The sequence below is a fragment of the Nelumbo nucifera genome, chromosome 3, assembly GCF_055504915.1.
Source record: "Nelumbo nucifera cultivar China Antique chromosome 3, China Antique-T2T, whole genome shotgun sequence".
Taxonomy (NCBI): Eukaryota; Viridiplantae; Streptophyta; class Magnoliopsida; order Proteales; family Nelumbonaceae; genus Nelumbo; species Nelumbo nucifera.
The window spans coordinates 96,413,566-96,557,744 of record NC_142651.1 but is presented as its reverse complement, the minus strand read 5'-3'; the positions used below and the strand labels follow the sequence as shown (position 1 = coordinate 96,557,744).

At 38.1% G+C, this 144,179-nt stretch overlaps 3 protein-coding genes, 1 long non-coding RNA gene and 1 pseudogene across 9 annotated transcripts in view; 4 read left to right on the top strand and 1 right to left on the bottom strand.

Moving 5' to 3' along the window:
- Positions 1-1,056: 1,056 nt before the first annotated feature.
- LOC104586897 (lysine histidine transporter-like 5) lies at positions 1,057-5,159 on the top strand. Its single transcript, XM_088901762.1, has 7 exons — positions 1,057-1,124; positions 2,000-2,383; positions 3,007-3,403; positions 3,485-3,590; positions 3,891-3,982; positions 4,077-4,145; positions 4,745-5,159. Exons 1-7 carry the CDS (start codon positions 1,072-1,074, stop codon positions 4,841-4,843), a joined length of 1,200 nt encoding a protein of 399 aa, XP_088757888.1. The 5' UTR covers positions 1,057-1,071; the 3' UTR covers positions 4,844-5,159.
- A 6,509-nt stretch (positions 5,160-11,668) lies between these two features.
- On the top strand, positions 11,669-12,031 carry LOC148801757 (cysteine proteinase inhibitor 1 pseudogene; annotated as a pseudogene).
- A 44,099-nt stretch (positions 12,032-56,130) lies between these two features.
- LOC104586852 (protein ENHANCED DISEASE RESISTANCE 2-like) lies at positions 56,131-132,990 on the top strand. Of its 5 annotated transcripts, none has more exons than XM_010244218.3 (23): positions 56,131-56,714; positions 56,814-57,097; positions 57,441-57,515; positions 59,493-59,546; positions 70,505-70,570; positions 77,228-77,331; positions 103,648-103,715; positions 103,806-103,925; positions 104,083-104,123; positions 104,227-104,327; positions 107,183-107,278; positions 107,393-107,457; positions 107,549-107,620; positions 107,818-107,973; positions 118,236-118,468; positions 118,542-118,581; positions 118,701-118,849; positions 118,962-119,063; positions 127,122-127,166; positions 127,251-127,391; positions 131,207-131,302; positions 131,388-131,489; positions 132,627-132,990. In XM_010244218.3, the coding sequence occupies exons 2-23, from the start codon at positions 56,960-56,962 to the stop codon at positions 132,738-132,740; spliced, it is 2,178 nt and encodes a 725-aa protein (XP_010242520.1). In that variant the 5' UTR covers positions 56,131-56,714; positions 56,814-56,959; the 3' UTR covers positions 132,741-132,990. The 5 variants fall into 5 exon arrangements, with proteins under 5 accessions (XP_010242520.1, XP_088756574.1, XP_010242523.1 ...); XM_088900448.1 differs by having other exon boundaries at positions 56,134-56,714; positions 103,809-103,925; XM_088900450.1 differs by having other exon boundaries at positions 56,258-56,615; positions 103,809-103,925.
- A 1,616-nt stretch (positions 132,991-134,606) lies between these two features.
- On the bottom strand, positions 134,607-140,327 carry LOC148801756 (uncharacterized). The gene is made up of 3 exons (XR_016084563.1): positions 140,085-140,327; positions 135,853-136,054; positions 134,607-135,704 (listed from the first exon to the last, which is right to left on the bottom strand). It is a non-coding gene; the product is annotated as an uncharacterized LOC148801756 (long non-coding RNA).
- Positions 140,328-142,550: 2,223 nt separating this feature from the next.
- Positions 142,551-144,179, top strand: part of KPL (kokopelli) — a 4,675-nt gene continuing 3,046 nt past the window's right edge. For both annotated transcript variants that reach the window (XM_088901801.1, XM_088901800.1), the window contains exons 1-2: positions 142,551-143,843; positions 144,102-144,179. The exon at positions 144,102-144,179 ends at the window's right edge or, in 1 of these variants, runs on beyond it. The gene's annotated coding sequence lies outside the window, so the exon portion shown is untranslated. The remainder of the gene's footprint in view (positions 143,844-144,101) is intronic.

The following is a 144,179-nucleotide window of genomic DNA, read 5'->3' as shown; positions in this document are numbered from 1 at the left end:
TTTGATTAATGTCCCAAAGCTAACTCTATTATTTCTTTCTAAGGGAGAGGATTGGTGCTGGTGAGGTAGGGGAGAGGTGAGAAAGATGAATAGGACCCATGATACCAGATCGGATGGTCTCGGACTGATTGACTTGGGAACCAGTTATGGCTCCGGGTCGATTTTGAACCCTCAAAACTGTTTAATTGAGATTTGATCCAGGAATGAATGGTTAAAGTGGTTCGATTTTTGGGTCAGTTTTTAAAACCATATTTGATTATGATAAATTGATAATATTAGGTGTAAAATGGATAATTTATGGGTAAGAGAGAGAAAGAGACTGTAAAAGCCTTTAAATAAGATGATAATTAGGCTCGGTTTAAAAAGAGTACAAATACAAATATGTACAGTATAAATATATATACAAAATATAAGGTTTTGTACTCTATATATTTGTATTTGTACTCCTTCAAACTGAGCCTTAGAAGAAATTTTAGTTAATGTAGTTGAGTGGATGAATCAAATAAAGAGCTGCGGAGCGAAAAGAGGAGTGACAATTGCCGCTTCAATCTAAGAAGGTGTTCTGTTTTTTGTAGTTTAACCACGTACCTTAACCATCTTGATTTTGCAGATACTCTCTTACTAAGTCAAGTCCCACGTCTTAACCAAGCCCGCTATAGTAGGATCTCTGGATAAATGAAGAATTTAAATCTATCCACTAAAACTAATATATTGGACGGATCTCCAGATTAGTCAAGGATTTATATATAATATATACACACTAAAACACAACTTCCCAATTTGCCTTTTTCCCTTTCTGTTTTATCAGATGTTCAGTTAGCCACATACTCTGATAATTAAGAGATTCAAGGAAATGTGCTTCACAGAGACAACCTCCAATCAACCTCTCTCGGTCTCTCTCTCTCTCTCTCTCTCCACAAAGCTTTTATATTGATGCTATTTGATGGTGTTAATGGCTGACAGGCACAAGCGGAAAGACCACAAAGAGAGAGGAACTTGGATAACTGGCTACCAATAACAGCAACTCGAAAAGCCAAATGGTACTACTCAGCATTCCACAATGTGACAGCCATGGTTGGTGCTGGTGTTCTGGGCTTACCATTTGCAATGTCCCAGCTTGGATGGTATGTTCCTCTCCACCTAAATTCATTCTCAAATAAAGAAAATGCCATCAATTAATTAGCTTTTGAACTATGTTTTTTCTAAACGATGTTTTAGGCCAAACGAACATTTATCCTATTAAAATCTTTTGCTGGTCTATTAATATATATATTTTTACTAATGATTCATTTAACCAGAGTGTGTTGGTCCTCTTTTAATTTTCCCTGATTGATCTTCAATATTTCATGGTGACCACCCAAGATTGAATGCAAAATTAAGTTTATAAATAGCACCAGAATAGAATATATGTTATATAAATTTAATAACAATAATAATGAAGATGATGATGATGATGATGATAAGAGTACAAATCAAGGTACACATAGGATTAGAGACCAAGAGATAATTCAATCAATGTGTAACTTGCTTCAATAATTCATAAAAAGGAGATATTGAAAAGGATCTCGCCCGTGGAATTAGAGCAGAATGAGCAAAATGGACGGGTGTGCATCCAAAGCAAGTCATTTATGAAAACGGTTTTCTTGTGGGACGTCGGTTGTCTTATATATGAGATTGTCTAGGCTCCCACCAAATAAAAGAGTTCGCATCAGCACGCCCCACATGTGCATCTCAGCATGCATTGAGAACATCCATTGTACATGTCATTGAGCGATATTCGCAATACACAGTTAGGATGTGCTGTGGGGCGCCAATGTGATCAATTCTAGATATTTCTGGTTATGATTTAGCTACACTAGCTTGTTATAGATGCCTTTTCTTTTAACTGATAATCAGATAAAGGCTGGATTTGAAACCAATGGAGCAATCACAGAAATCTGTTATATCCACTAAACTTCTTCTGTAATTAATATATAAGGTTGGTTTTAACATTTTTCAGGATATCTGGAATCCTTGCTATAACGGTTTCATGGATGACCACACTCTACTCCCTGTGGCAACTAGTAGAGTTGCACGAAGTGGTTCCAGGGAAACGATTTGATCGCTATCCCCAATTAGGAGAGCATGCATTTGGAGTGAAGCTTGGATACTGGATTGTAATGCCTCAACAGCTGACTGTTCAAATAGCTTCCGATATAGTTTACATGGTCACCGGTGGAAAGTCACTAAAGAAATTCGTGGAACTCACCTTCCCAAGATTAATGCCTCTCAGGCAAACCTTATACATTGTCTTCTTTGCTTTCATACATTTGGTGCTTTCCCAAGCTCCCAACTTTCACTCCTTGAGGGGAATATCACTCTTGGCTGCAATTATGTCATTCAGGTATGTACCCTACACTTTAGGGTCTGTTAGAGTCCATTTCGTTAGTAGTTGAAATCGAAATCCGAATCCGAATGATATATTGTCATAGTCTGTTTGGTTTAGATAGGAATAAGGTGTAATGGGATTTTATTCCCGAGAGAAGGGGAAGGTATGGCCATTCTCTCAAATGGGGGAATGGCAATAAGGCAGGTTCCACGGAAAATCACCAGATTATTTTTTCCCTGAGGCAACAACCTAAAAATACATTTAATTCAGGATATTTTAGAAATAGAATTATGGGATCCTATGATTTTAGGAATTTGAGAAAAACTTAAAGATATTTTTAAAATTAATATTACATCTAAAGATATTTTACTAATTTATCATCGGATTCAGGGCAGGTTTGGGAATTCTATGCAAAACCTGCCCTGCTCGGGATAAGACTCCAATTTTACGGGAAAAATTGCCATCCCTAGGAATAGCGTTCCAATTCCACTCAATGAAACAGTTAGAATCAGAATGATCCATTCCAATTTAGATTCCATACCCCTATTCCCGTGAACCAAACAGGCGCTTTAGCTTTCAATATTTTTCATGTGTGTCTAAGAACTGATCTCTATATATTATTAATGAATGAATTGCAGTTACTCAGCCATAGCTTTCGTTGCATCCACGATTAAGGGTACGCATCATCATCCAGTGAGATATGGAGTTCGATCACACACGACAGCAGGTGTCATCTTCGATGTCTTCTCTGGGCTGGGGACAATTGCCTTCGCCTTTGCAGGCCACAGTGTAGTTCTAGAGATTCAAGCCACAATCCCTTCCTCTCCAGAGAAGCCATCAAGGAAACCCATGTGGAAAGGAGTGATTGTAGCATACATCATTGTGGCCCTGTGCTATTTCTCCGTCGCCATCTCTGGTTTCTGGGCATTTGGCGATTCTGTAGAAGATGACGTCCTGGTATCACTAGAGGAACCTCGTTGGCTCATTGCAGCTGCAAATTTTATGGTCTTTTTGCATGTCATAGGAAGCTATCAGGTGATTCGGAAACTTGTAGTAAAGAATTGCTTGATTTGGAACGATGAGATTGTATATGAATCTCATGGTTTTGGGTTGCAGGTGTTCGCGATGCCGGTGTTCGACCTGATAGAATCCGTCTTGATACAGAAATTGAAGTTCAACCCTGGACGTGCTCTACGCCTCATTGCACGTAGTACTTATGTTGGTGAGTAACAAAGAAAAGAATAAAAGCTCAGTTTGGAACGAGTATAAATATAAACATATAGAGTGCAAAACCTTGTATTTTATATTATTTTGTATGTATTTCCAAACTACGCCTAAAAATTAAATGAAGAATAACTAAGTCAGGCGTTTGGGTAGCAAATTCAGTGTTTTTTCTTCCCTTTTCCTTCATACAAACCGATTGTATACTGTTTATAAAGGAGAATGTTTAATTTAATTAGGAGCATGATCATCCCTTCACATGAAATGGCTTTAATTTACATCTTTTCTGCAACTATTGCAGCCTTAACAGGTTTTATTGGAATTTGCATCCCTTTCTTTGGAGGATTACTGGGGTTCTTTGGAGGGCTAGTATTTGCATCCACTTCATATTTTGTGAGTGACTCCCACACTTGAAACTTTACAGCTTCCCTCTTTTCAGACTAGTTCCATGACAAGTAATAGTTGGGTATTTGCTGAATTGCTGCAGCTCCCTTGTGTCATGTGGCTTATCATTAAGAAGCCAAAAAGCTGGAGCTTCCATTGGATTGCAAGTTGGGTAGGTGCAGATAGATATTACCACTAACATGGTTACTGATTTATTTGCATGTTGTTCTCAACTGGTTTTGGTTGTGGGTTGTGGGTCTCACTTTTTAAGCAGTGGGTCCTCATCTATGTGCTTGGTTTATGGGGCCCTCATAATGCCATAAGGCCCATAACTTGCATTTTGATGCATCCTACATGACAGAAATAATATATAGATGGATAGATACACAATACAGGCACAATCAATGGGATTTTGGTTCCCATTGACCAGGAATCCTATATTCTTCTTTTATAATTATGTGGGGATCAGGAAAATTTTATTTTCTTGGGTATCACTTACGTAGCAAAATAAATAACTTTTCCACTTAGGGAGAAAGTTGCCAATACTTAAATGGAACAAAAATGTCCCTTTTAATAACGAATTTTTATGGCTAAAATGGTTATTTCCTTATTTACATAAGAAATAAAAGAACATGAGTAAATGCACTTACCTGGGCAAGTGTTTTATAAGAAAAATTTACCTAAATAACGCATTTACCCGGATAAGTAACTTACTGAAAAGTGAACAGGGCCTGTAAAAATACTAACACTTTTAATTTCCTTTCATTTCAGATAGCAATAATAGTTGGTGTTTTGATAATGATCCTTGCACCTATTGGAGGAGCGCGACAAATTGCTCTTTCTGCAAAGCAATACAAATTCTTCTCTTAGTTCTAACTCATAGCTTACATGTCTGTTGACAGTAGAACCTCCCCCTCCTTTCTCTAAAACTAACTTATGTTAGACTTTTGTTAGTGATGAAGGTGATCCTCTCCCTTCCTCTCTCTAACTTGTATTAAAGATTTTCATTAGAGATTAAGGTATCATTTGCTTTGTTTCAGATATTTTAGATGCTATTATAGGCATTTAACCTGTTTGAAGCTCCTTATTAGCTCTGTTTTGTAAGTTCTTTCGTTTCAGTTGTAGGAGGCTTAGTGCCAGATTTGAATGTAAGAAGAATCAATTGTTGAGTGACTTTTAATTTTATTTATTCACTTTCCGGTAAACGGTGAGTAAGTTGGTGGGTCCCATAAAAAATAAAGAAATCATCATATTCGTATTTCAGTATTAGTGGGTTTGGTGGAAATTAAAAGAATGATTTCCGAACAGTTCATTTACTTGGATAAGTAATACCCTCATGAGATTTGGATAAACAACTTTACTATCTGCACAAAACAAAAAACACTGATAAATACAGTTATTCAAATAAATATTTCCTAAAAAAACACTTGCCCCGATAAATACATTTACCCAAATTAATGACTTACCAAAAAATGAGGATTAAAGGGTAGGAGTCCTTCTACCTTTCGGGTTTATCCACCTAAATCCTATATCTAGGCTTTTTCAAGGGTGGTTCAAAAACATAAATTCGAGGGGAAATATTGCTATTAGCACAGTGTCCATCACAAAATCTTAAGAGAGCAAAACAATAAAAGGAATACTTGTGCAAAATACAGGCGTTAGGGGCCAAGTGTTAGGTCCTGTCCTTCTGTGATTGAAAATGCATGTACCAATCAGGACCATGCATGAAACTTTACCAACTACCATCAAGTAGTATTTGACTATTTTCGTCCTTGGACCTCTGGGCCGAGTTGTCTAAAGCCCAAACTCATGCCAAGCCAAGATTCAAAAATGCCAACAGAGGTTACATGGTTCCATCCTTAGAACCACATGGGCTTAGTTGAGCCCTCCAGCGCCGTTGGTTCAAGTCATGGGTTTGGACTTTGGAGGGAGGAATTAAAATATACCATGGGCGCCCCACATGCATTTCTCAGCGTGCATTGGGAATATCTTCGGGGTTGAGATGTGTTGTGGGGTGATAACACAATCCAACTGGGCTTTCATATTTCGTATATAAACAATTAAACATCTTTCGATGAACAAAGCAAGCGCGTTACAGTACTGGGCGGCGTTGTTTACCCTCATCGATAGTGCGCCATGAATCTAGAGAAGATGAAAGTAGTGTAGAGCAGCTAGAGCTTTATTATGGGCAAATTTACAGGCGGCTCTATCCATCTATGTGCTTGTAACAAGCGAAAATTCCAACCAAATGCAGCTATAAATTCCACAATGGACGTCCTTCTACGTATCAAAGTTTTCAATATTCAATTCTTCTATCTCCAAAAGACAAGATGAAAACCCATTTTCTTCTTCTGCTTCCTCTCCTGGTTTCCTTCCCTGTATCCGGCGGAGCCTCCAATCACACCGTTGATCACGAGCCACCACTCCTCGGCGGTTGGCAGCCCATAGAACATGTGAAAGACCCACACGTCCAAGAGATCGCCAAGTTCGCCATCACTGAGCACAACGAGGAGGCCAAAACCAATCTCAAGTTCAAAAGGGTGATTCGGGGCGAGGAGCAAGTGGTCGCCGGCATGAATTATCGGCTCATAGTTGCTGCCAAGGACGGTAAGGTGACCAACAACTACGAGGTGGTTGTGTGGGAGAAGACTTGGGAGAGCTTCAGGAAGCTCACGTCCTTCAAGCCTGTCTAGATGTGTTTCCATGGTGTTCTGGGTTTGTGGGTAAAGCTCAAGTGTCTTCAATTAATTTGTTTGTTTCTGTTGAAATAATAACAAAGAAAACAACACTAGTTGTTCATTTCTTTGCTGTGACTTTTACATTAATTTCGAGGTTTATTTTGCACATTCAATTTTGAATAATTTGTGACTTCAACATATTATGTGGCTTTGGTTCATTTGTATGTTATCTTTTGTACACTTTGGATTTGGAATATATTATGTGGCTTCATTCATTTTCCCTTATTTTTCTCCAATAATTAATATCACTCGAGCTAAGCTGTTAAGTGATAACTAGGGGTGTCAATTGGACCGAATTTGGTCCAATCTAATCCGATCAAATATGAGTCATCAGTTTCAATCAAATTCAATAAATACTTTTGAGTCTAGACTTTTTTAGACTAATACAATTCAACATCTGGATCATCCAATTTATTTAAATTAGTTTTTAATTTAGATTGGTTCCGACCCAAACCTAGTCCATTGGCACTTGCATATGTATATATGCATATACACGAAGGAGATGTGCTGTAGGGCCTTGTATGGGGCTGATATGAACTCTGCTGTGAATGACGCCTCAGAATGTTTGGGTAAAATAGTAGCAAAACTTTTTCCTTTTTACTGTTTTCAGATAAGCTGAATGACATCTCATAAATGTACTCATACGTATATATGCATTTATCAATGACATTTCAGCATATTTTCAATCCATCCTGCTCCTACATTGTGCCAATATCGACCAACCCACCTGAATTCAACCGAGTTGCCAGAACCCAGCCCGAGTTGTATTGAGTTAAGCTTGGGTTAGGCCTATACTGGTAAACCCAGGCTTGACCTCAGATTAGGCCAGGCCCAAGCCTGAGGTTTTGAATCTTAAGAATTGGGCATGAATCAACCCTCAACCCATCCCAACCACGTGAGTTGCACCCTACCATAAGTTAAAGATAGTTCAATTGGAAATTTTATCCATTCATCCATTGCTAAGATTCAGGTCCATATGCACCGTGTTTTGTTGGAGCCCAGCAATCCAACGTACAGCAAGATCAATCCTATCAATCCCTGATACAAAAGTTCTCAATCCAATACTTTTAACCCATTAAGGATTATCTTTATTATCACATTCAATCAAACTTGTAAAATTTTATCATATATAATAGATGTAGTATCGGAAGATTTACAAATGTATTACAAGTAAATTCAAATAAATTTCAGCTAAAACCCATCAAATGTCAAAGAACAAAAAGTAAAATATAAGAGCGTGGCAGTTTAACTTAGGGGTGTAAGTCGTGTAGGATGGGTGTTCAAAGTCAAGTCCAAATTGTTGGATTTTCATCAGATAACTGATTAAATTCAATGGATTTGATTGGTCAATTACAAAAGAAATTGTACCTGCATACTTGATTGGAAAATTAATATTTCTTTTACAAAATCTAGTTTTAAATTTGTCCCACATTGGAAAATTATAACATTTGTTTTCAGTATTTTAATAGGAGTTGATTTACACTCCTTAGAAATAGTAGAGAAGAGTATGGGGTTTGATACCGTGCAATGTGTGTGCATACATGTGCGCGTGTGTGTGTAGCTCTTTAGAAGCGCACTTTGCTACACCCATGTGACTCGTGAATGATAGCTTTGGTTTTGGTGCGAGGCTGACTATTGATCACCGCTGATGAGATCAACGGTCACCATTCGATCGGGTGTGATCAAGAGGCACAATTCAAAATTAACACATTTTCGAAACTATTTAAGGAGCATGAATCAGACTTCAAAAACACACATTTTCGAAATCCACTCTCTCTCTCTCTCTGTCTAATCTGTTACAGTCTCACAGAAGGTTTCTTCGAAAATTCTTCAACTTTGCTGGTTGCGGATTCTCGCCCAAGGCTCCGTTGTATCCTGAGAACGGATTTGCCTGTAACCCAACAATAAACTCAATGAAACTGAGTGGGGGCAAATAACATTCTAAAAACAATGTCTTTAGATGCATCTCAAAGCTTCTCCTCCAAAGTTACAGTGACCCTATTTTCCAACACAAACTATTTAATTCAGGTCCAGTCTAGTTAAACCCAAACTATCCAATTTAGGTCTGATTCATATTAAAATATGATGTAATAGAGAGGCATAGATCAAGTTTGAATCAGACAATCAACCTACATTAAAAATTGATGTGAATGTACATGTAAATGTATGCATGCATACATGAACCCACATTATGTATATGTAAATGTATGCATGCATACATGCACGATTTAAAAAAAAAAAAAACAAGTGTGCATATATACATGCAAATGTGTGTCTGTATATACATATATGCATATTTGGCCAATCAGTTGATCTTAGGATGTGTACAGACTACGTAAGGGGCAAATCCACCACAAATAATAAAAAAGCCCAAATCCAGCCTAAAGATTGAAAATTTAAACTCAATCCGTGTAAAATTGCAAGTTAGATCGGTTCAAGATAGGATTGGACTGTCCAAATTGCACCCGTAACTTAACTCGACCACAACTCCTATGATACAAAAAACTGCTTAAAGTTTTTTTTTTAAAAAAAAAAAAAGAAAACATGTTCCAGTCAGCATATTTTGCATTAGGCACAATAGGCAAGCCAAAATCTCAACAACGATTACTAAGAAGAAAGATAATAAAACAAACTACTAGGCCTCCCTTTTACCAATAACACATCAAAGATGTAACAAACTGTCAATCTAAAGAAATGGTGCAAAAGGTAAATTAACAGATTTGAAGGACTCAGGCCAACTGGTCAAGTGTTCAGAACAAGAAACGTCAAGCATCATCTATTCCTCCATTAATATCAGTTTGGAGCAGGATTGCTGATGTTGGGCCTGATGTATGGACGCCTTCTGATCGACCAACGTGGTTCTATTGACACTGCTAATTCTTGAGTAGAATTAGGGGCATGAATACTCAATGGTTTAATTCTTGACTTCTTGTTGCATTCCCCAAATGCATTATTCCTTCTAAAGACTGCTACTACACTACAGCAGGAGGCGGCTATCAATTTTTCTAATCTTCCTCCGCTGGGCTAATTTCTGGAGTCACACACCATCTGTTTGATTCATTATCCAAATGCAGTTTTAGGCACTTAACCAACTTTATAGTTAGCCACACGCATCATAAGATTGGCCATCACCGAAAAGAACCCTGTTCTATAATTGTTGAACTTACTAGGAATGGCCAAATCTGTAGAGCTTTGAAATCATTTCACCCCATGAATAATCTTGTGATGGGATGAAACCTACATTGTTCAACTTATTAATCGCTCCAATTCTTATATTCGTTTGTCATTTGGGGCGTTCATTTTCTGGATTTTGAGAAGGGAGGGGAAAGATTAAGAAAATCATGTTCTTTTTCATATTTTTGAGTAGGGCTGTTCCTAAGAAGGCCCAATCCGACCAAATCGACCAATCCGAGTCGACCGGGTTTTGATCAGTACGGGTCGCTTTCGGGTTGTGCAAATTCCTAAGTCGATGATTCGGGTCGGTTTCGGTTTTCACACAAGAAAACCGAAACCGACTTGTACCGAACCGATTTAGTTCAAACATGAAGTTCCAAAGCCCATTAGGCCACCTAGTTTTTGAATGGTTGCAAGAAACTTTGGATTAGTGAATAATGATTAATGAACAACTTTTGTGATTAATTTTTCATTTAAATTTTATCATAGGAGATGGCTGAAATGATGTTCAATTTATGACTGTTTTTAAAATTAGCAAGATTTTATCACAGGGATGAATTTAGAACTGAAACCGACCCAAACCGACCCAACCTGACTCAACCGACCAGGTCGGTTTTGCTTCACACTGGGCCGGTTTCGGTTTCTATGTTAGGTAACCCGACCAAGTTGGGTCGATTGGAAAAATCGTAGTAAACCGACCCAACCCGACCCGTGAATAGCCCTATATGTGAGAACTAGGGGCATTTATTTTCGTGGTTTTCACTTACCTGTTTTCCAGGTGGATAAATAACTTTTGTACATGTAGAGAAGTTCCCAACACTTGAATAGGATAAAAACGTCCATTTTCAAAATGGATTTTTATGTCTAAAATGGTTATTATCTTATTTACTTGAGAAATATTTATCTGAATAAGTACATTTACCCAAATAAATAATTTTCCAAAAATAAAAGGGGCCGTAGTTTTGCAAATTCATAGAGGTCCTTTACCGCTTTTAGCTTTTCCCAAGGCCATTACTTGTTTTGGTTGCTAAGTACTTGCTGGTTTTGTTATGGCAACGTCCTTTAGTTAGCCCATTAAGACCCATTCATACCTCAGTTAATGAGCCCTTTCTTTTCCTCCCCATTAAGTAGGGCTGTCAACGGTCAGGCCTTGTAACAGCTACCATCAATTAGTATTTGACTATTTTCGTCCTTGGACCTCTGGGCCGAGTTGCCTAAAGCCCAAACTCATGCCAAGCCAAAATGCCAACAGAGGTTACATGGTTCCATCCTTAGAACCACATGGGCTTAGTTGAGCCCTCCAGCGCCGTTGGTTCAAGTCATGGGTTTGGACTTTGGAGGGAGGAATTAAAAATAAAAAATTAAAAAAAAAAAATTAACCATGGGCGCCCCACATGCATTTCTCAGCGTGCATTGGGAATATCTTCGGAAAGATATTCCAATTACACGGTTGAGATGTGTTCTGGGGTGATAACACAATCCAACTGGGCTTTCATATTTCGTATATAAACAATTAAAGATCTTTCTCTGCACAAAGCAAGCGCGTTACAGTACTGGGCGGCGTTGTCTACCCTCATCGGTAGTGCGCCATGAATCTAGAGAAGATGAAAGTAGTGTAGAGCAGCTAGAGCTTTATTATGGGCAAATTTACAGGCGGCTCTATCCATCTATGTGCTTGTAACAAGCGAAAATTCCAACCAAATGCAGCTATAAATTCCACAATGGACGTCCTTCTACGTATCAAAGTTTTCAATATTCAATTCTTCTATCTCCAAAAGACAAGATGAAAACCCATTTTCTTCTTCTGCTTCCTCTCCTGGTTTCCTTCCCTGTATCAGGCGGAGCCTCCGGTCACACCGTTGATCACGAGCCACCACTCCTCGGCGGTTGGCAGCCCATAGAACATGTGAAAGACCCACACGTCCAAGAGATCGCCAAGTTCGCCATCACTGAGCACAACGAGGAGGCCAAAACCAATCTCAAGTTCAAAAGGGTGATTCGGGGCGAGGAGCAAGTGGTCGCCGGCATGAATTATCGGCTCATAGTTGCTGCCAAGGACGGTAAGGTGACCAACAACTACGAGGTTGTTGTGTGGGAGAAGCTTTGGGAGAGCTTCAGGAAGCTCACGTCCTTCAAGCCTGTCTAGATGTGTTTCCATGGTGTTCTGGGTTTGTGGGTAAAGCTCAAGTGTCTTCAATTAATTTGTTTGTTTCTGTTGAAATAATAACAAAGAAAACAACATTAGTTGTTCATTTCTTTGCTGTGACTTTTACATTAATTTCGAGGTTTATTTTGCACATTCAATTTTGAATAATTTGTGACTTCAACATATTATGTGGCTTTGGTTCATTTTTATGTTATCTTTTGTACACTTTGGATTTGGAATATATTATGTGGCTTCATTCATTTTCCCTTATTTTTCTCCAATAATGCATATCACTCGAGCTAAGCTGTTAAGTGATAACTAGGGGTGTCAATTGGACCGAATTTGGTCCAATCTAATCCGATCAAATATGGTCCAATCCAATTCAATAAAAACTTTAGAGTCTATACCTCTTTTGGACTAATACAATTCAACATCTGGACCATCCAATTGGCACTTGCATATGTATATATGCATATACATGGAGGAGATGTACTGTGGGGCCTTGTGTGGGGCTGATTTAAACTCTGCTGTGAATGACGTCTCAGAATGTTTGGGTAAAATAGTAGCAAAGCTTTTCCTTTTTAATTTTTCAGATAAGCTGAGAATGACATCTCATATATGTATATATGCATTTATCAATGACATTTCAGCATATTTTCAATCCATCCTACTCCTACATTGTGCCAATATCGACCAACCCACCCGAATTCAACCGAGTTGCCAGAACCCAGCCCGAGTTGTATTGAGTTAAGCTTGGGTTAGGCCTATACTGGCAAACCCAGGCTTGACCTCAGATTAGGCCAGGCCCAAGCCTGAGGTTTTGAATCTTAAGAATTGGGCATGAATCAACCCTCAACCCATCCCAACCACCTGAGTTGCACCCTACCATAAGTTAAAGATAGTTCAATTGGAAATTTTTTGTGAACTAACAACAAATAAAATCCATTCATCCATTGCTAAGATTCAGGTCCATATGCACCGTGTTTTGTTGGAGCCCAGCAATCCAACGTACAGCAAGATCAATCCTATCAATCCCTGATACAAAAGTTCTCAATCCAATACTTCTAACCCATTAAGGATTATCTTTATTATCACATTCAATCAAACTTGTAAAATTTTATCATGTATAATAGATGTAGTATCGAAAGATTTACAAATCTATTACAAGTAAATTCAAATAAATTTCAGCTAAAACCCATCAAATGTCAAAGAACAAAAAGTAAAATATAAGAGCGTGGCAGTTTAACTTAGGGGTGTAAGTCGTGTAGGATGGGTGTTCAAAGTCAAGTCCAAATTGTTGGATTTTCATCAGATAACTGATTAAATTCAATGGATTTGATTGGTCAATTACAAAAGAAATTGTACCTGCATACTTGATTGGAAAATTAATATTTCTTTTACAAAATCTAGTTTTAAATTTGTCCCACATTGGAAAATTATAACCTTTGTTTTCAGTATTTTAATAGGAGTTGATTTACACTCCTTAGAAATAGTAGAGGAGAGTATGGGGTTTGATACCGTGCAATGTGTGTGCATATGTGTGCGCATGTGTGTGTAGCTCTTTAGAGGGCGCACTTTGCTACACCCATGTGACTCGTGAATGATGGCTTTGGTTTTGGTGCGATGCTGACCGTTGATCACTGCTGATGAGATCAACGGTCACCATTCGATCGGGTGTGATCAAGAGGCACAATTCAAAATTAACACATTTTTGAAACTATTTAAGGAGCATGAATCAGACTTCAAAAACACACATTTTTGAAATCCACTCTCTCTCTCTCTCTCGGTCCAATCTGCTACAGTCTCACAGAAGGTTTTTTCGAAAATTCTTCAACTTTACTGATTACAGATTCTCGCCCAAGACTCTGTTGTATCCTGGGAATGGATTTGCCTATAACCCAATAATAAACTCAGTGAAACTGAGTGGAGGCAAATAACATTCTAAAAACAGTGTCTTCAGATTTATCTCAAAGCTTCTCCTCCAAAGTTACAGTGACCCTATTTCCCAACACAAACTATTTAATTCAGGTCCAGTCTGGTTAAACCCAAACTATCCAATTCAGGTCTGGTTCATATTAAAATATGATGTAATTGAATTGGGCTCAGGCCTAGATCAAGTTTGAATTAGACAATCAACCTACATTAAAATTTGATGTGAATGTACATGTAAATGTATGCATGCATACATGAACCCACATTAAAAATTGATGTGAATGTATATGTAAATGTATGCATGCATACATGCACGATTTAACAAAAAAAACAAGTGTGCATATATAGATGCAAATGTGTGTCTGTATATACATATATGCCAATCAGTTGAGCTTAGGATGTGTACAAACTACGTAAGGGGCAAATCCACAAATAATAAAAAAGCCCAAATCCAGCCTAAAGATTGAAAATTCAAACTCAATCCGTGTAAAATTGCAAGTTAGATCGGTCCAAGAGGTCCAAGATCGGATTGAACTACCCAAATTGCACCCGTAACTTAACTCGACCACAACTCCTATGATACAAAAAACTGTTTAAAGTTTAAAAAAAAAAAATTGTTCCAGTCAGCATATTTTGCATACAAATAAATTGAACTGAGAATAATTTCTAGAACCAGGGATTGTATGTGGCTAGGGCATTCACAATAGGCACAATAGGCAAGCCAAAATCTCAACAACGATTACTAAGAAGAAAGATAATAAAACAAACTACTAGGCCTCCCTTTTACCAATAACCCATCAAAGATGTAACAAACTGGCAATCTAAAGAAATGGTGGAAAAGGTAAATTAACAGATTTGAAGGACTCAGGCCAACTGGTCAAGTGTACAGAACAAGAAACGTCAAGCATCATCTATTCCTCCATTAATATCAGTTTGGAGCAGGATTGCTGATGTTGGGCCTGATGTATGGACGCCTTCTGATCGACCAACGTGGTTCTATTGACACTGCTAATTCTTGAGTAGAATTAGGGGCATGAATACTCAATGGTTTAGTTCTTGACTTCTTGTTGCATTCCCCAAATGCATTATTCCTCTGCTGGGCTAATTTCTGGAGTCACACACCATCTGTTTGATTCATTATCCAAATGCAGTTTTGGGCACTTAACCAACTTTATAGTTAGCCACACGCACCATAAGATTGGCCATCACCGAAAAGCACCCTGTTCTATAATTGTTGAACTCACTAGGAATGGCCAAACCTGTAGAGCTTTGAAGTCATTTCACCCCATGAATAATCTTGTGATGGGATGAAACCTACATTGTTCAACTTATTAATCGCTCCAATTCTTATATTCGTTTGTCATTTGGGGCGTTCATTTTCTGGATTTTGAGAAGGGGAAAGATTAAGAAAATCATGTTCTCTTCCATATTTATGTGAGAACTAGGGGGCATTTATTTTCGTGGTTTTCACTTACCTGTTTCCCAGGTAAATAAATAATTTTTCTACATGTAGAGAAGTTCTCAAAAGTTGGATGGGATAAAAATATCCCTTTTAAAAAGGATTTTTATGTCTAAAACGGTTATTGTCTTATTTACTTGAAAAATAGAAAAACATAAGTAATGTTTCTTGAAAAACATTTATCTGAATAAATACATTTACCCAAATAAATAACTTACCAAAAGTAAAAGGGGCCGTAGTTTTGCAAATTCAAAGAGGTCCTTTGCCGCTTTTAGCTTTTCCCAAGGCCATTACTTGTTTTGGTTGCTAATTACTTGCTGGTTTTGTTATGGCAACGTCCTTTACGTTAGCCCATTAAGGACCTTTCTTTTCCTCTCCATTAAGTAGGGCTGTCAACTGATCGGGTCTAGGCCAGGACCAGTTAGAAAAGGAATCGACTCGATGGGAAAAATTAAGGACCTGAAACCGAATTGGACCTGATAGGGTGTGTAATTTTTAGACCTATAACCGAACCGATTGATTCTTGGGATAATTGGATCTGACTCGATGGACCCAATTACAATAAATAAATAAATAAATACATTTATATATATTAAATATTATGTATATAGCATATTATACAATATATATATATATATATTATATGTATATTATATATAATTTATGTAATATACATTATATATTTATATGTATATAGTCTATGCATTATATGAATGTAGCTCAAGTCGAGTCTGAATTGATTCAGAACTAGGTGAAACCAATTTCGAACCGATAATAATCGAAACATTATATTAAGACCCAGAATCAACCCGTTAGTTCCAATTCCTAGAACCAAAATCGACCTAGTTGGTTTAGTCCATCAGATCCGTCTGAGTCGGACCCGACCCATTGACAGCTCTACCATTAAGACTCACAGTTTGTTTGGCCCACAAAGACCCTGTCTATTGGCAAATGGCCATTTTTTTCTCAAGAAGCCTTTCTTGAAGAAGCAGCAGGACAATAATATCCGTATGTCATTATCAAACAGTCTTGAAAAGAATTCCACCAATAAATCCATGAAATTTCATTGATGGGACCCATGTGTTTAGGGGGTTAACTAAGAAATATTGTAATGAGGTAGGTGAGATACACTACATCAGTGTATCTCACCTCAATCGATTAAGATCATATTAGTAGTTAAGATAAGATTCGGATTAAATTAGTTTTAAATTCAGATAAAGATTTGTTAGAATGTTATTTTTTATCTCTTTATCTCTAGTCATTCTATTTAGCGTAGAATACAAAGACCACCCGTACTATGGGGTCAGTGACAAAGACCCCCTGTACTTTGTTTTGCTGCAAAGACCCCCCTATACTATGACTATGAGACAAAGACCTCCCTTTACCATGCGTTAAATTATCCAAATACCCCACTAAACTTTTTCTATTTTCCTTTTTTGCCCTTTTTCTCTTAAAACCTATTTAACCTATTATTTTCTCTTTTTCTTTTCGTTTTCTCTCCCTCATCACCCTTTCTCATTCTTTCTCTCTCCCAACTCTCCGAAAAGGACGGAGGAAACCCATTTAAATTCTCTGCCCTACACAATCACCTGTTAGACCCAGAAAGTCTCTTGTCAGACCTAAAAAGTCACCTGTTAGACTCGACTCTCATTCTTCTCTTCTTCTCTTCTCATTTTCTTGTTGTAAGAGATATGATTTTGGTCCTAACTTTGAAACTATGTAGGTTTTAAATTCTCTGCCCTGCCGCATAATTACCGAGCAAAAGAAAATGGGGGAAGGAGGAGGAGAGTGGCAAGAGCATAAGAGTACATTACAAAGATGAAATTACTCATCCCTCTCAACATGGACGCTTTGCTTAGTGTGATTAAGCCTACGCTTGAACATTCCAGGGGGAGTCTTTGTAATTTACCCAAAAAAAAAAAAGGTAAAACCAAGCTGGGCTTATATAGACTTACAAACAGAAACTATTGAGCATACTAGAACAATGGAAGTTCGATTGAAGATCGTTTGCTTTAGAAGCACTCAACGCTTTTAATCAATACATCTCCAAAACTAATTAAAATTTGCAGAAAAGAAAATATCGACGACAATAACTTGAAAACACAAAACCACAACAACAACCAGAATTAAGTCCACAAAGCAAAATAATACGAAACAAAAAAAGAAGGATTTTGTACCCTGTAGGGAGATTGTCGACATAGCTGATAAGCATCTTGAGCTTGCTCCCTCCCTCACAAGCAAGGCCAACATGCATCTCAATGGACATGGCATCGGCCACCTATCTGAGCTTTCCAACCAATGTCGCACACTTCTCTTGAAATTCCTTCAGTATGGCCATCGCCCGGGCCCAACGACCTAAGCATCGCATCAGATGATGCACGATAAGTGTTGCCACTACGCATACAGTCCTAGCACAAATCACTGCGGCTCCAACTGCCACCTTCCCCTTCCCCATTAGATAAAAAGAAAATCTCAATACTATCATTTTCAATTCCACCAAGAGAAAGAAAAATGCATCTCCATCAACAATAGGTCTGAGATCATTGTCTTTGGGGTTCCTTTTTCTTAGTGTGTGAAAATTTCTAAGAGCCAATGTTGTTTCCTCCACTCCAACCATGGCTGCCGGCAACTACCTCCATCTGAGAAGGCTTCGGCTTTAGCCATTTGCTGAAAGAAGAGTTGAGCATCGATTCAATCATGGCACGAGCTTCCTCAACCGATCCGTCGCTCTTCAAATGGCCGGCTATTCACTCACTCTCTCACTCTCTCTTCATATAAAAATTGAAGAAAACCTTGTCAAACGCCTCTATTCCTTCACAGTTCACACTCTTTGGCCGGCCGTAAGATCCCTTCCGATGGTTGCAACCTTTTAATTTCGTGCTTCTCTTCCCGTCTCCCTCATCCTCATTACCACCCCATCTCAATTCCCCTCGTTCGCATTGCCTTCAAACCCCAATTTCGAATCAAAGGCCAACAGTAGTGGCTCTGACACAACCAAGTACTGGTGCACAGCGAAGAACAATGCCGAAGATTCAACTTTGCAGACGGCGCTGGATTGGGCTTGCAGAGCGGGAGGCGCCGATTGTAGGCTCTACAACAAGGCGGTCCCTGTTACAATCCCCAGGATATCCAGTCTATGGCCTCCTACGCCTTCAACCATTATTCCCTCAAGAATGGCTTGTCCAACACTACCTGCAATTTCGGCAATTGTGTTGCCATCGTCACACTCGCAGAGCAGTATCTTTGCAGACGATGCATCTTTCGCGTTCCAACAGGAAACCATCCTCGACATTCATTGCTTTTGAGGTGGAGCAAAGAGAGCTTCTAGAGATAATTATGAATAAGGAGCTCGAGGTCACTCTCGGGATCATCTTCATCTACAAGACGGCGAATATATTAAACACGACGATTGTCGAGCTGCTTTGGAGAGGAAGATAGAATCGCAGCTCGAGCAGGCGACGCTGTACAATTAATAAGGGTAGTATGGGGATTAAAAAATATTGTAATAGTGGATTTAGACGGAAAATTAACGGAAGGGGGTCTTTGTTTCACGGTCATAGTACAGGGGGGTCTTTGTCGCAAAGCAAAGTATAGGGGGGTCTTTGTCATAGACCCCATAGTACAGGGGGTCTTTGTAATTTACCCTTTTATTTATAGCTTCTGTAATCACCTATTGTTGGCACTGCAATATTTCTATTTTTTTCTAAACTTTATTTACACCCTCCACCCAACTTTTTAAGTGAAAGCTAAACAATCTATCTATCTATTATTAAAACAAGGAAGTCTAGAAATTTTCTTCTTTTTTTGATTTTTTTTTTAATTCCATGTCATTTATGGAACAACCAATGAGATGCACTTTCCCAATAACTTAAATAATCTCTTCTCCTAAAATTTATCCTAAACTACTTCCCCCACTATTCCCCACTTTATCCAAAATTATCTCTAATTCATATTTATCTTCTAAATTATCTCAAATTACTACCTATCTCCAAAATTATCTCTAATTTAATAGAGAGTTTCTTTCTTAAATTATCTCTAATTCTTATTTATCCTCTCCCCTACTTTTTATCTATATCTATATAAATAAAGTTTGGATAAAAGATTTTAAGAATTATTTAAATATTCTAAAAATTACATAATAACTTTAAAATATTTATTAAAAACATAAAAAATAATTTTATATTTTTACAAAATATATCATGGAATTATGTACAAACAATTTAAATTATGTTTTTCTGGATTATCAATTTAAATGCTTTTCAAATATTTAATAATATGTAATAGCTTTAAAAAAATAAAATTAAAATAACAAAAAATGTTAAATATTGTATAGATTATTTAAATATTTAAATAACTAAATATTTATCATAACTAGATTTTAAATAATTAAAATAAAAAAATTATGTAATAAATTTAAAAAATTTCTTCAAAGTAGAAAAATAATTAAGACATAATATTGAAATTAATAATAATTTAATATCTTACAAAATTAATAGTGAAATTATGTAATAATATTATAAATTATGATTTTATGGATAACTAAATTTAATAAATAAATAACATTTTAAAATTTAAATATTTTACATATTACTTAAGTATTTAAATAAAAAAATATTTAATATAAATATATTTTAAATAGTTCAAATAAATAAATTATGAAATAAATTTAAAAAAATTTGAAAAAGTAGAAAAATAATTATAACATAACATTGAAATTAATAATAATTTAATATTTTTACATAATATTATAAATAACTAATTTCACTTATATCAAGTAATAATTAGAGAAAATAACTTTCAAAAAATTATTAATAATAATTTTAAACTCTTAATCTGTATTTATTAGATAATTATATCTACTAAAATTAATAGTTATTGTATTCCAATAATTATTTATTGTTTTTTGTGTAAATGTATTTTCAATGATTATGTATAAATTTATTTTGTTTTTTTATTTAACAGAAAAGTTTCAATAATTATTGGAGATTAAACTGCTACTATTGAAATTTTTAATTTAATTTATTGTACTTATTGTCTTTATTGTATTTGTGTTATAACTTATTGATTAATATTTATTAGTGATTAAACTATTGTTTGAAATTATACTATTTAATGACTAAGTTAATATATTTTTTTAGTAGTTATTGTATTTTTTGTAATTATTGTAATTATTTTATTTCTTTATCAATATATTTTCAATAATTGCGTATTTTCACTATAAATTTTCAACAATTATTGGAGATTAAATTATTGTTATTTACGAGAGATGAAACAATTAATTTAGCTGAAATTGTGAGTGTTCATGAGTTGGTTCAGTTCAGTCGTAGGCTATTGGGCCAACCAAATTGACCTGGTTAGGTTGGGGAGTTGGTCAGCTGAAACCGAATGACCTTTTGTGAAAACCAACCCACTCAAGTTATACGGTTTGAGTCGATTTCTGGTTTGGTTAGTCGATTCAGAAGATTTAAACTTAAAAATTAAATTAAATTTTAAAAATTATAGTGCAATTATTAAAAAATAGATTTATGATATAAAACATTTTAGACTAATATATATGGGAAATTTCTCATTTTTCCATATTAAAAATTATATTTAAAATATAAAATACCAATATATATCCATGGTTAGGTCGTTCAATTTTAGTCGGTTTGCAAATGGCCAAAGTGAAACTAATCCAACTTGATCGAATTGGAAAATTTTTTAACCAAAGCCAACCTAAAGTACTAGAAAACCGACCAACTTGGGTCGAGTTGATCAAGTTGGTCGATTTCATCAGTTTGAGGAATTAACCTAACTGAAATTAATTATTGTTATTTTTGTATTATAAAAAAAAATTATTAAAAGCAGTATATAAAATATGAATAATTATTAATTATTTAAAAAGTTGAAAATATAAAACAATTGTATACTCTTATGTGTTTCTATTAGGGTCATTTATTAGAACACACCTTATAGTTTTACATATTTATTTAAACCTACCTTATAGTTTTCATTTTACTAAAACATCCCATATATTTTACAAATTATTTATTTAATAAACCTTTCATTAAGGAGTGTTTGTTTTTCAATTAGGCCCATAATTTTTTATTCCAAAAATACCCTTAACATTTTTTTGTATAAAAAACAAAATTGACCAAATATAGCAAATAGAGTGGTTGCCCGTGTCTTTTTAACGGCAAACATGGTATTTTTATTTTTATTTTCTTTTGATTAAATTTATTTAAATGAACATTAGGGTCAACACTATCATTTTCCTCTATCATCTAATGGAAGGCTGATTAAATCCATTGCAAATTATAAGTGGTGTTTTAGTAAAATGCTAACTATAGGGTAGATTTTAGTAAATCCATGAAATTATAAGGGGTGTTTTAGTAAATGACCATTTTTATTATTTATTTATTTAGCTTCCGCTTAATAAATCCCGTGCATCATATGGATCCCCGCTAGTATATATATAGCAAGACAGTACAGGTCAGCATGCCTTTCCTTACTCCATTACCCCGACCCTACATTCTCCTTGACTCTCTCTTTCTCCTCTCCCCTTCCTACCACTCCCATTAAGTCATGTCACCATTCCCAACCAAACTACCTAAAATTATTCCTAGAATCTCTCTCCTAAAGCATCTCCTCTAAGCCATTAGTAACTTATCATGTTACCCCACTCTCCAATCAATTCCTAAAATCTCTCTCCCCCAATCTAGCTATATTCACACTCTCTCATTTAAAATATTCATATTAATTAATAAATAGTTGACTACCATTATTATTTAATCCAGCCCATATTCAATGACTATTAAATAATGTTAGTAACAAAAGTTAATAAATATGTTTAGTAAATTCCAAAAATTAATAAATATTGTTATTAATTAACTCATAATGGCTTTTTAAAGTACTTTGGGCAAATGTTGTTATATTCATGTTAATTAACAACATTTTATAGAAATTGAAAACTCTTTAAATAACTTTTATAAAATTAAGAATTATATATAACAATTATCAAAAATTATAAAATTTAGTTATTGCTATTATTATAGTTAATAACAGAATGTAGATGGAGAATATATTATAATGTCAGAAAATAAATTTATTAATTAATTTATATTGGAAAATAAAAGATTAGTGTTATTTTGTTAGTAAACTACCTAATAAAAATAAATATTTAATAACAATTTAAAATAATTTTCAATAAATCTCCATAATTACACAAATGTAATAAATTTTTCAATTTTTTTCATAAAACTACATTTTTGTAAAATAACATTTTGTAAATTAAAATATATAAAATTTTTTAAAGTTTACTTAAAATGTATTAAATAATTATTGGAAATTATTGGAATAATTTAGGAAAATTTATTACATCTTATTGACTTTGGAAAACTATATATTGAAAAATTATGTAATTTCATTGTAAATTGTTGAAGATTATTAAAGATAAATGAGTATGGGAAAGAGAAAACTATAAATTGAACCAACATTTACACAAATTATTAAGGTAAATTAGTATAATATTGGAAAAAGGAAATTATTGAATAGTTTATAATAGAAAAATATAAGATAAATTAGTTTAATTCTGTAAGTAACCATTTAAAAAGAAAATAAATTATTTAATAGCAATTTAAAAATAAATTTGAATAAATTTTCAAAATTACATAAATGTAATAAATTTTCCAAAATTTTCACAAAATTACATTTTTGAAAATTAAAGACAATTTAGTGTACTTTTAGAAACTTACCATGTGGTTGATACTCAATATATCCTTTTGATCATTTTTGTTGAATATTGGGTTGACGGGGATCGGGTGCCTTGCCTTGAACCTGCTCGACACTAGGGACGGGACGGGAAAATTTTGAGGATTCCCCATCCTTGATGAGAAGTGGGTACCTTGCCTAGAACTCGCTCGCCAATGAGGACAAGGCAGGGAAATTCGAGGATTCCTCGTCCCTAAGGGGGAGTGGGTGCCTTGCCCTGAACCTGCATGACATTGGGGATGGGGTAGAGTGTCTTGATTATGGGGCAAGAATAGGGATGGGGTGCCCCGCCCTATTGCCATTCCTATGTAATTGTTAATTATTGGTGAAATTAATAAAAATGTTACCTTTTATAATTATTTTTATTTATTTAAAATCAATCAAAATTTCATTTAAAAATAATGAAAATAATAATAGTTATTAAAATCATTACAAATGACTAAAAAAACTAAATTTATTAAAAAATATTTTTTCATATTAAATTAACAATAATTATTTTCTTTAAATCAACATTAAATGAAAAATACAATTATTAAAATTTTAAATATTAACAACAACTTTGAATACTTTTAGTTAATTAACAACCAATTTTGATTATTAATTTATTAATTAATTAATAGTAAATAAAATTATTCAATCTTTCAGGTTTTCCCATGCATCGAACGGATCACCACTAGTAGAAATATATAAGAGTATACGATTGTTTTATATTTTAACTTTTTAAGTAATTAATAATTATTTATATTTTATATATTATATTTAATAATTTTTTACAATACAAAAATAACAATAATTAATTCCAGCTTGGTTTGTTCATCAAACTGGTGAAACTGACCAACCCGACCTAATTCGGTCCGACTTGATCAATTTCTAATATTTTCAATCAGCTTTATTTCAACTTGGGTTGGCCTGAATTCGCAATTTACATGACTTCTGACTCAGGCCTTTGAGCCCATTCAAATCTTTGATAAAAACCCAAATTACACATAGGGGTGGATTGATATTGAATTGGATTTAGATAGAATCAAATTTGTTTCGTTATATGTGAATTCAAATTGAATTATATCCATTGGATCGATTTATATTGGATTATAGTCGAATTTGGATTGCAATCAACTATTGAATATTATATATAAATTAAACTATAAACGATCAAAATATTATATATATATATATATTATCAATAAAATGTATTTCATGAACAAAGTGAATTCAAAATTACTTGGATAACAGGTGGAATTCGAATTCAGACAATAAGATATGGTTTGCAGTCCTAGTTATACAAGTGCTTCATGGTCCATTGATCAAGTTCTGAAGGTTCCGGAGTAGGACCATATATCAATAAGCAATCTCCCTTTGAATTTTGAACTCCTTAAGATACATATCACACCACAATGGAGAGTTAAAATACATTTCCCTAGAAATGTATACTAAGTTCTAGATTTGGACCACCAAACTGGGCCACCTGTTCAACACAATAAATAAAAAATTTAAAACATTACTGATATAAAGGTTGAGCCACAGTACATAAAAAGTTGAGAAAGAATGTTGAGAAACATATAATTGACTTCTTTTGCTCTTGTGAGTAACCAAATGGTCCAAGGTGGTGAAACCGTGAAAGCAATTTAAGTAACCTGAAAAATGGCAGAAACAATTAAAGGACATTCACAGCCTACCGTTATTGAAATGCTGAAAAGTCATAATGAGTTTTAGACAATATCCCATGATAAATTTGTATGTTATATTTAATAAGCCAAAGAACACATGGAGATAGATTTTTTTTTTTAAGTCAATAGGCTAAACTTCATTGAAACTGCTCAGATTACGACAAAAATATACACAAACTAATAAAAACCAAAAGACGTGTCACAAAACAGAAAGAGAAATGCAAACAAGAATCTACCAAACAAAACAACCAAGACAAACAAAGAGTGCGTAAGCTGAGCACCAAGAGCGTTATCTTGCAAGGCCTTTGCAAACGGTGCCAAAGAAGTAAGAACTGTCACAAAACAAAGGCCAAAGCCTCCAACAGAGATCCCATAGCCAATTAAAGTAAGACGACACAAGAACTGATTCATATATGAACCTAAACCACTATAAGGCAGTATGTATGAGTCCAATTTATCCACCTAAAATAAACTAAAAAATGTAGTTGGTAAATCTTGATTACATTTCCAGTGTTTTTGGCAGTTAGGTGGTGTTTGGGAGTACTTATTGCTTCTAAATGGGCTTTGCTAAAAAGTGCTTATGACAAGTGTTTATTAGTGTTTGGTATGGCATTTTAAATGGGCCCCTGGTCCGTCAAACTTTTATAAATATAAATCTCTCTCTCTCTCTCTTCACCCTAAGGGTGATTATTGGTGGGGATAGGCTTTGCAGTTTGCACTTATGATAAGGACTATAGCTTAGCCTAATTCCAGACTTACATCTTTTGACTATTCATTTTTTTATAAACAATGTTAAAATAGTATCTCTATGGACTCAATCTCAAACTATCCAAATGAGCAATTAGGTAAACCCAGACAATACATATCTTCGGTATGTTTTTACACCTAAGAAAAAACTCTTGACTCCACCACTAAATATAACCAAACAGGTACACATATAAATCAATACATACACCTAGTATGTATTGTGCATAGTAAAATGAGAATGTCATGGGTTAACAAGTTGAAACAGGTGACTGGTTTCACTGGGAAGCAATTTCCCTTTCTATATTTGGAAGCCCACAACAGTAACAAGTCTCTTCGCATGAAGGACTTCGACATTGATTTTTAAAGAAATTTGGTGAAAGAATTGCTGGATGGAGAGCCAAGCTTTTATCTAAAGGAGGTAAAGTAACTCTTATAAGACATTTGCTCCAAAGTCTTATTACTCATGCTTTCAGTGCTGTCTCTCCACTCAAAGGTATCATAAATAAAATGCATAGCATGTTTGATAACTTTCTTTGGGGGAATTCAGATTTTGGAAATAAAATGCATTGAATTATTTGTAAGACAATCCAAGAAAGAAGACTGGGCATTAGGTCTTTGTTTGATATTCTCTATGCTTTTAGATTTAAAGCTTGGTTCAGAATTTTTTATGATCAAAGCATTTGGTCTAAATTTATTCACTCCAAATATATCAAAGCAACTTCAATTCCTTTACTTTTAATAACATTTTTAATTATTGTTAATATAACAATAATTACTAAATTTATTAACAGTATTTATTAATAACAATAATCATTAATTATAATCACTAATTATATATTTATTAAATTACTATAATAATTAGTAATTATTAAAACTTAGTTAAATTAAATAGATAACAATATTATAACCGGTAATGGCCGTAATTAATGTTTATCCTTTTTATTATTGAATTTCTTTGGTTTAACTTGTTGGGTTTTGTGCTTTAAAGATTGTTACATAATGTTAATTAAAAATGCTATTTGCATTTAGCTTAATGAATTGCTTCAACATTCTAAATATCGACAAGGGTCAATACGCCCTATGTCAGTGCCTTTTTTTATGTTTTACTTATTTTTTACGAAATTGGTTTAGAGGGGCCAGTTTAAGGCCAGGCTACCCTCTGAACCAGTGGCTGATCCGATACAACCCCTGTAGGGGCGTATTGGGAAGCCACCGGCACGATACGTATTGGCCGATATGAGCCGATATGTGCCAATACTTTGAACCTTGAATTGCTTTGGTATACATTTATAGATTTTGTGCTTTGAAAATTGTTAAATATTGTAAGTTAAAAATATTGCTATTTGAATTTTTTTTTTTTGAAATTTGATAACTATTATACCTAAAATTGTCAAATAATGTAACAATAACAATTGTCAAATAATGTAACAATAACAATTGTCAAATAATTATAAAAATTATCAAATATAAATTAAAAAATTACCATTATTAGACATAAATTACCAATATTTATAAAAAATTACTAAAAATAAATCAAAAGAAATTATCACAAATTAGTAGACTCTAGGATGATAACTACTTGAAATTATCAAATAATATAATCTTAAATACATTAAAATAATTTGCCAAAAATTATCATAAATTAGTAAAAATGTCCAAAAATAGCCACTAAATTCAATAAAATTGATAAATTACTATAATTTACCAATAAACTATCATATAATAAATATAATACATTAGTATATATTTACCAAGAAATTAGTGTATAATAGAAATTACCAGAAATTAGTAGAAATTATATAATAGAACTGATTTCCACTAATTGACCAATAAACTATCATATAATAAGTATAAAAAATAAGTATATATTGACCAAGAATTCTCATAAATTAGTATAATAGAAATTATTAGAACTTAGCCAAAAATAACCACTAATTTCCATAAATTATTATATTTACCAAGAATTATCTTAAATTATTATATAATAAAAATTACCAAAAATTAGTAGAACCTAGGGAAAAATAACCACTAATTTCCATAAATTATGATAAAATATATGAAACTAGTATAACTTTGTAAAAATAACCACTAAATTCCAAAAATTAGTAGAACTTAGGATGATAATTACTTCAAATTATCAAATAATATGAACCTAAATAAATTACAATAATTTGTCAAAAATTGCATTTCATTTTCCCATGCCTCGCATGGGTCCCCGCTAGTATATATCTATTAATAGGAAATGGGTGTTCTCTGCGCGCAGGAAATGGAATCTACTCATGTGAGTAGATCCCACATGAGAGCAACTCAGGTCCATAGTAAGGGCAGTATTTCCCTTTAATTATTGACATTACAAACTATAAATAATAATTATTATTATTATAAACAACAGTAATTACTGATTATTATAGTAATTAATTACTGTAATTTAATAATTACTGATTATTATAGTAATTTAATAAATATATAATTAGTGATTATAATTAATAATTACTGTTATTATAAATATTGTTAATAGCTAGATATTTACTTTAGTTTTACTTTAAATTAAAAATTATAAATTTTGTTAATAAATTTAGTAACCCAGTTTTAATAATTATTGATTATTACATCAATTCAATAAATATAGAATTAGTGATTATAATTAATAATTACTATTATTATAAATATTATTAATAAATAGATATTTACTTTAAATTAAAATTATAAATTCTATTAATAAATTTAGTAATTATTGTTATATTAAAAATAATTAAAAATGTTATTAAAAGTATTGTTATTGATTATTTAATAAAATATTATAATTACTTACTATTATTGATAAATGTTGTTAATAACGTTCTGACAACCGACGGTTCGACCGTCCAGTTCGAACGGATGGCCCGTTCTGACAACAAAAATTACAACATTTATCAATAATTGTAAGTAATTGTAATATTTTATTAAATCATCATTAATGATAGTTTTAATAATATTATTTAGTTATTTTTAATATAACATTTATCAATAATAGTAAGCAATAAATTACGGAACCGTTTTGGCCATTGGTTTTCGGGTCGACAGTTCGAACGGATGGTCCGTTCTAACGACAAAAATTATAGGCAAAAAATTGACTGCGTGAGGTCCATTAAGTAGTATTATACGTGTTATGTCATTCGAGCATGTGACTCATACGACCCGAAAACATAACTGTTTTGGCCATCAGTTTTTGGATCGACGGTTCAACCATTCGGTTCGAACAGATAACCCGTTCTAACAACAAAAAATTATGGAACTGTTCTGGCCACCGGTTTTCGGGTCAACAGTTCGACCGTCCGGTTTGAACGGATGACCCATTCTAACACCAAAAATTACAGGCAAAAAATTGAGTGTGTGAGGTCCACTAAGTAGTATCATACGCATTATGTCATTCGAGCATGTGACTCAACCCGAAAATGGAACCATTCTGGCCACCTGTTTTTGGGTCGACGGTTCGACTGCCCGGTTCAAATGAATGGCCCGTTCTGACAACAAAAATTAAAAATTTTCTAAAAACCATTGAACGGGTCAACAAGTTGACGGTTCAACCACTCGGGTCAATGGGTTGTTGACCGATTCAACGGTTTTTGGCTAGGGACCGAGATTGGGGTAAAACGGAACCGGTTGCCTAGACGGTTCCCAATTAAAAAAATAAAAAAAAATGGATGACCCATTCTAACAACAAAAATTATAGGCAAAAATTGAGTGTGTAACGTCCATTAAGCAATACCATACATCTTATGTCATTCAAGCGTGTGACTCATACTACCTGAAAACAAAACCGTTCTGGCCACCGATTTTTGGGTCGACGGTTTGACTGTTCGGTTCAAATGGATGACCATTCTGACAATAAAAATGAAAAAAAAAACAACCAAAAACCATTGAACGGATCGACAGTTCAACCACCCGGGTCAATGGGTCGTTGACCGATTCAACAATTTTTGGCCAGGGACCGAGATTAGGATAAAACAGAACTGGTTGCCTGGATGGTTTCCAATTAAAAAATAAATAAATAACGGCCAAAAACCATTGAGCGGGTCAACGGGTCAATGGTTCAACCGCTCGGGTCAATGGGTCATTAACCGATTCAACGGTTTTTTGCTAGGAACCGGGATTGGGGTAAAACGGAATTGGTTTCCTGGATGGTTCCCGTGCCAAAATGTCCATCCGTCCAGATCAACAGTGGTTCAAAAACCATGGTTTTTATGCTTTTGGATTTTCACTATTCAAAGGTTTCTTCTTTTGTGTTTGGTCTTCTTCTTCAAGATCCTCCAAAACGGTTTAGGGTTAACCACCATTTTATTTCTTCCCTTTTTTTTTCTTTGGGTTTTCTTGTGCAATTTTTTTTTTTATTTTCTTACAAGACGATCTGCTTTGTCTCTTTCTTTGATTGCATGTATGTTTAGCTCTGTCTCAAAGCGGAACTTTGGACTCAATTTTCTGGTTTTTTTCCTTGGTTTTTCCAATTTAGTGACCACCAATTTTTTTAAGTTTAAGGTCACTTTGGATTTATCTTTCAAGGTTTTGGAATCCCTTGCAATGTCCACCCTTCCCATGGCTACGACTACAAAGTTATTTCGTCTAATTATTGACACCTAGGAAAAATGACCTAGAAACAAAACCGTTCTGGCCACTAGTTTCTTGGTCGACAGTTCGGTCGTCCAATTTGAACGGATGACCCGTTTTGACAACAAAAATTAAAAAATAAAAAATAAAAAACAATCAAAACCGTTGAGTGGGTCGACGGTTAAACTGCCTAAGTCAATGGGTTGTTGATTGATTCAACGATTTTTGGCCAGGGACCAAGTTTGGGGTAAAACAGAACCAGTTGCCTGAACGGTTCCCAGGCCGAACGGTCCTACCGTTTGGGTCAACTGGGAGTTCTTGGTGTGAAACAAAAGACAACTATGAAGTGGAACTCAAAACTATCACTGTATGATCATATTCTTTTATATGAGATGCTTTGCTAAAGAAATATTTAAAAAAACAAGCACATGATGATATCTTTTAAGTCTTTATATGAGTTTCAAGACTTGAGTACTTATAATTGCAAGTTTCTTATTAAGAAACCATTGTCTTTTTTAATATAGCAAATAGCGATGTTACAATTCCATCCAACCCCTACGGAGCAAGGCCCCTCCGCTAATAATTAGTAACGGGGAAGTTTCTTGTATGATGCTCTTTAATCTATTAGATGAAGACATGGAGGTTGAATATTTCTAATTGAATAGAGTTTTTAATCAAAATGGTCAATAGTCTTTTGGAACTACGTACCAATGAAGTCCGTCCAAAATCAATTTGGACAAATTGGACGGACCAAAAAGGCATAGTGGATTGGATCAATCCGGTCCAAAATATTTATTAGATTGGACTAGACCTGGTCCATCCATAATAAATTTATGTTGAATTTGGTTGGATTAAGCCAATATCCAGTCCATTGATATAAGATAAGAATATAGGTATCAATAGACCGAGTTTGGGTTGAAACCAATCTAAATTAAAATGAATTTGAACAAATTGGACAGTCCGAACATTGAATTGGACCAATCCAAAATGGTCTAAATTATTCATTGGATTAGATTGGACCAAATCCATTTGTAATGGACTCACATTGGACTGGATTGAATTGGACTGTATCGGATTGGACCAAATCTAGTCCAATTGATACCCCTATGTATATACAATAATATGCCACTCATTTAATTATTAATTAGGAAATGATAAGGGCCTGTCTCATTTGGAAGGACAATATCAAGAGCAACTTCACGATCTCATTTTCTTGAAATCTAATTAGCAAAGTTTTCAAATTGTCATTGATCCGAATGGTCAAACCGTTCGGACCAGAAACCATCCAAGCGACCGATCCCGTTGTATCCCAAACCCAGTCCTTGATTAAAAAACGTTGAATTAGTCAATGAACCGTTGACCTGGACGGTTTGACCGTTGAACTGTTCAGCCCGAAGAACAGTTTGCGGTTTATTACTTTTGAGAACAAGAATGAAAAGAGAGGATCTCTCAGTTCTGAGATCTACTAGAGAGAGAGATGTGTGAGATAGTGAGAGAGATCTGAGAGATCTCAATGTCACTGTTGCCGTTGTAAGTCATCGTCGCCACTGCAGCGTGCAAGTGACCTCCTCCTCTTCCTTCTTCTTCTTCTTCGTCTTCTTCTTCTTCTTCTTCGTCTTCTTCTTCTTCTTCTCTCTTCTAAACTCTCTCAGCAGTCGACAGCTTCTCAAATCTCTCTCATTCTCAAACAGTTAAACCTTATTTCTCTTATATTTATATGCAGCTTACCCTAATATTCCCATCTAATGGGTAAAATGACATATCACTTGTCAACATATTTAAACCGTTCAAATTATTTGACCCGGACAGTCAAACCGCTAACTCAGAAACCAATGGTTAGAACGATTCCGTTTCTGGGCCGGTTATTAAAACCTTGCTGATTAGAACCAAATATCCAATTGTTGCTTGGCATAAATTTGTGTGAAAATTGAGCGTCTCGGTTAAAACCTCTTTTTTCATATGGAATTTTTTGCATGGCGCAATACCGGTTGATGATCTTGTTAGAAAGAAGGGGAGTTTCTATGGCTTCTAAGTGTGTTTATTGTGGGTAACATCAATTAGCAACAGTTCAACATATTTTTATTGCAAGTGTTATGGCGAATAAACTTTGGAGGTACTTTAGTACACTCTATAGAATCCACATTTATCCTACTCAACATGTTATGGTCAGGTTCTGCAATGGTAGAGTGTGGGTGATGATAACTCACAATTAAAGTACATGATCAGCACTACCTCTTTGATTCTCCTTTGGGTACTTTAGAAAGAAAGATGCAAGTACGTTCACGAAGGTAAAGCCGTAAAGGTCTCCCTACCCATACTTCCATTAAGAAAATTACTGAATGGTTAGTAGAGCTAAGTTCTATACAAAAGGCTCCTATTAAGAAAGATAGGGATTCACTTGCTCTTTAGGCTCAGTTTGGAAGGAGTACAATTGCAATTATGTAGACTGTAAAACCTTGTATTTTATATTATTTTGAATGTATAACGTATTTGCATTGTACATATTTATATTTGTACTTTTTTCAAACTGAGCATTATGTTTTGAATGTCATGATAAAAATCAAGGTTTTCAAAATCAAATCGGACAATGAACCGGTCAGGGGTCCAGTTTCTGGGTCGAACTGTTCAACCGTTCGAACCAAACGGACAGCTCATTCTGACAAAAAAATTAAAAAATAAAAAATGCTCAAAACCGTTGAACAATTCGAACAGTTCAACTGCCTAGATCAGCGGTTTGTCGACCAAATCAATGTTTTTTGGCAAAATTTCAGTTTTGGGAAAAACGGAACCGGTTCCCAATTTTTTCAGTCTGATCCGGTTTTGAAAACCATGATAAAAACCCTTTAGTTCAAAATATTATATGGATTGTATGGAACTATTCAAGAGATTATGCATTTAAATTGAATATAGATGGTGTAAGTTGTGGAAACCCAATCTTTGGGGGTGAGGTATATTGAGAACTTTTGATGGCAGTGCATGTTTTGCCTTGTCAAATTACATTAGTCATGTATGCTTAGTGCAAGCTGAATTTATGGCCCTCTATGATGCTTGAATCTTTGTTTCAATTGGGGTATTAGAGAGGTTAAAGTTGAGAGTGAAAGATCTTAGATTGTTGAAGCTATGATGGGTGTTGCTCACCATCATTGGAGTATAACTTATATCTTAAGGAAAACAGTACATTTTCCGGGCAGCATGCAAGTTAAGTTCATGCATACTCTACGAGAAGGCAATGAGTGTGCTGAGTTCTTAGTAAATTTGAGTGTGGAAGAAGAAAGATTTGTTGTCTTTGAGGAAAATAATTCCTTCCCTATTATATTATTGAATTTGATTAGAGAAAATCATATGTGTATTCCTTGTCCCTCGATTGGTTAATAGAAGAATGTTTGGTGATTTAGTATCTTCTTGTAGTTTTTGCTTTTGGATTTTCATTGTAAGGGGTAGGGTTCAGTTTGTAAGGGAGAGCCATTTGTATCTTAGGTTTGGGGCAAGACCGGATATATTTTCCCTTGTAATCTTTTTTCTTCCCTTTGATAATGGTTAATAAAATTTAGAGCAATTGTCAGAAACTCACCATGAGTCTTTAGCATTTCTCTTAAACTCACCACAACTTTTCAAAATGTCTAAAACCCACCATGTCACTAACTTGACATTAAAGAGACTAACGGCTGTTAAAATATTACCATTTTAACCTTCATAGAAAAATATAAAATATATACATATATTTTAATATTTAAATATGAAAAAAAGGAAAAGTTCAAATAATATTTTCAAATATAAATTACATAAAAACACAAAAATTGCAAAAAATATAAAAAATTGTAGAAATTGCATACAAAAATAAAAATTTATTTTCAAATTCTAGAAACTATAGAAATTGAAAAACAAAATCAGAAAATAAAAATTATAGAAAAAACACAAAAAAATATAGAAAAACACAGAAATTGCAAATAAATAACAAAAAACACAGGTTTTATAGGTTGTAGAAAATGGAAATATAGAAAAAATAGAAAAATATAAGAAAACAGAAATTATAAAAAAAAACATTAGAAATTATAACAAAACACTAAAATGTAAAAAAAAAGAAATTTGAAAAATGAAAAAGACCCTTTTCCTCTAACTAGCCATTCAAGGGTGATTTGGTCATAAAAAATGTTATTTATGCTGACATGGACACCTCTGTTAAGAAACATTAACGGTGCACTAACGGAAGGTGAGTTTTGGAAAATAAAAACTTAGTGACATGGTGAGTTTTAAACGTTTTAAAAAGTTGTGGTGAGTTTAAGAAAAATGCTGAAAATTCATGGTGAGTTTTAGACAATTTCCCTAAAATTTAAAGTGGCCGCCCCTTCACCCGGAGTAAAGTTTGGGGCTCTTAAAAATGCTCTCATTGTACCTTTAGGTTGTGTTTGGTTTGAAGGAAAAAGTAGGGAAAGGAAGGGAAAGGTAGGGAAACCTATACAAGCTTTGTAAAGGTTTCTCTACCTTTCCCTTCCTTTCCCTACCTTTTCATTCAAACCAAACATAGCCTTAATGAACATGGTAACTTACTAAAATGAAGTGACTCTACCAAAAAGCTTGAAGATAGGTTCATAACTAGAAAACTGCTTATTAGAAAAATTACCAAGTAGCTTAAATGGTCATTCAGCCTCTCTATGAATATGGAGGCACAAGATCAAACTTGTGTAACTACATTCTCTCTATGATAAGGATAAGGATAGTGGACCTCATGGGGTATAACTTGGGTTAGCCTGAGTTGGCATTTACATTGGTCCGGGTTTGGGCTTTCAAGATGGGCCCATTAAAAATTCGACAAAAACCCAAATCAGATTGCCCAAGTTGCACATCCTACCTTGTCCCAACCTCCTTAATCCCATATACTGCATAATATGCACTCTCTCTCTCTCTCTCTCTCTCTCTCTCTCTCATACAACATGACATGCCACATCAACATGGCTCTCCTTTCTCCCTTTCCATTTATCTATTTTGTATTTTTTTCAATTCTTTATTGAACAAAATAACTGAAGTAGCCAATCAACTTTAAGTCTTTAAGACTTTCATCTCTCCTCATTAATTCACCATTAGCTCTCTCTTCTCTTTCTCATTAACTCCTTTCATTATATCTCCTCATTAATTATTCCATTAGCTCTCTCTCCACTATTAACTCACTCTATTAATTTTCTCTCCTCTCAACTACTCCATTAAATTGCTTAAAATTTGTTGACTATTTTTGCTTTTCTTTTTTTATTTTATTCTCACTCCTCTCCTCATTAAGCTAATAAACCAAAAGCAATTTACTTAGGGATGATCATTTCAGTCCAACCCGAGTCCATGCCTACATCAGGCCAACAAATTTTAGGGCTACGCTTGGGCCTAATACTTCAAGGTTGGCATGGACCCAACCCAGTGTATAAACAAATAATTGTTAAAAAATAGTTAATAAAAATACCATAAATAGTTAAATCACCTAAAAATAATGAGAGGGAGAGAGAATTCTAAGACATAGGTTCCACCCCTTCCAACATTAACCTATTTTAGCATATTTCTATAGGCCTCGTCCATTTTTAGCTTATTGTATTACAGAAAGAGAATTTTACTCTCATCCAAATTCCATTTATTTGTGTCATATTCAAATTCAATTTAATTAGTTAATTGTCAAAAAATTATAATTTAAAACTTAATAACTAAAATTAATAAAAAATATTAAACTTTAGCAAGATATTATCTAGCAACTATTAAAAATTAAGAAAGTAACAAAAATTAGTAGTTCATAAATCAAAAATTGAAATACATTTGCATTCTATTTAAAAATAACTAGCATTAATAGCATAATTAAAACTAATAATAAAAAGTCAAAAACTATTAAGAGTAATAAAACAAACCATTTGTATTACATGTAAAAGTTATAAAAATTAATTAAAATAGAACTAATAATGCCCCAATTAGAAATGTTATAAGAATCATACTTAGGAATGATCATTTATAGCTTAGCCCAATCCGAATAGACGTATAAATTTCTAGGCTCAAGCAACTATTTTCTTTTAAGCTAGGTCTAGCTCGGATCTACATCAAGCCCTCACATAATGTAGGCAGAAGGGCCATAAATGGATTGGATATAGATCGGATCCAGTTGCATCTGCATTCGATTATTATGTTAGATTTTGGATCATATTCGGATTTAATTTGCAACCATCTTATTGCATTTAAAATGATCAAAATTTTAAAAAAGTTAAAAAAAATAAATTAATTTTAAAATATATATTCATAATAAATGTATATAAATATAAAATATTAAATAATCAATTATAAACTGTATTTAGTTATGTACAATATGTATATGCATTACATAAGTATAATACATATATACATAAAATAATAATTTTTTATTGGACTTAGATTTTAATCAGATCAAATGGGGTTAAAACCTCATCCAATCCAGCTATTAATCGGTGCAAGTTCTAACATCAAAATCCAGGATAATTGGATTCAGAGTTAAATTGAGTACTGGACTTTTAAAGCCCATTGAGAACCCTAGCAAGCAAGGATCAAGTAATTATATAATGAATTTTATATTAATATATAGATAGAAATGTTTATATATTTTTTATAATGGACTAAAATTAAATAAAATTTTCAATTTGTAAAAAAATATAGTTTTATAATTAACATGAACAAGCATGTCCCTGTCCCAAGCCCAAACAAATGTTATTACACATGGGGTGTGGGCTAAGTTAGGTCAAACAACCTTAAAAGTTAAAAACTATTAATACACTATCAAAATTTGGCCCAAGATCTTCTATCTTTTTGGTTAATTAGACTACACTCCCTCAGCTTCTATATTAATAATTTTTATCTAAAAATAGTTAAAAACCCAAATAATAATGCATGCATGGGTTGCTAGATTTGTTCCAGTCCAATTACAAAGATCACATTGTCTCTTAAGGGTGCAAACTTGGAGGGTTAGGTCACGTTGAGGATCAACCCATGCCCAACCCGAAATCTTAAACCTCAAGCTCAAGTTTAGTTTAATTTAATTAAGACTAAGAAGTTAACCTATAGATTAATTTAACTATGACTACAACCTAATTTTATACATTTATTAATATTTAAGTAAAATTTACAAAAAAATGTAACATTTAATCATTAATAAAGTGAAATAAATAAAACAGAACACAAACAAATAATATGGAAAGATAATTATTTTATTAATTAATTAGTAGTAATTCATTATTTTTGTTAAAATTATTAATATAATTAATCCAAATTATTAAATTACTAAATTTATTTTTATAACAAATTACTAAAATAAATATTAATTATTTAAACAATATTTCAGTCCTTCCTTATAATAGTTATCAGTTTATATTGTATCAAAAAAAAATTGACAACTGCAATATCTAATGTAAGTACCAATACTTTCATTTTATGATCTCTCTTTATTTGATTCAATTGTGTTAAAGAAAATAATTTCAATATTGTATACATAGTATCAGACTATTAGTAAACCTACCAAATATTGATCTAATAGGAGCATCACATGTTGGCTAATGAATAAAAAGAAAGCTAAATTTGGAGTCAAGCAAAAAAATAAAAATCAGCATATAAATTAAGTTGACTAGTTAGAAGATGGGCTTGCTGAGGTTTTGACATTTTGTAGTATTACTAACCTACCAAGTTTTATTCTAACACGAGTGTCACGAGTTTGAATAATAAAGGGAAAGCCAAATTTAGAGTCAATAACTAAAACAAATTACATCAATTCATAAAATGGATGGGCTTTCTGAGGTTTTGAATATTAAAAAATATTAATATGGCCAAAGATTTTCAACTTCTTTTGAGTTTTGAAGCATTCAATATTGAAAATAATATAATTTTTCTTTTGGCATTTTGATTCCCATACATCGAAAATAATTAATACGGAACTTTTTGCATCACTTAGTAAAATTAATACAATTGAGTTTGTCAAAATCACTTGATGGCACCACTTTTTGGACCCACTGTTAGAGATGTTTTAAGTGGGACCCATCAGTGCTAGGCCTTTGACCGTCAGCATTTCTTCTCATATTTTATACTTTTCTAGTTATTCTAACATACTAATCAAGAAAACAAAACATACTATTAAATAACGAGAAAATGTTACTAATGGCCAAAACACACCACAGACCACAGACAGATTTTGGACAATGACGGTTCAGTCCAGGGTTATAAATTATTATTGGGGGTAGATCGACGAGATCGTGCTTCAAGACTTGTGATCAAGAAAGGAGAAGTTAGAGGCCCTAGGAGTTATTCCTGGGTAAGTACTCTAACGCTCAAGTCAGTAGGAGATGGTAGATGGTCGGGCCAAACTATAAGGATGTTGGTCTGAGCTAAGAAGCAGTACAGGTGTTAGAACTTGGATCCCTTACCTTGAGCATGAAGTACCTTTTTATAGCCAAAGATCAGTGTCCTGGTCGGATTGGGCTTCCAGGGTTGTCGGGATGATGTTAGCTGCCGGGGTATTCGGGATAGAGTTCCATTCCCTAGCAGAGTCGTCTTCCTTACTCCTCTTTATTTGTAGTTGTGCTCATCCATGTGACTTGTAGCTGACGTGGCTGAAAGGATAAGATGGGGGCCACAAAAATAGCGTAGCTCAGCCGAGCTATGCCGACGTAGCCGAACTAGGCCAACGTGGTCGGGCAATGACTGGGCGGCCATGTGTCTCTCAGGACCAGCTCAGCCATGACCCGAACACCACTCCCCCAGTTCTAAAGTAGTCCCAATTCGTTCCTCGGCTAAGGAACTTCCAAGTTGATGTCTGGTTGAGCGTCTAGTCCCTTTGGTATTCTTCGGCACTTGTCGTAATCTTGGGATCCGGGCAATATGGAACGTGACTGAGGAATTTTTCCATCATCGGCTGCAAAACTCCAAGAACTTTGACTTCAGAATCCGAACATCACTACCCCAGTTCTAGAGCCAAGGAGGGGGAATGCTCGGTCCGAAGTGTTGCACGATCGCATAGCTCGGCAGAGCATTGAGGTATCAAACTGAGCTTCGAGGTCCATCTTCCTGGTGGGGCCAAGGAATGGCTCTCTAATTCCCAGTGGAAGTTGAGCACCGGTGTTGAGGTCACTGTGATGCTCGGCCAAGGTGTGTCTAGCTCCGGACTTGGAGTCTAAGCTTCAGAGTTGAGGCCGCTGTGATGCTTGGCCATGATGTGCTGAGCTCCAAAGTCGGGGCTTAGCTCGGCTAGGTGTCGAGGAAGGACTTTCTGTTGTCGGTGGGAGGTCAAACTTCGGAGTTGAGGTCATTGTGATGCTCGGGCATGGTGTGTCGAGCTACAAAGTTGGGGACCTTAGAGGTGCCGATCTACAAAGTTGAGGCAATTGTGATGCTTAGCCATGGTATGCCGAGCTTCGGAGTTGGGGGCCTTGCAGGTGTCGAGCTATTGTGATGCTCGGTTATGGTATGCCGAGCTTTGAAGTCGATGTCTCTGCTCTTCGGCTGAGGAACTTGTACTTGAAATTTCAGAATCCGAGCACCACTCCCCCAGTACCGAAGTTGTAGAGTGGGGTGCTCGGCTAAGGCACAGTGAGGCCTCCCTTGGTTGGTATTCGCTGTTGGGCATCCCGAAGAAACCAGAAGAACTGGTTGACCCAGTTGGCCTGGGCGAACCTCAAGCATCTGCGCTGTTGGTTGGACCACTGCTACAAGGTGGACTTGGGCAATTAATGCCCTGGCCATTGCTTGTTAAGGTCATCCCTTAGATTCTCGAGGCCTTGCGCATGTGGTAGCAATCGCGTTGATTGGTCTTCCTGAGCTTTGTCAGGGCAGCGCTTGATCCTCACCATAGATCTGGCGTCGATTCATGTTCCTATGGGTTATAAGAAGGGGTGGACGGGCATTTCTCCTTTGCCTTTTATGAGAGGAGTTGCTTGGACAGCTCGACAGGGTGTTGTCAACGTTGCTCAGCATTTTGTTTTTGTTCCTCGGCTTCAAGCTCAGTAAGATGTCTTCCTCATCTTCCCATTTTTCTTCTGCTTTTAGCTCTTCTGGTTCTAGTGAGTCCTATTATGAGTCCGAGGTTGGGGCTTTCGAGGATGTCGAGGTTGGTCCCTCTAGGGTGGAAGCCGAGATTCCCTTGTGAGCTAGTCGTCGGTTTGGAACCACACCTTGTGTGTTGACCCTCGAGGACATGGCTCGGATCCGAGCTAAGTACGACATCCCCGAGGAATATTCGGTGCCAGTAGCATAATGAGATGGCAACTGATGCTCAGCCCAACGAGATTTGTGTGTACGAGAACAGTTTGGAAGCCGAACTAAGGTTTCCTCCGAATGAACGGGTTACCGAGGTACTTGCATGCTACCAAGTACTGCCGGTGCAGCTGATGCTGAACTACTTTAGGTTTTTGGTCGGCCTTCTGTCCTATTGTGTTGTTCATGATATTGAGTTAACCCTGGGTATGGTGAGCTTCCTTCTTCAGTTCAAACATCACCAGTAGGGCTACTACTACTTCTCAACTAGGAAGAACATCAAATTGCTAGTCGGGGCCCCCTCTTCTGTAAAGCACTGAAAGGAAACTTTCTTCTTTGTGCACTGTCTCGGGGATCTCCCCTTCCTGGCCGCGCTACAAAAGCCGAGAATGAGAATGCCCCAACCTCAATGGTTTGCACTTACATGGGAGGAAAGGTCGGCTCTGAGCATGATTCACGAGATAGACGTAGTTGTGTATACATGCTCGGAGATGTTGATGTTCGGCAGGCTGATGTGTAGGGTGGTTGGTCCGTCCTTTTCATTGCTTTATTTGCCTATACTTTCTTTGCTTCTTTGATCTTGTACTTATTGTCGTGCTTCCACGGTGCAGGTGTAGAAATGGCAAGTGAAGAGGAAATCATACATCCGATGAAGGAGAATCGTCAAAGAGAGAACCGGGATGGCGTGCCACCACAGGTCTGTCCCGAGGTAGTTCCTCCTCTGAGGTCTTTCGAGAGGGCATCTCATCGCCAAAAAAGAGCTCGGCGACAAGGGAATGACGACAAGGATGTTGTGGTTATGGATCCCGAGGAAGCTCACCAGGTTGCCTTCACTACATGAGTTATGGTGGGGAGCAGTAACTCTGATATACATGTGCCGCACTGGATGGTCTGCAACCAGGATGAGATAGAGACCCCCGGGGTTCCCGAGCAGCTACTCCGCGGGATGATAATGGCCTACATCATCGAAGAGGCTGGGAATACTGGGAGCAGCACCTTGGAGTGCTCACTTATTCGGGCTGCAGCTCAGGTAAGTTTGTACCTGCCTTCGTTGTTTTAAACATGTTTCCTCGTACTAACAATGCTTCTTGTGTCCGTAGAATGCATGCTCGGCCATTGCCGTGGTTGATCACCTTCGTGAGTTGTGGCGATGGTATGAGAAGGATCATTCTGAGTACCTGTAGGTGAAGGCCCAACTGGCTGAGCTTCAGGCGGCTAGGGAGCGATCCACTACACTAGAGAAGGAGGTGGCCGAGCTGAGGCTCGGTTGGCCAAGGAAGTGGAGTTGATCTGTGGCTTGAAGCAGGAGATTACCGAACTAAAAGCAGAGAAGGAACGGCTGAAGCAAGAGGCCATCGAGGAGGTAGTGGCGCAGTACAAGGGCTCAGTGGAGCTTCGGCAGGACATGGATCAGTGTGCTTCAGCTTCCTTCGAGGTTGGGTTCAATGTCTTTCGACGGAGAGCACTGCACCACTGTCCCGAGCTAGCCAATGTTGCATAGACTTGGGAGGCCTACGATGATGAAACGCCCCCGGCCTTGAATGAACTTGTTGAGGAGGAGGGTGGAGGTGGTGATGACGATGAAGATGGTGGTGATGAGGCTGCTAATCTCCTTTCCGCGGATTGAACTACTGCGGGTTCCTTTCTCTTCTTTTTTTTGTTCCTGTAATGGCTCGGTATGCTGAACTTTCACCTGCTATACTAGCTATTTAACTTAATGAAATTTTCTGGTTCTAAACTTGTGTGCAATATTTTTTTTCTCTTTCTATTTTGGTTGAGTTGGCCGAGATCTTCAGCCTCCGACTGGTGAAGCGGGAGTGTATTTCGAGCTCTCATCTTTGGGATGCTCAATTTCCGGTCTCGGGAGCCTTTGGGGCCCTTCGAGGGCTAGCCGTTGCCCGGCTAGCTTTGACCGATTTAGTCAGTAGGTGAATGGAGTTTGATTGACTGTCCTCAGGCCTTTGATGGGTGGGGGTGTTCTTCTCCACTTTAGGCTCAAGCAATGAGCAGCAGAGTCAAGTTGGTCGGCAATATGCTACCGAGCTATGCATTGTGGGATCGGGCCGTTCGGAGGTCAACCAAGTCAAGTTGGTCGGAAATACGCTGCTGATCTATGCGTTGTGGGCTCGGGCCGTACAGAGGTCAGCCAAGTCAGGTTGGTCAAAATTACGCTGCCGAGCTATGCGTTGTGGGCTCGGGCCGTTCAAAGGTCAGTCGAGTCAGTAAGTTATACCGAGCTACACATGTGTTGCGTGGTCGCGTACCGCAGTCGTGTAGCTCGATTTTGTAGCATTATCGTATAGCTCGGTCTTGTAGCTCGATGCTCATGCAATGGTATGTGTGTGTGTTGTGTGGTGTGCGTGCATGTGGTGTATTGGGCAATCAACACTTTGCTTGAACAAGGTGCTCTTTATTATCATCGAATCATTGATAGTACATTCGAAGGATTCCTGTGTTCCAACTCCTCAATATTGGTTAGTCATCAAGGTTATCGAGCCTGTAGGTAACCGGACCAAGAACCTTGGTGACTCTATATGGCCCTTCCTAGTTAGGTCCGAGCTTACCTTCCCCGGGCGTGGGCACAAGGACTTTGCGGAGGACGAGGTCACCTGTCTTGAACTCACGTCTTCTGACTTTGGTGTAGTAGTATTTTGTCATCCTCTGTTGCTGTGCTACCATCTTGGCATGTGCTCAGTCCCGGGCTTCCTCGATAAGGTCTAACTCTACACAAAGGTCCTCGTCGTTCTAGTCTTCATCGAAGAGCTCGGTCCAGAGGGTTGGAGAGCCAATCTCTATAGGTACCATAACTTCGGCTCCATAGGTCAGGTTGAAGGGTGTCTCTCCAGTGGCTGTACGCGGTGTAGTCCTGTATGCCCAGAGTATGCTCGGCAACTCCTCGACCCACCTTCCCTTGGCCTGATCTAACCAAGTCTTCAGGTCGTGCAATAAGGTTCGGTTGGTTACCTTGGTCTGCCCATTGCTCTGGGATCGATATACGGCGGTGGTCCGACGATTGATCTTCAAGTCGGAACAAAGGGCCTCGAACTTTCGGTCAGTGAACTGTGTCCTGTTGTTTGTGATGAGGATGCGCGGAATACCGAATCGGTAGACAATACTTTGCCAAGAAAAGTTTCGGGCATTGTACGCAGTAACGTGTGCCACAACTTCGACTTCCATCCATTTGGTGAAGTAATCCACCACCACCAGGCAGAACTTTTTCTGAGCGACCGCGGTGAGGAAGGGGCCAGGGATGTCCATCCCCCATTGTGCAAACGGCCATGGGCTAGTGATCGGCTTCAGGGGGACTACAGGCTGATGATGGAGATTGGAGTGTCGTTGTCGGCCAGAAATAACCTTACTGGAGTACCTTGTGTGCCAGGGTGCGTGCATCAAGATTGTCTCCGTAGATATCTTCATGGATCTCCCTGAGGACATAGTCTGCCTTGGATGGGGAAAGGTATTTTAGGTAGGGGAGAGTGTGTGAGCGGCAGTAAAGCTGACCTTGGATAAGGCAGTACCGAGCTAATCTATGTTAGAATCTCTTCGCTTCTGCCCGATCTTCTAGAAGTGTACCTTCTCGGAGATACTATGTGATGGGGTTCATCCGAGACGGACTGTGCTATACCGGGAGGATGAAGAGAGTTGTAATGGCTAGGCCAGTGTGTCCAACTGTGTTATCTTGCCGAGGTCGGTTTTTGGAGAGCTAGCTAACTTGGGTAGCACATTGGCTTGTATGTTCTCAGCTCAACTCGGTGAATGAGCTCTTGCACCTTCTGTAGATAGCTTGCCATTGTGGGCGTTCACATCTCAAAATGTTCGTGGGTCTAGTTGACTACCATCTAAGAATCACTGAATGCTTCTATTCTCCGAGCTCACAAGTCTAGGGTGAGGTGTAGTCCAGCGATCAAGTTCTCATACTCAGCCTCATAGTTGGATGCTTTAAACTCGAACTTGAGAGCATGCTCTAACACCGTGTCATCTGAGCTGAGGAGAATGAGGTCGGCCTTGCTGCCTTGCTGATTTGATGAGCCATCCACATGCAGGGTCCTTACTTGTGGCGGCGGGGTAGGATCCTCGGCAGGCCGGGGTGCGTATTCGATGTCAAACTCACTTAGCTCTACACTCCATTTGATCAAGTAGCCAAATGCTTCCAGCATTAAGAGAACTTGTTTGAGTGGCTGGTCAGTGAGCACTCGAATATCGTGGGCCTAAAAGTATGGCTTGAGCTTTCTGGTCGAGGAGACCAGAGCCAGATCCATTTTTCCAAGTTGGAGTACCAGGTTTCCACGCCATTAAGGAACTTGTTGGCGTAGTAGATCGACCTTTGTACCCGGTTTTCCTCCTTAACCAGCATTGAGTTGACAACCTCATCCCTGGCCAAGAGGTAGAGCAATAGCTCATCCCCTAGGCCTGGCTTGGTGAGGAGAGGCGGCGAGCTCAAGTACCGCTTCAGTTCTTGAAAGGACTGTTCGCATTCTTTGGTCCACTGGAAGTCCTTCGATCGCTTGAGGGCTTTGAAGAAGGGCAGACACCAGTCCACAAATTTGGACATGAATCTGCTAAGGGCGGCTACTCTACCAGTGAGTCGTGAGTCATTGCACATCTTTACGAGTTCAGGGTGATTGCATGTCGAGGATGACTTGTCTTTACTCTAGATTTGCCTCAATCCCCCTTTGTGTCACCATGAACCCCTGGAACTTACTCGAGTCGACCCCAAAAGCGCATTTGGTTGGGTTCAGCTTCATCTTATAATTCTTGAGGGTACCGAATACTTCATTTAGGTTGGCAAGGTGGTGCTCGGCCTTTTTGCTCTTTACAAGCATGTTGTCGACGTATGCTTTCACGTTTCGGCCGAGCTGATCCTTGAACACCTCATTCACCAGCCGCTGGTAAGTGGCAGTGGCGTTCTTTGAGGTTGAAGGGCATCACCTTGTAGCAATATAAGCCACGGTTAGTGATGAAAGTTGTTTTCTCCTGGTCATTAGGGTGCATTCGGATCTGATTGTACCCCGAAAAGGTATCCATAAAGCTCAGGAGTTCATGGCCTACCGTTGCGTCCACGAGTTGGTCGATCCTTGGTAGAGGAAAGCCGTCTTTGGCGCAGCCTTTGTTTAGGTCAGTGAATGCGATGCATATCCTCTACTTCCCATTGGCTTTCTTCACCATTACCACGTTGGCCAAACAATCAAGGTATTTGACTTCCTGAATGAAGCTAGTGTCAAGCAACTTTTGCACTTTGTCTGTGATCACACGCCATTGTTCTGTTGCGAAGCTCCTCTTCTTCTACTTGATAGGTCGATAGCGGGGGTTAGTGTTCAGGCGGTGCGTGATGACTTCGGGATCAATCCCCGGCATATCCGCCACCGACCAAGAAAACACGTCGACGTGGTCCCTTAGCACCTGCGCAAGCACTTCTCGGATGCGATCATCTAGGATAGAGTCGACCTAGACCATCCTCTCGGGGTCTTCTTCATTGAGTGGTACCCAGATGGGGTCTTCGACAGGTTGGCCGCGTTGTGCTCTCAGCTCGTCCCTTAGATCATAAACTTTTGCCATTAATGTTTCTGTGACCGGGCATGGTCCTCGGCAAGAGAGCAAGTAGCACTGCGGCGCAGTTCTTTGGTCCCCATGTGCTACCCCTATGCCATATTCGGTGGGGAACTTCATGGCGAGGTGAAATGTGGAGACCGTAGCATGCAGAGCATTAAGGGTCAGCCTACCGAGGATGGCGTTGTACGAAGAGGGGCAACGAACCACAATGAATTCCACCATGGTCGTCATAGTAATGTCACCGTCTCCGATCAGTAGGGAAAGGGTTATTCTCCCAGTGGGTAGGAGGGACTCCCCAAAGAATCCCATCAGGGGAGTGTTGACGAGGGTGAGGCGCTCTTTGTCGATGCCGAGCTTCTCAAATGCGTCCTCAAAGGGAACATCGACAAAGCTGCCTGTATCAACTAGGATCCGCCTTACCTCGAAGTTGGCAACCTCGGATGTGATTACCAAGGCATCATCATGCGGGGTCTGAACCCCCCGGAGGTCATTATCGGTGAATGTGATAGATTGGTCACGCTTCTTCTTGTGCCCCCGGTTGTCGATCTCGCACAGTAGCGCATACTTCTTGTGCCCCTTGCTACTCTCCCCTCCTACAGCGATTCTTCCTGAAATGACATGGATCACACCAGCAGAAGGGGCTCGGGGCGGTGGTCAAGCACTCTCCGTGCGTTGTTCCTCCTGTACCGGCTTCTCACTCTTGTCGACAAACCCACCGAGGTATCCGCCCCTGATTAGGTCTTCGATGTGGTTATGCATGTCGAAGAAGTTCTCCATATCGTGGCCATGATCTCTATGGAACTCGCAATACTTGTCGCGGCTCCTCTTGTTGCTTTGCATTTTCATCTTCTCAGGCCAACGAACGTAATTGCAGTCGTCAATTTGCATTAGGACTTCAAACCGCGACATATTGAGCGGCGTAGAGTTCCGATAGGTCGGTGGGGGTTTCTGTGGTTTATGATCGGGTCGATGGTCTTGCCTCTTATGGTGCTGGTCTGATCTTTCTGACTTCCGCTCCTCAGTATCTCTCATCTTTTTGTCGGACCTCTCTTTCTCATCCCTCAACTGTGTTTGCACTTCTTCTACATTGATGCACTTCTGCACATGGCTCATAAGCACAACCAGGGTTTGCAGAGGATTCTTGGAGATGGAGAAGTTGAATGGCGATGGGTGGAGGCCGTGTTGAATAGCAATGACAGCCACGGACTGGTTCAAGTTTCTGACCTGCAATGCCTCTTTTTTGAATCTCGCTAGGTAGTCCCTAAGAGATTCGTTTTTCCTCTGTCATACCTACATGAGGCTGGCCGATGTCTTTCAATGCTTTTGACTTTCTGTGAACCTTGCATGGAACTGAGTTTCCATCTGCTCCAACGACGCTATTGAGCATGGAGGCAGAGAGGAATACCAGGTTAGGGTTGGACCTGTGAGGGTGGCCACTAGGGTTTTGCACATCAGGCCCTCGAAAGATCCGTATAACATTAACTTAGCCTTCAGTGCCTCGATGTGGTTAGCGGGATCGGTGTTTCCATCGTACTTGTCAAGCGAGGTGCCCGCCATCCTGTGGGAGGTACCTCATCCACAATCTCCTGGGTGAAAGGTGGTTCCTTGGCAATGGGTGCAGCGGTTTGCGCGGGCTGATCTACAACCGGCGCCGTGCTTCTCTGGCCTTGGTTGCGCTCTAGCTCTTCCAAGCAATGTCAGAGTTCCTGAATCTCGTTATCCCTATGGTCCAGAACTGCGATGTACGTTGCCCTTTCCTTCTTGGGAAACACGGTGCGGTCTTTCATGGAGCTAGACTCAGCAACGAAGATCATGTGAGGTGGCGTTCGTCTGTCGAGCCTTTCCTTGGCGGGGATCCATGTTGTTTGGTGCGTCCTGCTGTGACAGCGGGCGGAGGGGGCCGACCTTCTTGTTGTGTCTTTCTTTTCTGGGTTGGACCGCGCTACACCCTTGTCCACCCGGCATGCTTTGGGGCATGAGGGGGGACGGTCTTGCTGGGCGGTGCCGCGGATCCTAGGTCCTACATCATTTCGAAGATCTTGTCAACCCTCTCTTGCATTGCTTTGAACTGCACAGGATCAACCGCGGCTAGAGGCTGTGGAATTTCGTTATGCAAAGGGCTGCGATGCCAAGACTCCCGAGATGTGGATTAGCCTGTTGATCGTTCAGGCTGGTTCTTGGGCATCTTGATCACTTTCGTGATTACGCGGTGAGGAATGAAGGATTTTCAGAGTCAGAAAAAAAATAATCGCCATCGAAAATCAAATATACAATTTAAGAAAAACATAAAACAAAGTGCTTCCCACAAACGGCGCCAATCTGATGCTGTTCAATCTGAGGTGGTGCACAAACTGAGGAGAGCAACTAGATAGTCCTTGCTAGCAGGGCGGGGCTGAGCTACAAGGACAAGGCCGCGCTTCAAGACCTATGATCAAGAAAGGAGAAGTCAGAGGCCAGAGGAGTTATCCCCTAGTAAGTACTCCGACGCTCAAATCAGTAGGGGGTGATAGATGGTCGGGTCGAGCTATAAGGATGTTGGTCTGAGCTAAGTAGCAGTACGGGTGTCAGAAGTTGGATCCCTTACCTTGAGCATGGGATACCTTTTTATAGCCGAAGATTCGTGTCTTGGTCGGATAGGGCTTCCGGGGTTGTCGAGATGAGGTTAGCCACCGGGGTATTCGGGATAGTCCCATTCCCTAGCGAAGTCATCTTCCTTACTCCTCTTTATCCGTAGTCGTGCTCATCTCTGTGACGTGTAGCTGACGTGGATGAAAGGATAAGATGGGGGCCATAATAATAGCATAGCTCGGCCGAGCTATGCTGACGTGGCCAAGCGATGACTAGGTGGCCACATGTCTCTCAGGACCAGCTCAGCCATGACCCGAACACATAAATATATGGATATATAGGGATTCGAATATAATGTTGGAAAGGCATGATACCAAAAAAAACTTATAACCAATCAACTAGTATTAGAGAAATGGCAACCAATTGGGTGGGTTTCCATCAAAATTCACCTGGGGTTGATTGGTCAAATCCTTTCTAGTATCACGTCTTTTTGGCATCATAGGTTTTTTAAGATATATAGATATAGGTAGATTATAAGAAGGTAGCTTTAATTTACATTTAGATGTGTTAATGCATAGGTTTCTCACGTTCCTCTCTCCCATCTACACATCCATCAACCAATATATAAATATAAAAGTGGCCATATCCACTTGAGTATGCCACTAGTAATTAAGCACGTGTGTATGAATTTTTTTCGTATTAATTACTTGAATTTTAGATAAATCATAGTTAAGATAGAAATTGAAAAATAATAAAAGTAACAATATGATTAAAAATAAACTTAAATACTTGTACTGAATATACACCTACAGAAATTTTAAATTACAATAACAATTATTATTATTATTATTATTATTATCATCATCATCATCATCATCATCATCATCATCATCACTACTACTACTATTACTACTACTACTACTACTGCTACTATTACTACTAAATTTTGTATTCCATTTCTATCTTAAATAAAAATATTTTTTATTTTAACAATTATTTTTATTTAATATGATGACTATATAGCATTCAAAATGTTTCGAAATGTCTTTGACAAAACTATGTACTATTTTGTTCTTTGTGTTCTATCCTTTTAAAATATTTATTATTCAATTATGACATCAAGAGTTTCTTTGAAAAGTTGGATCATTGACCCACCATTTAGATAACAAAATAGCTTTGCTTTTAGATCACTTTTAAATTATATATTTCATCAATATTATATAAATAATTTTTACTTATCACACTTGATTTTTGTTTGACATAATTAATATATCATTTTTTATATATTCTTTTGATTACATTATATCTTATGTATAATATTTATTTTTGTGATTCTTTGTATTTTCTATTTTTAAAAATTTTATTATCATTTCTAGGATGATTTTAATTTTGGCATTCCATTTTCATCATTTATAAAGATACTTCTTACATTTCATACTTATTTTTGTTCAGTATAATGAATATACAATATTAGTGACATGCCTAGTTATTTTTATTTTTTGTATTATATATTTTATTATTTAATTATGACATTATTTATTAACGCATTTGACCCAATATGGTTGAATTGCTTATCCACCACGAGAGGGAAGAAAATGGTTTTGTTTTCAAATTATTTTTTGAAATATTTATTTTTTGCATTATTAAAATTAATGTTGTGGATTTAGTTAGTAGAATTTCATGATGAGAAAAATATATCTTAAATATAGGATTTAATAAGAGAATATACCTTGGATATGAGATTTAATGAGAGGTAATAGGAAAATAGTTTTACTTCAAAATTCCAATTGGTTTTAAATTTTACATTCCATTTCCATCATTAATAAAAACATTTCTTATTTATCATCAATGTTTTTAACCTATTGTTGACTTGGCTAATTAAACCGTTCAAACCGTCACTCGCGATCAGCTTTGATTCTGGATTTGATTCTGTTGAAACTCCATGTTTCAGTTAAAAGTCATCTAACCCAGGTGGTTCAACCATTGACTTGTTTAACCCAATAAGCAAGTCGTAGGATGCACACTTAATTATGTGCAAACTTTTTGAAGCCATAACTTTTCACTTTGATGTCCAATTAGGGTTATCTTTTTTTGTTTATTTTAAGTAGCTTTTCAAGATCTATACGTCCTAAAGGGCCTTAGGCCCCTTTTTTGGCCCCAAATTGCATTTTTTAATTTTTTTATAAATAAAAAATTAAAAATTGGATTAAAAATTTTAAATAAATATAACATAATACATATATTATATGTAATTAATGTATATAAAATATAATTATACTATTTATTGATAAAATTTGCATTTTTTACACACACACACATAGTGTTGACACAGAGCGGTTTGACTCATTGACCTTGATAATCGAACCGATGACCTATGACCTGAAAAACGGGTTGGCCTCCAGGTCAGTTTTTAAAACATTGTATATCATACTTATTATTGTTTAATATGTCAAATATATGATTTTTAAAACGTTCTCAATTTTTTTAATTTCTTTATTTTTTTTGGATTTTATATATTTTTGAATTTTATTATTTAATTGTGGCAACATGGATTTGCTCATTTGACCAAAATGGTTTAATTTCTTAAAACCACCTACATGAAAACACTATTTTTTCCAGGTAGATTTTAAAAGTATAAGTTTTTATGTTATTGAAATTATTAATTTATTATGTATGGATTTAATTATAGAATTTAATGATGAGAAGAAACAAAAAAGCCTTAAATATATGATTCAATGAAGGTGAATGCAAATTAATACCTTAAATGTTAGATTTAATGTGAGAGAATTGAATGCATTGAATATCTTAAAATGACATCTTTTCAGCTCATTTAATACAATAACCAATTACTCTATTTTCTCTCATTTTTTATCAATAAATTTAAATATAAAGAGATAAATTTTGTCCTCAAAAATTCTAAAAATATTCTTGAGGCTATTCGTACTTTTTAAAAAAGTATAGATATAAATATTTTGCAATAAGAGTTGAGACATTCCTTCTCCACACTTGTGGAGATTCCTTATATTTCATGATGATAATAACTTTAGACAAATTATTCTTTTCTTTTTGTGTGTGGGTGGGTGGGTAGGGGGCGCTAGGCTTAGGGCCTAAAAGCATCAAAATCCACTGCAATTCCTTTAAATTAATTATTATTTCTTTGATTCGGGAATGGCTGGCTGGTTGAGGATATAGGAAGTCCATTTATAAGAAAGAAAAGCCCAAATTGGTAGATACAAATTAGATATGTATTATCTGGACCCATGTCAATACTCAACACTTTGTGGCATAAAATCCCTCTCCAAAAGTTTGTAATCAATTCAGAATCATTATTAAAAAGAAAAGCAAAGTGGGCTTAAAAAAAAAAAATTCAGAATCATTCGGGCCATTGATTAAATTAAATACCATGATTCTCTATGGTAAAGAAGTCATGAATCTAAATACAATAATACATAGAAATAATAATATGTATATTTACAACTGTATTATGTAGAATCTATGTATGAGATGAAGAATAATCATGAGTTTAGATATATGAAATGATTTAAACGGAACTTTATCACTGAATAATGGCTGGAAACCAAACGTTCTTCAACATTCATTGATTGAAAACTTCAGACAATGAACGAAATTACTGCAATTTCTTTTTTTTTTTTTTTCAATTTCAAGCTAATGAACGAATCCAATTAATGGTACGTAATACAATAAAAATGTTCACATCCAGTCCAATCGAAGGTGGACATTTATGCAAATGGATATAATTCAATCCAATCAACCCATTGGGATGGGATGGTTTGGACAAACCAAAATTTAAGTAGAAAAGTACCGAAAAGGTTTGCCATTCATTGATTCACCTACCTCTCTCTTTCTCTCTCCCTCCAGAATTCTTCTTTCCATTAGGGTATATACTTATTGTATAGTTATTGAATTAATCAAACCCAACTAATAATTAGTAATAACTTTTGGTTTCAATCCGATCTAATTTGATTAATAGCTAATTGGGCATCCAAACAAATTTAATTGGATTGGATTAGAGTAGCATCATCCATTAACAACCCTTACCACTATGGTTAAGTAAAATAAATAAATTAAAAAAAAACAATACCACTATATATGGTTTGGTTGAAACTAGATGGTTTGACGCGCACCACATCCCATGAGACATTTTCTTGATTTTTTTTGGCCTCATTTGTTTTCAGGGAAGTGGGGGGCAGTTAAGTTGGTGGGTCTTAAAGGAAAAGAAATAAACATGTGTTTGTATTTTGGTATTAATGGGTCATATGCATAAAAAATGATTTCTGAGTGGCTCATTTACCTGGACAAATAATACCCTTCTAAGATTTGGGTAAATCATTTGCCCATTCGTACAAAGAATTATTAATATGTGATGGGATAATATTGTCTCTTTAATAATGTCACTTTTTTTGGATAAAATGGTCACTGCACAATTTTATTTGGGGAATAAAAAAATACCGGTAAGTGCACATATCTGGGGGGCAAGTTTCCTAGGGAACTTTGCCCGGATAAGTGCATTTACTCAAATAAATGACTTATTGAAATACGAACTAGCCCTTATCATAGGTGCAAATCCTAAACCAACCCAACCCAACCCATATGATCACCCTAGTGATGTTTCCACATATATGCCATGTTTCCATGCATTCAAATATTGATATGCTACACGCTATCTTATGTGTGTTTTGTTAATATATTGAATCTTGATTAGAACCATGGATTGGCCTTTTAAATATTGTGACCCTTTTGTTCAATCACCACTGACAATCAACTTAAAATCACACTTTATATTATCTTTTCTAAACATATAATTTTAAGTGCCCAACACATCCTTTTGTATATTTATTTTTATTTTTATTATTTGATTATGATATCATAGGTTGATCCATTTGACTTTGATGGTTGAATTGCATAATTGTCACATGGACAAAGTAGTAGTAATGTTATTGGATTAATTTAAAATAACATGGGTTTTATATTGCTAAAAGTATTAGAAATAGATGTAATTAATAGAATATGTTGTTGAGAAAAAATACCATAAATGTAAGATTTAATGAGAAAGAATGGGAATTAATAGCTTAAATATAAGACTTTCTTTTTTGCTATTGCTTAAATAAAAGACTTAATGAGAGAGAATTAAATGTGGTGAAAAGTGGTAGTTGAAACTAAAAGTAATTGTTAATTGTTATACATCACACTTATTTTTCATTTGGTTGTTTTTAAATTTGTGCTTAATTTCCATCACTAATAAAAACAATTATAGTTTATCATACTTAGTTTCTAATACTATTAATATAAACTATCAAAGATGTGCCTGATTTTATTTATGTTTAATTTATTATTTAACTATGACATAATGGGTTGATCCATTTGACCTGAATGGTTGAATTGCTTACAACATAATAATGGTTTTGTTTTTTGTGTAGTTTCAAAAAATATAGGTTTTATTGTTAAATAAAAGCATTGGATATAAATATAATTAATAAAATTTATTAGTGAGAAAAATGCCATAAGTATAAAATTTAATGAGAGGGAATGAGGGTTAATACCTTAGCAAGGTTCAAAATATCGATACAGGGCGATAAGCCAGTAGGGCGTATCAGCCTATATCAGTACTATTTTTTTTTATTTTTTTCAAAATTGGTTTAGAGGGGCAGATTTAAGGACGGTTCACCCCTTGAACCACTCGTCAACCCAAAACACCCCCTGTAGGGACATATCGGGAAGGCTCCGATATGATACGTATTAGCAATACGCGATGAAATTTTTATCATTGTATCTTAGATATAAAGATTCAATGAGAGGGAATTAATGATGTGAAAGATAAGGTGGTAGGGGGTTAAAATTACATTTCTAGGCATACTAAACTAAAAAATAAGAATTTGTCAAAACAGTAATATAGATTTATTAATTAATTTGGATTGAATATTTTGTTTTTGGGCAAATTTCTTAAACTACATTTATGGTTTTGACTATTGTCTAATGCTGCCCTTATTGTTTCGGAAAATTACCATTACTGTTAAAATATTAATAGAAGGGCTGAAATGCCCGTTTAGCCCTTAGGTCAAATTGAAAGCTCCTCTAGTTCTTCATCTTCCTTGGTTTGTCTTCACTGCCCAGGTCCAGATTAGGGTTCCTTCACCTGAGTTGAGGTGGGCAGGTACAGAGGAGCTCTGAACATATGCAAAACAACACCAGCCCCCTCCCTCCCTCTCTCTCTCTCTCTCTCCCCCTTGTTTCATCACCGTCGTTGTTGCAAGTTGCAATGGCGGCAATGGACCCCTCCACATCAGGCATCTCTCTCTCTCTCTCTTTCTCTCTCTCTCTCTCTCTCTCTCTCTCTCTCTCTCTCTCCGTCCCCTTCGTTCATTCTCTCTTCGTCCCCTTTGTTCTCTCTCCCTCTTGCCATTGTTTCATCCCCACCGCTGCTGCAAAGTGGCGAGCCCCTCCACATCCGACCTCTCTCACTATCCCCTTCGTTCTCTCTCCCTCTCGCCCTTGTTTCATCACCACCACTGCTGCAAAGTGGCGGACCCCTCCACATCTCACCTCTCTCTCCATCTCCTCCATTCTCTCTCACTCTCGCCCTTGTTTCATCACCACCGACCCCTCCACATCCATGCTTGAACCCTATAGTGTGGAGTTGTCTCTATAGGGAGTTGTCTTTGGTGAGATTGATGATTGGAGAGAACCAACGAAAAGAGGGATAACTCTTTTTGCTGCCAAGACGAATTTTCTCTTCACCACAAAGTGGAGCTTCTAGGTTTTCATTGGCAGATTGGCAGGAGGTGGTGGTGGCTCTCTTGAAGAAGATTGTGAACGAGGAGGAGAAAAATAAGGAGGGAGAGGGAGATGGATGAAGGGTAAAATTGGGTTAAAAAATTATATGAAGGGTAAAATTGGATTAAAAAATTATATGAAGGGTAGAGCTAGTAAGTTGTCAAGACACATTAGGGGTAGCATTAGACAATAGTCAAACAATAGAGGTATATCAATTAGGTAAACGATAAGGCTAGTTTAAAAAATTTACCCTTTATTTTTAAATAGTAATTGTTTTTAGCCAAAAATAGAGTTATTGGGTTTTTTGAGTAGAACATTTGGATCAAATTCCATATCAGTTGATTTTTTCTATTCAAAAAGTTCATACGAGTTATTTTTGATATATGTTTTATGGTAAATAAATGGATATCTAATTTTCAAAGTTATTTTTGATGTATTTTGATCATGCTGATATAAGATATTGTACTGATACTGATTCTCCTGTCGATCCCATGGGGTCGTTTTTTTTTTTTTTTTGTGAAGCAATCCCATCGAATTTTTTTAGGAAACAATCCCATCGAAATTTGATTTACCAAAAGAATATCCCATCGAAATCCGACAGATAAAGATTCGATTCGAATCTCTAAATAAGCGCTAAAACGAATCTAATTTGTATTTACCTATATTCGCTTCGATCCGATGATCTTGCAGGCTCAATTTCTATTTTGTAAAAAGAAAGATAATTCATCCATGATCGTTGGTCGTGTTCGTAATTCCTGTTATTGGGCGGGGCAGTTCTTTAACTTCACCCTCAAAACCTAATAATGATTTTCGTCCGCATCAGACAGATAGATCATAGATCCATTCCTCTTTCGCCCATCCATTCCTCTTTCGCCCAAGGCCCCAAGTTCCCAACCCCTTCCCTAAAAAGAAAATAAAAAAAGGAAAAAAAGGAAAAAAAAATGGGGGCGTAAAGGAGATACCTCCTTTCAAAACAGACGTCGGACCAACAAATCCGTACTTCCCGCCACTCAGAAGTCACCGTCGCCGGGCTATCTAACCGGAAAGTTATCGGTTGATGAACCGCGGGCGTCTCAGATCAGGAAAACGAAACCGTTTTCTTATCTGACTCAGCCCTCCCCATTTAAATATCTGATCGCACAGAGAGATACTACTTGACCACACCGGCTACTGGTTATTCCCTCAAATCACGGTTTTTCTGATCACGGTCTAGTTACATTCGGGTACAGATCGTGCGCTCGCTGGGTTTCTGATTTGTGGACTAGAAACTCGTCGACCTCCTCCGAGTTGTCCTATATATGTAGTGGTAATTTAGGTTTGGATTTTGGACTTGAAGAATTTTGCTGGGAATAAGAGTTGTGCATGGGCGATTCGACCTTGATTCCTATGTCGTTTCTTCTGAATAGTACGATGAATGAGCTGATTGTGCAGAATTGGTGGACTTATTAGTAGAAACGATGTGTTTTCTCGAAATTAATGATTGATTTTTTTCCCGGTTGTATAGGTTTTGTTGATCTGCAGCAAGTGACGATTTCTTTTTGAGCTTAAGGAGTTGATTCTGGCTCTTTAGTTGGATTTTGGAATTTTTGGAGGTTTTGACCATGAGGTGGGTGATCATTTGCTGCTTCTGAGTATTTGGACGAGGCAGCGATGTCGAAGGTCATTTATGAAGGGTGGATGGTCCGATATGGACGAAGGAAGATTGGGCGTTCCTACATCCATATGCGGTATTTCGTTCTCGAATCTCGTCTTCTCGCTTATTACAAGAAGAAACCACAAGATAATGTGGTAGGTCTATTGCCTTCTACTTCTCTCATACCTTTTTCCCCCGAAATTAAGCTATGTAGGATCCCTTTAAGTTTGTTTGATTTATCTTATTCTCAGGAACTGTTGCTCTGTTTTTTTTTTTTTTTTCCCCTTAATTTCTGAAATATGAGTCAGTATATCTTGGGATCTTACTCTTTCTTTTTTGAGGGAAAAAATTTACAAATACATGCAAACCCAGGTCTAGGAAACAAAGCAATTGTAGTGGATTTCTTTTATTCTTGTAATGGTTTACTTCCTATGGTTGACCCTACCTATCATCCATATTATGAGTTTACGACTATGATCTTCTCTGAACACTTTTTAGGTTCCAATCAAGACCCTTCTTATTGATGGCAATTGTAGGGTGGAGGATCGAGGCCTGAAGACACACCATGGGCATGTAAGTTTATTTTGTCTTCTTAATCCTTATTAATAAAAACTGCATGATCTGTAAGAGAAGGCTGTTCTTGGTCTATTTGTACCTCTTTGAAGCCAATTACAAATAGTATTTTATTTTATTTTATTTTTTTGAGAAAGGTAACTATAAATTTCATTGAAACATGTCCAGAAAATGAATGTGGTAGAAATGTGAATGCTAAGATGGATGGGTGGAAAACTATAAAGGATAGGATTAGGAATGAAGTTATCCATAGGAACCTAGGAGTAGCTCCAATAGGTGACAAAATGAGAGAGAATGGATTAAGATGGTTTGGGCACGTGCATAGAAGACCACCAATTGTGCCAGTTAGAAGAAGTGGTTTGTTACACATTGAAGGGGCTAGAAGAGCTTGGGGCAGACCAAAAAGGACATGGGTAGAAGTAATAAGAAATGATTTAAGCACTAATAATTTAACAGTGGATATGTTCTGAGGTTCTTTCAACCATTTAAATTTCTTCATTTTATTACTGTAGCATCAAATGGCAGACTCCGGTTCTTTCAACCAACCTACCACCAATTTAGAATTACCTTCAATCATCAAATTTTCCAAATTCAGCTCATTGTGCAATTTCTTGCAACACTGCAAACAATTTAGTCCTAATAAAGTCTCTCACTCACAATAGTGCAAAGAATATGGCAATGACATGTCTTTCTATATCTCTCATAACCCCTCAACTCTAGAGGGACCTGGATTGCCTTGGTTGCTCCCATCAATGTTCAGTTTCACAAATCCTTCCAGAGGGGGCTTCCACATTGAAATTGCTTTTTTCCTTTCTTGAAGTGCTTCTTGCCACCACATGCCAATTTCTCCAAAAGTCCTCAAAGGAGAATTTGGAGATAGTATCCCAAGTTTTAACCTAGCGGATTACCCTAGTTATCAAACATTCTTTCACCGCTTCCTTATTCTTTCCTAAGATTCTTGCATTCTTTTTTTCCAAGATAGTCCAAATCAAAGTTGCTCTTATGTATTTCCACATGATTCTTCCTCTTTTCTTAGGCCACATGAAAGTTGATAGATCAAAGAGATGATTCACCTCTGTTGGCAAATTCCATCAGCACCCAAATAAAGAAAACAACCATTCCCAAATATCTGCAGTAAATGGGCAAGATATTAGTAAGTGGTAACAACTCTCACCATTGTATTTGCAAAGACTACACCAGTTTGGGGATAAACATAGAAATTGTTTTCCTTTTTGCAAGGTGTTGAAGGTGCTAACCTTCTTGTGACACACTTCCAACAAACTTGTTCCCAAATTTCTCTAGCTATATCAAGAAAAATAAGATTATTTTTGATTTTGAGGTTCTGTTGGGGAGGGATGAAGCTTTGGTTGTGCTGACAACAAATTTTGGGCTTTCCAGTCTTTTCACCAAACATTACTTATATGCTTTTGGAGTGGGGCTCACCTCACAAAGCCAAAAGCTAGAACAGGAAAGACCTCCAAATAGGTTTTGCTGATCTCAGGAGACTGCCATTGAGAGCCAAAGACAGGCATAAAATGGTTTCAAGAGAGACTTTTCTTGCCATATGCTTATCAAGAGAGATTTTTCTGTATCTTTTAATTGCAATGGTTTGTATTTTACTGCTGTAGGTTTATTTATTACTATTTGGAGGTTTTTTTTTGTGGTTTTATGGATTGTAGCATTGGTAACTGATTGGAATTACATTCAATTACACCAATAGAAATTGATTATCTTTTTTTTTCCTAACTTATGACATTGTCTAACCTGGATATTTTATCAGCTATTTTCTTCATTCAAATCTCATCACCTACTTCATACCAGCAGTGATTGAATTCTAGACCATAGTTTACTGTTAGGTGTCCCCTTCTTGACAACAAATCCATTGATGTAGATTTTCTTATTTGTCTGTAGCTATGGTCTTCTCTAGTTCTCTTCATCAGTTCCTTTTTGATCATTAACTTTCTTTGTCTTTAACAGATGGTCTATGTTTTGTCTGTTTACAACAAGAAGGAGAAGTACCATCGGATTACGGTGTGTGATCTTTACTTTCTCTTTATGGAAATCTAAACCAAGCTATTCCTTTTTCTCTGTTATTTCCTTGTTTCTATTAGGTATTAATGCATTATTTGTGTCCTAGTTTCAATATAAGCATGTGTTTATCCAATGGTCAAGTTGGAACAGAGTTTGAGATGACAAGAGAGGCTTAGTTTACTTACCTTTAAAATTTAGAGTTGAAGTGGATTGGCATTGTTGTTTGGGAATGGCAATAAGTTTATTCCACATGCACTTGCAATAGAAGATCGTATGGAATTTGCCCACCTACAGAATTCAAATCAGAGTTATTCTTTGAAAATCTTTCCTTCCATATATTAACAAAAAAATATTTCCTTCTGGAGGCTGCTAAATTTCAAATTGAATATTTTTTTTATGGGTTGTCAAACTTTTTTCCAAGGGAGCAACTCTATACTATGATTTTTAAATTTCATTAGTGTAACCTTTTAGGAGATTTAAACTATTTATATTCAATTGAATAATCTTGATTAAATTTGCATCTGTTCCAACTTCCAAAGTAACTAATACAAACCTGAGGTGATTGCTTTAAGCCATAAATTGACTTCTGAAGCTTGCATGCCTTCCCTTGACTATTAGGAAAACAAACTCTTGGTAGTAATCATATAAACTTCCTCTTGCAAATGACCATTGAGGAAGACATTTTTAACATCCATATGATGCAATGGTCATGAAGAATGAGTTGTAAGAGAGAAATAAAGCGAACAGAATTCATCTTTGCAACAGGTGCAAAGGTCTCTTGATCATCACAAAGTCTGTATACAAGGCCAAGTTTGGGGGTGCTTATTTGAAAAATAAGTGCTTATTTCTAATAAGCACTTGTGAGCATTTGGTGAAAAAGCACTTATTTTAAACAGGGGTAATAGAGGTATTTTTAAAATGACATGGTGGGCCAAGATAGGCTAGAAAGGAAATAAGCACTTAAAAATAAGCCCAAAATTTGGGCTTCTCAACGGGCTTATTTTCCAAATGCAAATAAATGCTTATTGGTGTGGTCCCAGCCCAAAATAAGTTATTCGAATAAGTCATCCCAAACTTAGCCTAACTCTTACTAACCCTGTTTTATACCATACCTTTGACCGGATCCATCAACCTTATGCTTTGTAGTGTACAGCCATCTGCAACCAATAGGAACATACCCTTTGGGAAGCTCAATTAACTCCTATATCTGATTCTTAGTAAATGCATCCATCTCTTGAGTCATTGCCTCCTTATACTGAGATACCTGCATTGCCTCTGTAATAGCGTGTGGAGTGAACACATAGGATATAATAGAAACAAAGGCATGGGGGAATCATGAGAGACATAATTGGAGATGGGATAAGCAACACAAGCAGAGGAAGTCTTGGTACATTGGCTTCTTCCTTTACAGGCAACAATAGGTAGGTCAAGATTATCAACATTAGTATGAGATGAATTACGAGAAAAACCAGGGAAGGTTGATTACCTAAACTAAGGGCTTCAGATTGAGGTGGCTGATTAGTCTCTAGTGTTACCTTCTTTCCTCTAGAATACAACTGTAAATTTAGGACATCAACTAATTGAGGTGTAGAAATAGGGCTACTCACATCACTTTTGATCTGAACAGGATAAAATTAACACACTTCATTGAAACTTCCCCCCTGAATAGAGGTCAGGTAAGAAAAGAAAGGGGTAGACTTGAGAAAAGTAACATCTTTTGACACAACATTCCGAACTTAGGATAAAAAATTTGATTACCCTTCTGCGTTGAGGAATACCCAAGGAAAAAACATCAAAGAGCTTTGGGATCAAACTTTTCCCTATTTGGACTAAAGCCATGAACAAAACATACACAACCAAGCACTGTTAAGGGTAAATGAAGGGGTGCTCAACTTGACATAGAAGCTTATGTGGAACTGAAGTTGGAATGTTGGTGATGGCAATCTGTTGATAAGTATACAATAATCTACATTGCGTCTTCCTAGAAATGTACTGGAACATGCATCTGGAAGAGTAGACTTCTGACAACCTCATAATGTGTCTATTCTTCTTTTCTGCAACTCCATTGTGCTGAGGTGTAATTTTAAAGGTGTGCCTAGGCGCACAGCGAGGTGCATTTTAGGGTATGTGCCTCACCTAGGTCCTAGATGCAGCACTTTCAAAAGGCACGTGCCTGGTGTGGGCCAGGGGCTACGAGCCGCCTTTGTAGCAAATTTGTGCATTTCCGCTTCCCAGATTTCATCTCTTTCGAGGAAGCCATCTCCAGGAACAACTTTGATTAAGCAACAATAGAAGGCATGTGCACAAACAGTCTAGAACTGTCAATGGGTTGGGTGTACCCAATAGAATCAGGCTGAACTGATTATACCAATTCTGGTTCTGAGTTTTGTGTCCTGATTATTATCGGGTTGGGACTAGTTTTTGCTTTTCAAAACCAAATAAGACCCAAAATATAATGTCTCATGGTTTTTTTTTGTAATTCTTTGTTACACTTCATGTCCAAAAGGTTTAAATTTCATAGGCAGTATGTAAAATAATTTTAGTTAATGGCACTTGTTTTGTTAACATATAAACTGGTTTACTATTTACTGTCTACCTATTAAGGTTATATTATAAAAAATGAAGTTTCAAATTGTTATTTTACAGTTTATTATAGAAACCAAATGTAATGGGTCCAATTGGGCAAGGCCCGAGTATCCCAATTAATAACCAGTTCACTTTTTGGTCTGGTTTTATAGAATCTATATGTTATGATTTGGGACTGGGTCCACCCTGTGCCAGAGCAGAACTGATCCATTGACAGCCGTAGTCTTCACAAACCAGCTGATTGATATTAAAAAATTTGTCACAGCATAAGAGGCACACACAATGACCAAATAGCATGGGACCTCTTATGGTTTCCCAAAAGATCATACGCACCAGACAATACCAGCCAATCCCATTAAAAACTGACATGCAGAATCAACCAATCCAGGTGATCAAAACTGGATTTTTCTCAATTTATCATGTGAATAATATATAAAATATCAAGTATTCATCCAATCAAGGGGCCATTACGTGGTATAATGGTAAAATCATGGGCTGTCAAGTGTGAAAACGCGGGTTTGAGTCTGAGAGCGGCCATTTTGTGCAGAAAAATGCCCAAAGCAAGGATTGTAGCCAGATTCTAGTCCATTCTTCCCTAGAGCAAGACCATAGATAGTTGGGACTAACATTGGATAATAGCTCTTTATTCATCCAATCAGTTGAAAACATATAACAAAAAGAATCCTAAAATCAGGGCCTACTATAAAATCAGAGCAAGACCATAGATGTCAGAACTCAGACATTATGGCCTACTGGCTGAATGGCATGAACTCTTTGCTCTGATACCAAGATGTTGTTTGAACACACCAAATCAGTGATTGATCTAATAGTTTTTTTTTTTTTTTTATATGAACATGACTAGTATGTGGAGAGTAGAGATTCAAGAAGAATGTAACAAGGTGTAGTGTTCTATCTTGCATTACATGCCCTATTCTCTTAATACATAGGGCATGTGATGCAAGATAGAACACTTCACCTTGTTACATTCTTCTTCAATCTCTGCTCTTTACATATTAGTCATATTCACATGCTCTATTCTCTTGATACCTATGATAATAAGCTCTAGGAAATAATTAACACTTGTGATCTTCTTCAAAGAAAAAAGGCTTTTTTGGTACTTTTCCCCTAACTGGTGCATTCTTTGCAAGGCCAATGGTGAGTCATGCTACCACCTACTAATCTTCTGCCCCTTTGTTTCTTCTATTTGGGTTTGGTTTTTTCTCTGTTTGGCCGCAGGTGGACCCCCACCAAACATGCAAAGAGTGAGGCACAAGAGCTGCAGTTTTCTGGATAGTTTGGGAGGAAAGAAACCAAAGAATTTTTGTAGAAAAGGAGAGAAATAGAGGGGTAATTATTGAGGTGATTATTGGGTCCAATTGTAATTTTGTGCTGTTTTTGTCTTTTAAAGAGTGAGGCTGCACCTTGCGCCTCCCCTTGGGATGCTTGTAACAGACATTTATCTTTTTGCTGATAATGAATTTTAATGAACTTTTATCTATAAAAAAAATATTGAGGTGGTTACTGCTAGGGTGGTTCATTGGATAAAACCAGTGAACCCATTTGATGATGTTGAGTTGGTCTGGTTTGTTTTTATTTAGTTAGGAAGTTGTTGGGCTTTAGGCCCATTAGTTTATGTTTTTTTAAGTTGTGACTGTTCAGCTTTTAGTAGCCGCCCTACTAAGGGCATCCTTGTAATATCTCATCTTTTTAAGTTAAGTATAAATATAATGAGAGGGGGGCGGCTAGGGTTTATTTCACAATCCTGGTTGACTTTCTACTCTCTTCTTCTTCTCCTTTCTTCTCTACTGCTGAAATCTTCATCTTCCCCCTCTTTCCTTCACAAGAAACTCGACTAAATTTGTAATTAGTGATCTGTACTCGGTATCAGAGCAGGCCGAAGGTTCCTTGAAGTTGTTCTCTCATGCAGCCCTAGATCGGCCGACTGCATGGTGATTTAAGAGGTTGATCGAAGCCCTCAGGTAAGCCCAGTTTTTGGATTTTTTTTGGTGGATCTGTGTGCCCTGTAGTTGGTCTAGGGTTTCTCATCAAAATCAGGAAAAACTGGAGAAAGGGGAAGAGTCCTGTTTCTGTTGGACTCTTCAATTTTGAACTAGGAAGTGGCGCCCTAATTTTTTAGGGTTCCTTGGAGTTTTTTGTAAGGGGTGATTCAAGTCCTACCTGATTTGGAGGCTTCTAGAGAGGGCAATTGCCTCTTCTCTCTCTTCTCCCGTCCTATAGAAAAGGAATCTTTTGTGGGAAGAAAGTCTAGGACACCAGAAAGGTGTTGTTGGTTCCAAAAGGTGTTTTGTTTGATCTTGCTGCAAATTTCAGTTATTTTCTTTACATTTTTTGAGAAGCATGGAGGGCCACGAAGTTGAAAATAAGCCTGGGAGTGAAATGGGACCAGTAGGAGGAGGTGCTGGAAACCCTTTCGGGGCTGGGATCATTACTATAGTTAGGTTGGATGGTGCAAATTACTTAGAATGGTCACAATCTGCAAAGATGGCCATTGGTGCTCGTGGGAAATTAGGGTATATCACTGGTGAAGAGGTGAAACCCGAAACTAGCAACTCCCGGTGGGTACAGGAGAATTATATGGTGATGACTTGGTTGTGTAATTCTGTGTTGCCACATATAAGTAAAAATTTTTTATGGGCAAATAAAACTAAGGAAATATGGGATGGGGTTGCAAAAACCTATTCACAGAGGGAGAATGTTTCTAGGGCTTATCAATTGAGAAATCAGATTATTGCTACATGGCAGGGAGATAGATCTGTTGCAGCCTATTTTTCAGTCCTTAAAACCCTATGGCAGGAGATTGACCATTTAGAGACATTTGCTTGGGAAACCACCAAGGATGCAGCTACCTATCAGAAACATCTAGAGAAGTATAGGGTGTTTGAATTCCTTGCTGGCCTTAATCCTGAGTATGATATTGCACGACAACACCTTCTTTCCAGGGACAGTGTTACTCTCTCCCAAGCATATGCCTTTGTGTCTGGGGAGGAGTGCAGTAGAGATGTGATGATGAAAAACCTTATTTCTGATCAGTCTTCCATGGTAAGTGTTGTGAAACCTAAACAAAGTGGCAGTGACATCAAGAAGGAAGATAAAAGAGGTCTGATCTGTGACTACTATAAGAAGCCTAAACATACAAGAGATACTTGCTGGAAGCTTCACCCATATCTTGTGCCGACTAGATTGAAAAATAAGAAGGGAAATGCGCACATGGCAGTTACTGGTGACATTCTGGCCCCTCTTACTACAACTGCTCTGGAGTCTGTTGCAGCTGCTGTAGTAAGGGCCGAACTTGAGAGGTATGAGCTACTTCTAAACCAGCGGGATACAGCCAGTTCCAGTTCAGCCGCAAGCGGACAGCAAGGTACAGGTGGAGTCCACTCTACTTCTTTTGCTCACACAGGTAGTTCACACGTCACTGCAAATTATGTTTCCACTTCAGATAAGGAGGGACCTCCTTGGATTATAGATTCTGGAGCCTCAGAGCACATGACCCAGAGCTCTACTATTTTTTCAACTTACCAGCTCTGTTTTGGCAGAGATAGGGTCTCCACAACTAATGGATTCCATGTTCCTATTGCTGGGAAGGGATCTGTCAAGATTAGTGATTCTATTTCTCTACCCTCTGTCCTTCATGTTCCCAGATTGAGCACTAATTTGTTATCTGTTAGTAGTTTGACTAAGAACCTGAACTGCTCAGTAATTTTTTCTCCTGGTCGTTGTATTTTGCAGGATCTGGATTCAAAGAGGACGATTGGGAGTGGTCGTGAGTGAATGGAATCTACCTCTTGGATGTACTTCCTTTTCATCAGAGTCATCATGTCAGCAAGGATAGTGAGTCAGGGTTTGTGAGTCAAATTATGCTTTGGCATAATCGTTTGGGTCATTTACCGTTTTCTTCTTTGAGTTTTTTGTTTCCAAAACGTTTTGAGTCTGTTAGTTTGTCAAGTCTGGAGTGTGAAGGTTGTCAACTTGGAAAGCATTGTAGACATTCATTTAAACCTAGTAATAAAAGATGTTTTTCTTCTTTTGATGTTATTCATTCGGATGTGTGGGGCCCTTACCATGTTCCTTCTATGGAAGGTTATCGTTATTTTCTCTTATTTGTGGATGATTTCTTACGACTCTTGGATTTACCTGATGAGATCCCACGATGAGGTACCATCCTTGGTGAGGCAATTTCATCAGATGATACTAACACAATTTGGAATAAGAATAAAGGTGTTCAGATCTGACAATGCCAGGGAATATTTTGAAAGACATCTTGCCTCATATCTGTTAGAATATGGTGTTGTCCATCAGAGTAGTTGCCCCTACAGTTCACAACAGAATGGTGTTGCAGAAAGGAAGAGCAGACACATTGTTGAGACTGCAAGAAGCATGATGATCACATCTACAGTTCCAGTTTGGTTTTGGGGTGATGCAGTTCACGCAACAGTATATCTGATTAACAGGGTGCCCTCTCGTATACTTGGATTCAACACCCCATTCAGTCTTCTTTTTCCTCAGGGGGAGATGTTTCATATTCCTCTCAGGGTGTTTGGGTGTGTATGCTTTGCACATATCCTTGGTCCTCACTGCTCGAAGCTTGATCCCAAGGCAAAGAAGTGTGTCTTCCTTGGATATGCAGAGAATCAGAAAGGGTACTGCTGCTATGATCCAGTCTTTGGGAGCCGGTATGTTACCATGGATGTCACCTTTTTTGAATCCACATACTTCTTCTCAAAGAATCCTTCTCAGGGGGATTGTTTTGGGGAAGTGAGTCAGCAATCTATTCCTCTCCCAGTTCTAGTCCCTGTGTCTACTCCTGTGCTTGACCACCACCCTGTGGCACCTACCTTGCCACCTACTTTGCGTTCTGCTTCTCAGCATTACTTACGACAGGGACTTCACAAGGAGGTTGATTCCACTACAACAGAATTCACATCACTTCCTGTGGATTCCTTGGAGACTCCAGATTCGGCTGCCATGGATTCAGGTATTCCTCTTGGTCCCGCTACTGTTTCAGTTCCCATTGATCCTACTAACTCTGTTACAGATAACCTTGATCTCCCTATTGCTCTCAGAAAAGGGAAGAGAAAGTGTACTGCTCATTGTATTTCACAGTACTTATCCTACAGTGTGGACTTTCTCCTTCCTACCGTGCTTTTCTCTCATCTCTTGATTCAGTGTCTATACCCAAGGGTGTTAGTGAGACTCTCTCCAAACCTGAGTGGAAGACAACTATGCAGGAAGAGATGGCAGCTTTGATTAAGAATCAGACATGGGACATTGTGGATCTACCAGAAGGCAAGGAGACAGTTGGAAGCAGATGGGTTTACACGGTAAAATATAAGGCAGATGGATGTATAGAAAGGTACAAGGCAAGACTTGTTGCAAAAGGGTACACACAGACCTATGGCATTGATTACTTAGAGACCTTTGCGCCAGTTGCAAAGATGACCTCCGTTCAAATACTTCTTTCTCTTGCTGCCTCATACTCTTGGCCCTTGTTTCAACTTGATGTGAAGAATGCTTTCCTAAATGGGGATCTGCAAGAAGAAATGTATATGGATCTTTCTGCTGGTTTTTACAATGATACTGAAAAGGGAAAGGTATGCAGGCTTAAGAAGTCACTTTATGGCTTGAAACAATCTCCCAGAGTATGGTTTGACAGATTCAGACAGACCTTGATTGCTTTTGGCTACACTCAGACTCAATCCGATCACACCTTATTTGTGAAGTGAAGGGGATCTTTGGTGTCAGTCCTAATTGTTTATGTGGATGATATTGTTGTCACTGGGAATGATCTGAGTGAGATTGATGGTCTGAAAAAGAACCTACATAAAGAATTTGAAATTAAGGATCTTGGAGAACTGAGATACTTCTTAGGCATTGAAGTTGCAAGATCAAAACATGGAATTTTTATCTCACAAAGGAAGTATGTCTTGGATCTTCTTCAAGATACAGGGAAGCTTGGAACAAAAGCAATCAACACCCCTATTGATCAGAACCATAAAATTAATGCATTCGAAGGTGAACCAGTAAAGGACATTGGGAGATATCAGAGACTTGTGGGTCGGCTACTATACTTGTGTATGACAAGACCAGACATCTCCTATGCAGTAAGTGTAGTAAGTCAATACATGCATGCTCCACGAATCCAACATTGGGAGGCAGTTGACAGGATTCTTGCTTATCTAAAGGGACACCCGGGCAGAGGCATATTGTTTACTGATCATTGATAGTTGAAACTAGAGGTTTATATAGATGCAGATTGGGCAGGATGCCTTGATGACAGGAGATCAACTTCAGGAGTGTGCACCCTAGTTGGGGGTAACCTTGTCTCATAGAAGAGTAAGAAACAAACAGTGGTGGCAAGATCAAGTGCTAAAGCCGAATACAGGGCCATGGCACATGGAGTTTCAGAACTTCTCTGGATCCATTCCCTGTTAGAAGAAATTGGTGTACAGGAAGAAGAACCTATGATGCTATATTGTGATAACCAGGCAACAATTAACATTGCCCATAACCCAGTCCAGCATGACCGAACTAGGCACATTGAAGTGGATAGACATTTTATCAGAGAAAGGGTAACTTTCGGAGAAGTTTGTCTTCCATACATTGCTTCTGATCTGTAACTCGCTGATGTTCTCACAAAAGGTGTTGCAAAGAACAAGTTGGAGCATGATCTACGCAAGTTGGGAATGTGTGACATTTACTCCCAACTTGAGGGGGAGTGTTGAGTTGGTCCGGTTTGTTTTTATTTAGTTAGGAAGTTGTTGGGCTTTAGGCCCATTAGTTTATGTTTTTTTAAGTTGTGACTGTTCAGCTTTTAGTAGCCGCCCTACTAAGGGCATCCTTGTAATATCTCATCTTTTTAAGTTAAGTATAAATATAATGAGAAGGGGGCGGATAGAGTTAATTTCACAATCCTGGTTGACTTCCTACTCTCTTCTTCTTCTCCTTTCTTCTCTACTGCTGAAATCTTCATCTTCCCCCTCTTTCCTTCACAAGAAACTTGACTAAATCTGCAATTAGTGATCTACTGATGATATTCCCACAGTGGTTCTGCTGAATAGTTGCTAAGAAGTGGCAGATTCAGCCCCAAGTAGAAATGTCTCTCTTCCTTCATGGAATCTGCCATGTTCTGGTGTCATTAAGCTGAATTTTTGATGGCAGTAGTGAGGACAACCCTTTTCTCTCAGGGATTGGTGGAGTTCTCAGGACAGAGGAAGGTGTAGTCATTGCTATGTATTCAGGCTCGATTAGATTTGGGGACTCACTCTGGGTTGGGGTTATGGCTGTGATGGAGGGTGCAAAAAGGGCTAAGGGATTAAATATTAATAGATTCTTCATCGGAGGAGACTCAAAACTGGTGATAGGTTGGTTAGGGAAGGACGATGAGGGTATGTGGCCTTATCTTAATGAACGGAGATTCTTCAAATGGCTGACTCAAGGTATGGAAATGAGATTGCAGTGGGTTAAGAGGAGTGCTAATTCATTTGGCGATTCACTAGCCAGACAAGGGGTGGGAAGGGATCAGTTTTTTGGGCTGTTCTGTAATTTTCTTTTTGTTTTTTGGGGGAGTTAAGAGAGTTTCTCTCTCCCTGCCCTTGTACTTATTCTTAATTATCTAATGAAATGTTTCTGTTATTGATAAAAAAATACATATGATAATAAGCATCAATCACAAAAAGGCCCCTAACACTTCCAAGTAATTATATAATTTGGATAAGGTTAAAATGACTAAAATACCCCTGAACTCTCAACAGAGAGATTAAAGACCTCAAGAAGGATATGAGAGTTAGCATTAAGTGGGCTCCTTGATCTGCAAATGGCCTAGTAGATGGTCTGGCAAAACAAGAAGCAACAGGAATTCAGATGTTCTAGTGTCTAATACCCCAAAGGGGTGATTTGTTATTGAGGACTTAAGGGTGGTTAACTGAGGCTACCCACATATATAGGAAACCAGCATTGTACAGATTTATATAATTTTGTTACTCATTATAAATAAACTTTTAAACAGTTACTGTGCCAGGATGACATGCACAAATTGAGAAAAATAACACTCACAAAAAGAAAAGACTGCTGCAATTAAAGGAAAAATGATGGGGGACTTGTTTTTCCTCTCCATAGTTTCATTTTTTCCTTTTGCATCAACTAGCACTAATGCCCCACATAAAAGTGAGCTTCAACATGTGCACATAGAATGCTTTCTAAACACTGATTTAAGGTATTAAGTACTAACAAGATATGCTAACATTATTTTCCAGTTTGTTGGAGGTGATCACTTGTCTGTAACTGTACCATTAGAATTGTCTTTCACCAATGGAGTTCCCCCTTCTTATTGCTGGATTTGTTTTTTGTTCTAGATGGCAGCATTCAACATCCAGGAAGCACTGATCTGGAAGGAAAAAATTGAGTTCATTATCGATCAGGTTCACTACCTTTTCTAATATTGCCTGTTTTTATGACATCTTGAGTTGTATTTGATTGTTCATGACATCTTAGTATTATAGTAAAGCCCTAATCAGTGGGTGACAATAAAAGATTTTATATTTGTACTTTTACTGTTCACTTCTGAAATTAGTATTTCTATTTTTTTTTTGATAAATGAAGATAATTTTATTAAACCAGAGAATTAAGGCATTACAGGAAACCCATGGAGAGGCACGAGCTGTTACCTCTCCTACCAAAGTATTACATCAAGTTAAAATAGGAATAAAAATTACAGTGCAGCCCAAAATAAATGTTCCCTTGAAGCCCCTTGCTTAGCCAACCCATCCACTAAGGTATTTGCTGATCTTCCCACCCAAAGAGAGGTAACAGTCATGCTCTTTGTGAGCCAATTAACTTTCCTCAATAAGTCTTTTGAAATTAGTATTCCTTTACCATTTTCTTCTAAACAACGATCTAGAGCTGTCATGTGGATATTTATTTTTTTGGTCTCCCGTACTCTTTGTCACACATTCAGTTCATACAAGAGAGCTCAAAAAGTTTAGGGTGAAAACAGAATCAATCGACCTTCAACCCCACCCTAGAGAATCAGAATATATTTATATGAAATATGTATATTTATAGAAAGGCCCTTGTGGGGCAAAGAAGAGAAAATATGAGAGAAAGAATTAACAAGATAGTGTACAACAAGGACTACAGTAATAAGGTACAACATTAGGATTCTTCACACTCCCCCTCAAATTGATGTGAGTGCATTAGCATCAGTTTGCCCATAAGAAATAGATGTTTGGATCTCGTCATGGCCTTGGTGAATATGTCAGCAATCTGCATATTTGAGGCCATATGAAGAAGAGAGATAGAGCTAGTAAGAAACAAGTCTCAAATAAAGTGGCAATCCACCTCAATGTGCTTTGTCCTTTCATGAAAGACGGGGTTAGAAGCAACCTTTATAGCACTGGTGTTATCTGCATGTAGAGGGATAGGTATAGAGATAGGATGACCAAGGTCTTTAAGTAGCGATGACATTGCCTTGTATTCAGCTTCTGTGGAGGACTTGGAGACAGTTTGTTGTCTCTTGCATTTCCATGAGATAAAAGAATCACCCATGAAAACACACCACCCATTAGTGGAGCGACGAGTGTTGGGACAACCTGCCCAATCAGCATAAACATGGGCTCTCAAATGGATAGGAGAGGATGAGGAGAAGAATAGTCCATGTGATAAAGTGCCACAAACATAGAGGATAATCCGATGTAGTAGAGACAAATTGGTTGACAACTTGGACCGTGTGAGAGATGTTAGGTTGAGTCATAGTAAGATAGATAAGGGACACCACAAGTTGAGGATAGATGGTGGCATCAATGAGTAAGGGACCTTTTGACTTGGACAATTTAACATTCAGCTCCAAGGGAGTATCAACCTGCTTATTATCAGTAAGGCCGACCAACTTGACTATATTTGAAGCATATTTGTGTTGGCAAATGAAATATTGCCGATTATTTCTTTGGACTTCAAGTCCTAAGAAATAGGTGAGAGAACCCAAGTCCTTCATGTGAAAGGGTCTGTGAAGAAGAGACTTAAAATCTTGAATTCCTTGTACATTATCTCTAATCAACAACATGTCTTCCACATACAAGAGGAGAATTGTAATACCCTGTGATTCCTTGTACATTATCTCTAATCAACAACATGTCTTCCACATACAAGAGGAGAATTGTAATACCCTGTGGCCTTTTCTGAACAAAGAGAGAATGATTAGAATTACTCTGACTATACTCGGCTTCAGCCTATAGAGAGATTTCTTCAAGCGACAAACAAGAGATGGATCACTATAGTACCCTGGAGGGGGTTTCATGTATACTGTTTCTTTAATGTTATGTTTGGTTTAAGGGAAAATGTAGGGAAAGGTAGGGAAACCTTTACAAACCTTGTGTTGGTTTCCCTGTCTTTCCCTTCCTTTCCCTACCTTTTCCTTCAAACCAAACATAGCCTAAATGTCCATGTAGAAAGACATTTTTCACATCCAATTGGTAGATAGGCCAAGAGTGCACAGTAGAGAGGGCTAAAAGAAAACGAACTATAGTGATCTTGGCAACCGGAGTGAATGTATCCTCATAATCAATGCCATACTCTTGTGTATAACCCTAAGCCACAAGACATGCTTTATATCGATCTAAGGAGCCATTAGATTTCAACTTGATTGAATAAACACACTTGCTTCCAATAAGAGAGCCATTAGAAGGAGCTAGGACAAGGTCCCAATTGTCATTCTCATGCAAGGCTTGAACCTTTGCATCCATGGCATCTTTCCAGTGGGGACCACTAATGACCTGTTGGTAAGAACGAGGAGTATCTGTGGAAGACAAGATAATAGAAAAGGAACTATGGTTTGAAGTGAAACCATAGCAATTAGGGGGTCTAGAAACATGAGTAGAATGTCACAAAGGGACAGATGGAACAATAGAAGAATCTGAAACAGGGGTACCACTTACGGGGTTATTGGTGGCAGGCTGAGGATCTGGACCGGGAAGAAGGAGGGTCGTAGGCATAGGTGCTGAATTATGACTCACTTGTGAGCGAAGACGAGAAGATCCTTTATAGTCATTGAAGGCAGAGCATCCTATGAATCAAAGTCTTACAAAACAGAAACAGAAGGTACAAATAACTTGGCTACTCTTGAAAACAAGGAAATATGCTCAATCAAAATGACATTTTGAGAAATACAGATGCGATGGGCAGAAGGATCGTAGCAAAGAAGTCCTTTGTGGTTGGGAGTTGGGACTATACCCCGCAAAGGCACACATAACGGACTGAGCTGAGATTTTAGAACATTCTCAAGAACGAAGACGCACAACATAAGCACCCAAAAACATGAAGGTTGGAGAGATTAGGAGGACAACCAAACAGTTTTTGATGAGGAGACAAGTTAGCCATAACAAATGAACACAATTAATTAGATACACAACCATACTAGCTGCCTCCACCGAAAATGAAAATGGTGCATGTGACTCTTGAAGAAGAGTTCTCACAACATTGAGGATGTGCCCATTCTTGCGTTTTGCCACACCATTTTGCTGAGGAGTGTTTGGAAAAATCCGTTGAACTTGTATTCCAAGATTTCTTTGGTAGGCTAGAAATTCACCATCATTGTATTCTCTCCTTGAGTCTGAGCATAGGATATGAACACTGGATTGAAACCAAACTCGGACCATAGCATGAAACAACTGAAAGGTTGGAAAAACTTCTAACTTGTATTTGAGGAAGTACATCCAAGTGTACCTGGTGCAATCATCAATGAACATTACAAAATACTTGTATCTCAATTGTGAAACAATAGAGGAAGTCCATACATCACTATGTATAATTTCAAAAGGTAAAGTAGCATGTTTAACTTTGTGAGGAAATGGCAACGTATGACTTTTATTCGAACAACAAGTAACACAAGATGTATTAAATGTTTGCAAGGAGGGAATTTTATTTCTAATGAAACCATAGCCAAACAAAAATTTAAGTTTTTCAGAGTTTAGGTGATCCAAACGTTTATTCCATAAATCCCAAATGTTATTTCTTTGACCCAAACTAGAATTCAATGAAGGACTAAAATAAGCAGATGATTGTGCTGATTCAGATCCCTCGAATTCTAGAGCAGACAAGCGGCCCAACCTACGCTCCTTTCCTTTCACCTTCCCAATGCACTGGTCCTGAATCAAACAACCAAGAAAAAGGTAAGAATGTGACCTTCATCAACCAATTGACCAATTGAAACAAGGTTAGTGGTATATTTGGGAACAAAGAAAGTTTTGGTAAGGGAAAGGGAAGTCGAGGGTGAGAGCTTCAAACACAAATCATTACTCCCAACGATATTCAGTTTTTCACCATTGGTAATAACAATATGCTTATGATGGGTCTTTGAAGATTTAATTGATGGTTCGAGGTAGGCTCCAGTCATATGATTGGTAGCCCCAGAATTAATTATCTAAACATGAGAGGAAGAGGAACAATAACCAGAGAACTCACCAGATAGGCAATAGCAGAAAATGCAGATGAGATAGCAGAGGATACCAGTTCTCGTATCTCTTCCTTGTTCATGGGGTCAGAAGATTCACCTTTGACACTGGGAACATCAGTCGTCTGTCCTTCAGATACCTGGTAAGCCTGTGGCTGATTCTTCTTCATACTACCTTTGGAGGGACGAACAGGACAATCTGGAATGATATGACTATGTTGCTTACAGTATGTGTAAACATTTCTTCTTCTTGCAGTGTGAAGCATTATGTCCAAAACCTTTGCATTCATAACATTGGGTATTTGGGTCTTAGGCATACCCTTACCACCAGATTTCTTGCTCACTTGTGCAATAAAAACTATCTCAGCCCCAGATTCAAGTTGATTCCCTTCCAGATTTGCAGCAGTCATAAGTCTAGCCTCCTCTCTCAGCAATTCTCCCATCATAGAATCTCAATTTGGTAGTGTACCCCTACTCAGAATATTGGGCCGAATAATTTCATATTTAGGTGTCAGTTTCATGAGGAAATGGTTCACCTTCATCTTCTCAAAGTGCTTCTATAGATACTTAAAACACTCTGCTGAATTAGATGGCTTGATGTGAACTAATTCATATTCTGCCCACAAGTCAAGAAACCTTGCATAATATTCCTGTATCTTCAAAGAAAATGCCAAAACAGATCCAACCTGATAGGTTCTCAGTGGTAACAGTTCAAGCCAGCAGTGTTTCAGGACTGTTGAACTGGGGAGAAAAGAAATACTCTCCAGAACTGATACCGAAATGCAACTGAGTAGTTTATGGAGTAAGATTACCCTAGGGTGACACCAAAGCTAGGGCTCCAAGAAAAAAATAGATAGCCGATTGAGCAGAAAAGTCTGATTCACCAACCTGATGTGCAGATTTACAGAAACTGCCATCCAAGAGAGGAGAGATCAGAACTCCCCAAATACGTATCCAGTCACGATCAGATTTTCTGAGTAGGTAAACCAGGTCTGGGTGACACACCAGTTATAGTTTCCCTTCAAACAGATGTTTTCCCAAAGAATTCTCTGAAAGTCTCCCTTGCTGAACTAGCAGACTGATAGCCAGGATTAGGGTTGACTGATAGCCAGGATTAGGGTTGACTGAAACAACCCTAGCTTCAGTCAATGAATCCAGAAACCAGTAAGATTTGAGAGGTTAATGAGTGAACATGGAGCAGACACAGTCTATGGAGTAACCTGCTTTGATACTATGCCACACATTCAGTTCGTACAAGCTCAACAAGTTTAGGGTGTAAACAGAATCAATCAACCCCACCCTAGAGAGTCAGAATATATTTATGTGAAATATGTATATTTACAGAAAGGCCCTTGTCGGGCAAAGAAGAGAAAATAAGAGAGAAAGAATTAACAAGATAGTGTACAATAAGGACTATAGTAATAAGGTACAACAGGATTCTTCACATAAAGGTACTATGCCACACATTCAGTTCGTACAAGCTCAACAAGTTTAGGGTGTAAACAGAATCAATCAACCCCACCCTAGAGAGTCAGAATATATTTATGTGAAATATGTATATTTACAGAAAGGCCCTTGTGGGGCAAAGAAGAGAAAATAAGAGAGAAAGAATTAACAAGATAGTGTACAATAAGGACTATAGTAATAAGGTACAACAGGATTCTTCACACTCTTATCCAAACTTTTTTTTTGATAACCAGAACTTTTATTGCTAAAAAGGAGGGCGGGGTTTCCCTCAATGAGACAAGAACACGAGCTGATACAGATTTGAACATATGCAAGACTAAAAAGCGGGGGGTGCAACTTCCTATAGCAGATCAATGAGAGGGTCCTTTCCAGCTTTGCTGATGATGAACCTTGTAGCAGACATCTTGGGCTAAAAACCTGCTGCTTTTTTTTTCCTGTATAGACCAACAGATGATAGTGGGCAGCATATTCTGTTAAATCTATCCCTGCCAATAAGAAATCAACCTCTGATGGTCTTCTGGAATAATCAATTGGTTGGCAAATGGCTGTAGGAAATGAGACCATACCTCATATGGGTAAGAAATAAAATTTTCTAAAGAATGGAATGGCAGAACAGGATTCATGTAGCTGACCCATATACAGTTGGGGCAAGGCTTGATGATGATGATGAAAGAATGATATGATGATATACAAGAATAATATATGCCAAGAAACCCTAATTATGGGTTAGCAATTGTTAACTATGTTGGATCTTGGATCTTACTTTATTCATAAAAAAAACTGGGTTGGATCTTGCGGTTAATTAGAAGATGTTTCATAGATTCCTCAAACTCCTTGCATAAGCAGCACAAGTCATCAATAACCATCCTTTTATTTCTGAAGTAATCTGGTGTTAAAATCCTGTCCAAAACAGCAGCCTACATATAAAAAGACATCTCTGGTGGAACTTGGAATTTCCAGATCCACTTCCAAATTCCAAGAGATGTAGGATTGGGAAGAGTCCTCCACTAGGAGACAAAAAGGACTTGAAAAGATGACCTCTAGTCCTTGCTTTTTGGATGTTTATCTTCCTCTACCAACTATTTATTTATTCTTAATATGATCCTATTTAATTGGAATAGTTTATGCATCTTTTTAAGGAATGCATGTGCTTCATTTATTGCAGCATCAAGAGTCACTGAATGTTAATGGGAATAAACCTTACTTGTCATTTGAATATAAATCTGGGGATAATGGAAGGACTGCTTCTTCATCTGATCATGAAAGTCAGTAAGTGGCAATTACCTTTTATTTCTTTTTCCCTATTGGTCATAAAGAGTTGATGGAAATTATTTTGCTCTTTCTTTTTTTTTTATATTTTTAAGAATGTATCATTTCTACTAATTTGTATAAGAATTAACAGCAATATACTAAGTGATTGTAACACCCATGTACAGTTAGAAACTATATTTTTCTATCAATAACTGAACTTTTATTAAAAAGTCAGTAAGTGGCAAAAGAAGGGGATTCACTTAGAGCCGAGGTTGTGGCAGTAACAGAAAGGTTAAAGAAGGCTAAAGAATTGAATGTCAGAAAGTTAATTGTAGGAGATTCAAAATTGTTGTAGGTTGGTTTCAAAAAGGGAAAATGGATTATGGAAGTTTGCAAACGAAAGAAGAAAGTTCAATTGGCTAACTCAGTATATAGAGATTCAGTTGCAATGGGTTAAGAGAAATGCTAACTCTTTTGCGGATGCTCTTGCTAAACAAGGGGTGGGAATGGATTAAATGTTTTGGCCTGTATTGTAATTCTGTTTTTTGTTTCTCTCAGGGAGGGTTAAGAGATTTTACCTCTCCCGCTCTTCCTCTGTACTTTTCTATTAATTCTTTAATAAAAGTTTCTGTTATTGATAAAAAAGTTAGTAAATGGAAATTACCTTTTATTTCTTTTTCCATATTGGTCATGAAGAGTTGCTGGAAATTATTTTGCCTTTTCTTTTTTTTTTCTTTATATTTTTAAGAATGTACCATTTCTACTAATTTGTATGAGAACTAACGACAATATACTAAGGGGAGAGGTAAACTCTCTTAACCCTCCCCAAGTAAGAGTTCAAATTACAACATGACCCAAAATAAACTTTCCCTTGTATCCGCAAAAGAATTAGCAGTTCTCTTTACCCACTGTAGCTTTATCTCCAAGTCCTGGGTCAGCCACTTAAACTTTTTTTCATTGGCAAATTACAACATGACCAACTTTGAGTCACCTTCAACAATCAGTTTTCTGATATTCAACTCTTTTGCTCTTTTAATTCCTTCCATTACCGTCATGATCTCAGCTCTAAGAGAATCACCTACACCAATAGGACCTGAAAATAGAGCAATAACTTTCCCTTTTGCATCCTTTTAAAATTATTTCTATACCTGAAGGACTTGGGCTACCTTCACTGCTTCTAACAAAATTCAACTTAGTGAAACCAACATCTGGTGGGGACCAAAGTGGACAAAAAGTCATGGTTTTGAGAGGGGCTGACTTAATCACTTCTTTCTAGTTCTTGAACAGATCATTTGTAGATATACCCTCAAGTCCAAAGACTTCACCCAATTAACCACCCTAACAGGGATGGTTTCAACGATGGCATCTCTACTTTCCTTTTCAGAGAAAATCCTTTGATACCTTTCTTCCCAAATTATCCAACAAATAGCAACTGTTGCAGATCTCCACAATATTCTACCCTCTTGACCACTTGACAGAAAAGGAAGCAAACAAGCTTTGTACATTTGGTAGGGGGTTTATCTGCAACAAAACAAAGAGAGAAACCAATCCTAAATCATTGAAAGAGATAAGCGGGAGATTAATAAGTGATAGCAACTCTCACCATTAGCCTTACAAAGGATGCACCAATTAAGGCATAAATACCAATTAGGTCTTTTTCTTTGGAGAAAATCACAAGCGTTGCACTTTTCTAGGAAAGTTTCCTAATAGAAGGCTCCAATCATGGGAGAAATCGGTTTATCCCAAACTTCCTTGACTGGAAAATATTGCCCAAGGCCATCAAAGGGTTGAACTAATGCTCTAAAAAACGAGGTACAAGAAAAGACATCGGGGGGAGATAAAGTTCAAATCCGGTTATCCACTCTTGAGGGATCTAATATCACCCCTTCCAAAACTTGAATCAAGGTCGATATATTATTCAATTCAGAATCTCTGATACCCTTTCTAAAACCCAAATCCCACTCAAACCCATAATTTGAGTTAGAAGGAACCAAATAAGTGGAAATAGGCTTGTTTTTAAATATTGAGAGGGAATACAAGGAAGGAAATTGTTCTTTCAAAGGTGAGTCCCCCACCCAAACATGCTCTCAAAATTTCACAAGGTTACTAGAGGACAATTCATACCTGATAAAAGCAAGAAGGATGGTAGAATGGCATGAATAGATTTTCAAGGTGAGGCTCTTGTGGTCCTAGTCAACACTCCCACACCCCAATCGTCAGTCACTTGCCCTTGAATGCTTATAGTTACCTTGTCCCATAACTTATCCCTCTCCACTTTCAATCTCCATAACCATTTTCCCAATAGAGCCTCATTCCTCTTTTGGATATTTCCTATGCCTAATCCACTATCACTCTTACTTCTACTAACCATCTTTAATTCTATGATCTCTTTTCTCCTCTCTTGGTTCCCACAGGAGATCCCTCATCAGCTTTTCCATACTTATACTCACTCCCCTTGGTATCTTAAACACTGACAAGAAAAAAACAGGAAAATTGGCCAAAGTGGATTTAATTAATGTATTCCTACCACCCAAACTTGCCTTGCCCCCTCCAGTTCCTCCAAAAATTCCCCCTTGCCCCTTCTTCATTTGTCCCATACACATTTGTAAGTCCCCACCTCCACTCTCCCTCACCATTTGAAAGAAAATCAAAATTGAATGCTCACCTCTCTTCTCTCCTATGTTCTTGGGTTGTTGCTCCCTCTCCTTTTTGATTGGAACTGATGAGCTTGTGTTCTCCTGCACCTCTACTTGGCCAGCTCGTGTTCTCCTACTATTCTTGTACTTTGTCAGCACCTAAACCCACTCATCATTGCCATTTATTTCTTTAGTCTTTGTTCGTTTTGATCTAAAGGGATTAAACCCCTTTTTCATCGAAGACAAGTTAATTGCAAAAATGCCCTTCAACGTTTTGGCCCAATTACCCCAGTTTCCCTTTTAAAGTTGAACCTCTTTTGTTTGAAATGGTGGACCTTGTACTTTGTCAGCACCTAAACCCACTCATCATTGCCATTTATTTCTTTAGTCTTTGTTCGTTTGGATCTAAAGGGATTAAACCCCTTTTTCATCGAAGACAAGTTAATTGCAAAAATGCCCTTCAACGTTTTGGCCCAATTACCCCAGTTTCCCTTTTAAAGTTGAACCTCTTTTGTTTGAAATGGTGGACCCCACTCCCTTTACTTGCTTGAGTGTTACCTGCTGTTAAGTCCTTAAGTTTGCTGGACTGGGAGCAAGTTATTAAGATACTCCAGTCACAACTTAAAAAAATAATAATAAAGAAGAAAAAAAGGGCTTTCTTATAAGCCCAGTCAGTCCTATTGGTGGGCTGAAACATTTTAATAAAGAAAGGGGCCTGCAGTCTAGTTTAGTGAACAATAGGCCCCGAATTAATTGGGCTTATTTATAATGCAATAAGCATTTACTGGGCCTGCAGTAGAGCCCATTTAATGGAACAACATGCCCTAAAAGAATAAATCCATTTTGATTAATTTCTGATGAGGTGTCCCGCTTATTTATGAGGGGATGCCACTTGTCTTATTCTAACAAGATGACTATTTTCCCTCCTCTAACCACTTGAAGTGGGGGGACACGTCACCCTAGGGAGAAGGATTTATTTTCCCTCCTTTAACCACTTGAAGTGGGGGGACACATGTCACCCTAGGGGAGAGAAAGTTATTTTCCCTCCTCTAACCACTTGAAGTGGGGGGACACATGTCACCCTAGGGTGAAGGATTTATTTTCCCTCCTTTAACCACTTGAAGTGGGGGGATACATGTCACCCTAAGGGAGAGAGAGTTATTTTCTCTCCTCTAACCACTTTAAGTGGGGGGACACTTGTCACCTTAGGAAGGAAGAGTTTTCTTTTCCCTCCTTAACCCATTTTAAGTGGGGTGACACTTGGCACTCTAAGAAGAGAGGAGTGGGGAGTTAGTTAACCACCTCCCTCCTCTATATAAACCCCTCTCCTACAAGGAGAAGGGGCTAATGCCTTTTTGTTGGCTATTACTAATTGATTTGTAGGATTTCTAGCATTAAGAAGCAAGTGGGAAGAGAACAAAGAAGAAGATTGGTGTGGAGAGCATAAAAAAAAAGGAAGAAGAAGGTAGGGAATCTTGTTTTCTTCCTACACCTCTTCAATATAATACTCCTTGTGCTTCTCACATGGGATGGAAGCCCATATTCTATCAATTCCTCTCACTCCTTTCTTTCTTCCTTTTATTTTTCTTTTCTTCCTTTTTCATATTGAAATACATGTAAGGAGACAACCGTCTACAGCCTTGTTCATGAAACTTGGCTGATTATGGTTCCTTACAACCTCTTAACCTATGTGTGAGGGGAAAAACCATCTACAACCTTGTTCATGAAACTTGGCTGATTATGGTTCCTCACAGCATGATAATGCATACAACCACAATTTAAAGGCCATTTGTAGCCTTATTGATGAAACATGCTTTTTATGATACTTATTTACTTGTTATGCATACAAAGTTTGTTTCTTTATATGCTAGTTTTCTCTTTAAACAAAGAGGGAATATATACCAGAATTTTCAAAGGAAAATTTTGTAGAAAAATGATACTTAGTTTAGTCTTTATTCATTGGTACTTCTGAACCAGAATTAAAAGGTTTTCTCTACCCCTAGCAGAGATGTAATCAAGGGAATATCTATGTGATTTCCCGAATTGGGTCTACCCAAATAACAAAAAACCCAGTTATTAGTCTAATTGGGTGAATTATGTTATGTGAGAAATTATACTAAAAAAAAATTTCCACTAACATAATTTTGGCACGCCCGGTGGGACCCATTCTCCTTTTCATCTCTGGTGAAAGAAGTTGAAATGAAAGAATAGGCTAAAACTTAAAACATGGTGATGGTTCATACATTATCTCTATATTTGTGTTGTGCCTATGAAGGAAGAACTCATGGCACCAAAAGTAATTGTTCACTACTTTGAACTCACGGCTACAAAAAAGGAGAAAATGGGGGGCTCAAAGAAGCCTTCCCACAAAGCAACATTCACTGTGGATGTGAATCCCCTTGCTGCTGCCACCATGTCCTTGGTTCCTAAGACAGAGAAGAAAATTAAGAAGGAAAAAAAGAGAAATGTCACTAAGACCTCTTTTGCAAGAAATAGCCTACATGTATGGGCGATGCTCAACTCTGCCAAAAGGGCAGGTTTTAAGCCTCCAAAGGCAAAGGTAACCAAAAAGATTGCCTCATCAACCTTGAAGATCACAAAATCAAAGGTGGTCTCTCCAGTAAAGGTTACCAAACCAAGGGCTAGAGTGATTGCCCCAACTCAAATCATGATCGAAACCATTCCTGTGAATTTGCCAACTCCACCAGAAGCACCAATCATGATGGTGACCATCTTTGAAGAAAACTCTATTTCCAAAACCTCTACCGAGGTTTCAAAGGAAAAAAATGAAAATGCTTCTACTTCATTGCAGCTGAAACCTCGAGTTATTGAACTCGGGTCATACGTGAAAGAGATGGTGACCATCTCTGAAAATGCTCCGTCTCTTTTTGGAGCCTATACGTGAAAGAGATTGACTCAATAAGGCTGAGTCTTTTTTCTTCTCTCTTTTGACTGAAGTAATGAGATAAAGAAGTTAGAAACATGCTAGCTCCTATACTTATCTAAACAAAAGTCCTAATCATAGTAGGACTTTTGTTTACTTAACTAATGGACAACTGGCTGTCTTTTAATTTGTTGGGCCTTTCTTTAAGTCCTTAAAGTATGGGACCACACTTTAAATAATGGTCCATACTTAAGTTATTTAAAAGCTTTTAAGGCCCATTAACATATTACTAAGGCCCATTTACGTTAAAAGCTTGTAGGCCCATTAACACATAATTTGGGCCAATTCCAATTTAAAACATAGGACCACACTTTATTTATGGACCCATATTCATAAGTTTCTTAAACCCATTTAATTACACTCTTTAAGCCTTATATAAAAGCTTTTTGGGCCCATTAGATAATGGGCCACACTTAAGTCATACGGGCCAATAATAATAATAATAAAAGAAAGCCCAACAATATATGTGTAGGCCTTTTCTTTTACAATTTCAAGCCCATCAGAGGGGCTTTTGTTTTCAATTTTGAGTCTTAATAAGTCTAATTCACAAAAATCTGTCCCAATCAATTAAAAATGGCTTGAGCACTGCAACCTCAAGCTATTTCTTGAGCTCATAGTACTCAAGGGGGTACTGTTAAGTCCTTAAGTTTGCTGGACTGGGAGCAGGTTATTAAGATACTCCCAGTCACAGCTTAAAAAAATAATAATAAAGAAGAAAAAAAGGCTTTCTTATAAGCCCAATCAGTCCTATTGGTGGGCTGAAACATTTTAATAAAGAAAGGGGCCTGCAGTCTAGTTTAGTGAACAATAGGCCCCAAATTAATTGGGCTTATTTATAATGCAATAAGCTTAATGGGCCTGCAATAGAGCCCATTTAATGGAACAGCATGCCCTAAAAGAATAAATCCATTTTGATTAATTTCTGATGAGGTGTCCCGCTTATTTATGAGGGGATGCCACTTGTCTTATTCTAACAAGATGACTATTTTCCCTCCTCTAACCACTTGAAGTGGGGGGACACGTCACCCTAGGGAGAAGGATTTATTTTCCCTCCTTTAACCACTTGAAGTGGGGGGACACATGTCACCCTAGGGGAGAGAAAGTTATTTTCCCTCCTCCAACCACTTGAAGTGGGCGGACACATGTCACCCTAGGGAGAAGGATTTATTTTCCCTCCTTTAACCACTTGAAGTGGGGGGATACATGTCACCTAAGGGAGAGAGTTATTTTCTCTCCTCTAACCACTTTAAGTGGGGGGACACTTGTCACCTTAGGAAGGAAGAATTTTCTTTTCCCTTCTTAACCCATTTTAAGTGGGGTGACACTTGGCACTCTAAGAAGAGAGGAGTGGGGAGTTAGTTAACCACCTCCCTCCTCTATATAAACCCCTCTCCTACAAGGAGAAGGGGCTAATGCCTTTTTGTTGGCTATTACTAATTGATTTGTAGGATTTCTAGCATTAAGAAACAAGTGGGAAGAGAACAGAGAAGAAGATTGGTGTGGAGAGCATAAAAAAAAAGGAAGAAGAAGATAGGGAATCTTGTTTTCTTCCTACACCTCTTCAATATAATACTCCTTGTGCTTCTCACATGGGATGGAAGCCCATATTCTATCAATTCTTCTCACTCCTTTCTTTCTTCCTTTTATTTTTCTTTTCTTCCTTTTTCATATTGAAATACATGTAAGGAGACAACCGTCTACAGCCTTGTTCATGAAACTTGGCTGATTATGGTTCCTTACAACCTCTTAACCTATGTGTGAGGGGAAAAACCATCTACAGCCTTGTTCATGAAACTTGGCTGATTATGGTTCCTCACAGCATGATAATGCATACAACCACAATTTAAAGGCCATTTGTAGCCTTATTGATGAAACATGCTTTTTATGATACCTATTTACTTGTTTTGCATACAATGTTTGTTTCTTTATATGCTGTTTTTCTCTCAAACAAAGAGGGAATATATACCAGAATTTTCATATGATACTTAGTTTAGTCTTTATTCATTGGTACTTCTGAATCAGAATTAAAAGGTTTTCTTTTTCCCTAGCAGAGATGTAATTAAGGAATATCTATGTGATTTCCCGAATGGGGTTTACCCAAATAACAAAAAACCCAGTTATTAGTCTAATTGTGTGAATTATGTTATGTGAGAAATTATACTAAAAAAAATTTCCACTAACACCTGCTACCGCCTATTTCCTCCCCCCCTCTTTCCCACTTAAACCTCCTGACCTTTGGCCTTCCACTGAGCCCTCCTCTCTAACCCTTCGCTATCTCTCCTGCAAACCACTTGTCCTAGTTTTGGCCATATGTGCCTCTTTAGTGTTTTAAGTGTCCACTTCATTATCTTCTCTTCCCAGACAACTTTTTGGCTTCCATTTCAATTCTGCCTCCTCTGCACTACAACCTGATGAACCTTCACCTACCTCAGCCTCCACTCCATCCTTCTTCACCACCACTTCTTCAAAATGTTTTCCATCCATCGAAGCTTCCTCCTTTTCACTCCAGAACGACCCATCAACACCTTCAATGATGAATCTCAGGTTGTAGTGCTCCCCTGTAAAACCCAGTTCTATTCTATCTGGGATTGCAGCGGTGTTCTAGACTTCAACTAGTAATATTGCGATGTCAAGCTTCTCCCAGGTTCGATTCCTGTCATCAAACTTCAAGAACCTACCACAACATCTAGCAATGTCTTCAAATGTCAAGATACTCTAGGCTTGGTATAGGATACCAACCACTTGTCCAACCGTCTGGTACTCTAGGCATTCCTGTAGCTACTTATCCAACTGTCTGGTACCACCAATTCAACCTTAAATCAAAACTTCTTTCTTTTGTTTTCTTTGTTTCCAACATCCAGTCTGCAAATTGCCTACTATGAAACATGAACAACAATAACCCAACACTCAGTTTTCTCACCCCCATCACCTTCTCTCTTCCCCATTCTAGCATTCCCCACTCATATAACTTTTCCGCCCCATAATCCTTTCCCACCACTCTTCTCACCAGATTCACATTGTAAGACTTTCATTCTCTCCTCTATCTTCTCTGCCTTCCTAACATCTACTGCAACTCTCTTCCTCCTGCCTTCGTACATTCTCTTCACCTTATATTCCTTTCTTTCCAGATGATTCTGCAAATAGCAGAAAGTATGCAACTCCAAAGCTTCCTAGCCTTCTTGCTACCTTCTCTAGACAGGATCTTATCCAGTGGGCAGTGGCTTGACAGGATGTCCAGTGACTCCAGACTAACCACCCACTTGAGAATCTTCCTCTATCTCAATTCTCTCAATTTTCCATGAAAAAGTCCACCTAAGGTCCTGGAGAAATGCTATCTCACTGCTAGTCCCCTCCTCCAATTAGGCTGAAACCGAAAATGGTCACACCATCAATAGTAGTTTATCAAAAATAGGAGACAGACACATGTTGGCCTCCTGAACAGCTTGTGGCTTCTTGAATCAAATTTTATTTCCCATGTTGTGTTTAATACTGTAGAGAACACTGATGTGGGCCCCACAGCTGTGGTCCCCACTGTGTTCGTAGGACAGTATGTGTAATTATTTGTTTCAGTCATGGTAGTGTCAGCTGGTGGTCAGTTTGTTATTTCAGTTGTTATTTGCTTTATTTGTCATGTAAGTACTAAGGGCAGATCTGTCCTTTTCCCTATGTACTGAACATAACCTATAAATACTAAGAGAGTGGCGGCGGCAAATCATTCTGAATCTGTCCCTTCTTTCAACCTTTGTTTCTCCAGTTCTTCTCCTCTCTTTTCTTCCTTTCTCTTCCTTTTCTTCTACTTTTCCTAATCTGAAATCTATTAGGGTTCAAGGCTGATTGTAGTCTTGATCATCTACCTGGTATCAGAGCCTATCTATCTAGGGTTTCTCATGTGAGTCTAGTCCAGCCGACCACATGAGAACTATCTAGGGTTGGAAGTTTATGAAGTATACGTTGGCTGATTCTTGGAGGTTACCAGAAGAGGTTCGCAGCTGTTGAAGACTTGCCACGGCTTGCAGAGTGTTGGTAATCAGGAAGAATCAGAGAAGGCTAGGGTTCAGGCAACCTTGGAAGGTAGCGAACAACATTCTCTGGGTAAGTCTTATTTATTTTCTAGAGACTGCTATCAGTCAAGATAGGTTGGACCTATCTAGAAGGAGCGACCAAACTGTTTTAGGGTTTTCTCTCTGTTCTAGGGTTTGACATTAACCTTGCGGCAAACCTTTCTGTTGGGCCGAACTCTTGTTATCCTCTTGGAAAGTGCTTGTTTTAGGGTTTTCTCCCAGAGGTGACCAGTTTTAAGGTTTCACATTGACCCTACGACAAAACCTAATTGTACGGACTGCTTGGAAAGTGCGGCTGAGCACTTATTTCAGACCTACGATTGAAACCCTAATTCTGTTCCAGCATCTCAGATTGCTCTCTAAGCTGGTTTCAGACCTATTTTTGGTTTCGAGCTCTTTTAGGGGGTGAAAACTTGTACGGACTGCTTGGTACTGTGATTGCCGATTGGTTTCAGATCAGATTTATACTGGTTTCATGCATATACTGTGGTTGCCGATTGGTTTCAGATCAGACCTGCATTGATTCCATACTGATTTCTGATTGTGATCGACTGTCCAAGTGCTGTTTTTTGTTGTAGTGACCCTAACAGTTCGTACCTACTGATTCTTGACCAAAGATGGAGTTTAAAAATCAGGGAGAAGGTAGTTTTGGGAACAACAATTATGGTAGTATATCTGAAACTGGGTTTTAGATTACAATTGTGAGATTTGATGGGTCAAACTACTTGGAATGGGCCCAATCAGCCATGATGGCTATTGGGGGAAGGGGAAAACTGGGCTACCTCTTGGGAGATGTGAAAGAACCTTCCAAGGAGGACCCGATGTACACCAAGTGGGTTCAAGAGAACTACTTGGTTATGGCATGGCTGTGTAATTCTATGCAGCCACATGTCAGCCAAAATTACTTGTGGGCCAAGATAGCCAAGGAGATATGGGATGTTATGAAAGAAACCTATTCCCAACCCCTTAATGTTGCTAGAGCCTATGAACTGAAGTGTGAAGTGAATAGTCTTAAACAAGGAGAGAAACCAGTTTCTGTCTACTTCTCTACCTTGAAATCCCTGTGGCATGAGATTGATCACTTAGAGACTCTTGAGTGGGAGAGTCCCAAAAATGCACAGACTCACAGAAAGCAAGTCGAGACAAATAGGGTGTTTGAATTTCTGGCTGGCCTAAATTCAGAATATGACATTGTGCAGCAACAGATACTGACCAGAGATAGTGTGACCCTCTCTCAAGCATACTCCCTGGTGCATAGTGAAGAGACCAGGCGGAAAGTCATGATGCAACCTCAGCCTCTTTCCCCAGCCCTGACAACAGTTAAACCTAAGTCAGGGGGTGATCCAGAAAGGGACAGGAAGAAGGAAGATAAACGGGACCTGGTATGTGAACATTGCAAGAAACCCAAACACACAAAAGATACTTGTTGGAAGCTGCATCCTCATTTAGTCCCAACAAAACTGAGAAATAAGAAGGGTACTGCTCATGTGGCTGTGAATACTGATTCAACATCCTCGTCAAGCACAAAAGACACACCCCTAGAGACCTTAGCTACAGTTCGGGCTGCCCTAATACAGTTGGAAAAGGAAGTTGGGAGTTCAGCTCAGCCATCTCAGTCACCAACGGCCTCTGCCACATCTGCCTTTGCACATTCAGGTACTCGAGCCTCATCTTACCATGCTTTATCTCCAAGTAATACTGAACACTGTTGGGTAATAGATTCAGGTGCATCCGACCATATGACTAGCTTGCCATCATTGTTCATTACTTATCACTTGTCCAACGGTAGAGATAGAGTATCCATTGCCGATGGCACTCTTGTTCCCATTTCTGGCAAGGGTGACATCAAGTTATCGGATACTATCTCTTTATCTTCGGTCTTGCATGTTCCTAAGCTTGATACTAACCTACTTTCAGTCAGTAGTATTACCAAACATATGAACTGTTCTGTAACATTTTTCTCTGACCGATGTGTTTTTTAGGACTTGGAGACGAGGAAGGTGATTGGGACTGGCCATGAGACGAATGGGATCTATCTGCTCGGAGGGAGTTCTCGTTGGGAAGAGCCAGTGGATAAGAAGTCCTTTGTTTCTCAGTTTGTGAGTCCGGTCATGCTTTGGCATAACCAATTAGGTCATTTATCTTTCCGGTCCTTGAAGAGTCTGTTTCCTGCTTTATTTGAGTCTGTTGAGTTGTCAAAGTTGAGATGTGAGAGTTGTGAGCTTGCCAAACATTGTAGAACATCTTATTCTTTGAGTAATAAAATGAGTAATTATTCTTTTGATATTGTGCATACTGATGTTTGGGGGCCATATCACATCCCTTCTATGGGTGGGTACAGATATTTTCTGTTGTTTGTTGATGATCATACCCGTTTTTCTTGGGTCTACCTTATGCGTTCTCGAAATGAGGTTCCTGCTCTGACCCAAAACTTCCATCAGATGATTCTAACTCAGTTTGGGGCCAAGATCAAAGTTCTTAGATCTGATAATGCAAAGGAATACTTTGCTAAGCCATTGACCTCTTACCTCCTTCATCATGGAGTTATTCACTAGAGCACTTGCCCTCATACACCACAACAGAACGGAGTTGCCGAAAGGAAGAATAGGCACATCTTGGAGGTGGCTAGAAGCATTATGTTTACCTCCATTGTACCTATTTGCTTCTGGGGTGATGCCATCCTCACGACAGTATATCTCATTAATCGGGTTCCTTCCCAGGTTCTTGATATGAAAACCCCTTTTTCCCTTCTATACCCAGACGAGGAGTTGTTTACTGTTCCCCTTAAAACCTTTGGTTGTACCTGTTTCGTTCAGCTTCTCGGGCCCCATCATTCCAAGTTTGACCCTAAGGCCTCCAAATGCATTTTCCTCGGCTATGCACAAACTCAAAAGGGTTATTGCTGCTATGATCCTGTTTCGGGGAAGAAGTTTGTCTCCATGGATGTCACCTTCTTTGAGGAGAGCAGTGGGAGTGGGGATTTGGGTCCTTTTCCTCAGGGGGAGAGCAGTGGGAGTGGGGCTGTTCCTTTACCTATTCCATTGGGTGATGAAGGCTATAATGGTGAGGGTGGTCAGAGGGATCAGGAGTTTAGAGTCTATCACAGGCGATGCAGGCAGGTTGATCCCAGTCATCGGCAGTCCAGGCCATCTCCAGTTCCTTCTGTGGCTCCAGATCCAGGTATTACAGTCACAGAGCCCATTGAGACACCTTCCACTGTTCCTTTACCTTCTGCAGATGACCTTGACCTCCCTATTGTCGTCCGCAAAGGGAAACGACATTGCACCACATCTACAGCTCACTGCATTTCCCAGTTTTTATCCTATGATCGCCTATCTCCCTCTTACCGGTCCTATCTCACTTCCATTGCCAATGTCCCTATTCCAAGAACAGTGCAAGAAGCCTTATCAGTTACAGAGTGGAAAGATGCAATGCAAGTTGAAATGGATGCCCTGTTGAAAAATAATACTTGGGCGCTAGTTGACCTACCCAAAGGAAAGAAACCGGTTGGATGTAGATGGGTATTTACTGTGAAGCATAATGCTGATGGCTCCATTGAAAGGTACAAAGCCCGACTGGTTGCAAAGGGGTTCGCCTAGACTTATGGTATAGACTACTTGGAGACCTTTGCCCCAGTAGCCAAGATGACCACCATCTGAGTTCTGTTATCCCTTGTAGCAAGTCATTCTTGGCCCTTGTTCCAGATGGATGTTAAAAATGCTTTTTTGAATGGAGACTTATAGGAAGAGGTCTATATGCAGTTGCCTCCTGGATTCTATGATACAGAGACAGGTAAGAAGGTTTGCCGACTGAACAAGGTATTGTATCATTTGAAGCAGTCACCTAGAGCCTGGTTTGATAGATTCAGACTAGCCCTTGGAAAATTCGGTTATGTACAGGCCCAATCAGATCATACACTGTTCATTAAGAGGGTGGACTCCTCTCTAACCCTGCTTGCTGTGTATGTGGATGATATTGTAGTGATAGGAAATAATAGTAGTGAGATTGAGTCCCTCAAACATCTCCTCCATCAAGAGTTTGAGGTGAAAGATCTTGGTACACTACGGTACTTTTTGGGTATTGAGGTTGCTAGATCTAAACAAGGGATCTTTATCTCTTAGAGAAAATATGTTCTAGATCTGTTGGCAGAAACTGGAAAATTAGGTGTTAAGCCTGCTGATACACCCATTGAACAGAATCACAAGATTAGTGCAGAGGGCGGGGAGCCTCTTGAAGACAAAGTTATGTTCCAACGGTTGGTTGGAAAACTCCTATATCTTTGCCTCACTCGGCCAGATATCAGTTATGTAGTTAGTGTTGTCAGCCAGTACATGCATTCCCCTAGAACTACTCATCTTCTTGCGGTAGAGAGAATATTAGCATACTTGAAGAGATGCCCGGGTAGAGGTATACTGTTCAAGAACAATAATCACATGAAGGTGGAGGTCTATACAGATGCCGATTGGGCTGGGAGTGCTGATGACAGGAGGTCTACCTCTAGATATTGTGCCCTTGTGGGAGGTAACCTTGTCTCTTGGAGGAGTAAGAAGCAGAGTGTTGTTTCTTGCTCTAGTGCTGAAGCTGAGTACAGGTCAATGGCTAACGGAGTGGCTGAAATCCTATGGCTGAGATTACTACTTGAAGAGTTGGGTATTGATTATGAGAAGCCCTTGATGCTGTATTGTGATAATCAGGCGGCTATTAATATAGCCCACAATCCGGTGCAACATGACAGAACTAAACACATTGAAGTTGATCGACATTTTGTGCGAGAGAGGGTCTCATCACAAGAAGTGTGTCTCTCGTATATCACATCCAACATGCAGCTCGCAGATATCCTCACCAAGGCAGTACCAAGGAAGAAGTTAGAGGCATACCTATCTATTGGAAAACGTGGGGTTGCTGGTGCAGATCTATATTTTGGTAGTTGTGTGAAAATAGAATTGTATATATTCCTAGGATTGTGGAAGGATTGATTTAGAAAGTTTTTCTTTCTATTTCTTTCTATTCTTGTACTTTCTATTTTCTTTTCTTTCTATTTTTCTACTTTCTATTTTCTTTTCTTTCTATTTTTTTCTTCTTTCTATTTATTGCAGCAACTTACTGTATAAATATGCCGATTGGCAATAGAATGAAATACATCAGTATTCTACCATTCCAAAACATGGTATCAGAGCTCTAGGTTTGTCAACCTTGAGATATTTTTCGGTCTTCATTGCCAGTTTTTCGCGTCTTTCTCTTCTGGCCTTCAGTGTTGATCTGTAACTAGAAGTGTTCCTTTATTCTCCTTTATTCTGGCCAGTTCTTCCCTCCTGTATTCTCCTTTCCTGCTGGCCTTATTTTTCCTGCATTAACAATGTCCGACATGACTACAACAAGTGCTCCCGTCCAAATCGATGAAGGAGCAACAAATTCTCATCCTCACACTGGTGATTTGCAGAATATTCAGACAACATATAGTCTGAATGGCCAGAACTACGTGAAGTGGTCACAACTAGTGCGTACCTATTTGAAGGGAAAAGGAAAATCTAGTCACCTTCTTGGAACAGGGCCAAAGTTGGGCGAGCCAAATTTTGATGCTTGGGACGAAGATGACTCCATGATTATGTCATGGTTGTGGATTTCAATAACACCCGAGATTAGTGATACTTGTATGTTCTTCCCTCTGCAAAAGCTATTTGGGATGTTGTCCGACAAACCTATTCCAAAGCCCATGACGCTGCTCGTGTCTATGAGGTCAAAGTGAAGATAGTGGCGGCCAAACAAGGGAGCAGAAGTGTTACAGAGTATGCAAATCTGCTACAAAATTTATGGCATGAGCTTGATCATTATCGGGTTCTTGAGACAAAGTGCCCTGATGATGCTGTGATCTTGAAGAATTTTATTGAAAAAGATAGGGTGTATGATTTTTTGGTCGGACTGAATGCTGAATTTGATCAGGTCCGAATACAAATTCTTGGCAAAGAAGAAGTGCCTCCATTGAATGAAGTCATAGCTCTTGTCAGAGCTGAGGAAAACCGCCGTGGAATCATGCTTGAGCCTAAAGATCCCGAAGGCTCAGCCATGGTGGCAAGGGGAGGAAGTTATAGTGGTTCAAAGGGTGAGAACAATCACAACTTGGCTCGTGACACAACTACCCGTGACTCTAACGATAACCTCTAGTGCACCTATTGCAAGAAGCTCAGACACACAAAAGATCGGTGCTGGAAACTTTATGGGAAACCTCCCACATCTAGCAAGGAATGGGGAAATCGAGGAGTTTCAAAAGGAGTTCAACAGGCCCATAATGTCTCCACAACCCCATAGCAAGAACACTCAAGTCAGGGACCATAATGATGAAGAAATTGAAAGGCTAAGGAGCTTCTTGAAATCCTTGAAACCAGGAAGTGGTTCTACCTCTCTTGCTCTCTTAGGTGAGTCTTTATCTCTAGGATTACATGCCTCGGCTAGTGTTTTTCCATGGATTCTTGAATCTGGAGCTACTGACCACATGACACCCTCTTCACTACATTTTCTCACCTATACACCCTGTCCTAGTAATAGAAAAATTTCTGTTGCTGATGGTTCATTCACCATAGTGGCAGGGATTGGGAATATTCAAATTACTCCATCCTTATTGCTTAAAAATGTGCTTCATGTTCCTAAGTTATCCACTAGCCTTATCTTTATACATAAACTCACCCAGGATGTGAATTGCAATGTTGTGTTCGTTCCTTCTTACTGTGTATTTCAGGACCAGGTTTCGGGGAAGAAGATTGGACTTGCTAAGGAAAGGGATGGACTCTACTCCCTTGAAGCAACCAGCAAACCATCTCACACTGTTATGCATGTCACACACGAGTCATTCTTATCTACCTCCAATAAAGATTTAATTTGGTGTCATCACTTCCGTTTCGGTCATCCTTCATTTCCTGCTTTATAAACAATGCTTCCTTCCTTGTTTAAAGGAATTGATGTTGAAACCTTTCATTGTGATGTTTGTGAACTTGCTAAGCACTAAAGGGTTTCTTTCCCAATCAGCAATAAAAGATCTTCAACTCCTTTTTATTTGATTCATTCGGATATATGGGGCCCTTCTCAAATTCCCAACATTACTGGTTCTAGATGGTTTGTTACCTTTATTGACGATTGCACTAGGGTCACATGGATCTTTCTTCTTAAGTCTAAATCTGATGTGGGTACCATTCTTCCCAACATTCATAACATGGTCCAAACTCAATTTGGTGTGAGAATTAAAAGGTTTAATCTGATAATGGGTACAGATTATTTTAATTAGAATTTGTCCCCATTTTTTCAAAAAGAAGGCATTGTGCATGAATCCTCCTGTATTAACACTCCTCAACAGAATGGGATAGCTGAGAGGAAAAATGGCTATCTTTTGCAAACCACCCGAGCCTTTCTCTTTCAAAACCGGGTGCCAAAACAATATTGGGGGGAAGCTGTCCTTACTGCTGCATACACCATAAATAGACTACCATCTAAAGTTCTTGACAACCGAAGCCCAATACAAGTTCTTTCTCAATTCTACCATGATATTCAAACCTCAAATAATCTCACACCAAGAATTTTTGGCTGCACTGCCTTTGTTCATGTCCATAATAAGGGAAAATTGGATCCATGAGCAATTAGGTGTGTCTTCTTGGGATATTCCCCAACTCAGAAAGGTTATAAATGTTATCATCCAGCCACCAGAAAATTCTACACTTCCATCGATGTCACATTTGAGGAGGGACAATCCTTTTTCACTCAACCTTATCTTTAGGGGGAGCCCTCATTAATGGAAGATAAGGCCTCGGATCTACTCTCCTTAGATGTATTACCCTCCTCACAGTCATCCAACTGTCAAGAATCACATCCCTCTGAATCACAATCCTCTGAGCCCCACATTCCCGAGTCTTAGCAAGAGTCAAACAACCCGACCATTGAACCAAATTCAGACACTGTTAATCCCACCAATGATGTGCATGATGATGTGAGATATATGCAGGTTTACTCTAGGAGAAGAAATCCAGATCCTCAACTTGTGCAAGTCCAAGATTCAACTTCTAATCCTGGAACTGAGGGATATGCAGAACCTGAACCTGCACCTTCACAGTTTGAGTATGACCTACCTATTGCACTGAGAAAAGGAACCAGAGAATGTACCAAATGCCCATTGTACCCTTTAGCCAAATATGTGTCGTTCCAAAGATTCTCTAAATCCCATAAAAGTTTTCTAGCCAGCCTTAACACCATTCCCATTCCCATTCCTAATTCTCTAGCCGAGGTACTTTCTAATAAGGAGTGGAAAAAAGCCATGAGAGTGGAAATGGAGGCACTAGAAAAGAACAACACATGGGAAGTTGTGGATCTACCAAGAAACAAGAAGACTGTAGGTTGTAAATGGGTGTTCACAATTAAGTACAAATCTGATGGGTCGTTACAAAGGTACAAAGCACGACTGGTAGCCAAGGGATATACACAGACTTATGGGGTAGATTATCAGGAAACTTTTGCCCTAGTAGCTAAAATGAATACAGTAAGGGTGTTGCTGTCTTTGGCTACTAACTATAATTGGGATTTGCAACAGTTTGATGTAAAGAATGCATTTCTCCATGGTGATCTAGAAGAGGAGATATACATGGACATTCCACCAGGTTTTGGAGAAGGCATTAAGGGGAACAAAGTTTGTAGGTTGAAGAAAGCACTATACGGCCTCAAACAATCTCCGAGAGCATGGTTTGGAAGGTTTACAAAGGTGATGCTTAGTACAGGTTACAAGAAAAGTCAAGGTGACCACACATTGTTTATCAAACACACAGCCTCAGGGGGAGTTACTGCACTATTAGTCTATGTGGACGATATAATCGTTACTGGGAATGATAAAAAGGAGAAGGAAGCATTGAAAAACTGCCTTTCCAGAGAATTTGAGATAAAAGACTTGGGGAGACTAAAGTATTTTCTCGGAATTGAAGTAGCACATTCTAAACAAGGCATCTTTATCTCTCAACAAAAGTATGTTGTTGATCTTTTTAGAGAAACAGGAAATATGGCATGTAAACTAGCTTTCACGCCTATAGATCCCAATCATAAACTTGGAGAAGCCAGCGAGAATGCAAGTGTAGACAAGGAGATGTTCCAAAGACTGGTTGGAAAACTCATTTATCTTGCACATACACGGCCAGATATTGCATACGCTGTAAGTGTATTAAGTCAGTTTATGCATAATCCTAAAGAAGTTCATCTGCAGGCTGCTCATCGAATTCTGCACTATTTGAAAGCCAATCCAGGAAGGGGAATTTTATTCAGAAGAAATGGGGGACTGGCTCTTGAAGCATATACAAATGCCGATTATGCAGGATCTCTAGTAGATAGACGGTCCACTTCCGGTTATTGTACCTTCTTGGGAGGAAACTTAGTCACTTGGAGGAGTAAGAAGCAAAATGTAGTGGCTCGGTAAAGTGCAGAGGCAGAATTCGGGGCTATGGCACAAGGAGTGTGTGAATTACTCTGGTTGAAGATAATTTTAGAAGACCTGAAGATTCCATGAGAAGAGCCTCTTGACACTATGGCCGGCCAGAATTAAGAGGAAGAAAAGGGAAGAGAAGAGGAGAAGAAGAGAAGAGAGAAGGGAAGAAAGAAGGGTTTTGCAATGTAACAATGTTGGCGGTGCCAGCCTTTATTTTAACATATATAAGGTGGCAGAAATAACAAGGGAAAAGACCCTTGTGCCCCTGAGTACAATAACAGACATAACAGAAAGAAAAAACGAAATAAAAAACACTTTAATTAGCCAAACAGGCCCTAACATCAGCAACTAAATTATTTTAACATTATTTTAACACTCCCCCTCAAGTTGGAGCATACATGTCAATCATGCCCAACTTGTCACACAAATCTTTGTGCCGCACATGATGGAGACCTTTGGTGAAGATATTTGCAAGTTGTTCTTCTGAGTTGACATATGGTGTACACTCTTCTCCACTTTCAAGTTTCTCTCTAATAAAATGCTTGTCCACTTCAATGTGCTTCGTCCTATCATGCAGAACTGGATTAGCAGTAATATTGATGGCAACGTTATTGTCACAGTAGAGTGACATAGGATTGCTTACTGCGAAACCCAGTTCACCTAACAGATTTCTTATCCACATGATTTCTGCAACCCTATGAGCCATCGCTTTATACTCTGCTTTAGCACTGGATCTAGCCACCACACTTTGTTTTTTGCTTCTCCATGTGACAAGGTTTCCTCCTACAAAGGCACAATACCCACTGGTAGACTTTCGGTCATTGACTGCTCCTGCCCAATCTGCATCAGTATATACTTCCACTTTTAAGTGACTGTGTTTCTGGAACAACAAACCAGCTCCAGGAAACTTCTTGAGATATCTCAAGATCCTCTCTGTAGCCTCAGAGTGAGTTGTCCTAGGGCTATGCATGAATTGACTAAGGACACCCACTGCATAGGTAATATCAGGCCTGGTCATAGACAGATACAAAAGTCTCCCCACGAGTCTCTGGAACATCTTTACATCTTTCAAAAACTCTCCCCGACTGTCTCCTAGATGGTGATTAGGTTCAATAGGTGAATCAAATGGTTTTACCCCCAACTTGCCTATATCTTCTAGTAGATCTAGTACATACTTCCGTTGGGAAATAAAGATGCCCTTGTGAGAGCGGGCAACTTCAATTCCAAGAAAGTATCGTAAGGGGCCTAGATCCTTCACCTCAAATTTAGTGGCTAAGAATTGTTTTAGTCTTCGGATTTCAGCCTCCCAATCTCCTGTAATCATTATGTCATCCACATACACAATAAGGGTTGCAATTTTACCTTCACCTCTTTTCACAAATAGAGTATGATCTGACTGGCATTGTTTGAACCCCATCTGTTGAACTGCTAAATGAAACTTACTGAACCAAGCCCGAGGTGATTGTTTCAACCCATATAGAGATTTTTTTAACCTACACACCTTTTGTTCACTGCCTTTGGCACAGAACCCTTGGGGTTGGGTCATGTACACTTCCTCTTCCAAGTCACCATTCAAGAAAGCATTTTTGATGTCCAATTGGTGAAGATCCCAGTCAAGATTTGTTGCCAAGGCAAGAAGAATCCTGATAGAGTTCATCTTGGCTACTGGAGCAAAAGTCTCTGCATAGTCCACTCCATATACCTGTGTGAAGCCTCTTGCTACCAGTCTAGCCTTGTACCTTTCAACAATTCCATTAGCCTTGTGTTTCACTGTGAACACCCACTTGCACTCCACTGGTTCCTTCCCTTCAGGAAGGTCTACCAACTCCCAAGTGCCATTTTTGTGTAAATCATCAATTTCTTCCTACATTGCATCTGTCCATTCAGGTTTTGACAAAGCTTCTGCCACAGTCTTAGGAACAGGGACGCTATCCACAGAAGAGAGAAAGGCACGGTACGACGGCGAAACATGCTCATAGGACACAAAATTAGAGATAGGATGATTAGTGGTACAAGACCTAACACCCTTCCTCTTAGCAATAGGAATATTAAGATCATTGGTGACAGGTGAATCAACATTTAAAGGAGCAGATATATCAATGGGAGCAAGTGTACCTGGCTGATGAGACGGATCTGCCTCGGGTGAATCCGATGATGTTGGTTGCATAGTGTCAGGCTCCACGGCTCTTGAACTCTGCTGGCTCTTATGGCGATGATGAAAAACTCAGAATGGAGGAGGATCGGGTAAAGGAGGTAGTTGAATTTGAGTCGTCGCTTGTTTCTCCTCAACCCTACTCTCCCCTTGAGGAGAAACCGAGAAAAAAGGTTGATTATCAAAAAATGAGACATCAATGGAAACATAGTACTTGCGAGCAATGGGATCATAGCAACGATACCCCTTTTGAGATAAAGGGTAACCAAGAAAAACACAAGGAATAGCTCGAGGATCAAGCTTACCACGAGTAGGGGACATGTTGTAGACAAAACAACGACATCCAAAAACACGCATCGGAATGGTGGACAGCGGGGCTGTAGGGAACAAGAGCTGATGTGGGGCCTTATACTCTAGTAGCCGAGAGGGCATGCGATTGATGATATATGTCGCACACAAGACTGCATCCATCCAGAACTGTTTTGGCACATTCATATGAATCAACAAGCCACGAGCAACTTCGAGAAGGTGACGATTCTTCCGTTCAGCCAAACCATTTTGTTGGGGTGTCCTGGCACAAGAGCTTCGCTGAAGTGACCCACTCGAAGCAAAAAACTTCGTGAGATCACTATGGAAATATTCCTTCGCATTGTCCGAGTGGAAGATATTGATTTCCGTTTGGAACTGAGTGAACACCATGCGTTGAAAATCTTTCACAATTTGTGGTACTTCATCTCGAGATCGCATAGGGTAAACCCAAGTGTATCTAGAATAATCATCAATCAAGGTAACGAAGTACTTATAGCCAGCCGCAGTAGGTAGAGTAACAGGGCCCCAAACATCAGAATAAACAATATGAAATGGAAATTCAGATCTTTTATTTCATAAAGGTAAAGAACTTCTACAATGCTTACTCAACTGACAAGTTTGACACTGTAACTGACTCACTGACAAGGACTCAAACAACTTTGGAAACATAACTTTTAACGACTCAAAAGAAAGATGACCTAAACGACTATGCCATAAATAGGCTTGACTCTCACTTGACGAACTCGTGGACTTTGTTGCCACTAGACCAACATTATTCTCCAACACGTAGAGACCATCCACCATGCTTCCTCTACCAATCGTCTTCCCCGAGGTCAAATCCTGAAACACACATGAAGACGGAAAAAAAGTGACTGAGCAGTTCAAGGAGTGAGTTAGACTACTAATAGACAACAAATTAATAGGTAACTTCGAAACGTGCAGTACATTAGGAAGAGTAAGGCCAAGTGGGAGAGGTATGGTGCCTCGGCCAGCTATGGTAGAAAAAGAACCATCAGCCAGTCTTACCTTATCTCTCCCAGAGAGAAGGTTATAGGTCTGAAACAAATTAGACTTACCGGTCATGTGATTTGAGGCTCCGGAGTCAATAATCCAAGGAGAATCAGTAGTCTGAGATGACACATGGAAGGCTGTGGCATTACCTGATGTAGACGCAAACGAGGTAGAAGGAGTAGGCCCAAAATCCATCTGGCGGAGAGTCCTACCATACAATTCCAAATGTTCACGGAAGGAGTTGATAATATCTTCCTTAGGGTCAGAACTGGGATGTCTCTCTTGAGTTACCGAAGGACTAATCTTTGTCGATGCCATATTAGCTGAGTTATACCTTTTTTGATTCTGCTGGCCTGGTTTCTTGCCTTGATCAGGTGCTGACTTCTTACCCAAATCCTGTGCCCATTTGGGTTTTCCATGGAGATCCCAACATGTATCTTTCGTGTGTCGTGTCTTCTGGCAGCGAGTGCACCAAAGCTTGCTCTTATCATCTGATTTTTTCTGAGTGTAACCCTTTTTAAAACCACCTCCGACATTTGCATCTGAGTTTCCCCGGACAGCTAGGGCAATTGACTCCCCTTCTACACCATTCATCACACTTCTTCTGCTTTCTTCTAACTGTACCAAGGCATACACCTCCTGAACTGATGGCAAGTCTTTACTACCCAAGATCTGCACCCTGATGGACTCATATGACGGATTCAGCCCTAGGAGGAAGGCAAACACTCGTTGCTGAGATACAAGTGACTTATAGGCCTTTGCATCTTCATCACACTTCCAATTCACATTCTGATAGTGATCAAGTTCTTTCCATATTAATGTCAAATCAGAATAGTACATCGAGAGACTCCTCTCCCCCTGCTTGCAAGTAGAGGATTCAGCTTGTAGTTGATATATCTTGGCATAGTGTCTCTGCTTTGAATAGGTGGATTTCGCTTGTTCCCATATCTCACAAGCAGTTTCAGCCCACATAAAAGTCTTCCTTACTTGTGGCAACATTGAAACCAAGAGCCAAGACATCACCATACTGTTCTCTTGGTTCCACCTATCATGCTCAACACTTCCATACTTCGGCTCCTTTACTCTCCCATTGATGTATCATATTTTCCCCCTAGCAGTGATGTAGAGTTTTATGCCCCTAGACCACTCAAGGTAATTCAGACCATCAAAGGGAATAACAGCCATGAGAAAGCTCATATCCATTCCCCCACTCACTCCGTTGTGGCTCCCTATAATCTCTGAAGTAGCAGAATTCTCAGTCGACATGGTCAAACAGTAAATCAGTCCCAAACACCGGACTTAGGACCCCTCCTTACTCCACAAAACAATGCTCCACTCAGTTCACACCCACACACTTGGGTTTAACAACCAGGTTGAGCACAAACAGTACCAAATTCCGGACAAAACAGAGGTAATATTCAGCAGATTTTAGACCTGCATAGTTTTAACAGTCCCAATCTACCAGAATTCCAGAATGTCTAACAACCACTAATCAGCAGGAGAGATCCTTCTTACTTATAGTTAAATCAAACCATTGAGAAGACAGGTCATCTTCGACCTACAGTTGTCTTAACACATGAACAGGATCACACGATCCAAAAAAAGAGGGGGTACACAGATTCAACAGCATTCAGCCGCCCAGACTCATAGGGTTTTCACTCGGCACATGACCAAGGAGGGTAAAGAAGAGAAAAACTGGGAGAACTGTACCAGTTGTAGCTGTTTTTTCAGTCCCAAATCAGATTTCTGTTCCGCCCAGGTTCTGCTAGTTTGTTCGATCTGTTCTCTCAGTAAGGTTGTTCGATCTGCTCTCTTTTAATCAGTATTCCTGCTCTGATACCATCTTGACAGTATGGCCGGCCAGAATTAAGAGGAAGAAAAGGGAAGAGAAGAGGAGAAGAAGAGAAGAGGAGAGGAGGGAAGAAAGAAGGGTTTTGCAATGTAACAGTGCTGGCGGTGCCAGCCTTTATTTTAATATATATAGGGCAGCAGAAATAACAAGGGAAAAGACCCTTGTGCCCCTGAGTACAATAACAGACATAACAGAAAGAAAAAACGAAATAAAAAACACTTTAATTAGCCAAACAGGCCCTAACATCAGCAACTAAATTATTTTAACAGAGCCTATGAAACTATATTGTGATAACAAGTCAGCCATCAATATCGCTCACAATCCTGTTCAACATGACAGGACGAAGCACATCGAAATTGACTGACACTTTATAAAAGAGAAACTGGACAGCAAGTTGATTTGCACTCCCTATGTGTATACAAAAGGACAACTGGCCGATGTACTTACTAAAGGGCTCAATAGTACAGACTTTCGAAGAATCATAGCCAAGCTGGGAATGGAGGATCTCTATTCACCAGCTTGAGGGGGAGTGTTGGAAAACGTGGGGTTACTGGTGCAGATCTATATTTGGTAGTTGTGTAAAAATAGAATTGTATATATTCCTAGGATTGTGGAAGGATTGATTTAGAAAGTTTTTCTTTCTATTTCTTTCTTTCTATTCTTGTACTTTCTATTTTCTTTTCTTTCTATTTTTCTACTTTCTATTTTCTTTTCTTTCTATTTTTTTCTTCTTTCTATTTATTGCAGCAGCTTACTGTATAAATATGCCGATTGGCAATAGAATGAAATACATCAGTATTCTACCATTCCAAAACACTAACCAAGTTGGGAATGATAAATATCTATTCCCAACTTGAGGGGGAGTGTAGAGAACACTGATGTGGGCCCCACAGCTGTGGTCCCCACTGTGTTCGTAGGACAGTATGTGTAATTATTTGTTTCAGTCATTGTAGTGTCAGCTGGTGGTCAGTTTGTTATTTCAGTTTTTTATTTGCTTTATTTGTCATGTAAGTACTAAGGGCAGATCTCTCCTTTTCCCTATGTACTGAACATAACCTATAAATACTAAGAGAGTGGCGGCGGCAGATCATTCTGAATCTGTCCCTTCTTTCAACCTTTGTTTCTCCAGTTCTTCTCCTCTCTTTTCTTCCTTTCTCTTCCTTTTCTTCTACTTTTCCTAATCTGAAATCTATTAGGGTTCAAGGCTGATTGTAGTCTTGATCGTCTACTAATACCTTGAATGAATGATACATAGCTCTTGTTAACATCTTTCTAATTTTCTATACCGAGCAGCTTTATGATGCGGTTGGGATAGCTGAATCCCAAATGAGATTCCTAGACCAAAATTTATCTTCAATTGTCTTTCCTTAGAGACTTTACTTGGAAACCTTCCAGAATTATTATCACCTTAATTTTCTTTTCCTTGTGGTTCTCGAGAGTTCGATGCTAAGCTAATCAATTTTGATTTTTGAGGGTAAAAATAAATCTCAGTAGTTTTCCCCATTCGTATGAACAGAACAATGGAGTTGGCTTGACATATGGCTTTGTTATTTGGCATATGATATGGTATAACCCTGCATTTTGCTTTCCATCAATTCCACATTGTTTTAGGTTTATTTTACTTTATCCCTTCTTTGTTTGTCATCCTGTTGGTGGGTGCTCTAGCTATGCTATTGATAAGAAAGAGTATTCTGGCTCACCGAAATGTTAGTCATGAATGCTAATTATTGTTTTGTAACTTTGTCCACATATGAATTCATGATATAATTGCAATTTCATGCTTTTCTTTAATGACATGCATTCAATCAAACTTTAACATCCTTTGGTATTTTCTTTTTCTCGGGAACAACGATTTCTTTATGATCATTTTGTTTATGTTATGCTTAGATTTGAAATTTCAATTCTTTGAACATTTTCTTAGGGGTAGTGCTCAGGAGGATGAAGAGGAGAATCATCGTACTTTATTGCGGAGAACAACTATAGGGAATGGTAATTTAAGATTTATCTAATTGCACAAGGTTCCATAGAAATGAACTTTTTTTGGTGACATTTGAACCAGAACATTTTCTGTTCAACTAGCAGGTCCTCCTGATTCAGTGCTTGATTGGACTAGAGAGTTTGATTCAGAATTGTCAAATCAAAATGCCAGTAATCAGGTTTTCTCCACAAAGCATTGGCGTCTTGTTCAGTGTCAGAATGGTATGCTAATGTTCATTTCAGAGTTTTCTTTATTGCTAATCCTCCATGTTAAGTTATGATGATCTACTAGTAACAGTGGTGCAGGATATTTAAATCTTGTCTATGAAAATATTTTAGTTGTGAGTCCTTAATGAATGTTTTTGGGGGAAATATGCAGGACTCCGCATTTTTGAGGAGTTGCTTGAAGTTGATTACCTTGTATGGTGCATATTTATTCTTATGTGTATATTGTGCTTTTGCTATATATTAATTTCTGTTGATTTTCAAGTCATGTTTGTCATGAATAGTGTGTCACATGCAGCCAAGGAGCTGCAGTAGAGCGATGAAGGCTGTAGGGGTGGTAGATGCTACATGTGAAGAAATATTTGAGCTTGTAATGAGCATGGACCTGACACGGTTTGAGTGAGTATTTTCTAAGCTTGAATATATTCATTCAGTTTTTTTGTGATTCTCATTCTCGTGGTACACATTCATTATTGAATAGTCCTCCTTTCTAGTCATTGACTATTATCAATTTCTATTTTCTAGTCCTCTCTTGTGGTACACCAAACCTTCTCCTATAGCTTATGCAGCTTTCCTTTGTCAATGGTGTTTGTGTATGTAGAAATTTCTATGGTATATATAGTATATTTGAATTCTGCTTATGGTCTAAGATGATTTTAAAACTTAAAGTAGGTCCAAATGAATTTCCATTAAAAGGGAGTTCTTTCTTAGAAATTTGAAGCTCAGGAATGGTGGAGTAAAAGCTCTAGCTTGTAAATAATTACCATGCATCAACAGATACACAATAAGTGTCAAATAATGATTAAATAGTTGAAATTACCCTTTTTCCTTTATTTGATTGTATTTATTTATTTACTGGATCTTTATCAGTGAAATATATTGGTAAGGGTAAAAATAATTACAAAGGGGCTGCAAACAAAAATAGAAAAGCAAGCAGTTTAATTCTAATTGGTCTCTTCTTTCTAGGGGGCGATGTATTTATTGAAGATACTTTTAGGAGAGTGGAACAAGAGGATGCAGTTAGCAGCAGGTTGGTGGTTGTGCTCATGGTTTGGAGTATCAACTAGATTTTACAAAATCAATCTGAAATCTCCCTATTGATCTAGGGGTGATATGAGTGATATTTTGAATTTCGTTTATGAATTGAAAGTTTAAGATCCAAAATTTTAGAATATCACCAATTCTTATATTTGATTAAAATAGTAAAAAATTTTGGAGATCTTTTTTTCCCCTAAAAGAAGAAGATTGACTTATTATTTTAAATGTGATTTATTTACTAAGTCACTTTAATTCAAATATTGATAAAAAAAGTCACTTTAATTCAAAAAGAAAACAAAAAAGACAAGCAACTAGAAAAGATGATTGTAATCTAATAAAAACATAGTAATGAAAAAGATGAATCAAAATAGAAAGTGAATACCATATTTTAAAAAGAGAAGATGGCCAGACTAGATGGAGACTGGAAGGGATACCTATTTGAGTCTCTTGATATTCTCTTGTTTGACATATATAGTTGTTTACTATGGTTTTTTGAGTCTTAAGTTTGTAATTATACTTCTAACAATCCATGAAGCTTCAATAGCAAATTCCATGTTTTTAGTAATTTCCCCTAATTTCTTTATATTTTTGGAATACCCCAACAAATTTGGCAAAATATTCTTCAAAATCTCCAATTTTTGCACAATGAGACATCCATAGATATTGAAATTTCAAGCCGTGGTTTTCTTGAATAATGATGTTTATTGGGAGGTCCATAATCTTCTCAAATGGGATCCTCTAAGAAGGAAAAATTGCAAATGGTTTGGCAACCTCCTCTTGAAGGATTTGTAAAGCTACACTTTGATGGAAGCAGTCAAGGTAACTTGGGCCCCTTTGGAATTGGAGGAGTTTGAGTAACATAGAAGGACATGCCGTTGCTTTGTTCTCAGGCCCAGTTGGAATGGTTGACTCGTCTAGAGCTAAATTACTCGCTTTACTACAAGGAGTTAAAATTGCAATTGAGTTGAACATGCTAAATGTGGTGATTGAAGGGGATTCAAAACTGGTGGTGGGGTAGTTGAAGGAACTAGAATTCATAATTTGGTGCTTTAGGGATGGGACAAAAAAAGTATAAATGGCTCACGAGAAGTATGAACTTGAGGGTTGAATGGGGGAGGATCGGCTAATGGGATGGTAGATGTTAGATAGTGTATGCCTTTAGCTCCAATCAGATTGATGTACAGATACATTTATTGTAAATGAATAAGAATACATTATTGTTTCATGTTGATATTGGTATATTGGAGGGGGTGTGATCCTATCAGCGTTCATCATCATCATCCAAGCCTTTATCCCAACTGTGGTGTGAGATCCTACTAGGGTTACTAACTCTTTTCATTGAGGTTTAGCAAAGAGGTATTTTATCTATTGGCCTTCAAATATCAAATTGGAATCTTCAACCATTCATTATTATCATCAGTCAGGATTAGTAAGACTTACTAGAATTACAAACAGGCCCAATGGCATGGTGTGTATGCTGTACACACCCACATACAGGTCTAGAGTTTCGTTCAAGTTGCTAAGATATCAGCACCCCATTCAATGGAAGCTATGCATGTGTTGACTATGTGAGTCACTTAGACTTATATTCAGTTGGGATGTTTCAACTCTATAAGGAACTGGATCGTTGAATCTCTTGTGATGAGTTACACTGAACACTTAATTATCTATTGTCATATAGTGTTGCCTGAGGACCTTCAGTTAACTGTGAGTATAACTGTGTGTTAAATGCCTTGTAAAGGGAAAACGAAGTTTTTTATTTATTAAGACAAGTATACATATACAAAGAATTAGCTTTAAATGAGCACATAGAAATCACATTCCAACACAATCATGTTACTGGAATCCCCACCCACCATGATATGGTTATTTTGAGCCACTAGGTATCCTTAGGCCTTGAAATTTATGAAAAACACTATTGTTTCAGCCTTTTAATGTTGCATTTGCTGTTTTTTATGTCATTGGAATTGCATGGTTATTTCTAAACTAAGACCTTGAAATGCATGGAAATCTCTGGATTGCTAAGGAGCATTTTTCAAATTCAGCATAATTACCAATTGAGGTTTTCAAACAGTTCACCACCAATTGAGAGAATGGAGTAAAAATAAAAATGAGGGATGCTCATTTTTATTGTTGAATTGAAAAAGGAAAGTTGAATAAAAATGCTTGCACTATCCTATCATGGTAGCAAATATCTCTTTTCTTGCGTCTTGTAGGTGGGATTGTAGTTTCCAGTATGGTAGCTTAGTTGAGGAGGTAGATGGACACACAGCGGTACTTTATCACAGACTACAGCTGGACTGGTTTCCCATGTAATATTCCCTCCTAGTCCGATTATTTATCCAACTATTGAGAATAGTTGCTTAGCTCTATTCTTAGCAATTATAAATAATATATTACTATTCCACCGGAATTTGCTTGTGCAGGTTTGTCTGGCCTCGTGACCTTTGCTATGTGCGGTATTGGCGCCGTAATGATGATGGAAGTTATGGTGCATATTTTTCTATATTAGCTTTAGTTGTTACTTTCCTTTTTCTGTTTAACTTTTGAACTCTCCATGATTTTTTCTTGTTATTGTGCAGTTGTTCTATTTCGTTCACGGGAACATGAGAACTGTGGTCCACAGCCAGGATTTGTCCGGGCCCATGTTGAGAGTATAGTTTTTATTTCCTTTCTCATTTAGCTCAGGATTCATTACCCTAAGAATTGAATAGTGGTATTTTAAAAATCATACTTGATTCGGTATGCTTTGGAGTTGAGTTGGCTCCAAGGCTCATTTAGCTCTAAAGCTATGATTGATCCCTATATTTAGTTATTTCAAGCAAATACATTCTCCTTTTTGTGCTTGCAGGTGGAGGATTTACTATTTCCCCTCTAAAATCTCGAAATGGGAGACCTCGAACAAAGGTGCAGCACCTTATGCAAATTGATCTGAAAGGGTGGGGAGTAGGTTATTTTCCATCTTTTCAGCAGCATTGTTTACTCCAGATGCTGAATAGTGTAGCTGGTATGTTCTTACATTTAATACATTTAATTTGTTCTTTTCTGTTTGGAGAGTCAGTGGAGATATGCATGCAGACATGTATTAATATCTTTGGTAAAATGTTCTATCTTCTTTATGTAATCATTATGCTCTGTTATAACTTTCACATTAATATTTTTCTTAAGGCAAGCTGCTATGTATGTTGGTAGTAATGAGAAAAACTAGCCGATTAAAACACAGGTGTAATGATAAAAACTAGAGGCGTATATCTATAACTGTAAACCAAACAGCACTACCCCTCACACCTGATCTAGCTAAGCCATTTTGCAACTGAGCTTGATGCTCTAGGAGTCCAAGAAATTTGGACATACACTAGACAAATGCCCTCACCAAGAAAGTGGGCAGGGCAAGTCTCCATGATCCAACTCCTTCCGGTGAAATTTACAAATACCTTTAATGCATTGCAAAGATTATGTAGACTCAATGCAATCGTTGTACCTGCGAGAAGAGCCATGACTTTTGTGTTGGTGGAGGTTGGGTGATTTCTTGGGACATTTTGCATAGATGTGGTTGGGGCTATTACCCTTGTTTTATATCCTCGTATTCCATTCTCTCTATTTGGTCTTTATTATTCTTTAAGGCTTTTATGTTCTTTGTTTACATACTTGTGTACCCTCTTTGATCCTTAATATGTATTGACGAAAAATTGGAACATGTCTAAGTTTTGTCTCAAATAACATTGGATATACTAAAGCTTAATAACCAAAATGATGCTGGAATGCACAATTTAAGAATAAAACCCTGGTTTACTCTAGCCAAACAAGGGGTGAGTAGAAATCAGTTGTATTGGGCTCAATTATAATTGGGAACCTTTGGTAATGTTGGGAGATGTAGCATCTTGTGCCTATCTAAGTGATGCTTGTAATGCCTATTTTGACTGGTTAATAAAATTTATTTCTACATATAAAAAAAGGTCATGATCTGAATGTCTAAATGTGGTTCTAAATATTTGAACTTCTGTATACAAGCCACAAACTGGATTAGATGTGGCAAATAGATAACTTCATATATATTAAAGATGAAGATGGAAATTCACTGGTGATGATTGGGTTGTTGAATTGTGAAGCAAAGATATCTTGGATGTTCACAGGTCTGGCATTGAAAAATGTTCACAGGTCTGGCTATTGCTTCTTAAATTTGTTGGTTTCTTTGTACAGATTTTCTGAGCCTTGGAAGGAACCCTAGAGAATTCCTCCCGAAAATCAGAAAAAAATATGAGACTAAAATTTTCTGGTGGTTGCAGTCTATGTTCATTCTACTTGGCACTGAAGTATTATTTTAGTTTCTTGTAAATTTTGGAAATTGATTAGCAGCATCTATTTCTTTGAAGGAGGGAACAACCGAACAAGTGCCTATCTCTCTGTATTTTGGTTCAAGCATCTCTAGGTCACACTGTTGTTTGTCTATTATCAAAATCTCCTTTGCTACTTGTTGTTTGATAGTGGTAAATCCATTATTTTGTTTTTTTCTGGTGCAATGAAGCTTTCTATTAGTGATTCCAAGCAAAATATGGATTTTGGGTTTGTCTTGACTCAAGAGTCTTGAGTTGTGTTGGGGAGAGTTTGAATACGCAAATAATCATTATAAGGTTAAATGAAAATGATTTTCTGGAATGGATACAATATCTTTGCATGGATATTGGGGGCATGGTAAGTTGGGTTTATTATCGGATTAGATAAGGAACCTAACTCAAAAAAATTAAAGCATGCTTGGTGGTAGCAAGAGAAACTCATGATAGTGTTATGTTTGATAAGTTCCATGCAACCACATTTCAATAGAAATTATTTATGGTTTAAAAGTGCCAAGGAAATCTATGATAGTGCCTCTGAAACTTACTCCCAAGCACTAGACTATGTTCCAACCAATTTCGTACTGAGGTGAGTGATTTTAAACAGGGGGAGAGTCATCATTGCATAGTTGTCAAGGCGACACCTAGGCGACAAGGTGCCCTTGGAGTCTTTCCTCACCTAATCACCAAGCAGTTTTCTATAGCGTGTTATAACAAACTTTTATATTCTTAATTTTTTGAGGTTATAATTATAAAATAGACATTTTTAAACTAAAATATTCATTTTGTGTGTTTATATACTAATTTCTTTTTGTTATTTTCTTATTTGTTAGGGTTTAATCAACACAAACATTGCTAAATGCTGTATTGAACCCTCAAAGACTTCAAAACCTGAACCAATAAGTAAGAAAGAACATAAAATGTTGTCCAATCAACACATTTTCTTCTTTTTCTTTACTAATTCTGTGTTTTTATATACCAATTTGTTCTTCTTCTTATTCTTCCACCTTTTCTTTTCCTATAACAGAAATAGGGGTTCAGCCCCTATGTTTTTCAAATTTTCTTTTCTTTCTTCTTTTTCTTCTTATGAATATGTTGATCTTCTATACTTTAACATGAAGTTTATACTTTTCTTATGAAAATTATGGATATTTATTAAGGAAATATGATTATGGAACCTAGGTGTTTCTACTGTAGCTACAGTAGTCCGAACCAGTAAGGAGAAGAAGAAAGAGAAGGAGAAGAAGAAGAAGAAGAAGAAGAGAAGAAGAAGAAGATGAAAGAACTGTCGAACCTGATAGCTAAACCCTATCAGTCGACCTCTTAATAGTGATTAGGCTTCTAATTAAATGTACAAGGACTAAACTGCCCCTACTCAAGTATGGGACAGAGAACCTCTAATAACACTGCCACATAAGCTCATAACTTAACCAAGGTGAGTTGACTAATCTACCTTTATTCAGCTAACTCTAACACTCCCCCTCAAGCTGGAGAATATATGTTATATAATCCCAGCTTGTTACATATACAGTTCACTCTCCCTGAGCTTAAGGCTTTTGTAAACAAATCTGCCCACTGATCACCTGAGCTTACATGTTCTGTGCTTATCTCTCCAGTAAGAACCTTCTCCCTCACAAAGTGGCAATCAATCTCTATGTGCTTTGTTCTCTCATGAAAAACAGGGTTGGATGAGATATGGAGCGTAGCTTGATTGTCATAGTACAACTTCATAGGTTTATCCATGTGGAACCCGATTTCTTGTAGGAGATTCCTCAACCACACTAATTCACATGTAGTGTGTGCCATGGCTCTGTACTCGGCTTCAGCACTGCTTCTAGCCACAACCATCTGCTTTTTACTCTTCCACGTCACAAGATTTCCTCCAAGAAATGTGCAGTAACCTTTAGTAGATCTTCTATCAGACACAAAGCCCGCCCAATCTGCATCCGTGTATCCAACTACTTCAAGTTTTCCTCCTGGTTTATACAATAGCCCACGGCCCAGAGCTCCCTTCAAATAGCTTACAATTCTAAGAACTGCATCCCAGTGAGATATACGAGGGTTCTGCATAAATTGGCTCACCACACTGACTGCAAAGGAGATGTCTAGTCTCGTGTAGTCAAATAGTTCAGCTTCCCCACTAGTCGTTTATACCTTCCAGGATCATCAAATATTTCCTCTGTATCACTGCTCAACTTAACATTTGGTTCCATAGGAGTCTTAGCCGGTTTTGCACCTAACAGTCCTGTTTCGTCCAATAGATCGAGAACATATTTTCTTTGGCACAGGTTTACACCTTGTCTTGATCTAGCAACTTCTATACCCAAGAAATACTTCAATGTCCCAAGGTCTTTTGTTTGAAAATGATTTTGCAAAAAGACCTTGAGTTTGTCGATCCCCAATTTGTCACTGCCAGTTATGATAATATCATCCACATAGACCACTAATAAAATCTTTCCAGCTTCTGAGTCATAGCTGAACACTGAGTGATCAACCTGGCATTGTTTCATTCCAAAATTCTTCACCACTTCACTAAACTTCCCGAACCAAGCACGAGGCGATTGTTTCAACCCATAAATTGCCTTTTTCAGTCTGCACACCTTACCAGCCTCCCCCTGAGCAACAAACCCAGGTGATTGCTCCATATATACCTCCTCTATAAGGTCACCATGAAGGAAGGCATTTTTTATGTCAAGTTGAAATAAGGGCCAATCATACATAACTGCCAGGGAAATTAATACACGGACAGAGCTAATCTTAGCCACTAGAGAGAAGGTCTCCATACAGTCCACTTAACAACACACTACTGCTACTCTTGCCCACTCAGGTATAGCTTGCCTGTCATCTAAAACCTCTCCTTGGATTATTGACTCTGGAGCCTCTAATCACATGACCGGGACTCCAGGTGTGTTCTCTTCTCTCTCTGAAACTTCCACATCTCAAATTGTTACCCTTGTCAATGGTTCCTCCTCTCCCATCTGTGGTGTTGGCAATGTTGACATGGCTTCTCTTTCTTTATCATCTGTTCTATATGTCCCTAAGTTTCCATTCAATCTTATGTCTGTTAGTAAATTAATCAAGACTCTTAACTGCTCTGATACCATGTTTCTACTGTAGCTACAGTAGTCCGAACCAGTAAGGAGACGAAGAAAGAGAAGGAGAAGAAGAAGAAGAAGAGAAGAAGAAGAAGAAGATGAAAGAACTGTCGAACCTGATAGCTAAACCCTATCAGTCGACCTCTTAATAGTGATTAGGCTTCTAATTAAATGTACAAGGACTAAACTGCCCCTACTTAAGTATGGGACAGAGAACCTCTAATAAGACTGCCACATAAGCTCATAACTTAACCAAGGTGAGTTGACTAATCTACCCTTATTCGGCTAACTCTAACACTAGGGAACTACCCTAGGATACATGTTTTTACTTAAAAAAAATCCATCGCCTAGGTGGCTAGGCGACTAGGCGCCCCCCTGTCACCTACCCTCACCTTGGCGCCTTGAAAACTATGCATCATTGCTTTACTTTTCTCAAGTCACTTTGGTAACATTTTTTTTGTTTTTTTTTTTTTTTTTGGGAAAGGTTAACTAAGTTTTATTAAAAGTTAACTGAGAAAAGTTAACAGCGTACAAGAGCCTTAGAGGGCAGGAACATAACTACAGAGGCAAAGAAGTATCAGAAAACAAAGATACTCTATGGGCTCCTGATTTGGCTTAAGCTGTCAGCTACAGTGTTAAGTTCCCTGGGAATCCGGACTAGCTTCACATTCACAGAGACCAAAGTATCTCTAGCTTCAGCCGGCAGGTGGGCAAGTCTCCAAGGACCTCCACTCTTCTGTTTTAGTCAGTTTATCGTATTTGCAGAGTCATCTTCAATGGAGAGGGTTGAGAGGCCTAACATTTTGGCAAAGCGGAGACCTGTGAGAGCCACTGAGATTTCTGCCTTGGTAGCATCAGCTCTCCCAATCAACCCACTGAAAGCCCAAAGGATGTTCTCCCCTGTCCCACAGATTACACCTCCAATTCCTACTTGGCCAGTAGATCCTTGGGCACTTCCATCAAAGCTTAGAGTTATCAGATTCTCCTTACTGGAGCAGAAAGTTTGAGTAAAAGCGCACCCAGGAGAGGTGTAAAGAACTTCTGCTAAATTTCTCTGGATGTCATTTAAGGAAATACCATTGAATTCATCACTAGTAGTAGCCCAAAGGTTGCATAGGAAAGTAAGGTGAGAGATCAGGTCTTTGAAATTCCTGGCTTTGTTTTCAAAGGTTCTGAAGTTCCTTTCTTCCCAAACACCCCACATTACTGCATGAACCACCATGATCCAATAAATCTTACCCCTGCTTCCTAGTCCTTTGCTATGCCACTGTTGCAGTAGATCAAGAATTTGTTCAGGAAAGACCCAGTTGTACCCCCACTAAGTTGAGGAAGAAACACCAGATCTTCCTTGTTAATGAATAATGCAGGAATAGGTGCTCCACTGTCTCACCATTGTTGAGGCAGAGAGGGCAAATGTGGGGAGAGATGCATCTGTCTCTAAGCTGCTTCTGCAACACATCACAGGTGTTTAGTTTCTTTAAGCAGGCCTCCCAAACGAAAAAGGAGACTCCAGAGGTATATGAGAAGACCAAACTTTCTTGACTGGGAAGGTGGTGTCCTGACCATCCAAAACTAGAGCCTTGAAAAAGGAGTTAGTAGTGAACATGCCATTTGGGTTAGGTTTCCAAATCTGAAGGTCAGGAGTAGTGGGGGAGATATAGGCCTCTCTTAGAGTGTTTACAAGGTCTGTTATTTCTGCAAGTTCTACCTCTCTCAGGGACCTTCTAAGGTTTAAATTCCAATTAGTGCCCGAAGGGGAGGAGCTGAGACAAGTGGAAACAGTGGCTTCTTGGGATTGGGAGAGGTTAAGGATTCTGGGGAAAGAGAGTGTAAGTGAAAGGTCAGTCCAAAACTGGTGGAAGAGATACCTTTCCAAGGAGTGGTTGCTTTTACCCGAGTCAAGTGGACCTTGCTGTCCCAACCATTGGCATCCCTCCCATACTTGCTGTTAACAATTGCAATCCAAGTGGCTTCAGGCTCAAGGGGGTATCTCCACAACCATTTCCCAAGGAGGGCAGTGTTCCTTTCCTTGATGTGGCCTATCCCTAATCCACTGGCCTTCTTTGTTCTAGTGACCTGCTTCCAACAAACTAAGTGGCTTTGGCTCCTCTTGTCACCACCTCTGTCCCATAAGAAATCCCGCTGAAATTTTTCTAACTTGTTTTTTTATTTTACAAGGGACTTGGAAGACTGAGAGGAAGTATGTTGGTAGGTTAGAAAGCAGTGACGAAGGGGGAAACATTGACTGAGCGTGGGTTTGAACCTGCAACTGCCTCTCTTGAGGGTCGTCGGAGAGAGCAGTTGGGAAGTCTTTTCACTTTACAAGCCAATAAATCCTTGTACCCGTCTAGAAGGAGCTCATCCACATTTATTCCCACAATGCTGCTCTTGATGAAGTGTCAAAACGTCTTAAGATCTGCTTAAGGTTGGAGATGTTATCCCAGTCAGCTTCCAAAAATAAAATTATGTCATCTGCATACATTAGGTGAGAGACTTGAACCCCTTCCCTTTCTACTTTGAGGCCTTTTAGCAAGCTTAAAACTCTCGCCTTCTCAATTAGGTGGCTGAAGATGTCAACTACCAAAGTGAAGAGTAGAGGGGAGAGAGGGCAGCCTTGCCTTAAGCCCCTGGAAGCACTGAAATAACCAGCTGGTTCTCCATTTAGCAGAACCAAAAACCAGGCAGAACTGATACTGCCTTTATCCATCTGACCCACTTGTTGCCAAAGCCTCTCAAGTCCACTTTATCAATTGCCTTCTCCAAGTCCAGTTTTATCACTAGTCCAGATTTTCCTCTTTGTCTTCAGTCTTCAACACATTCATTGGCCACAAGGACGCTGTCTATAATCTCTCCCTTTCACGAATGCATATTGATTGTTTGAAATTAGCTTCCTTTTACCTCCTTCAGCCTTGTTGCTAAGACTTTGACTAAGATTTTATATAAACTCCCCACCAAACTGATTGTTCTGAAATCCTTTACTTCCAGAGCGCCCTCTTTCTTAGGAACTAGGGTGATAAAGGTGGAGTTATTGCCTTTGTTCACAATTGCTGATTGGTGGAAATCTGAGAAAATCTGTAATATGTCAGATTTGATTGTATTCCAGCAAGTCTGATAGAAAAAGATGGGGAAGCATCTGGCCCAGGGGCTTTATCACCATCTAGGCTGAATACAGCTTGCTTCATTTCTTCCTCATCAAAGAGTCTCTCCAACCGATATTTCTTTTCCTCTGTCAACTTAGGGTCATCACAGTGTGCCAATTTGCTGAGATCATCCTTCATGTACAAGTCCTTGAAGTAATTCACTATAACATCAGATATTTCATTTGGATCATCCATGTCTGATTGCCCCACTCTCAATTTTGAGATGAAAATTTTCCTCCTTGAAGCGTAGCTATGGAAAAATTTAGAGTTATCTTCTTCTTTCAACCAAATCACCCTAGATTGCTGACTCCAGTAGATTTCTTCCCTCCTGACGAACTGTTCCCACTTTTCTTTTTAGATCTTCCCTTCTTTCTCTGCCTTCTCCATCCAAACTACCACACTGCTCCTTTTGGTCAGTCATCTAACTCCTGGATCACCTTGTTCTTTTCCTCTGTGAAAAGTTTAAATTCCTCTTTACCCCAATTTTTTAGCTTGCTCTTTAGATATTTCCGCTTTTGGAGGAATTGGAATCCTGCCTAACCAACCACTCTGTAGTCCTCCCACCAGACGGCCACCTTTTGTTGAAACTCCCTGTGAGTGGTTAAGATTTTCTCTAGTTTGAAAGGAGCCTTTACTTTCCTCATCACTTCATTTTGGAGAATCACTGGCTAGTGATCAGAAATACACCTGGAACTTATTAACTGCAGGAGATTAGGATAATGTTCTTCCCAGTATGTAGTCATAAGAAATCCGTCAAGTCTGCTGCTAATCACATGTTCTCGCATATTTGACCAAGTAAAGGAACCATTATTCAGGGGGAGGTCCCTAAGGTTATGCCTTGTGACAAAAGCAGAGAAATCCTTCATGCTTCTGGTTATCCTCCTACAGTTTGAGTTCTCATTACAGAATCTTGTGACATTAAATTCACCCCCAATGCACCAAGGAAAATCTTTGAATTAATGTAGAGAGTCCAGCTCTTCCCAAAGTCTTGCTCTTTCAAAAGGAGAGTTTGGACTGTAAACACCTGTCAAGATCCATTTGAATCCATCTGTGACATTGGTGAAGAGAACTGAGACGGAGAAGTTTCTTTTATCTACCTCTAGACCGGACACAACCTCTTCTTTCCAAATGACGATAATCCCTCTGCCGCTCCTATAGCTGGAAGAGCTATCCAGTTCCTCCCTCAGATACCCCAAATGGCTTTGATTAATTTTCTATCCATAGTTTCTTTTTTTGATTCCTGTAGGATCAAAATATCAGGATTTTCCCTTTGAGGGGTTTCCTTGACAAGGCGTCTCTTCAATTTCCCTCCTAGACCCCTAACGTTCCAACTCAATATCTTCATTATGGATTTGTCAATTTTGGGGTCCTGATGTAAGGGTTTTCTAGGGTTGATGGTAGTGGTGCAATGGGACTGAGTTTAATAGGGCTTTGTTCTCTCTCGGGTGATTGCTTATCAGTTATCACCTTTCTATGTACTCTTTTATTATAATAAAATTTTATCTTTACCTACAAAAAAATACTGTTTGTATTCTCCTCCATGACAAAACAGAAAGATAAAGTTTGTCATCCACTTCAAATGATGTCATGCTGTGGAAGATAGACCTTGAACACAAGGGTGTCCATATTGAACTTACCTGCTACCAACCCAATCACTATTAACAGCTATTCATTGTACAGGTTGAGGTGGACTGCATTAATCAAATTTTATAGTTGTGTGGGATCCACCGATTATTTATTTTATAAAATGTTCTTAATATATATATGCAATTTCATAAAACAAGGTCATGTGGGACCACCAATGTTTCAGATTTAAATAGAATTAAAAGTTTTGCTTGTTAAATTGAACAAAAATAAAATTTTCATTTCTTCTAGACTTCTAGTGTTTTTTTCTCTCCTATTTCTTGTTAAAATCAAATTCTGTTTCTGTCAAGAGTGGTTGGTCATTGCAGAATGTGGCAGTAAACCTAGAATTTTCCCATTTACCTTAACAACTATGGTTATCAGTGGTATCTGAAGTATGGTTAGTATGGTTGCTAGTGGTAAATACAAGAGTAACAAAAAATATTAGGAGCTTTTCTAATTTAAAGCATATGCTCTAGTTCTGACATAGTTCTTAAGGCACACGGGCAATTCTAGGTGATAGTGGAGCACCTACTAACCGAGTCAACTAGGTTAGTAGGTTAGTTCCTTAGTTTTATATACCAATTAGCATGCATAGAAATTGAAAAATAGCAACTCTCTCTTCTAATCTTAAAACTTTGAAAATGATCATATCTAAAAGATAATAGTTTTTTAAATCTATTAATTTCAATATTTTCAAAAATAACACTATTGTATAATAAATATTGAATATAGAAAATTCATGTCAAATTAGCAACTAAAAAATGCTTTAATTTTGTACTAATAAAACTTCAAGATAGGGTAACAAAAAGAGAAAAGAACAAGGGGTGGAGCCTCTATTCTATTTTATGTAAAAGAGAGTAGTTGTAGAAACAAAAAGAAGAAAATCTCTTATTATACTCTTTTCTTCATAGCTTTCTTGTGCTGATTAAATTAACTTTTATGTTGAAAAGTTGATTCCATTTATTTTACCTCCAAGCTATTTGTAACTTCTTTTTTTTTTTTTTTTCAAGTGATGTTAAATATATCTTTGTGTTGATATTTTCTGGTATACCTGTACTGTTGCTTCCACCATGGCAGGGCTACGTGAATGGTTTGCTCAAACAGATGAAAGACATCCAATTCCGAGGATCCCGGTCATGGTAAATATGACCTCAGATTCTGTTTCCTCAAAGAAGGTTCAGAAAAGCCAGGTGTCTTCTGTTCCACCTGTCCCATCATTGGATCATATAAATGCTGCTAGCAGGAACTCTGTGATGATGGATGAAGACTCGGATGAAGATGAAGAATATCAAATAGCCGGGGAACAAGAGGTTTGTATTGTGCCTATGCTCTCAGAAACTCTGGTGTTTTCTGTCTAAATATGAATTTGTCCACACTTTTCAGGTTGAATCAGATGGGCGAGCGAGTGAAGTTAAACGGATAGGTTGGTGATGATACATCGGGTTCATCCTATTTTCATTTGTAATTTGATGCTTCACCTTTCAAATGATCAATTATAGTGAACTTCTAGTGTGATATTTCTTTGAAACATTGAAATCACAGATGAAGAACCAGCAGAGCAAATTGATTTGTCCTTATTTTCTGGTAATCTACGATGGGATGACCGTGATAGTAGTCGTGATTGTTGGAAAATACCTGGTGCCAACCTTTTTAGTGTCCGCAGCAAGACATTTTGTTTCAACAAAACAAAGGTTATCCTTATGCTTTCTTTGTTACACTTGCATTTGTGCATCTGAGTTCTATTCCTTATTTTATGACTGTCAAGCTTGGGTTGGCTTCCCTATTTTCAATATGCATTTGCAGATTCCTGCAGGGAAGTATCTGATGGAACTTGTTGCAGTTGATTGGTTCAAGGACACAAAAAGGATGGATCATGTTGCAAGGCGTAAGGGCTGTGCAGTGCAGGTATATTGAATAACTTCTTTCCTATTGTTTAAATAGCATCTTTGCAGTAATTTTAGACGTTTTTGTTAAGGGTGCAACCTGAGCCCTGATTGACCCAGCCCACAATTTTACATGGGTTGGGCTTGAATTTTTGGTTGTTAAGTTTGCATGGGCCCAAAAGTTTGGGTTATTATATTTTTCAGGCTGGGCTCAGGCCTAACCCTTAGGTAGCCTGAATCTGGCCTGACCTTATCCCAACCCGAGTCCGGCTCGATTATGTACGTGCATATATGCATATATAGGTGAATATTTGCATGCATACATGCATACATACATGTTTTTTTGGGTAAATCAAACGTATATGCATGCATGCATTGCATGCATGCATATATCAATTAGTGTGGGCTGATTGACCAACCTCAACCCAACCCTGGCCTGAGCCCAACCTAATTGTATCAAATTTTTGTGCAGGTTGGGCACTTGGGCCCAGGTTTGAAAGTTTGGGCTTCACCTCAGGTTTGGTCCAGGTTTGACCATGGTCCAATCCTTAGGGTTGGGCCTGAACTGTCAAACCTGGGTCCAATTCTTAGGGTTGGGCCTGGGTTGAGGTCAAATCCGGACCCAACCCGTCCAACTTGCACCCCTAGTCTTTGTTTTAGTCTATGCTGCACATGTTGTGATGAGTGGGTAAATGGATGTTAAAATCTACCACTAGGTGGGTCAAGAAGTTTGTTTTAAGACCAAGTTGGTCCCAACCAAGTTGAGTGAAGTTGAGAGATTAAGAAGAGATATTGAGGGGGACAAGAAGTTTGAGGTGAGAGGGGATAGAAGGAAAGGGTTGAAATAGAAGTTGGAGGGGTTAGGGCTGCTCTTCAAAATTAAAATGAGAATCCTAAGTTGGAATGTGAGGGGGCTGGGTAGTGCCAGGAAGAGAGCAACAGTTAAAGAGGTGATTAAGAAGTTTAACCCGGATGTGGTATTAATTCAGGAATCCAAAAGAATGGAATTCGATTGCAGATGGGCAAGAAGTGTGTGGAGTTCTAGGGGGATAAAGTGGGCGGCTGCTCCTTCGTGGGGATCCTCAAGTGGGGTTATAACTTTGTGGAAGGAAGAGGTACTAATAGGAGTGGAGGAGCTAATAGGTGATCATTCTGTTTCTCTGAAGTTCAGACAGGTGGAAGATGGGTTTGAATGGGTACTAACAAATGTGTATGGCCCCAATGACTATAGGCAGAGGAAGAAATTATGGGAAGAATTGAGTGATATTAGGGGCCTCTGGGAAGGACCATGGTGTGTGGGAAGGGACTTTAATGTAGTGCGGTTCACAGAGGAAACCAACAACCCTAGACAGAGAGTGACAACAAGTACGAGGAAATTCAACTAATTCGTGGATACTTTGGAGTTGAAAGAACTTCCACTCCTAAATAATAACTTTACATGGTCTAACCTTGAATCAAGGCCAATATGCTCTAAGTTGGATAGATTTTTGTTCTCAATAGATTGGGAGGAACATTGGGGTAATTTAACATCTAGAGCACTCCCAAGGCTTACATCAGATCATTGGCCTATAGTGATATGCAAGGAGGAACTGAGAGGTGATGGACCTACCCCATTCAGGTTTGAGAATATGTGGTTGACCCATCTGGGGTTCATTGAGAAAATCAGAGAGTGGTGGGAGCAGTTTAATCCAGTAGTAGACTGGGAGGGAATGAAATTCCACAAGAAACTTCAGTTCCTAAAATCACAAATAAAGGAATGGAATAAGTTGGAGTTCGGAAGAATAGAGGAAAGAAAACAAGTATTGCTAAAGCAGATTGAGGAATTGGATATGAAGGAAGAAAGGGGATCCTTTGGAGAGGAAGACAGGAAGTTGAGATGGGATCTGAGGAGGAAGATGGAGGATATTCTTGTTAAAGAGGAAATAAGTTGGAGGCAGAAGTCCAGGTGTAAGTTGCTAAAGGAGGGATATAGAAACACTAGATTCTTCCTTTCAGTGGCAAATGGTAGGAGAAAAAGAATTTCATATCAAAATTGGAAGTAGAAGGACCAGTCTTATCCCACCCGGTAGAAATTGCTGAGGCCTTTGTAAATCATTTTAAATCCACTTTTAGAAGACCTTTAAATAAGAGGGTGTGGTTGGAGGGTTTGGAATGGCCAACTTTGAGTGCAGAGAACATAGAGTGGTTAGAAAAGAGCTTTGATCTAGAGGAGATAAAGGAAGTTGTATTCTCAATGGATAGGACAAAAGCTTCGGGCCTAGATGGTTTCACAATGGCTTTTTATTAGGATTGTTGGTTGTTTGTGGAGAAGGATCTTGGGTCAGTCTTTGATGAGTTTCACAAAAGGGGAATAATTAATCCGGGGTTGAACTCAACTTTCATTGCCTTATCCCCAAAGAAGAAAAATGCTTCACAACCAAGGGATTTTAGACCTATCAGTTTGGTGAATAGCTTATATAAAATAATTGCAAAAGTCTTGTCTCTCAGGATAAAGAAGATCCTTCCCCTCATTATTGCACCCAAGCAGGGTCCTTTCGTGGAGGGAAGACAGATCACAGATAAAATCCTCAGTGCTAATGAGAGCGTGGAGAGATTTAGGAAATCTTAGAAGAAGGAAGTGGTCTACAAATTGGATCTGGAGAAGGCTTATGATTTAGTTGATTGGTCTTTCTTATTGGAGGTGTTGAGAGGTTTTGGTTTTGAGACAAGTGGTGTAAATGGATATGGGGTTGTGTTAGGACTTGTCACTATTCTATCTTGGTGAATGGAGTTGTGGTTGACTTCTTTCCTACCTTGAGAGGTATAAGACAAGGAGACCCACTCTCCCCTTTCCTGTTCACCCTAATTGCTGATGTACTTGGGAAATTATAGGGCTGACTCGAGGAATTTAATAAAAGGTTGGCGTGTAGGAAGGGAGGAAGTTCCACTGACACATCTGCAATTTGCAGATGACACAATCCTGTTCTGTGAAGGTGGGGACATAGATTGGATCCGGAATTTGAAATTGGCAATTCAACTTTTTGAGCAGATGTCTAACCTTAAGGCGAACTTTGATAAGAGTTGTGTAGTGGGAGTGAATATGGAGGAGAGGGAATTAAGTGAATATGCAGGTGTACTAGGGTGTGCAATGTCGGATTGGCCTTTGAAGTACTTGGACCTCCCCCTAGGAGATAATTCTAAGAACGAAAGCTTCTAGAACCTGGTAGTGGAGAGATTTGAGAAAAGGCTTGCATCCTAGAAGAAAAATTATCTCTCCTTAGGGGGGAGAATCACCTTGATTAGATCTACCCTAGCTAACCTTCCGGTCTACTTTCTGTCAGTGTTTAAGATCCCCACTAAGGTTTCCAATCTTTTGGAAAAATTAATGAAGAACTTTCTTTTGGAGCCTGGAGAGGAAAAGAAAGACCTAGGGTGAGTTGGGAGGTGGTAACTAGAGGTAAAAAGCTAGGAGGCCTTGGGATAACATTAAGAAAAGGAATATGGCCTTGCTGGGGAAATGGTTGTGGAGATTTACAATGGAAAAAGATAAGTTGTGGGCTAAGATTGTGGCTAGCATACATGGGCCGGAAGACAACGGTTGGGATCCGGGAATCGCTACAAGGGCTACAACTACTCCTTGGAAATCCATTCATGCTTTGCTTCCATCTTTCTCCCCCTGGGTCAGGTATGGTCTTAGCTTTGGTAATCGAATAAAATTTTGGGAACAGACTTGGGTAGGGGATTCACCTCTGAAGGACCAGTTCCCCTCCTTGTATGCTTTGTCAGACTTGAAAAATGAACCTATTTCTTCTTTCTTAGATCCTTTAGATTCCACCTCTGGTTTTGGTTGGAACCTAGGCCTGAAAAGGGCAATTAGGGATACAGACTTGGACAAGCATCTTATCTTTGTTATCCATCCTTGAGAATGTCTTTCTGGATCCTAATAAGGAGGATACTAGATTCTGGACTCCTTCCACCTTAGGCACTTTCTCTTGTGCTTCGTTTCTTGAAACTCTAACTCAGCCTCCTGTCACATTAGGGGTGTCCTTTCCGGTTAAAGAGATTTGGAGCAAGCCCATTCCTCCTCGGGTTGGTAGTTTTTGTTGGGAAATTTTCCTGGAAAGATTTAACACATTTGATTTACTTCGAAAAAAGAGACCCAATTCTTGCTTACTTCCTAATTGGTGTACTCTTTGTAAAGCTGATGGGGAAACTGGTTACCACCTTATGGTTTCTTGTAAGGTTGCTAAAACTGTTTGGGAGTGAGCTCTTTCCCTCCTTGGGTGTTCTTGGAATCCTCCTGAGAGTATCCAGAGGCTGTTCTCTCCTATGTTTTTCAGTTGGCCTAAGAAGAGAGGGAAGATTATGTGGAGGAGCATTAGGGCAGCTGTATGTTGGTCCCTTTGGGAAGAAACAAATTTACGAATCTTCTCAGACATGGACAGATCCCTGGAAAACTTATTTGATCAAATCAGAGCAGTTTTCATACTTTCCTGTGGCTGACTTATTAAGAAATTGGAAATAGATAGCTACTTCTGCTATGTGTAAGAGGTCTCCTAGTCCCTCATGGTCCCCCTCCACCCTCTGGATGTATAAAACTGAATTTTGATGGCAGTAGTTTGGGGAATCCAGGACCTTCTGGGATTGGGGGAGTGTTCAGGAATGAGGAGGGGGTTATTATTGCTTTGTTCTCCGGCCCCATTGGGGAAGGAGACTCTCTCAGGGCTGAGATCCTTGCAGCTCTGGAAGGAATTCAAAGAGCAAGGGAACTAAATATCAGACACTTGGTCTTGGAAGGTGACTCGAAGGTGGTGATTAGCTGGCTGAAGGAAGAGGACAGTGGCTTGTGGAGATATAACAATGAAAAGAAAAAATTCTGTTGGTTGGGCAGAGACATTGAGATACTCTATAGCTGGGTGAAGAGGTCTGCCAACTCATTTGCAGATGGGCTGGCCAAGCAGGGGGTGAATAAGGAGGCTATATTCTGGGCTAATTTTTTACTTTCTTTGTATTCTGTTGTGGGGGAGTTAAGTCTTTTTACCTCCCCTATTGTATCTAAATCTTCACAAATATTTGCATCATTAATAAAGTTTTACTGTTATTGATCAAAAAAAGAAAAAGATGGGACATTTCTTAGGTCAAATGCTGATCCAATTATGCAATCTTCTGGACCAACAAGGGAAAAATAATGGCACAAAGTTCCCCATCCGTTGGGATTCTATTAGGTGAAGTAAAATGTTAGAGAATACAACTTCAATAATCAAATACATACTATTCTGATGAGGCTCGAACTCAAAAACTGATAACAAGATACAAATTGGAGCTACTTTGAGGGAGGCCCAAGCCTCCTGAAATTGAAAATCACACGCACACACACACACAGAGATAGATAGATAGAGAGAGAGAGAGAGAGAGAGAGAGAGAGAGAGAGAGAGAGGAAGAAATCTCTGTTTTCTCTTCTGTTATCCAGATCTCGATCATGCTACTTATAGCCTCTCGATACATCAGATGGAGTCATGCTCATTGCGTGCTTCGGTTAAGGCATGAACTGTGCCTGGATGATGTGGCTTTCTAACATACGTGTACCTGATAGGAGGTTTTCTAAACTGAGTTGGGTGTGAGGTGTTTAGGCCCTGAATTGGCTGGGCATGGATCTGGCCTGGACGAATATGAGCTGGAACTGGACCTTCATGCTGGGCTTATCATATTCACACAATTGGGTAGGCAATTCAGACCTCTTTCTCGATTAGCCCAGTTCAGTACTTGGGTATGAAGGATTTTGCATACTAATAAAAACACAACAGTTTGACTTAGTTCAATCTTAGTGTGATTGTAATGCAGACAGTGGATGAAACAAACAAAAGATAACCAATGAAGGAACAACAGCCACAAATCAATGGGCTTTAACAATTGATTAGAAGTTTTAAAGACTTCAACTGTAGCGATTGATAGAATATAGTTGGTGACCACAGTATCTTGTTAGGCACTTGGTAACATGAAAACTGATGGATAATTTCATTTTTTGTTAGATTCTTTGACATGCTTGAGCTGAAACTTTTATTCTTTTAAGCAAGGTTTGCAGTATTAATGAGATTTTGTTGTAATTTCCCCATTTTTCAAGGTGGTGATACGAAATTTAACAAGATTTTTTTTGTAATATCTCTGATATTTTGATGATATTTCAGATTTCATTAATAGACTATGTACCTTAGGTTTAAAATTCTAGACTATTATTAGAAACATTCTGATTTTTCATTAATATCATCACATTTTTTTAAAATCTTTTCCTAAAAGAACAAATAAGGCTTTGGTGATTGGATGATTGGCTTACCATTTTGATATGATTCAAATAATAATTCAATATGATTCAAAAGTGCGAACAACCTTAGAGACCAATAAAAAGGAAGAAAAATAAAAGAAATATCATTTGTAATCAATCTTTGTTGTTAGAAAGTGGAGAAGAATAGAGAAGTTGGAAAGAATCGGGCTAACAGTAGTCATTTCAAGCTGTGTCAACCCAAGTGCCACCCACTTTTATTAGAATTATAAGAGCTTTGTAAACTTACATTTGTGACCCAAATTGAAGTAATAAAAGAAAAGAATGGAATTACAAAAGTGCCCCTTGTCGACCATGGTATAAAAGAGAAGAATAAACAAAATATAACTTCTAACACTCCCCCTCAAGTTGGCATTAATGTCATAAAGCTCCAACTTGCTACATATGATTTATCCAAGTACGGATTGAGCCTTTGGTGAAGAGATTGGCTAGCTAATTTTATGACCTCACATACGGTGTAACAATTTCTCCACTTGTGACGTTCTCCCTTACAAAGTGGCAATCTACCTCTATATGCTTCGTCTTTTCATGAAACACTGGATTAGAAGAAATATGGATTGCATGAGGCATGCTAGAGGCATATGCCTCATGCGCCTCATGTATGCCTTGTACAAAAGGACAAAGAAAAAAAAAGAAAGAGAAAGTAAAGAAAGTGAAAAGAAAAAGAAGGGGAAATAAAGTTTGGGCTGGAGTCAACATCGCCAAATCACCCCAACACCTCATGCCTCCAGGTAGTGGAACACTTCCCATCACGCCTCCGTGTTTTAAAACATTGTTTCCAAGTAACCTAATTTCCTCCAAGAAATGTGCAATAGCCAGTTGTAGACATTTTGTTAATGATTGATCTTGTGCAAGTTGCATCCGTATACGCTTCCAAAGATAATTCTCCCCTTTCTTAAACAACCCTTGACCTGGAGCAACTTCCTAATGGTTTGTCCTTGGTCTCTTCATAAATTGGCTTAATAACCCCACATTAAAGTAATGTATGGTCTAGTAATGATGAGATGAGTTTTCCTACTAGTCTCCTGTATCTCCCAGGTCATCTTAGAGCTCTCCCTCACTATCAGATATCTTGACATTCAGATCAATAGGAGAGTGTACCAGTTTTGCTCCTAGTAATCTTGTCTTTTCTAACAAATCAAGCACATATAAATAGATACATGCATATGTTTATATAATATTTATATATACAAATATAATGGAATGTTACATTCAGGTTGGGTTCGGTTATCGAAGGCTTTAATCCTAACCAAGTGTGAAGTTATGTCTGATTCTTAGTTTTCAACCCTTACCCCAGTCTGAACTTCAACCAAACCCAACTCTATCCAACTTTTTTGGGTTTAGTTAAGGCTAACCCTGCCCAAGTTGCACTGCTAGTTATATTGGGTGGCTTCTGGGCCTGTGCACCTCCCTGCTCTTGATTTCCAGGATACACCATCATATATCATGTTCCATGATCTTAACCTCATTTGGTCATTAATAAAACAGTCACTGATCAATAAAAAATGAAGTACAAAAGTTTTAATAGATGAATTTCTAAGGTTTTTTCTTATTCATTAGCTTTTGTACCCAGAATGACCTTTTCTTCATCAATTATCTGAGTCCAAACTGCCCCACCTATAAATTGTGAGGTATAGTGAACATTTATGTGAAGTACAAAGAATTAAATACATCTTGACCTATGTACTGATATGGAAGAAAACAAAAAGTACATAAGTTGTGGTTGTGCCTAGACTTATAAATCTCAATTGGTTGATTGTGTAGGTTGCCTCAGAAAAGGGATTTTTCTCACTGGCTATTAATCTGCAGGTAAGGTCTCATTTATATTTATTTATAATGTCATTTTATGCATCTTCTTAGAATGGGAGAGACAGTAACACAGTATCATTACAGGTGCCAGGGTCAACCCATTACAGTATGGTGTTTTATTTTGTAACAAAACAATTGGTGCCTGGATCACTTTTGCAACGTTTTGTTGATGGTGATGATGAGTTCCGCAACAGCCGGCTGAAGCTCATTCCGTCAGTTGCCAAGGTCTGTTTCTTCTACTGTGCACTTCTCAATTTCCAAGACTGCACGACACAGTCCCTTTTGATTTGTAACAAAATCTTTTATTAAGAATCAGAGGAAGTAATTAAGTGGTAAAGAACAGTATAGAAATAGTACAAAATGAGGAAGCTTCATTTAAGACTAACCCAATGATTGGTCCTTCAAATATTTGATCTCCCCACATTTTAAGGAATAGCAAATCTCCAACAAATTTTACTATTCACCACTGATCCAGTGTTTTAAAAACCAACCCAGAGGCTGAACCATTTTTTCCTCTGGATCGTGGGTCAGCCATTTGACCATCCGGGTTGGATGGGTTAGACCGTGGTGTCATCAATTTAAATGAATATATATAAATATAAATATAATATGTATAGACATATATAGGATAAATAATATATAATTACATTCTACATGTAATATATGTATATATATGGTTTATTTTAGGTCTAATTTATGTCTTTTATTTCAGTTTTTAATTTTTTTATAAATAACAAAAAGCTAAAAATCGGGATTTGAGGCCAAAAAGTGTCTTGGAAAAAATGGTAGGGCAGTTTAGATCTTTATCAACAAATTGACCAACTGAAATAAGGTTAGTAGTAAGTTTGGGAACAAAGAAGGTTTTGGTAAGGGAGAGTGAAGACGAGGGTGAGAGCTTCAAACACAAGTCATTACTCTCAATGATATTCAATTTTTCACCATTGGCACTAACAATATGCTTATGATGGGTCTTCGAAGATTTATTTGAAAGTTCGGGGTAGGCTCCAGTCATATGATTGGTAGCCCCTGAATCAATTATCCAAACATGTGAGGAAGAGGAACAATATCCAGAGAACTCGCCAGATAAGATAATAGCAGAAAATGCAGATGAGATAGTACAGGATACCAGTTCTCATATTTCTTCCCTGTTCATGGGAGCAGAAGGTTCACCTTTGATGTTGGGTGCACTAGGTGTGTTAATCATCTGTCCTTCAGATACCTGATAAGTTCGTGGCTGATTCTTCTTCATACTACCTTTGGAGGGACGAACAGGGCAATCTAGAATGATATGACCATGTTGGTTACAGTATGTGCAAACATTCTTCTTCCTGTTGTGTGAAGCAACATGTCCAAAACCTTTACATTGATAACATCAAGTTTTAGACATATCCTTTCCACCAGGTTTCTTACTCCCTTGTGCAATAAAAACTGTTTCAACCTCAGGTTCAAGTTGCTTCCCTTCCAGATTTGCAGCAGCCATAAGTCTAGTCTCCTATCACAGCAACTCTCCCATCACAGAATCTAAATTTGGTAATGTACTCCTACTCAGAATATTGGACCGAATGATCCCGTATTCAGGTCTCAGTCTCATGAGGAAATGATTCACCTTCCTCCTCTCAAAGTGCTTCTATAGATACTTAACACACTCTACTGAATCAGATGGCTCAATGTGAAATAATTCATATTCTGCCCACAAGTCAAGAAAGTGTGCATAATAATCCTGTATCTTTTTGTCTCCTTGGCAATAGGTAAATATTTTAGATTCAATTTGGTACTGTCTTGACATATTGGACTGATGATAGGCCTTCTTGAAATAAAAATACATTTCATAGGCTGTTCGCATTCTCCTCATAGGAATAGCAATGTGAGAAACAACAGAGTTGAGAATCCAAGAAACAATTTTTCCATTGTGAAAAGGCCTTAGTGTTTGATTCATCAGGTTTATTAACAGCCCCATTTAAGTATCCTTTGAGTCCTTTTCCTTCAACAAAGAAGTCAAAATGAAACTTCCACATGCTGTAGTTAGTTCCATCGAACTTCACTGGAATAGTGTCCACCTTTTCGGCCATTCCAATCAAGAAAAATAATCTACAAGAGAAGTAGCAGCCCTGGTAACTAATTTCAAGGTTTCTTAATCTCTACACTTGATCCAGAGATTAACCAACTGCTGAAATTAATGTCCCAGTAATCAACCAAGAGAATCCCTCAGAAGAGACACCCTTGACAGCAAGGCCAAAGCAAACAATATTCACCTCAGTTATGCAATCCACAGAGATATGCCAAGCTGTGAAGGAATTAAAATCCTTCGAAGAAAATGCCAAAATGGATCCAAGCCAGCAGAGTTTCAGAACTGTCGAACTGGAGAGAGAAAATACTCTCCAGAACTGAATCCGAAATACAACCGAGTGGTTTATTGAGTGAGAGTATCCTAGGCCCTAGGGCAACACTAAAACTAGGGTTCTCAGAAACAAAGGATATCCGATTGAGCAGATAGGTCAGATTCACCAACCTGATATGCAGATTTCCAGAAACTGCCATCCAAGAGAGGAGAGATCAGAACTCCCCAAATACTTGTCCAATCACGATGAGATTTTCTAAGTAGGTAAACCAGATCTCGACAACACACCAGTTAAAGTTTCACTTCGAACAGATGCTTCCCCAAGGAGTTCTATGAAGATTTCCCTTGCTGAAATCGCAGAACAAAGTAAACAGGATTAGGGTTGACTGAAACAGCCCTATCTTCAGTTGATGAGTCCAGAAACCAGCAAGGTTTGAGAGGTTAATGAGTGAACATGGAGCAGACAGTCTATGGAGCAACCTGCTCTAATACCATGTCACACAACCAGTTTGAACAAGAGAGCACAACCAGTTTAGGGTGAAAACAGAAACTGTTGACCCCACCCTAGAGAGTCAGAATATATATATAAAATATGGTATTTACAGAAAGGCCCTTGTGGGGCAAAGAAGAGAAAATAAGAAAGAAAGAATACATGATAGTGTACAACAAGGACTATAGAAATAAGGTACAACATCTGGATTCTTCACACATTCAAGTCACCATTCAAAAATTCTTTCTTAACATCAAGCTGGAACAATGGCCAAGAATAACTAAATAGAAGAGAGTAGAATCTGAACTGAATTCAACTCTGCAATTGATGCAAAAGTCTCCATGTAGTCAATCCTATACATTTATGTATTAGCCTTTAGCCACCAATCATGCCTTGTACGGTTCTACCTTTCAATCAACCCGTCAACCATGTATTTGATGGAATCCCCACTTATATCCACCATCTCCTTTTCTTTAGCCAAATTAACAATCTCCCATGTTTTAAGCCCTTAATATTAGTGCACCCATCTCATCTGACATAGCTACTCTCCACTCAGGTCTAGATATGCTTCTGATACATATCTAGGAACAAACTTAGAAGACAATGAGAACAAGGTGGTTGGGAACTCTACACTTCCTGGTCTGTTACACCCAAGTATCTATAAAAACCTTGGGGGTTCAAATTGTGTCTCTGCCATTTGCTTCACATAGGGGAATGTGTCAGTCATTAGGAGATGAAGTTCATGTGGGCAATGGCACGTACATGACCTGTCAAGAAGGTTTCTGCCAGATGACATTTTGGGTTGCCCAGAGTGGAATTCTAAATGTCTCATATATCTAGGAATATCCTTAGTAAAGCCAAACTTGTTAGTAAAGATTCTTCTCTTTCTTTCTTTTCTTATTTCAAGTTCCCTAAGAAAATGACAATAGAACCATGTTCCACAAGATTGTATAGTCCAACTGTTTGTGGACAATCTAGAAAACAAATCTTAAGCTGTTCCATCTATTCAAATGATAAAAAAAAAGATGTTCAATCTATTCATCCATTTAGGGAATCTCCCATTAGGGAAGTTGCATGAATACCTACGTACATATCTATGTATTTTCTGGACAGGATCATCTATTTATCCTCCTAGTTGTCTTACTTTATTGGCTTTGTCTTGTGTAATTGTGTTCCATATTTTTTCCTGATTCTAGGTGTAAAATGATGCAGGGCTCATGGATTGTGCGCCAGAGTGTTGGAAGGACCCCTTGTTTATTGGGCAAGGCAGTTGATTGTAACTACATTCGTGGTCCTAAGTACTTGGAAGTAAGTACTACCTTTTTATCTTTAAAGATACTTGGCTTGTAGTATATGTAAAATGTTATTGCTTACAGAAATTGTCACCTTGCAGATAGATGTTGATATTGGTTCTTCTACTGTTGCTAACGGAGTATTGGGGCTTGTTTGTGGTGTAATTACAACATTGGTGGTTGACATGGCTTTTCTTGTGCAGGTGAGTATTAAGGGATGATCTGGCTGTAAAAATATAAAAAAAATGGTGTATATAAGAAGTGGACAAAGTAGGTTTCGCCACTAAATCTTGCTCACATGAATTGTTCTGTTGAACCACCCAACAAATTCCCTTAGACAAAGCAGGAACAAGATATTGACTGAAGAAACCAAGGTCTTGCTTTTAACAAACAAGGAGTACTAGAAAAATGAATCAGGAACTGCCAAAGATATTCATGAACTCACCATTTATGTTGCATGACCACAAATGTTCATTCCAAGAGAACGATTGCTGCACAATTATCATCCTCTCGACAATAGAAATAAAAACAAGATCAAAATTGTTCAAAAATATGAAAAAAAAATCAGAGGTTGTTACTTGCTTGACCAATCAATTATTATCTTGCAAAGACTTGACTTTTCTACTTACATGATAACCTATAGGATACTTGATTAAATTAAAAATTCTGAAATTCAAATGCCATATCCAATCAGTGATTTAGTCATAATAACTTCCTCAAACAGATGGCAAATCACAAGATCTTGGACTCATTGGATGGGAAAATGTATACTCTTGTTGTCATGCCATAGCTTTGACACCTGGAAGTATAGCCACGTTTTAGAATGCCTCTTAAAGCAGTTCAAGTTAATATTAATTACTGATGGGTGCTTACTAAGCATGAGGACAATATGGAATCAACCACCCCATATAGTTAATACACAGATGTTGAAAACAGATTAGTAATACCAACTGCACTATTGAGTGTTCAACACTACAGAATTCCTGGGGTTTTCATGGGTTTTTTCTCTTTTTTGTTGGTTCTTGCAATGGCCCAGATTCTCTTGTGTGATACTCAGTCCCTCTTCCACGAGTGCACAAGGTTATCAAGAAAAGAAAAAGGGTTATAATGTTTTTGACAAGGATAGAACAGAAAACTACCAATGCCACATTATTCTGGTCAACCTGCTTTGTTCAAAGGGATTACTGTGCATTCAAATGCCACGTCTTTCTCAACCATTGCATTGAATACCCCAATTGTCTTACTTTGGAATACTAGGGCTCTGTAATTATTTCTTATTGCAACATTTTCCATGATCTATCTTGAACTGAGAAGACGCTGCTGTTTCTTTACTGTTGTAGGCAAATACTGTAGATGAGTTGCCAGAGCGGCTTCTTGGTGCTGTTCGTGTAGCACATGTTAAACTGTCATCTGCCAAAGTACCAGTACTAGATTCCAGTCCGGGACCCAATTGACCTGATTGTGCAGCATTTTTTTTATTCTACTTATTTCACAATAGATCTCTCAAGTAACTGATCTAAACTACAGATTTGATTAGATATAGAAGTGCCAATCCAGTACATATCTGATCCACCCACTTCTCATGTACTATAATGTAAGATCACAGATTCACAATGTCTATTTGAATTCTCTCAGCATACACTGAGAAATCACAGAAAGCATTCATTCTTTTTCCTGCAATTGATTCTTTTCTTTTAACAGACAGTTATTCTTCTTTTCTGTTGACTCGCTAAGCGGTTTTAAGAAAAGGTTAATAGTGTTTCTAGCGTTCCACTTTGCAAAGCAAATGGCCAGCGATACAACTAGAGGAAAAGTAACCTAACCAGTATTATGGTTTATGATGCATCTCTTAGAGGGAAATAGCTTTACATCGTCTATGTTGTCTTCGTTATCCACTAGTATTTCTTCTAATGGACTAAGAACTTAATTTAAAAACCAGAGGTCACAGACTCAGTGTCATATAACTAGACACGTTTTCATTTCTACTTTTATGAATAAAATGAACTTGTTTCATACCATACATGCATTGAATCTTATCAAAGCATGATGAAGGCACAGAGAAGCCTTTTAGTCCCTGTTTACTCTTTGGTAAATTTTTCTGGAAACACTTATCCGGGTAAGTGCATAATGTGCATTTACTCATGTTCTTTTATTTCTTAGGTAAATAAGATGATGACCATTTTAGATATAAAAAACTATTATTAAAAAGGGCATTTTTGTCTCATTCAAGTGTTAAAAATTTTAACTCTGTGAGAACTGAGAAAGTTATTTACCCACTTAGGAGATGTGTATCACTTACTCAGTAAAATAAATTTTCCTTGGTGCCCACATAAATTTGAAAACTGAACATGAGATTCTTGGTCAATGGGAACCAAAATCCCACATAAATCAAATGGTCAGGCTGCACGACAATGTATTTAATCTCCTCCCTGAACACAACTTCGAGGCTAGAAGAGATAGGAAAAGACCAAAAAAGACATGCCTAAAAGTAATAAGAAATGGTATGTCTATAATTTAATGATAGATATGGCCCTGGATACTTACCTTCTTTTGATGCATTTCATTAAAGTTAAATTTGGATAATGTTAACTTGTATCTTCACTTTTTACTTGCACACATACAATAGCACGTGTTCTTATACACACCTAGGAAAAATCCATGATGCCAAAAAGACACATTTATGATACTGGTTGATTGATAAAGACATGGTATCAAATGAGCTTTGACCAATCAAAACACCTCGTAAATTCTTATGAATACCACCTGATTAGTCAACTCTTTTATGATACTGGTTTATTGATTATAGGTTTTTCAATTATCATGGCGTCATTCCAACCCATTTTTCAGATATCATGTCTTTCTAGTTATTTATATAACTAGAAAGACATGGTACCAGAAGATCTTTGACCAATCAAAATCCACCGACTAATTTTTGTAGATATCACCTGATTGGTTAACACGTTTATGACAGCAGTTGGTTGGTCATAAATTTTTCAGATGTCATATATTTCCAGTTATATACTTTTTAAATTTTTTTTTCTTTTTCTTTTCCCAGGTTTCCCTAACCAAAACTATACAGCATGCCACTTTTCTTTAGAATGGTCATTGACTCATTGTCAAATGGTTAGAAGAGATGCATTATTTTTTCTTCAATGTGGAAGGCTGGAAGCCACTGGATGATACATCCCAATCCCCCTAGTAGACGACCATTCTTTTTTGTCTATAACCGTCTGCAAACAATTCTTTTTTGCAGATTTCCAATATTTAAGTTTTCCATTACCTAGGGTGTTAATATACCACATTCTCAAAACTTTTTAATACTTAATGAGAGACATGAATAATATAGCACATTAATACAATATTTAGTAATACAAATTTTTTGGGTTTCACACTACAAGTAAATTGGGTTTGGGTATCAGTTACCCTAATGTTAAAACCCAAACAACAGAGCTTTAATTTAAAATTCCAAGCCCATCCCAAATCCTACGGCCACAGGTTTTGATAAATGGGTCCTATTATGTTAAGGACAAAAAGAGTATTTGAAAATTACCACAAAATTATCGTTCCTAATTATCGATTTATCACTCACTCGGTGTAAATTAAAGTTGGTAGCACATGCTGAAAAGAGTTCATAAGAATGGAAATAACCAGTATTTTTGAACCATCATTGACTCAGATGGTTGGATTGTTTGAGCCAGAAATCGTTCAGGTAACTAGTTCCGTTTCACCCTTAACTCATTCTTAGGCCAAAACCCGTTGATTTGGTCAAAGAACCGCTGGCCCAGGCAGTCGAACCATCAACCAGTTCGACCAAGACAGCTGTTTGCATTTAAATGCAGATTGAGAGATGGGGAGAGACAAACCATATTGCAGAGAGAGAGAGAGAGAGAGAGAGAGAGAGAGAGATTGGAGCTGAGATCTCAAATCGGAGAGAAATCTCAGCTCTCAAATCTCAAATCTGAGATCTCAGTTCTCATATCTGAGATCACAGGGAGATCTGAATGGTTGCTAATGCGCTTTCTGTTGCTGTTGCCACCGCCATCGCCATCTCCATCACTGGTGAACGTCAAATGATCCTCCTTTTTCCCTCTTCCTCCTTCTTCCCTCTTTCTCTCTTTCCCTCCTTTCCTTTATTCATTTCTTTCCTTTCTTTCCTTTCCTTTTTTTTCCCTTTTCCCCTTCCTTTTTTTCTTGTGAATTTGGCATCAATTCACTGTTAGGATTCATCCCCCCTGTACGGTGGGACTAAAAAATTCTAACCTGGACTGATCAATCATTCTCCCTTTCTTTCTTTCTTTTTTCTTTCTCAGCTAACAACCACATGTCTCTTTTTTGTAAGACTAAGAGTAATAAAACCCTAATATGCCAATCTTATGAAACCGTCCGAATCATTCAACCTGGGCAATCAAAACGTTGACCTGAAAAGCAATGGCCATAGTTGTCAGTTTCCATGTCAGTTTTTAAAACTTAGGAAATAACCAATTGGACATTTTTGACCAGTTGGAATTTCCTATCCATTAATCTTATCCACATGACATAGCCACACATAGGAAACATCTCCTCTACCTGTACGTTATTATGCATGGGGAGATGTTCCGATGCTGCACAGCTGTAGTGTTTTGTGGGTAGGTATGAATAGAGCTCTTGTGGGTAGAAGATCCCGATTTACTTTTGACGTGTTGCCATACTATATGGATTCCAATGTTCAAAAACAATTTGGATCTGGAATGCTCTTAGATTCCCATATCAACTGATCCAACCGTCCAATCTGATCCGGTTTTTAAAATAATGATCAAAACAAAAAAAGTTTCCTCCATCAAACGGGAATATAAATATTTAACAAGTACATTGAAATATAAATGGATTCGACTATGATATAGAAAAGATATAATATCGGAAAAACAACCGACTAATAAATTGGAATCATAAACGTGATAGTGAATCAGGTGTTAATTATCAAAATTCATGAGTGGGTTTTGATCGGTCAAAGCTCTTTCCATATCATATATTTCCTGTATCATAAATTTTCCCATATATTCTAAAAGGGAATTTTGGAATATAAATATTTAACAAGTACATTGAAAGTAAACTGCCGGAGCCCAAAGTTTTTGCAATAAATGAAAGTTTGGAGGGCTAACTATCAATATCCCCAAAGTTTAAGGTGGTATTCTATAATTTATTTATTGATTCATCCACTTTTTTTAGTCTTTTTTTTTATGCCTTCAACAGATTTTTTAGTCTCATTGCTTTTTTAGTCGTTTTCTTAAGTCTTATGGCTTTTAGTCTTGGATTATATGATTATATGGGAACCATGGCAGGGTGCTAGGTTGTTATGACTTATGAGTTGTGGAATTTGGGCAAATTTATTCATCGTAACATTGATATTGTGAAATGGGTATCTAGAAAACCATAGAAAAATGGTCTTGTTAGGGTGACTTATGACATAGGTGGGTTCATCATTGGTTTTCAAACTTTAGCAGTGCTACATAATCTTGTTTAAGAGATCTATTAATATTGCTTTAAACGTCATCCATTTTTATTTACAAATGGCTTTTTCATCAAAATCTAGAGTCGAAAATGACCCCTTTTATTCTTGGGATAAGTGGATTGCAATCCACCTCAGAAATTTGAATTGCAGCCCCCTCCTAGTCTATTAGTACCCTCCCTCTCCCCCGCCCTATAAACCACATCCTGCCCGTAAATTTGGCATCAATCCATGGGCAGGATTCAGCCCACCCCTAGAAATCTTAGCTCCACCCTAAGAGTAGACCGAAGTATAAAAATTCCTTTATTCTTTAGGGTTGAAATTGACCCTTTTGCAAAGTCCAAGAGTTACAAAAGCCAAAAACTCATTATTTTAAATAACAAACCCAAAATACCAACCCAAGACAACCCGTCAACCTAGATACCATCATCTTCCACACTTGATACATTGCAAACTGGAATATTAGTTTTCCATGTAAAAAAAAAACTTACTTCTCTTCCTAGTACTTGAAGAGACACAACCTCCTGTCCTTGACCTCCTATCCTCTCCATTCTATGCTTTGAGTTTCACAAACAATGAATCATCCTTTATTCATTAGGCTGCGTTTGGAAACGATGCAAATAAGTGTGAATGCAAATTATAGAGTGTAAAACGGTTCATATAAATTGCAAAATTGGGTTAGTTTTGCACTGACAAATTTACCCTCTTACCAAACAGACTTTTAGCTGAAATGGATGCAAACAAGAAGTCTAGTAAAGCATATGCTTTTTTGTTTTTTATCAAAATCCCACTTTAATGCAAATTTACTTCTTTTTTATTGTACTTTTACATCTTATTTTCAATGTAAATATGCATTGATTTGTCATTTGTCAATATATAAATATAATGTTGCCAAACATAGGCAAAAGTGAACGAGATTGCAAATTTACCCTGAACCAGGATTTACACTCCATTTGCATCGTCCCCAAATGCAGCCTTACTCTCATATCTATGGTGGAACATGATACGTTCCATGTACATCATCAGTTGCTTGGCATACCTAAAAACTAAAATGAAAGAAAAATCGAGAAAATGTTTTTGACACACCGAGTAGATTTTTTGGTGGTTATTAATTAGGAACCAAGGTGGAACCCCTATTTTTTGGTCCAAAACGGAGAGAGAGAATTGTACCTTCCCATCCCTGTTTTGTCTTCCAGAGATGAGGACAATTAGAATATTACCCTTGTTTTGTCATTCAAAACTGAGAAGGAAGCAATCCACCCCTATTTTGTCGTCCAAAAGTGAGAGATGGTGATATCCAAAATTGAAAGAAAAGGAAGAGGAGAAGCTCTAGGAATTTTTTTAGGTGGTTTTCTACCATATCACGATTTGATTTCAACTATATTACTTGGGGGTTGAGGAAGGAAGAGACTAGAGAGGGCCATGCTAAATTGGTAATTTGAAAGACTTAATAAAGGAATGAAGGAGAGATACTAGAAAGTAGGAATGGCAATGGGGCGGGGATCATATTCCCCATCCCCGATCCCGATTTTGGAATAAATCCCCGTCGGGGATAAAAGTTGTCCTCCATCTCCAATCCCTGACGGGAATGGGTTCCTATGGGGACCCAGATCCCCAAAATTTTGTAGTTAATAATATTTTATATATATATAAATAAATAAAAGATTTAAAATATAAATAATATTTTAAATATATTTTGATATATTTAAATAATATAAATAATATCATATAACATTATTTTGAAAATCAGACCAGATTGGACAATTGAACCGTTGGACCCGGGAAACGACCATACTTTTGGGTCTGATTTTCAAGTGGACTATTTTTTCTGAAAAAAAACCATTGAATTAGTCGTAAAACTGCTAAACCGTTTGACCCGGGCAATGGTTCATGGCTTAATAAAATATTTGTTATTTAATTTTTTTAAGAGAGCATGTATAGAGAGGGGATCAAGAGATGGGGGAGGGATTGAAATTAGATCTTAGATCTGAAATCACTACTGAGAGATCTAGAGAGAGAGAGAGAGACTGAGAGATCTATGAGATCTAAGTTGCCATTGCTTTGTTAACATCACCGCTGTCGCCGCTGCTTTGGTACTGTCGTTGCTCCGTTACTGTCACCGGTGAACCGCCTCCTCCTCCTCCTTCTTTCCTTCCTTTCTTCTTTCTTTTCTTTCCTTTCCCAACCGACAACAATTTCTCTCTTTTCTCATAAAATGAGTAATGTGTGTATATACATACATACATACATACATACATACATACATACATACATACATACATGCATCATCCTCTTACCCTAATAGGTCAAATAAATCAACCCGCCCAAACCGATCAACCCAGATGGTCGAACCACTGACCCGAAAACTAGCGGTCAAATCAGTTTTTAAAACCTTGATATATAATAATATATAGTTAATATATTTAATTGGGGTTAGGGCGGGGATCTCATTCCCCATCCCCATCCCCAACCCCATCGGCTTGGGGAAGTTGGGTACCCGTCGGGGATAGGAAAATTGCTATTCCTACTAGAAAGGAGAGAAAGGAGAGGCCACATGGCCAGTTTTGTTTTAATATATAGTAATAGATAGACAATGGGGATTTTCAGGGCATAGGGGGCCATGGCTCCCCTTTGCCACCCTCGTCTAACACTTTGCCCTTATTCAAAATATATCTGATTTTGTAAATTTCTAATTGTTTTTTATTTTTTTAAATCCATATAAATAAAGCATGATCTATTTTTTTTAAAATTAAATAAGAAATCCAAATCAAATTTATCATATATGTAGTAAATCTCATACAAAATATTAAATGGTGCAGGGCCCATTTTTCAGATAAAGTAGGGTATTAATTACAAATAAAACCCAATTTAATCTCTTAAATCAAATAAAAAATCTATTTGTCAAAAAAGAAAAAAAATTACCATAAATTTATAATATAGATAATGGGTATCAAATGAAACTAGGTCAGATAAAAAACGAAATAATTCAGATTCACAACCCCATAAGTAATACAGAAATCAGGTCATTATCTAGGTTATGTTTGGTATCATTGCTACTTCTAGTTTTAGTACCATTGTTTTTTAAGGAAACATCAAATTTGGTGTTTCTACTGCAAATGCCAACACCTGATCCAAAACTTATACTTTTTTAGTGGAAGTAATTATCTGGTGTGATATGACAAAACAATTTCTCAAAAATTTGTATTGACAAGATAAAATGTTACTAAGTAGAAGTGGCAATGGTATTAAACACAACCCTAGTTTATTGTTGAAAACATAGGTAGGTCTCATTATAAGGTTGATAATTCCATACTGTGAAGTGAACACGATGGTTGTTTGGTGGGCTATGGAACCAATTGTTGTTGAACTTGAAGATGCAGAGATGGACGGCTGATACTTGGGCTCTCCAAACCTGCAAATAAACAAGAGAGAACAACGACCAGTACACAATAGATCTGAGACACTAACCCTCTCTTGCAAAAAGACAAAAAGGAACTGCCAAATTTGGTTGGGGCTGAATATGATTGGAGGTTTCTTAACCTCTCAAAATATTTGATTTTTCATGTATGTGCTATCATTATGAGATAGCTACATATATATATAGGTCTCAACCCAACAATCCCTTCCTTGTTTTGAGGTGGGAACTTAACAAACTTGAATGTTGGGGGGAAGACCTCACCAGAATGAGACAAGTGCCTCATTGACCAAGGATCTAATCACTTGGTCATCCAACCTAGACCAAGTAAAATGGATATCCATTGACCTTAATAAGAGTTGGAACCAGGATCCAAAGCAATCAATAATATTGGTATCTCTATGCATAAAAGATTGAGCTTTTTGCATAAAAATTAATAAAGTTACAACAACTATTGACAAAATCAAATACCTTTTGAAAAGATTTGCAAAAACAGTGAGCCATACAAAAGCTTATTATTTTTTACCAAATTGCTCCTTATTAAAATCCCGCCCATTAAACTTTGCTTTCATTCTTTCATTGTCTCAGTCTTTCGGATCTATCTCTCTTTCTTTGTATCTCCCTCTTCTCACTTTGTTAGGGCATTCGTTTATTTCTCTATCTTTTTTTTTATATATTTTTATTGTATGTTGGAATGAAGTTAAAGGCTTCTATATTTGTAGAAAACATGGCTCAAGCTCCTTACAATGGGAAGATAGGATTTGTGTAGCCGACCACAAATATCTCCCACAAAAATGCCCTCTACATTTCCTAGAGAGTAAAAGCCCTAGAAGTTCATCATTTTCTCATAACTCTACGTGTTGTTGTAGTCATGGATACTGCTAAAATGGTGAAGGATCTTTTGCCTCGTGAGTTCATGAAGGCATACACTACTCATCTCAAACAATCGGGGAAAATGGAACTTCCTCACTCACTAGACTGATATTGTGAAACACCACCCGGCCTGTGTAATGCCAGATGGTTTCTAAATATGTAAAACACTAGCCGTTCTCCATTATATCAGATGGTTTATACACTTGTGAGAATCATACAAAATCTTGTGGTTTATTAGGTTCAAGGTGCATTTGATGGTATAACTACAATTAGACCATCTAGGGGAATATATGTTTGCAACTATAAATGATATTCCAAAATTGTAAGTAATCATCCGGTCTTTTCAATGTCAAATGATTTTTAAGTTTGTAGTACATTATCCGATCTTCCCCATACCAGATGGTCTATGCACCTATGAGAATCATATATAACCATGTGGTTTGTTTGGTTTTAAAGGAATTTGAGTGTGTTAGACCACTTGTGTAATTAACGATTTTAACTATAATTGATGGCTCAAAATTGTAAGCAACCATCCGGCTTGTGTAATGTCAAATGGTTCTAAGTCTGTAAAACACCACCCGGTCCCCACTATACTGGATGGTCTGTACAGTTGTGAGAATCATATAAAACCTTGTGGTCTATTGAATTTTAGATGAATTTGAGAGTGTAAATACTATTTTGTCACCTGAGTGATAGATATTTGCAACTGCAATTGATGATTCAAAACTGCAAACAACCGTCCAATTTTTGTAATATCGGATGCTTGCCAAGCCTATAAAACACCATTCGGTCTGTTGGTTGTACCTAATTTTTTTCCCTTTGAAGAACTATCTGTTGTACCAAGTTGTTAAACAGGTGCCTGATTTTTTTCCCATGCAATAATCCACAAGTGAAGTGATTTCTTGTACCAAAGTTTTAGCAACTTGTTTGACCTGTATTGACGCCATTTTTAAGATTTCTACAAGAATTTATGCCTAAGAGTAGAATCCAACAAGGGTGGATTTTACCAATGAATTCATGTCAAATGGGACCTCTGTCAATACAAGATGGTGTGGCATTTATATTCCATTATGAATTTAGAAACAATGAACGCACAAATAGGAAAAGAGAACGTCTTAATTTCAAAGAAAACAGTCCTTTAAGCATAAGAGGCGAGCTAAGGACCAATAGAGGCATGGAAAAATGGCACAAACTCCCCTTTTGCTTTCGTTGCTTTCTTCTTTTTGATTGAGATGTCAACAGAGAGGTGAAGTTGAGAGAGAGAGAGAGAGAATGGCGGGCTTTTAAACTAGGGGCAATTCGGTTCCTATAAAGTAAAGACTTTCTTTCTTAACGCTTCTCTTGCAATTTATTTTGAAACATATCTAATTTTGCCAATTCAAGAAACTTTGTTAATTTTTATTCAAAAAGCCCTAAAAGATTTTCAAATAAACTTTTTTTTATAGAAATAAATAATTAAGAAAAGAAAAGAAGTAAATGATTAAATAGAGATAACCATGAAATAATAATCTTCCGTCAACAGGTGGCTTGGCAATTGAATATATTCCAAAATGTTTGAGATCAAACGAGGGCATATTGCCACTCTACCATCAATCATGACGTTCCAGCCATCTAGCTCAGATAATCCGAATTCCTCTGGACTGGGTATCGGTATCTCCAGAAGAGAACCATGGAAAAATAGCCTCGTCGTTCTATGGTCGTCGATGAAGAAGCTTCCGAGGAATGCCGGTGGTTGATGTCAATATCCAAGGACACTTGAGCAATGATCGTGCTCTATCGCTGCCGCTGTAAGGCATCGGGGTGGCCTCCCGTAGTCCCGTAACGGCGGCGAGGACAATGAAAACAAGAAGCCGACAGTGAAGAGCCGATTATGTTCTTGAATCAAAGTTGGATTTTCTGGTTGTCCATGGTGTTCTTTGCACAACTCGTTGCTCACCATTTACACAGTTGGAGTTGGATGTCTCACGTTCAGGGTATTTCTGTCATTATAAATCAGTTTAAAATAATGCAAAGCGTCCCGTCGGTTGGCCAATTAACCGTTCCACTTCCACACTCGACACAACTACCTCTCTCTCTCTCTCTGAAATTTTCAGTTTTGTGTGATAACCCACACCCACTTGAGGCGACATGACTGCACAGAGAGAATCTTCGCCATGTCCACGATCTATCAAGGAAACACCTTCTGTGCCCGCTAATACACAAAACCCGGGACAAGGTGAGGATTTTTGTTATTAAATTATGCCCCAAATTACCAAGTATTGAAAGATTGAAGCAATGAATTGGTTCCATGTTCTTCGTTAGCACGATCTTATTGGGGCCATGGTTGAGAATGCCATTGCCTCTGATGTCATATAATAACAGAAATAAAGAAGATAAATTTGGTTTAAAAGTTGTTTGACGATCTGGTGAACGTTCTGTATTCTATTTATATATTTCTCTGTGCATTGTGCAATCTGTTTCCGGCTTTTGCAACAATATGATTTTGTCTGTGGAGTTGAGATTGGGGTTAACCAGAGAGAGTGAAAATGATTTGAAGTGGGTACCCATTTGCTCATTGAGCTGAGGATTAGGGGGCTCACAAACAAAATATATGATCAAGACTTGTTTTCTGTATTGGAGTAATTTTATTTTCTTCTTCTTACTCAGTTTCAATAATTTGTTGTAGGCCGTGGATCAAGAGAGATTGAACTTCGGGATGTGCAGTCAAATCTGCACTCTTTGAAGAAACTATATGGACTTCTCCTAGTTGAAGGAAACGATGATCAAAAGGCATCCTCCACAAATGTAAGTTTGTAAACATATTACAGGTCTATTTTTTTATTTTTTTTTCCTTTCTTGCTAGCTACATATCTAGCCAAGCAAATAGAATTGGAAATGGGTTTAGCCGTTTAGGTCAGAAAATAATCAAACTGTCCTTAAGCAAGCATCTGGTTAGCCAAGTTTCTAGGCAAATTTTGTGGGTTAGTCAAGACCATGTGGATTCTGCTGGTAGTAATCAAATTAAACTTGCACATCTAAAACGAGTATTTTCTATGTAAACAGCTGGATGAGAAAGCAAGACTTCTATTGAAGAAACTACTGGATGGTGCTGCTGAACAAGTTTTGCAATCCCATTCCAAG

Bases quoted from the DNA above. Each gene is read 5' to 3' on its own strand.
- LOC104586897 (XM_088901762.1), top strand. From the start codon at position 1,072: ATGGTTGGTGCTGGTGTTCTGGGCTTACCATTTGCAATGTCCCAGCTT. The intron at 3,404-3,484 runs GTGATTCGGAAA...TTTGGGTTGCAG, and splicing joins ATGTCATAGGAAGCTATCAG to GTGTTCGCGATGCCGGTGTT. The intron at 3,591-3,890 runs GTGAGTAACAAA...CAACTATTGCAG, and splicing joins TGCACGTAGTACTTATGTTG to CCTTAACAGGTTTTATTGGA.
- LOC104586852 (XM_010244218.3), top strand. From the start codon at position 56,960: ATGTCGAAGGTCATTTATGAAGGGTGGATGGTCCGATATGGACGAAGG. The intron at 104,328-107,182 runs GTGAGTATTTTC...TGCGTCTTGTAG, and splicing joins ATGGACCTGACACGGTTTGA to GTGGGATTGTAGTTTCCAGT. The intron at 107,974-118,235 runs GTATGTTCTTAC...CCACCATGGCAG, and splicing joins GATGCTGAATAGTGTAGCTG to GGCTACGTGAATGGTTTGCT.